The 119,343-nt window shown below is 38.0% G+C and overlaps 5 protein-coding genes across 12 annotated transcripts; 3 read left to right on the top strand and 2 right to left on the bottom strand.

Moving 5' to 3' along the window:
- Positions 1-507: 507 nt before the first annotated feature.
- Positions 508-6,682, bottom strand: npffr1l1 (neuropeptide FF receptor 1 like 1). The gene is made up of 4 exons (XM_084399737.1): positions 6,555-6,682; positions 5,667-5,959; positions 5,372-5,471; positions 508-1,822 (listed from the first exon to the last, which is right to left on the bottom strand). Exons 2-4 carry the CDS (start codon positions 5,941-5,943, stop codon positions 1,012-1,014), a joined length of 1,188 nt encoding a protein of 395 aa, XP_084255863.1. The 5' UTR covers positions 5,944-5,959; positions 6,555-6,682; the 3' UTR covers positions 508-1,011.
- Positions 6,683-7,738: 1,056 nt separating this feature from the next.
- On the top strand, positions 7,739-29,626 carry antxr1b (ANTXR cell adhesion molecule 1b). 2 transcript variants are annotated; one of them, XM_084401381.1, is made up of 18 exons: positions 7,739-8,261; positions 11,613-11,684; positions 12,037-12,108; positions 12,479-12,560; positions 12,641-12,674; positions 14,594-14,673; positions 14,968-15,036; positions 15,160-15,240; positions 16,462-16,522; positions 16,743-16,841; positions 18,846-18,915; positions 19,654-19,732; positions 20,393-20,488; positions 20,806-20,850; positions 23,589-23,684; positions 23,807-23,974; positions 26,109-26,189; positions 27,857-29,626. In XM_084401381.1, exons 1-18 carry the CDS (start codon positions 8,107-8,109, stop codon positions 28,280-28,282), a joined length of 1,866 nt encoding a protein of 621 aa, XP_084257507.1. In that variant the 5' UTR covers positions 7,739-8,106; the 3' UTR covers positions 28,283-29,626. The 2 variants fall into 2 exon arrangements, with proteins under 2 accessions (XP_084257507.1, XP_084257506.1); XM_084401380.1 differs by having other exon boundaries at positions 19,654-19,867.
- Positions 29,627-34,981: 5,355 nt separating this feature from the next.
- Positions 34,982-69,451, bottom strand: aak1b (AP2 associated kinase 1b). Of its 6 annotated transcripts, XM_084401376.1 has the most exons (22): positions 68,447-69,451; positions 64,517-64,635; positions 64,045-64,153; positions 59,776-59,918; positions 59,381-59,502; positions 58,359-58,440; positions 57,824-57,956; positions 56,186-56,289; positions 55,936-56,021; positions 55,689-55,855; positions 55,025-55,107; positions 54,121-54,423; positions 52,943-53,118; positions 52,568-52,788; positions 51,871-51,951; positions 51,361-51,420; positions 49,163-49,267; positions 48,455-48,556; positions 47,163-47,273; positions 46,738-46,842; positions 36,536-37,056; positions 34,982-35,170 (listed from the first exon to the last, which is right to left on the bottom strand). In XM_084401376.1, the coding sequence occupies exons 1-22, from the start codon at positions 68,610-68,612 to the stop codon at positions 35,162-35,164; spliced, it is 3,108 nt and encodes a 1,035-aa protein (XP_084257502.1). In that variant the 5' UTR covers positions 68,613-69,451; the 3' UTR covers positions 34,982-35,161. The 6 variants fall into 6 exon arrangements, with proteins under 6 accessions (XP_084257502.1, XP_084257500.1, XP_084257501.1 ...); XM_084401374.1 differs by lacking the exon at positions 34,982-35,170 and having other exon boundaries at positions 36,319-37,056; XM_084401375.1 differs by lacking the exon at positions 34,982-35,170 and having other exon boundaries at positions 36,319-37,056; positions 49,166-49,267.
- A 1,055-nt stretch (positions 69,452-70,506) lies between these two features.
- anxa4 (annexin A4) lies at positions 70,507-86,185 on the top strand. The gene is made up of 13 exons (XM_084400795.1): positions 70,507-70,822; positions 72,184-72,229; positions 73,277-73,364; positions 79,247-79,341; positions 80,561-80,674; positions 81,792-81,882; positions 82,009-82,088; positions 82,264-82,320; positions 83,505-83,598; positions 84,604-84,699; positions 84,787-84,845; positions 84,933-85,055; positions 85,898-86,185. Exons 2-13 carry the CDS (start codon positions 72,221-72,223, stop codon positions 85,955-85,957), a joined length of 966 nt encoding a protein of 321 aa, XP_084256921.1. The 5' UTR covers positions 70,507-70,822; positions 72,184-72,220; the 3' UTR covers positions 85,958-86,185.
- A 2,470-nt stretch (positions 86,186-88,655) lies between these two features.
- On the top strand, positions 88,656-96,183 carry adrb3b (adrenoceptor beta 3b). Of its 2 annotated transcripts, none has more exons than XM_084400719.1 (3): positions 88,656-88,806; positions 89,979-91,193; positions 94,376-96,177. In XM_084400719.1, exon 2 carries the CDS (start codon positions 89,991-89,993, stop codon positions 91,155-91,157), a length of 1,167 nt encoding a protein of 388 aa, XP_084256845.1. In that variant the 5' UTR covers positions 88,656-88,806; positions 89,979-89,990; the 3' UTR covers positions 91,158-91,193; positions 94,376-96,177. The 2 variants fall into 2 exon arrangements, with proteins under 2 accessions (XP_084256845.1, XP_084256846.1); XM_084400720.1 differs by having other exon boundaries at positions 88,685-88,806; positions 89,889-91,193; positions 94,376-96,183.
- The last annotated feature ends 23,160 nt before the right edge of the window (positions 96,184-119,343 follow it).

Below are 119,343 nucleotides of genomic sequence, written 5' to 3'. Positions count from 1 at the left end.
ATACATTTTTTAATCAAAGCAAACATTAAGATTTCTTTTATATACATATATATATATATATATATACATATATATATATATATATATATACATATATATATATATATATATACATATATACATATATATATACACATATATATAAACACATATATATATATATATATATATACATATATATATATACATATATATACATATATATATATATATATACATATATATACATATATATATATATATATATATATATATATACATACATACATATATATATATATATATATATATATATATATATAAATAAATGTACAGTTTCTACAAGGCACCTGTGGTTTGATGTCCAATGATGTCAAGTATATAGTATTCTTAATGGGAACATATACCTGGGCACAACCTTTTTTTGGTTTGCTCTTTTGAATTAATTTATTCCCAGATATGTGTGATAAATCCTGTACTGTGTGTCTGGTATTGATTTATTGATTTATTTTTTTTTTTTTTTTTTTTGAGTGGCACTCAAATGTCGTGCTGCAAGCCCAGATGTGGTTGATTTGCATGCAAAGTTTTAGGCTCTGCGGATTTCATTTAATCCTCCATGGATGCAAGACGAAAGTTTCATTTGAAAAACAGGTATCTGGTGACAAAATCTCCACTAACCCATTAAATGAGACCCTCTGCTGTTGGATACACTAAATTAAGAGTCCAGCCACTATATTTTAAACCTAAAAGGTTCTGGCCTTTATAATCCTCATCATCCTGTTACACCATTAAGACAAGAAAGACAGCCATTCAAAAGTAGCTGTTTATTCTGAAAAAATGTTTGCGAGCAAAATACAAACAAGTTGAAAAGTTCAGAAATGTTTGGGGACTGGTTATCTATGAAGCAAAGATGGCAGCATCTGGGTCACGTACTTATACAGTAGAGTTGAATGTGCCAGCTGAGCAACTTGAGCCATTGAGAAGAATGGCAATGCTACAGCTTTCTCCTGGGATATAGAACTCCTCAATCCTTCACTCCATCCAGGCTCCGATAACTCTGTGGGAGGCTGTAATTCCATTCATGTCCTCAAGGAGAATTCCCTGAATACCATTAGCCGCCCCTTGAGGCATTACAGCGAAGCAGCAATCTTTCCGCCTGTTGGTCACATCTCGGCTCCCGTTGGATACTTTGTTTGGGGGCAGGAGGGCAAAGTGCGTGTGACACATCTCCAACCCAACAGAGTAGCAGGAGCCGCAGGCCATAGTGGCCTGGAAGCCCCTCCGGAAGTTCTCATTGAAGAAGCCGTAGATGATCGGATTAACCCCACTGTTGAAGAACGCCAGCCAATGAGCTACAGGGAAAAGATAGCTGCTCAAGAAGTCAATCTGTTGGCGGTCCAGATCCTGATAGTCCGTAAGAAGCATCAAAGTCCAAAGCGGCAGCCAGGACACCATGAAGAGAACGGCAACCATGATGAGCATCTTGATGACTTTCATCCTCCTCCTGGAGCGAGCTCGATTCTCACGTAGGTTGTTGGAGAGTTTGGCAGCGATGCAGCCGTACATGATGCTTATTAGACCCAACGGGGCCAGATACACATGGATGAAGATAACTGTGGTGTAAACTCGCCGCATGTTGGCTCTCGGCCAGTCCTCGAAACACACAAACAGTGGGTAGATCTGGTTGTCCTGGACCATGTAGATGTCATCCAGGTGAATGACGGTCAAGGTTGCAGCGGAAGGAAAGATGATGGCAAAAGCCAGCAGCCAAATGAAGATGATGGCGAAGAGCGCAGTGACCGGCCTCAGGCGGTGATGGAAAGGGTAAACAATCCCGGTAAACCTGTAGAAAGACACGTGTAATGCTGAAGTACTCAGTTAAAAACAGGGACATTATCATTAAAGCTGGGGTAGGTAAGAATGGTCTAAAAAACTTATTTTTCAAATTTGTTTAAACTTTATGTATATATCAATACATAATTAAAATGTAAGTATTCTGAAAAAGAAAGTATAAAAATCGAGTGTATGTAGACCTCTAACGACCGTTTTAAAGACAGCTCATTATTTCCATTCAGTCCACCCTCTCCCTTCTGGGGTCCTTCCAAAGCCACGCCCCCAAAACACATGAACGCGCGACTGATAGCTGAGCTGGAAGACGCATTATTTACCTGAGACGAGCGGAGAGGAAGGAGCGCAGTGCATGTAGCATCATGTCAGAAACACATGTAATAAAAAAATCTAACTTTATCATTATGAATATAAACAAATAAGATGTATTTTAGTAGCCTACTCACTATCAAGCTATTATATCGATTTTGGTAAAGTTTAAAATATATATTTTTTGATTCGCTAACGAGCTAGTTATAACTATAAGGCAAAGCTAAAAACAGGTTGCATTGATACACGTTTTTCCATTTCCATTAGTTGCACTGTGATGAAGATGAATTTCGTGTAAGATTCATAACATATAACGTTAGGCCTACTAGCTGTTAAACATGTATTTTGTTATGTAAAGTTCCCCCCACAGCGGAGCCTGCCGTGAACGCGCAGGCTAGTAAACATGCAGGGTCACCGATGACGACGGATAAGGTCGCTAGATATAAGGTTAGCAGGTTTCAATTGTTGCTTTGCACAGTGCGTGACATTTTATCTGTAGGCTATGTTATGCGGCTAGAGTTTTAACATTGAGTCAATGGGCTCCGACGGGCTTGTTTATCGTCATCGGTCTTTTTCCGTTTACCTGTCTTTGTTGTATGAGCAGGTTCCACTCGAGAAATTGGCAGTTTTGGTTGTTTGTCCGCCATTAGCACAGCTGCTCGGCACACCGGCAATCTTGATTTTGAATGACGGTACGCGCGGCGCTGTGCAAGAGAGGGGCGATCAGCGCGTACGCGAACTTGATTGACACTGCTAAGACACTCCTCCTGGCTCTGAAGGCATCTGATTGGTTCTTTACATTCGCACCGAATGGCAGTGATTGGTCAGAGTTTTTACTGTCCTGCAGCTGCTACAGAGGTCTGATTGTTTTCATTCCTTTTTCTGAACACATAATGTATTGACTACTCTCGGGATGGAAGGACCATTTCACCCAGTATAAAAAAAAGTGTTTCTGAACAGGATTACCTACTATAGCTTTAACTAAAACTAGTTATTAAAAAAACTGTATTCTGCTGATATTTTAGACATCTCATGCTTGATGCTGTTGCTTGTGCACCTGATTAATAAACGTTTTACCCATTAATAGACACGGAACTTCCTTGAAAATGAATTCCAGCACAGCGCTACAACCATAATGAATTGACCCTTCACAATAGATAATGCTTTACAATAAACTCTGTTAGAGAGCTACATATGACAATTTATCTGTTCAATACAAATGTTTTGCAACATTTCAAGTTCTCGCCATCTCCGAAAAGCCAAGACACTGTTGATTCTTGTTTTATTACAAGCTCTGGAATGTTCTCTTTTTCCCAGCAGAAGCTCCTTTGTTTGGCCTTTTTTTTTTTTTTTTTTTGATTTAGCTGATCCATGTCAATCTTTCTCACTTGATGTGACAACTAACCTATGTCACTCCTCCCAGCCATACACACAAGTATCCGAAGCAACTTTTCTCCATTTACGGATTGGACAAGACACGCACGGGCAAGTGACGCATGTACGCTATTTCCTGTGAAAAGCATCCTGTCCGTTCAGAAATATCGAACTTATAACAGGCTTACCATATATGAGGGTACGACAAAAACCCATTTTTGGAAGAAGATGATTTAAATCTTGTTATTGTCTTAAAGGGACAATAAGTAGCTTTTTAGGTATTTTATTATCTAAAATCAATATTTTTATTCATAAATATGCCCTCAATGGTGTACAAATACCTATGCCAATGATCAGACTAATCCTCGTAAACGAAGAATTTATTATCTTTATATACATGGGACGGGTAGGTCCACGGAGGCTTCCATGTAGTTCCGCCATCTTGAAAAACTATAATAGCAGAGAGGGACAAAAAGTACTAGGCCAACGCGTTTCCACAACGCGTTTCGTTCAGAGCCAGCGAGCGTCACGTGACTGAAGCCAGCAGAAGCGGAGGAGCAGAGCAGTTGAGAGGCGCTTGTCACTGCCGCGGCAAGTTTAAAAGGCTGCACTGCACGGTTATTTATACACCGTTCATTCATACATACATATGAGTCACAGGATAAGGAGTCCTCGTCATCGAAAAAGTCCAAAATAGACCGTAAAAGGAAACGTGACCGGAGATTACAAAAACAAGGGTTAATGTCGGGATTGCTAATGCAGGAGAAAGCTTTCAAAAGAGATGCTGAAGTTGCCTGCTTTCTTCTCGACAGGTAAGTCAATGTTACGGTCTTAATTACAAGCTTATTTTTCATTGCTTGGTTGTGAACTTTATTATATAGATAGTAGAACATTTATAGTTATATCTATTTATCTATTCTATTCATAGTAAGTTAAACAGGCTCTTTGATGAATAGCAGCTATTGAGTAAAGTAACGTTAGAGAAGGCACGGATGATGATGATATCTAACAATGCACGTACTTCAAAAATATAACGAATAAAGGCGGCATTACTACTAACTACCATAGTTAATGTTTTTCACAGTCAGTAATTCATACTGTAACATTCTTTTTTTCGTTGTTTCAAGTTTCAGTTTGTTTTAAATAACAAACCTGTTCACCCGAAGAAAAACTCGAAGTGCTATTATAAGACATCCTGTCATAGCTTTTTGGTACATAACGTCTACCGTAGATGCAACGCGCATTTGAAAAAGTGAGGCGCTGGAGAGCATTATTCGTTTGAATGCAAAATACAGTTTCACCACTAGATGGGGGAAATTCCTACTTAGTGTCCCTTTAAAAAAAAAAAGTTGCATAGTGTTCCTTCAAAAAATAATAATCAAACTCTAAAGTAAAGTATCGTGATTGGTTGGCAATCACCTTACACTAATACATCCATTAGCCTACTATGAAGGTAAATTGCATTAAATTAGTTTATAACACAGCAAAAGAATGCTTTTTGAGGCTGGCAATTTTCCAGCAGCAGTGTTTTGTAGTCCCTGAGTGCACTAGTTGCAAATTATACCCTAAAAGAACCACAGCCCTTCCCATCTCTCTGGCACAAAAGCATATTGCACTACACTGCTTTACCATTAAAATGTTAAATTGGCCCAGTTTCACAGACAAGGCTTAGATTAAGCCAGAATTAGGCCTTAGTTTAATTAGGACATTTAAGTAGCTTTTATAAACATGCCTTTGCATCTTGAGACAAAATAATGGCACTGACATATTTTAAGTTGCTTTAGTTAAAACAGCTCAATAATGCATTTTAGTCTTGGACTAGGCTTATGCCATTTCTGTATGTAAAATTACTAATCATTACCTATCAACTGCTATGGCAACCAGGGTGAAGACAGAAGCAGACACTGACATGCCCTGGATCAGGTTGCTCATAGTGCAGGTGATCTGGCTAAAAGGCCAACCTGTCGAGAAATCAAGGACAGGATTGTCACATGAAGCAGAAATCCGACGACTGTGATTATGATGATACTGATATGAAACTCATGATATTGAATATGACGGTCACACTCATGAAGATGATATTAATAATGATGAAGATGAGGATGAGTCATCATTTAACACACACCCCATCCACCCCCCCACCCCCCCACACTGACCTGAGATGAGGCTGTCAATCAGTGTGGTGGGCACACAGAACATTCCCACCAGCAGATCACTAATGGCCAAGTTCAGGATGAAGAGATTAGTGACCGAACGCATGTTGCGGTTCCTGATGATCACCAGGCAGACCAGTCCGTTCCCCACGACACAAAGGAGCAGCACCAGCAGGTATGAGAAGATGTAGCTGACCGCCATCCCTGCCGAGTGGATGTAATACGGCAGGAGCGTGAAGTTGTCCGAAGTGAGGTTGTCAGCAGAGAGGTTCATGGCCATTTTGTCTATTTTGGATCTTGAAAAGGGAAATGACAATTCATTCTGATAAGATATTCATATTGGTTTGATCAAATACTGCAAAAAAAAAAAAAAAAAAACCTGTCCACAATTTATTGATGATGAGATATCTAAATGATGAAAATGTCTCAACCACACCACAAAGGACTTTCTTGTTTAAAAATGAACTTCCTTTTAATCAATTATTAATTATTAATTGGTCAAATAATTCTAACAGGACAACAAGAGCTTGTGCTGGTGTAGTGTTGTAAAATAGTGAAAATTATATTAATTAATTTATATATATATATATATATATATATACATATATATATATATATATATATATATATATATATATATATAGTTTAGGTTTCAATAATTGCATTACAAATGCTTAAAACAATAGTAATTTTTTTTTTTACTGGTGTGCATAGGCTATGTGTTATTCAAAGTATAAACACGAGACTTTAATCAGCTCAGCATCTATAGCCACAGAGTATGACCATTTCAATTTCGTATTTTAAAAGTTTTAATGACAACTAAAAAGTCTAACAACATAGCATATCATAGAAAAAAATGATATCAGTCGAAAAGCGAATAGGACTGCTCACCTGTTGCGTGTGTGTTCCTGTGTTAAATCCACTCGTGTGATGAGCAGGTTGCTGTGTTCTGTGTTCTGGCTGCAATGCGCAACTCTCACTTCATTGTAAAGCGCAGTGATCTGAAAACATGCGCGCGACGTGACAGTAGATTCCAGTGCGGTGACAGCTGGATGTCAAGCGAGTGACGTCATCGATCATAATAGTTTTAATCACGTAACACGAAAATGTCATTTAAACGTACAGTTACATCATACAGTATAGGCTACAGTTAATCATTTAGGCAATTGGATGTTTTACCATAGTGGATTACGAATTAATAAGTAGCCTACGCTATATGATTGCTTGTAGGCTAGCCTATTTAGTTCGGCTATAAATTAACTTAAAGTTTCAGCTACAACTAATAATTTAAAATGTAACCACAACGATTCCGGTTGTAGTCTTTTAGTAGCCTAGTTTTGAGGAGATATTTGAGGGTGGAAAGGAATGCAAGTCTTCCTACATTTACTGCCTCCGGCAGTCAGTTGCCATATGATGAAATCTTTTCAGATTTAGCCTGATTCAGTTCTTGCACAGGTGTGTTTGAACTGACTATTCATCCCCCCAAAAATATAAATCCTGGCATCATTTACTCACCCTCAAGTTGTTCCAACCCTGTATGAGTTTCTTTCTTCTGCTGAACACAAAAGAATATATTCTGAAGTAACCAAACTTAATTTGAAGTTTGGGCCCCATTGAAGTCAACTGTTTGGTTACCCATAATTCTTCAAAATATCTTATTTTGTGTTCAGCAGAAGAAAGCAATCCGTACATGTTTGGAACAACTTGAGGGTGAGTAAATGACAGAACTATTTGGGTGAACTATCCCTTTGGCTATTTTTGCAAGCTACATAAATGCAGTTTAATTCTAAATATATTTGAAATAAAAGTAGCCTAATAAAGAAAAAATGTGGTACCATTTTTAATTTACACTCATTCATTACACTGGCGCGCCGAATGTCCCCCCACTACAACAAAAATAAAAGTCACCACACTGTGGCAGCAGAGAAGAAAAACCCTCAACAAAAAGCCCATTCAGAGAAAGAGAGTTGAGAGCAACAAAGAAAAAGAGAGAGAGAGAGTCAGTGTAAAACTGTTTTGAACGTTTTTCCAAAACTAACCATGTCACTCCCTCTTTGTATTGAAGATAAACCCCCATTTTCACAGAGATCCAGACATCACCAGACCTAATCAAATTATTTCACGAAGAATTCAAACTAACTCAAGTCACTGTCAACAAACTGTATGTCTCAGGGGCACATGAGGGCCAGCACTTCAAGAAGCCTGAAACACATCTGTGGCAGCAGCACAGCAGTATTAGAGTTATTTGAGCGTGAGGGAGTGATTCAGGCTCCTCAGGATCTGACTGCAGCTCCAGGACTCCAGACCTGCTCCAACCTGGATGGATCACAGGCAAAAGAGGCTGCAGAGTAAATCATCTCCATCAAAGTTGGATGTCTTGCTTTGAGGGTTTGCTGGGAAGTGCCATTGACTTGTGCAAGGCTGCCGTTATCAACCTGGAATAATGTCCATGGACCGGCGTGGAGGTGACAGGCTGCTCATAAGCTTGTTTGTGATGCTTATCCTGAGGCTCAGCTGCTGTGCTGGACAGAGCTATGAACGCTGGGAGGCTGGGTCCTCGTGCTATGGAGGGTTTGACCTCTACTTCGTGCTGGACAAGTGAGTGTTTCCATTTCCATAAGCTTTGAGAGTGTCTTTAAGCAGTGTAATGACACCTGAGAATATGATGCTGTATAAATATAAATTCATCATCCATACAAACAACCAAAGATTAAGCAGGAAACCATAGTTATTATGTCTCCAAAGAGACACATCAGCAAGCAATTCAGACTGTCTGAACTTGAAGCATCATAGTCTCTCATGCCCTCTATGATGCAAATCATGACATTTTAGGTTTGAATGTTCCTATATGTATGGCATAAACCTCTTGTAATCTGAAGGTCTTTGGAATGTGTAATTTACCTCGAATTTATATTCTGTGCAGCATAATGAATTTATATCGGAGACGTCTAAGAGGGTGACGCATGAAAACAGTGATTTAGACATGGTCAAAAGCATATCACATGCAGATAAAATCCTCAAGCACAGAATTGCACTGCAGTGTAGCTTTTGTATTGTATTTTTAATAACTTTGTGGATGCCATTTACCATGAATTTAGTAACTAGAGGACAACTAGAGACAAGAGCTTGGCAAAGACATAAAGAAAAGAAATAAACAACAGAAGACCTGAAGCGATCATAAAAAAAAAAAAAATTACAAATTCATTTATGTGGGATATTTTGGGTGTGAAGGATTATTTTCCTTCGTCTAGCTCTCCTGAAGGTTCTCTTGAGTGGAGCGTTTAGAACTGTTTGGGTTCCTCATGTGCTGAACCTTTTCACCAGCAGGGCCAGATGTTCCAAAGCCTCAGAGCTGTCTTGAATCAGAGTTCGCATCTGAGCACAAATGATATGGAGATGAGAAAGAGACCGAGGGGAGGGAGAGACAGAGAAAGTATGCCATTGTTTAGTCATGCCAGTAACATTCTTCATTTAAAAGCAAAGATAAACTCAGAGAAAAGACATGTGAAAAACACACACCCTGTGATGGATATAGAGTGCATTAGGCAAATGTAATATGCATCTAAATATTTGGATTTCTCTTTGGAGGAAGAATAAAACAATGCCTTCATTGTGCAGGGCAACAGCCCAGATTTTGGATAAGTCTTTTTATTGATAGGTTCTTATCTGATGAGGTCATTGCTCACAATCCAAGTTTCATTTTCCTGTTGGAACACTGCAAATGCACAATGCTCATATGCTGAAAGTTCTACGTCTGTGTTTTTTTTAGCGTGATATATCTCAAAATATCACAACCTCCAACTCAAACACTCTATATTGACATCCTTGATACAGTGTCTGCTTTTGTATGCAAGAACGGAAATAGTATGAGTATATTTGTCTTCCATAATTATTAGTTCTTGATAAAAAAAGGAAAACAAAGTGAATTGTTGTGAACACATACACTGAAAAAAAAGCTGGTATTGGGTTTACTTTGAAAAATTAAACACATTTTTCTGTTTTTTAACTCATTAAAATAGACAGTCAGCTTTTTGGACACTAACAAGATATGGGCATTAAAAGGTTCACACTCACTTTCCTCATGTCAAAATGTTCCAAATTTCAAATATGTTTTAAAAGAGAATGACTATGTTTGAAATAAAGTTTGCAGTAATAGAATATTCTCTACATATCACCTCTTCACTCATTTGCTTTCTAATCTAGATGTCTAAAAAAACAGCCATTGTATATTACAAAAGGTTTTGGCTCTTTTACAAATTGCTTTATACGTCATTTTGGCTAAAAGCAGCTGCTTAATGTATAAATGTACAGTAATTGTGGTCTGGGTCTCAAACTTAAAGTCTTGGCCTGGATCTGCATCTTGGCTTATGGTTTCAGACCAAACCACAACTTATTTGCAAAGCATTAAAGGTGATAGTGACCTCAACTACAGGTCGGTAAGCTATTGCAGAGAATCTGCAAGAAATCCATATAACGGCCACTGTAAAAAAAGAAAGAAAAAAAAGGTTGAATTTGAATACTACAATGAATTCAATCTTTTTTTCAGTTCTCTAAAATGCTTGGCCTTGCATGGTTCTTGTCTTTGCCTGAATTTAAGCATTGAGAGGTTTAGGTATGAGTCTTGAATGGTTTGATATAGGCTCCAATTCCATATCTTCATACCAGAAGAAAAGAAAAATACATAGAAAAATAGAACAGTAATAGAATTAGAGACAATATTAGACTGTCCACATTAAAAAAAAAAAGTGTATCACCATCTGTTGAATTGATCAAGACTGAATTAGCAACACTGGTGTGTTTGTGGGGGTGGAGGTGCGCAGAGGAAAGCTTATGCTGACTTTGGATGGCTTCAACGTCGCTTACGTAAGCTTAGCATTTTTTTTTTATTTGTCTCCACCACAATTGCCCCGCCAGATGAGCTATTACACAAGCTGAGCCGTTAAAGAAGCCCACTTAACAAGAACTTAGCGACTAGATGCTCAGATATCATTCTCTGTGTCAGAAGCTTTTTAAAACTACTTTTTATGACAGTTGGACAGGGACATGCTGCCATGCAAATGTGTAATGAATCTTGATATAATCCTTAAATAGGGTATCAGGAGTGTGTAATTTCTGGGGAAATCACCACAACATGTGACTATGCAGCCTAAATCCTTTTGTGGATTTAATCAATCATGTGAACTTCTAAACGGTTTCCAAAGAGTTGGGTGTTTCCAAAGTAGGGTCGGTATGTTACTTTGGCAGATGATGTAATGTCTCAGACAGCAGTCATAAATGTAGACCTATCACCTCTGGTCTTGCAATGCCAATATGACAAGTTTTTTTCTTTTCTTTTTTTATAAAATGACACCTAAGATTGCATTCGATGATATAACCTCTTGCATTGAAAAACTGAGCCAAATTCATCCTGCATGCTTGTGTTAATTTCTGTACTTTCAATGCTTTTCCTTCCTGGTAGTTTATTTTCTTTTGCAGTGGCCTAGAAAAAAGTGGGAAAAAAGTGTATTTGGAAGACAAAATAAATGTCACTGCAGACGTCAAAATAACAAGTGGCATTCGTAAAAAAAAGAAAAGAAAAAAAAGATGAGGCACACTTTTCAAGCAAAAACATTTCAGAAAAGGCATTTGTTTTGGAATAATGAACAAAAGATAAAACGCCACAAAAGAGTAACTGACATCATACTACTGTACGTCCAATAAAACCAAAACACTAGTCATGATATGAAGAAAATATGGAGCAAATATGAAGAAACATTAGTTTCACCTGCAGTATTTGTTTGTAGATGCTTCTTAGTTTGACATTTTATCTAATGAAATTCATTCATTCATTTTTAGTGTTGCTTAATTGTCCATTTAATTGTATGACAAAAGAAATGTTGATTGCATTGTTATTTTGTGCAATCCTAAAACTGAACCCTTAATGCATAACATCTTTGACATCATTCTCAGGTCTGGAAGTGTACAGCACCACTGGAATGAGATCTACTACTTTGTTGATCACCTTGCACACAAGTTCATCAGGTGATTCCAGAAACTCAGCATGCCGTATTATTTGTGATCCACTTAGTGTCATTACTGCAATGTATTTATTTTTAAAAAAATCGGTTATGTAACCTAAAGTTTCAGGTAGCTGTTGTATTGTGTTTAAAATTAAAAGACTGCACACTTTATGCAATTTTGAGTTGCCACTGTCCAAGAAATAGTATATAAATAGAAGGCTGCAAAGCCAATTTAATGAATAATGCCAGCTTGTATAGCAGGAATAGCTATAATGGAACTCCTACTAGACCCTATTAATGTCAGCTTGTCGGCAACAACTGCATGATGGTCTGTGAATAAAAAATTAATTTGATCTATTCTGCTCTGTCTTCAGCCCCCAGCTCCGCATGTCCTTTATAGTCTTTTCAACGGAGGGAAGGATCCTGATGAAACTTACAGAAGACAGGCAAGAGTTTATAACACATGCTGTGATTTCATACTGCCAATGCCAACATCTCTTTAGCTGAAAAGCTTTTGACTTTGTTCTCTCTCTTTACTTGCTGTGAGTCTGTCAGCTTTATTTGTGTTAATCCAACAAATCAAGAAGAGCTGGCAGCATTCAAATCATGCTGGTCCAGGCTTTATGCTGGTTACCATTGGTTTGGCTCTGGTAAAAATAAAAATAAAAATAAAAATGTTAATTAACACGAATTGTATCTATCTTTTTAACTATTTGTTTAAATAAAAGGCTGTAAGCAATGCATGAAGTATAAATACTTTTAATTGAGTAAATTGCCATGAAAAACTGTCAAAGTGCTACAAATCTTAATATTCAGGGATCAGATTCGTGCTGGGCTGGAGGAACTTCAGCATGTCTTACCAGGTGGAGATACCTTCATGCACAAGGGTTTTCAGAGGGTAAGAGGTTATTGCAAAATACACTAAAGTACAAATCAGAACAAACGCAGTTTATTAAAAAAAATTGTGTGGTTTTCTAGGCAAGCGAGCAGATCTACTATGGAACCGGTGATGGTACGTTACGAATCAAATTCCTCTGGTAACTGACTTGACTTTTTTTTATTTAGTCAGTAGAAAGGTTCATTTATCTAAATTTGTGTCTCTGGAAAATAGTGATCTATGACATTGTATTATGTTGAATATCAAAGTTTTTTGTGTCTACTTGTCAATGAAGGATTTGTGGACACATTAATGTTTTTAGATTTGTGGAGTAAAAGTTATATTTTTTATTTTGATTTAAAAGAAATACCCTAACATTAGACCCTTGGGGCGTAGTGGGGTAAAATGCCCTCTTTGAATAATTGTACATTTTGTTCTATAACAACTAAATTAGCAAATGTTTCTATTTATTTCCTATAATAACACATTGGCTGATTTATCATCATCCTTCACATGCTAAACTTATGTCTAAATAGGTTACAGTTTAAAAGTGAAGGCACATTGTTCTTAAGGGGGCATCTTTCCTCATGTTACTTTACTAGGCTATATCATTTTTTAACGCCGTTACAACAACCTTAAAAGTTAAACTAAGCCGATGTATCAATTTAGCACATTTACGAAGTAGCCTACAGTAATTTCACTTGGAATCGACGCAAGCAGGAAATGTCGCTCGCTAAAAAAGCTTTGATACATTTCTACATTTTTGCCAATGGGGAACTTTTTTCCCCCACGAAATTTTACTAATGTGTGACCGCACCAAAGTAGCCTATGTTTAAAGATGTCACATTCGCTTGTTCTTTCGCCTGACGAGGTTTGTATCGGATGTACATCGAAAGAATATGAGTAGGCTACTGTCATTATCATGTTATTTTGTTAAGCCATCACAAAGAAAGTTTAAAACTTGTTAAAGACAGATGACGGTTAGCTAAATGCGATATGGTTGCCAAAAGACAATGGTTGCGCGAGACCAACCCCAAAGTACGATTGAGGCTACTCTTAGCAATTACTGTCAGAAATTCAAAAAGTAATTGAATAATTTGCTCTCTGAACCATTCTAGGACGTTCTTCCCAGTACGTCTATGGCACGTTGTTTTTCTACTATGGCAACGTCGCTTGTCTACGTGCAGCAACTGCAATACGACGTTCTGACAATTAATTTTTTTTTATGCTAGATTTAGATATCCCCCATTTAGCATGTTATGTTTTGTGGTTAATTTTTAATTAGTCAGATGTTAGATAATTACATACTTTTTAAATATTGTTTATCATTATTATTATTTATGGGCCTAAGAGGAAATGATAACACCTGCAAGTGTACACTTTGAAGAGTAAAAATGACACAGAAGGTTAGCTAATTCAATTTGATTAAAACTGCATATGGTAATAAAATTGCACTTCCAAAAGTAATACGTGAAAAAAAGAAGAAAAAAAAACTAAATATACGAATATACAAAATTCTTTTAAGTATAATAAATAAAAAATAAAAAGCAAAGGCAGATCAGAACATTTAATAAACAAAACCGGGTTATGGCAGACAGGGGAACTCGAAAGCCGTTAGTGCTACTGTAATTTACACAACATCGCAAACTCCATGAATTATCAGCTAATGTTATTCTGTCCCTTCAGTTAGACAGAAATGTCACATTAGACGGGGAAGTTGTGTTTGAATAATTACGTATCTTATTTAGCTGAGGTAAATTAAACACAATACTCATGTATTCATCCTCGATGAAGAATGAGACAGCCCAACGGTCGGTTGAAATTTAAAAGGCTGATTCGCGCTTCACGGCAGTGACAACATGTCGTCCAGTGGTTGTCCAGACACCCTTGGCACAACCTTAAGCAATGGCCCTGAACGGTGTTTCAATGTCAACATTGTGACAACGCTGTAACAACCTTCACCACACAACGTAGTAAGAAGGTTGGGTACTTTGTGCCAACGTTCTGTGTTTGCTGGGTTCTATACCATTATAGATTCTCTCTTTCTTTGTTAGGATACCGCACAGCGAGTGTCATCATTGCTCTGACAGATGGAGAATTGCGCGAGAATGAATTTGACTTGGCAGCCAGAGAGGTGAGACCTTACACCTTAGATCCTGTCATATTTTCCTTTATTTCTCCCCCGAGCATGAAAAAAATCTATTTAGCACCAACAGCCTTTAGCCCTGACTTTACCCGTGAGGCAGCAGCTAGGCCTATTTATAAAATAAACTGAACCTTGGACCTTCTTTCTCTCAGACTGTCTCTTTTAGCCTATTATCTAGATAATATTTGCATAGTTTGATACTTCACATGTGCTGGCTCTAATTGAATATATGCAACCCAACACATCTTTTTGAACCCTGTCCTTGATCTGATGAAATGGCAGGCCGGTCGCTCACGTCAGCTGGGAGCTTCTGTGTATTGTGTTGGCGTGAAGGACTTTAATGAAACCCAGGTAAGGTGACAAAATGATTTGCCCCTTCACTGTGAGCAGGTCACCACGATCTGGATTTTTCAGCAACTGATGTACAATGTAAGAACGAAAGAATAATTTTCATGATTTCTCATTCGGTCACAGCTGGCAACAATAGCCGACAGCGAAGATCACGTCTTTCCTGTTAATGATGGCTTTGAAGCACTGCAAGGGGTCATTGATTCAGTGAGTGAATTAATTAAACTCAGTCACAGCTACTCTCACATCTTTCTTTTCATCATTTTATTGATGCATCTAAATAGCTGTTCCAAAACCTTGTGAGCTGCCTAGGCAGCATTTTATGTTATCAAATGTGCACTTTTGAGACAAAAAGCATGGTGTCTTTTAGCCAAATTTTAAGGCAGCGTTGCATTTATCATTCACTGAAAAGGCAATTTGATAATGCGACTCAGTGGGAAAAAAAATTATCTTTTAAAAAATAGTTCAATCTTATTTAGAGTATCTAATCGTTAGCTAATCAAAAAAGCACTGGTACACATGCCGATACACATTGTACGATTTTGGGCTGTCCCAGACGAAAGATGACCAACCGTGGCGATTTCTGTGGTCGTGGCTCCTAAACAGTGTTGCTACGTCGTACAGTGTGAGAGGTTCTGCCGTTGTCACGGTCTTGCGACCATCATTTTCTGACAGTGTCAGAAATGTAGCATGATCATATCACAGTGTGTTTGCTGCTACGACCTACGTCTACTGACTAGCCAATAAAATTATCAACGTGACATGGCGCTAAAACTTAAAACTACCTCAAGCTCCATTTGCAAGATTAGCATGCCAAGCTGGCCTCTGTTTTCTGTCCATGACTGCGTCCATATTCTCCTCTTTCGCTTCCTCCTTTTTTTTTTTTCAGCGCACATAAAAACCACAATTGCCAAAGATAAACTCTATTGAAATCCATTGTGAGTTGACGCATATTAGCTGCCCGTGTAGAGCACTACAATCAGTCATTTATGAGTTTGCATGAGTTAAGGCCCGGGTATACTTTATTTTCCATGTTCCGCTCCATCTCGTGCACAGTTGAGCGAGCCTTTCAAAGTACACTCCTTTGGCCGTGAAGTCTAGAGGACTTTGTTTTCAAGCACTGAAGTCACTCACATATGCGCTGTTGTACGTGCACCATCCGCACGGCCACAAAAAAATTGGGCTGCATGCGGAAAGACACTCCCGATGATGAAAATGATGTCACACGGACAGTGCGCAGTGCTTTAGAATGGTGCATACTGTATGCACTAGAGAGAAAGCCAGCTCACTAGGTTTGGGCACAGAGCCTTTATATCACACAAGTAAAACTTAGAGTAAGTTGTCAAAATTGGTGGATGTCTCTACAATAAATTGACTATGACATGCAAAACATTCAAACTTAAATGCATACATTTTTTCTTGCCTCAGATTCTGAAGAGATCCTGTATAGAGATCCTCGCCGTGGAGCCCTCGAGTATTTGTGCAGGAGGTAAACTTACGTCAGGCCTGAAGCAAAGACCTAGTTCAGACAGGCAACAAAAATCATATATATATATCTATCTTGTTTTTTACATATACAACTGGAAAACACCACATGAAATCTGAACTTTTATATGAACTTATATATTGGATTAAAAAGTTTTTTTTTTTTTTTTTGTTCAGGAGACATGTATATAACATAAAACACAATGTGTTTCCTCCCGTCCCAGAATCCTTTGAGGTGGTGGTTCAAGGGAACGGATTCCTTCACGCCCGCGATGTGAGCAGAATCCTTTGCAGCTTCCGTATCAACAACACCCTCACCGTGAGTAAGTGAAAAACAGCACAGACGGATTCCTGTTCCTTGCATTGCTAGCTGTGAGCTGCTGAATTATTAATAGGCCATCCTGTGTTAGCATTAGCTGCTAACCCAAATGATCTAAATAAGCATTGTCTTCATGCATGTGGCAATGCAGACAGCTTTGTTTTTGTCTTTTGTAATGATAAAGAAGCCAATTGAATCCAAATGTCAGTATGGCTGCCGTGTTTTCTGCAATGGTCTCGAGAAAGGTTGGCCGCAATACTTGTAAATCACAAGACTTGCCTTGAACGCAAACCACATGTGCAACAAACACACATCTACACACCATTAAAAAACACACCATGGAAAATATTACCAGGACTTTTGGTTTGGGATATTAGATGTTTTTAATTGTTTTGTGTATGTATTGGTTTGATTAACATGTGTAGAGTTAGACCAATGTCACAAAAACCATACAGGTGAACAAATTTAATTATTTTAGGGTATGTCGTAAATTATACTCCCCATCGTATGGCTCTTGCATAACTGTTACATTTGGTAACTAATAAAATGGCTCAACGCACAGCGCCTGGAACGCTGGATTTATCTTGGAAGTGAATGGCTAGAAATTGGTCTGCTGCGGTGTTGATGTCTTAATGATTTCTGAGCTCTGAGCTTCTATCCTTCTCTCTCAGCTGCTGTTTTACTTAAAGAATATCAGATGGCACAGGGGAATGCAGGGCCCATCTCACCAGTGCGATTCTCGGCCAGGGTAAATGAGGCTTTGGAGTCAAACATTTTCCAGTTTCTCATTTTTCATGTGGAAAATGTCAAGAGGATGAAAAATTCTGCCCTTCAGTTGTAGGCTGAACCTCAATGGTAAAGATATGCAATGCAGCTTCAGTGTTTTTCTTCTGAAAATAATTATAAGTGGTAATTGCTAAGGCAAGCATCTCCATCACTTATACGTAGGGTTAGGGGCTTTTCAAAGGTCCTCAAATAACTCGTCTTGCACTGTCTGTGCTATAGGCATGAATAATACCTCAAAGCATGCGGTTTATTGAGAAGAGGTGCTATTACGAGGAAATGAGCAAAACAACCCCATAGACTTACAATTCAACAGGGATTTGAGGCATATCTACAGAACAAAATATAGAGACTTGAGTGTGAACACTTCTGACTTGAGACAGGGAGTCACCACCCAGTGATCACTAGTAACACCCTGGCAACCAACCAGATCACTGTATCATCTTGGTGTTGAGTTCTGCATTAAGCACTATCAACATCTAGTTTATTATGAATTTGTTTATTAAAAACAGCAATAAGTAATGTTATTTTTTGTGGACATTCATAAGTTTGGGGTAAGATTTTTTTTTACAGTGTCACATGATTACGGAGCCCCTAAAGGAACATGGTTGTGGAAAAAAAACATATTTTTTCAAAAGTTTTGTGAGCGAGCGCAAAGTTTCTCCGGGGAATGCAAAACATTTTGCGAGAAAACGCTAAAGCATTGACATTATTTTTCCTCCAATCTAATTTTTTTTTTCATCACCATGTTCCTTTAGGGGCTCCTTATATGATCTTTTCAGAAATAATTATAATATACTGATTTAGTGCTCAAGTAACATTATTATCACTTTTCAAAACAGTTGTGCAGCTTAATATTTTTTTGGAAAATAAGTATATATTTTCTCAGGATTCTTTGATGAATTGAAAGTTTCTAAATAACAGTATTTTGAAGAAAATTTTTTTTTATAAATAACATTATAAATGTCTTTACTGAAGCTTTTGATATATTCAATGCATCCTTGCTCAATAAAAGTATTAATTTCTTTAAATAAAAAAGGAATCTTATTGACCCCAAACTTTTGAACGGTATGAAACTAGTTTTGTAGTTTTGTTAGACTGGTTTATATGTTGAGCTGCTGTAAAATGATCCACAAATACATGGTAAAATGAAACAGAATCACTGAGCTCAATCCTAAGGGCACTTGCCAAGCTGCTTCTTGTCCTGTGTGTTGTTATTCTCCAGTGAAGAGGCCTCTGGTAGTTGAAGACACGTACCTGCTCTGCCCAGCGCCTGTACTGAAGGAGGAGGGAACGTAAGTGTTGCTGGAAACTCTTTCTTCAGCCGAAGCAAATAAAGCTAGAATGGAAAGAGAAACACACAAGCCAAGAAACAAATTCAGACACAGGACAGAAAGACGCCCAGCTCTCTCAAATGCATTCTTATTCCAGGCTTTTTAGCTTATGAAGCATTGTAAAACATCTTCATAATTTTATATGTAGCCTACTGTACAGTAGAGTAATGATGCTGAAAATTCAGCTTTGATCACAGAAATAAAATCACGTTTTAAAACATCTTCAAATAGAGGACACATTTCAAATTTTAATAATATTTCACAGAATTACGTCTTTTACTGTAAGTGTAATATCATAACAAGTGGAGCATTTTTAACTTTATAATACATTTAGTACCTTAGTACGTTTTAGTAAACATTAACAAGCACTTTTTCATAGCTATTTGAATATCTATTAACTAATGATCCGTTAAGCATTATATAATGTTTATTAATGATTTAATAATGAAAGTTATTATAAAGTTTTACCACCCCAGGATTAAGAATTTTTTTGATTAAGCATGAAGCTTGTTTACTTGATAATTTTAAGGCAACGGTTTCCTAATTTTTTTTTAGTTAAGTCAACTGACACTTTTTACAGTGTACGTGTGGAAAAATGCAGAATGTATTTAAATATGAACGCTAAATATTTCATAAAAGAACTTGAAAAAAGAAGAACAAAACAAGTCAGACATTTTTGTCTCTCTTTTTCATTCATAGGTCTGCCTCCCTCCATGTCAGTATGAACAACGGCCTGAGTTTTATCTCCAGTTCTGTGACCATCACGACCGTCAGCTGTGTGAGTACAGTAACCCTGCAGGGCAGCAGTGTCAAGCCCACTACCACTGTTACACTGGGCAGAGCCACTCCCAGTACCACTACACTGGGCAGTTCCTCTAGCTCAGCTCCATCTTCAGTCTACCCTCTGAACACAGTCAGTATATCCTGTCCTTCTTGCCCTCTCTAAAATCCAACGCTCCTCTGGTGGGGTGCCTTTCCAACAGTACACTGGTAGATTGCAGCAGATTTGCTACGAGACAGAGGCCCAAAAGCATGTGAATTGATTGAACACCATTGTTAAGGTGTTGAACATGTCACATTTCACCTGAAAACCTGAAGATAAATATATAAATAAACAAACATGAATACAAATTATTTTCTTTGATTTTGTGGTGAAATGTGACTGAAATGCTTTGTAAAGGTTTCGTGAGATACTATATTTAACTTCAGACAGAGTTCCAGGCATAGTCACTCACGCAGAGATCCAGATACTGTTTTTAAAAAGCTCCTTGCATAAATTCCTATTAATATTCTCTCCCTAAACTCCATTACACCGCAAACTTTTTAAGTGGAACCCCATCCAGAAGGGTTTGAGTGTGGCATGAGGAAGATTATTCAATGTTTATTTCCTTTGGACCATAAACCTCCCCTGGATCTGTGTTTCTGCTCTGTCCATCAGACCGACGGAACGTTCTTGGCGATAGCGCTGCTGATACTTCTGCTGCTGATCGCTATGGCCACACTCTGGTGGTTTTGGCCCCTCTGTTGCACCGTGGTAAGTCTCGCACTGAAGCCCCTCATCTCAGCTTTCTTTTTCAGAAGTTACCCCAACCGGAGCCCAAAATCCAGTCATTACTGCGCTGAAAAGTGGTTTTCGAGCCGTTTTTGAGCCTATGATGTCTCTTCTGAAGTGCAAATGAATGTGAAATTTTGAGCCATGGAAAAAGTCTTGCTAAGAAGTGAGATGGGATAAAAAGAAAGAAGTTTTTAAAAATGACATCTTGCATTAAAATTTCATTTCCATTCCTTCAAAGATGATTCCCGTGACATGAAAGACTGTAAAAAAAAACAGTTTCTTTTCATTTGCAACAGATCGTCCATGAGCCGCCGCCGCCACACGTGATGGACGACAGTTCGGTAAGAGATGCTTTCTTTTGGTTTTGATTTTCTTCCATGTTTTTGAGTCCTGAACGATGTCAAGATCACAAATTGCAGGCAGCAGTTGGAGTGCAGTGTGAAAAATCTGATTTTATGTCCATCTCCAGACCTGCACGTTGGGTAATTTAGTAACTTTAGAGGGATAGTTCATCCAAAAATGAAAATGGTGTCATTAAATGGTGTACACACCCTCGTGACGTATGGAAACCATGTACCTTTCTTGCTTCTGTGGAAATCAAAAAGGAAGGAAGTTATCCAGGCTGTTATTAACATGCAAAATGTATAGTAACTGGAGCTGCTAAAGTGATAAGTTTACCCAAAAATGAAACTTCTGTCATCATTTACTCACCCTCAAGTTGTTCCAAACCTGTATGAGTTTCTTTCTTCTGCTGAACACAAAAGAATATATTTTGATGAATGTCAGTAACCAACAGTTGATGGGCCTCGTTGACTTCTATAGTATTTTTTGGAATACTGTGGAAGTCAATAGGGCTAGTCATCTGAAGCAGATTTAAACTAAATCTAAAACCATAAAAGAATAATTTTTGTTGCTTGAATAAAATAAACTTGAACTGAAATAACACTGGTCTGAAGCCATGTGATCTGTATTTAAGACATTATTCACTGAAATTCTTCCCCTCTTGCTCTCAAGTCACATTTCGAACAGCTCGAATTAGATTGGAGAGCCAAAACAGACAGGTCGAATTCTAGCAAATAATCATTTAAATTGAATGTAGATTTTCAATGCTATATGCCTTGCTGTTTTGGTGGGAGCCACAGTGTATTCTCATCATGAAACCTTTTTCCTCCAACAAGATTTCTTCAGAGAGTTTTGCTTGTGAGGAGACGCCAGCTGACATTTGTTCCAAACATTTGCTCAGCAAAGTTTTCACAGATGTGGTCCCGGGTGCCAAACTGATAATGACAAAAGACAGAAAGCGTCAGAAAATTATGTGATTTAAGGTCTCGAATTTTCAAATAAAATCCACCCTGTAATGTTGATGAATTTTAACGATTTCCCCCCTTTTGGACTAGGATACATGTAAACATCTGGAGATGAAATGACAAAGAGCAGTTCCACTGTTAAGGAATTTTTGTAGCCTACTACCTCTTCAAGTTTATGAATTTTTGAGAACAATTTAATTGTCCATAGCACATTTCAACCTGGACACGTTGTACGTCTTCCTCTTTCCAAGTCTCAGATTTCTCCTTCAAAACAGGAAATTCCACAAGCTTAAAGCAGGTCTTGCAGTGTCTGAGGTAACAGTCTGCAGTGGAAGTATAAACTGATCTCTTATTCCTGCTCTCAGGGCTCATCACTGCAAAATGGATATCTTTTAATCTCAGAAAGTTTAACTGTGCTGTACTAGGGATGGGTCATGATGGTTGAAAACTATTCACACATACATATATTAACTACTGTTCTAAGATTTACTAAGAATGATGTTTATATTTAGCAAGGACCGCATTGAATTGATAGATAGTGAGATTGAATACATTTACAATGTTATAAAATATTTCGATTTCTAAAAATTCTGTTCTTTTGAACTTTCTGTTCATTAAAAAAATCTGGGAAAAACAAAAATATTAACTGGTTTCAACATTGATAACAATCAGAAATGTTTTTTTGAGCTGCAAATCAGCATTTTCGAATGATTTCTGAAGGATCATGTGACATTGAAGACTGGAGTAATGATGCTGAAAATTCAGCTTTGATCACAGGAACAAATTACATTTTAAAATATATTCAAATTGAAGACTGTATTTAAAAAAAAAAAAAAAAATCTTACTGACCCCAAACTTAACATAATAACTTAAAATATAACAATTTTATGATTTCTTTCTTTCTTTCTTTATTTTAATAATTTTTCCAAATGCTTTGCTTCATCCATTAGTCATTTAGTCAACAGTTCTTCCAAAACAACATTTAGAAAATAGTTTATTTATTATTTTAAATGTATCATTTTAAAAATGAAACATTTTTCTTAAACCCTGAAGACAGTGCCAAAAGTTTCAGCAGAAGGTAATCTAGGGTAATATATAAATACATATGAAAACAGTTTTTCTGAGAGTTCGTCCTCCTGAGCTCATTAAAACAGTTGCAGTCAGACTGCAAGAGAACATATGGAAATTCAATTCTGTCTGATTTCTTATGAGCCAAGAAATTCAGATGACAGGAAGGTATAGGCTGACATCATTTCCTGGGGTGCTTGGAAAGGATTACTTTTACATGGTTTTGAACTCAGTGTATTTCAGTTCATGAGAATAAATAATTTCTTTGTTCTTGTTGCGCCCTTTGCATAATCAAATCAAACAAAGCATGCATTCATTTGTAATTGGCTCTTCCAAACACTTCAAATGATCTCTTTAATGCCTAATAACTGGGTCAGTTTGGCTGGTTAGCATAAGCCAGTCAGCCCCGGCTGCTAGATGATGTAACTACACCATTATCTATGCAAAAAAAAATTTCTATCATCTTTCACTGAATTTTTTTAAGTAATGGCAAATATTTCACTATATTCATCATGTAGATGTTTTAAATTGCCAATGACAATTTTTAAGTTAGCAGAAGTTAACATGGAATTAAAATCAACTATTTATTTACTAATTACTATTTGTTTACACAGAGATGCATTTTCACAATCCAATCAATCAAGTTCTGTTCAACATTTCTCATAATTCACGTCAATTTTTAATAAGAATGTCTTTCTCTAAAGGATGAAGAGGATGAAGGCTACCCAAAGAAGAAGTGGCCAACAGTGGATGCTTCGTACTACGGTGGGAGAGGAGTTGGTGGCATCAAAAGGATGGAAGTAAGTCAAGGATGTTTGGAAAGAAAAGAACAGCTTGCATTCGCTGCGGTCCACTGCAGTGATACGAGTGTGTGTGTGTGTGTGTGTGTGTGTGTGTGTGTGTGTGTCCATCACAACTCCAGGTGCGCTGGGGAGATAAGGGATCCACTGATGAAGGAGCCAAACTGGAGAAGGCCAAGAATGCACGGGTGAAGATGCCTGAGCAAGAGTTTGAGTTTCCCACCACACGGACCCTAAACAACGGCATGCGAAAACCTATCTCCCCTCAGAAGTGGTACTCCCCTATCAAGGTAGATCTAGCCAAAGGTTTTGTTTGTCAAATTAAAAGTAGGTTAAAGCCAGACCTCCTTCAAAACGTATGAACGCGCACAGCAGAGTCTTCAAACCACCACGAGACGAGAGACAAAGTGAACTCTCAAAGTAGATAATCATAATCATAGTTACAACATGGCGTGAACGCAGCATAAGCTCGATGATTTGGTTGAGGAGGAACTGTAAAAAGCGGATGCTGTTTCGGTTTAAGTGCTCGGTGACGCGTCTGTCTATGCATAGCATGTAACGCGCTGATGATGTGTAATGTCTGCGCGAGCAGGTGCGCGGAGGTATGGAAAATAAATACGTTGACAGGCAGGTACAACATTGGATCATTGCATTCGGACCGAAGTTTTTTACTTTTTACACCAACAGATGAATTAATTCACAAAAAAATGACAGTATATAGTACTATTTTTATTTTATTTTTATATGAAACTGAAATTCTTCATTCACCATGTTTTGCTGGTGAACAGCACTGCATTACTGGCCAACCAGTGACCAGAACCAAAGCAGCTCTAATCAGCTTGGACCAGAATTAAAATTCATATTGGTCTAAACCAACTGGCCAGGGATGGCATTGTAAAAGGTAACTTTTACGAAGCCAAAAAATGTTCAAATCCCAGTGTGTCCTCACAAAAACACATTACACAACAGCTATGGATGACCCAGTACAGTGTCATGCTTGCGTTATGCTCATCTGGTGGACAACGAATGACGTGGCCAGGGTATGGAAGACTGGAAGGAACTCAGAAGAAGCGGCGTGCTGTTGTGGTGGCCTCGGCCAGTCCGGGAAGCGGCTCATGCATTGTTTCATAATGTCTCTGTCAGATGGAAGGGGAAATAATATAAACCAGACGCTGAACCGAGCTGACCCAAGAGAGATGAGCTTTGCAGAGCTGGTCCATTTCCCAACAAAACAAACTCCTTTTCTCTTTCTCTTCCACCTTCTTTCCTCAGGATTATGTTGGGTGACAATCCACTCTGAGAGGCAGAGATTAAACACACATACAGGTTGAGAAAAATTAAGACAAACTTCAGTGTGTGTGATTCTGCATGAAATTCGCTCTCCGTTTAGTCTCCATTGAAGCCCACAACTCTTCAAGAGATGTTATCCAGGGCAGCGTGAGGCAAATGTTACTAATAACTGTTTTCTAAGAGAAAATTATTTACTGTACCTCAGGGAGTTATTGGTGGTTCCAACAGCCAATCCTCTATTGAGCTATATTAAAATATTTTGGATGTTTTGTCACATTGGAGACATTTGTTTACTAAAAACCAAGTCTAATGATTTGTAGCTGACTTCTAAATGGAAATCCATCCCAGCAATCTCAATGGAATTGCCACAAAATACAAAAATCATAATCCAATTATTACCAAGTGGCTAGAATTGCCACATAAAAATAAAATGAAGGAATCAGTTATCAATGTATAGATTATTTTTCATTTAAAAATGTTCACAGATGTTCACATAATTCACGAATTAAAATGGTAGTTAAATGTAACAATAAATAATAAATAAAAACAAAATGATGCATAGAATTTTAATTATTTTAAATGATTTCCAGTTGCTTTTCTTAATCAATTTGCATTATCTACTTGTTAATCAAGTTGAAAAAAAAAAATGCAACTGGACCCACAACTGGCCACCAACAAAGGCAAATGTTGTTGAAGATTTATCAATTTAATTGTTTATTTATCTATTTGAAAGTAACATTTTATTATTATTAAATACATTGATACTTGATTTATTTGTGCGGCACTCCTAGTCTTCAATATCTGAGAAAAGTAACAGGTGAAATTCTATCAATTAGATGGTCCAATTTTAGGAACATGCATTTCTTTTTTCATTGCTGTTCCAATTATTTTATCGCTCTGATTCAGACAGGAAATTAGAAACTTAGAAACTTGTCAATTTACACTGCATAAAATGAATGTAACAGAAGTACCTTGGTCCTATGTCTCTCTGCACGGCTCTGGGTAGTCAGTTACAGATTACCCTGACAATCACTTTTGCTTTGTTGATGACGTGTGTTTTGCAGCTTGAATTTCCCAGCAGCACGCTGTGAAGTGTTGATCTCCTTGAACCACTGTTGTGTTTGAATCTTTCAGGGGAAACTGGATGCCCTGTGGGTTTGGCTTAGGAGAGGATATGACCGTGTATCCGTGATGAGACCTCAGCCTGGAGAGAAGGTGATAAATAGTGTCATGCATTACACAAATGCTCCATAAAATTGCAGATATTTAGTCAGTTTGTGACTTTTAGTGTCAGTACTACATACTACTACTACAGTACATAATACTAACTACTATACATAATGTTGAATATAATGTATAATACAATGGGGGAATATTTGTGGGTCCTGATAGTGCCAAATGTCTTATGTTACCAGTAAAAAATGGCCTACATTATTTTAAATATATCTAGTCAGTGACAGATTGCGAGCATATTCGTCTTAAATAATTTTATTTTCAGCTTCAGAATCATCAATATTTTGATTCTGGTGTCACCATTGTCCTGTGCATTGGGTTACCAGGCCAAGTCCAAGCCTTTGCATTTACACCCACAATGTAATATAAAATTTAGCATTTTAATCAACAGCACATTTTTTATCATATCATGAGTTCAGTATCGTGATATGTACTGAATCGTGACACCCCTAATATATATATACTCAGCTGTGCTTATGTCTGACAATTTTTTTTAAGTTAGAAAAACACTACATTAAAAGGCTGAATCTGTTTCCACATAAGGAGGTAATAGTAGTTAATGCCCAGAAAAGCAGACCTCTGGGTTATTCCAGAATCTATTCTTGTTTCAAATGTTGCAGGCAGATTGTGAGGATCACGTGAAAACCAATGTGAGGTATATTGAGGATGAAAGGAGGCCAGCTGTTAGCAATAAGTGCAGTCAGAAACAGAGGCAGAGTGAAAGTACTCAGGACTCTGGCATTGGTTCAGACCAATAGGACCAGTCTGCTAATATTCCTCCTGCCTAAAGGAATGCACCATAGTCTGCTTAAAGCATCAACCACCCTCCCCTTTCCCTCAGAGGAATGCACAGAGGGGGGGGTTTAGGGTGTCTGATCTGCTGTGGTAAATAGAACAAAAACGCTGGACAGAAATCAAATGGCCTTTTAAATTAAAGCCTGCTTTGCATCTTCACATGGAAACAAGAGCTTCTGTTGATACTTTAAAGCAAAATTTAACTACACTAAATTATATTACACAAAACTGGGCTATATTCATCTCACGAATGGCATCTTTATTATTCAGAGCCATACTGTGGGCAAAAAAATAACTGATTTCAAACAAGTAGAAACTCTTAAACTCTTTTCCTTGATCTTTTAAAATAAGAGTTTGATCTACTAAAAACATGCTGTGAATAGTAATAGTGCAAAAACAGAAAATTGTTAGAAAACAGAAACTATTATATGCTACCGTTCAAAAGATTTTTTTTTTTTGAAAAGGCTCTTCTGCTTACCAAGGCTGCATTTATTTGATCAAAAAATACAGTAAAAACACTAATATTGTGAAATATCATTACAATTTTAAAATGTAATTTATTCCTGTGATCAAAGCTGAATTTTCACCATCATTCCTCCAGTCTGGAAACCGTCATGCATTTTTTTTGGTCAAGATTCTTTTATGAATATAAAGTTCAAAAGAACAGCATTTATTCGGAATAGAAATATTTTGTAACATTATAAATGTTTTACTGTGACTTTTGCTCAATTTAATGTGTCCTTGGGGAATCAAAGTATTCATTTCTTTAAAAGAAACAACAACTACAATTTCACCCAAGTGTAAAAACATATAAAAGCTTTTATAAATGGATTTTTAAATTTTTTACTCTCTAGGGTCGCTGTATGAAATTCACCCGTATGAAATCCTGCCCACCTCCTCGATACCCGCTTTACAACAACCCCTCCAGCCACATCTACAGCCTCCCCCATAGCAGATGCCCTCCTGTCCCGCAGGGCACCCTGCCGCCCACCCCACGCTGCTCCGCCCACTCTCCCACCTCCACCCTGCCCCCTTTGCCATCAACCCCGCCCCCAACATCCATAACCCCTCCCCCTTACACACCACCTCCAACCAGAGCTCTTCCTTCTACCAGTCTGAGTATCAATGTGACTCTGCCTCCTCCTCCTCCTCCCACACCGCCCTCATCACCCAGCACCTTGACTCCGCCCCCTCAAGCAGCTCCGCCCGGGCGAGCCCCGCCCCCTTCTCGTCCACCTCCACGCCCAGGCCCCGAGGACCCACAGTTCTACCAGGACTGAGTCGATCCAAGAGATTTGCACAAGAAAAACTGCTGGTTATGCTGGTGGCAAAAATTGAGACCTACATTTTCCAGGCATTAGAAAGGAGCAGCATGATTATTACAACTGGCAATGGCTGCAGATGGCAGTGACTGTATTGCACACTTCATTCTGATTGGTTGACAAACATTCAAAGGTGTTAATTTTCGAAAACTGCACGTCTATGAAGTAGTTCTAGGTTTGTTAACTTTCAGAATCACCTTGCCATGTTCTTTATTTTGTTTCAAATTAACAGAACGCCAAAGAGAGTCAGAGCAAAAGAACCAGAGACACTGACGAAGCAAATCGGATACAAATGATAAACATTTGAATAAAAAATATATATATATCCATGGAATACATAGTGATTTGAACAACTGAGAAATATATACACATCAACATGAGCTAATGGTGTCTTCAAACAGAATAACTGATGATAGACCATTAAATAATTGAAGACTATTCGGCAGTCTGTTGACAATTCTTTGGTAAATAAAGTAGCCATATTCTAATACCTACTTTGTTAGTAAAAATGATTCTGTAAATTATTCATTAACATCTTAATTAGTTTTTCAGATACATTAGAAGCATCAGTATTACAGATCCTGTTGTACTTGAGAGATCATGTTCAGCTTTGATGCCTTTTGAATAGGTCAGGAAAACATCTGCAGGATACAACTTTCAAGTGACTGCAACAATGGAAGGGAACATTGACAAAAACTGAACCCAGAAGAAAATTAACATGTTTGAGCCATACATTTCCAATTTCCAAGGAACAATGAGGAACAAAGCAGGCTTTTATTTTGTATATATGAATGCTTTCCAAACAGCTGTGCTAAGAATAGATCAAAATTCATGAGTAAAAATTCATGAAAAAAAACTCATTCTTTAATTTAAATGTCATCTTTTATTCTGTTGTTTGCCAGTGATGCATTAAAATGGATAGTTCACTGAAAAGTGAAAATTCTGTCATCATTTACTCACCCTCAAGTCACTCCAAAACCCATTTGACTCACAAATGAAGGATTTTTCCACGAATTTCATATATTTCCCAGTATATTCTGCTTAAGAAAATCACACAAGTTTGAAACAGCGTGATAATAAGTAAACGATCACAGAATTTATAATTATTCTGCAAACTATTCATTCATGCATCATATATTTGCAGTTTTGTTTTTTTTTTTACTTCAACAATGTATTTTTATTTCTCATGCTGGGTTGAAAGTTTGTGCTTGAGCTGTTGCAGATGTTCAGTGTGCGTCAAGCTATTAATTGTAAACGAAGAGCATGTTTTTTTACACGCTTCAATTAAATGTTGGAATTTGTATTTGGGTCAGCATAATTTATATGGGCTATTAAGAATTTCAGCAAAATAGCATGTTTTGAATGGCGTTTGGGGAGTAGAAAAATGATGACTCAGATATTGAAACCATCCACACTGTTGATAAAGAAACATTCAACTTGAGCCACGAGTCACATGTCCTTATATGCAAATCAAATTTCCAGAACTGGAACTGAATCGGATTTATGAGCGTCGATCAACTCATTCTTAGTAATGATTAGCAGCACACTTATGGATTACGGGTTTACATTTGAAGGCTACATTAGAGTGTTCCTGTTCTACACAGGAAAGAGACAAGCCACTCAGATATATATTAAATGAAGCATTGTTATTTGTAATTCACCAAACTCAAGGCTCTAAAGTCAACCTGAAATTAAAATAAACCCTATTGAATTGTATGTTTTCCTAATTGTGCATAATTCATCAGTGTACGTTTTCAAAATAAATAAATAATTTTTTCTGTTCACAATCGTTCTTCAAAAATTCAGCTCACTTACACTGCAGAGACTTTTGCATCTGCGTCTGCAACCTAATGCTGGTTAATGTCACGGAGGTTATAACAATAATTGCAAATACTGAACAATAGATCTGAAAAAGCAGCATTACCACTGAAATATGTAGAGATGCTCTGGAGGGTGAACTTGACATCTAACCCCCACGCTCTGGTCCATGTACACTCACATTCACATCATTCGCTCTGGTATGTAACGGCTGCTTCTTTCCATTGCATATCCTGTTTCAATATGAGATGCCATAATACAGAAGTGAAATGGGTTATGAATGCAGTTTCATGTTGACTTTACTAAGTTCTCCTAACAGTAAATGTTTAAAAAATGTAAAACTTGCATTGGCATCTGCAAGCGCACTACTATTTACAAACCGTCTCGCTCAATTTATAGAAAAATATGCTTGCATTCTCTTTCTCATAAGATAAATAGAGTTTAATGAAGCATTCAAGCGATGTGGCAGTGGTTTCTGGCTCTGCTGTTAATACCTTTTTTCCCTGTCACAAAGGCTTTGCAGCCGTTTGTTGATTTATTTTAAGCGAGACAGTCTTCTCAGTCCTGTGGCTAATGACATCAGCTCTCAGTGTAGTAAATACCTAAGAGAAGGATAAAGGATTTAATCTCAAGATGAAGTGTGGCAGACTGACCAGTCAAAATAACAGCTGTAATTGATTCCTGGTCATACTCACCCTACTGAAAAGGTTGTTAACATTTCAAGAGGTTTGTAGCCGCAACGGCAGAATAAATGGATTCTAATGGAGTTGTTTTCAGCTTCACCACTGTTTATTGGTTGCATTGAAAACAGGGCCTAAAACTAAATTTATGTCACCCCTGCCAACGGCCTGTGACTTAAAGGGGTCACATGATGCCATTTTTGTACAAGCTGATATGATTCTTTAGGGTCTAAATTAAAAGTTTGTAATATACTTTAATTAAAAATTCTCATTAGTATTGTAAGAAAACGCTCATTTTACCTGGTCAAAAACAGCTCTGTTTGCAGCACGCCGTTTAAGTGCATGTGTCTTTAAATGATAATGAGCTTTGCTCACCCCGCCCCTCTGTTCTGTGCATACACCGTTTGTAACACAATAACACAATAACCATAACATGTTGTTCATTATAAACGTGGGATTATGAATTATATTGAGAACGTCGTACATAGAAAACATGCCGTAATGTACCCTGAGTGTAAACGGCCACATTCATTGTGAAGCGTGCAGCAATCGATTTGTAAAGATTAATATAAATATTAATGACTGCTGTGTTCGTTATTACACCCAAGAACAGAACACCACAATCGCTTAGACGCCATTCTGCTCATAGACAGTGCTCCAGCGTATCAACAATGACCACGCCGGTCCGCGCGGACTATGGGCGGGTCTGTGTTGAAACTCTGCTGTCAATCAACAATCGTGGGTTGATTTGAGATGGGGGAAAACATAAGAAGATTTAAAAAAAAAACACTGGATGGATTTTTATAATTTTATGATGGTTGTGTACAGGCACTGTCAACACACATTTCAGTACAATCAACTTGTAAAAGTGCATGTACCATTATATGACCCCTTTAAGGAAATTTACTGGCCATAAATATGTTTTACCAACCAATGATACAAGTTAAATAAACAGTGCTTTTCAGGCAGGTCTAACAATAGTTTTCAGGTACAGAAATTGAGTAAAGTTGGCTAATCGTAAAATAACGCTGCATAGTCTTCACTGTGTAAAATAAACACAGATGTATGTTAGGCTGCTGTCACTTTAAGACCGAATACGCAGATCCAATCATACATTCTGTGCACAAGCATTTTCTTTCTCAACTGTTTACTTTCATTACAGACGTAAATTACTATTTTTACTAATACTCACAGTATTACATTTTTTACATTTGGTGTGAATTTGTCTGTTCATGCACGAGAAGATTTGAAAGAGAGCTCAATTTAGTATTTGCGTGCTGTCTGAGACTTGGCTTTCTGGATGTTTGAACTTCACACACAGTGTGTGAGTAATGAATTGAGTTCCCGTTCATATCTTCTTGCGTTTGAATATTTGAACTGGCAAGGAAGCTAATTACAATGCAGCACTGACCCGTAGACTGTTCAGAGCGGATCATCTATGTTTGTTCTCGTTCATGTTTTCACAGCATTATAATATTAGATACAAATTTTACCAGTCGGCAGCAAACTAGCGATCGTTACAGTTTCATATACTCGCCAATGCCGATTTTTTTTTACTCGCATGTTGAACTTTCTATACGTGACATTTTATTGTGGACAACTAACATTGAAGAGGGAAGCGAACCATATCTAAGATTCAGAATCATATCAGAACGCTTGTTTGACTGGTAAAAACTACTCCAAACACATAAAAGCACGCAGAACATCTTAGCAAGCAACAAAAATACTACTCTAATCTCCTTAACAACATGCTAAAACACACCTTAGCAACCACACAGCAACACACTAACAAAAAAACACTAAAATTACCAAAAATAAAATAAAAATAAGGCAAAATAAAGATTAGATTTTTAAAGAAAGAAAAACTAATAAAAATGACAAAAGCACATAACATTTCTAAAACTTAGACTAAAAATAAAATAAAAACTGAAAACATAAAAAATAACAGTAAATTCAAAATATGAATAAATAGAAGAAGAGTATATAAATAATACTAAAATAATGTCAGCAATGTCCTGGCAAACAACCAAAACACCCGAACATTTTTTTGAAAATGCTAAAAATCTAGGTTTTAATTGAAGCTTGTAAGGTTGTAAAAACAGATGTATCCTATTGATTATTATTATTGGAGTACTAATAATGATCAATGTTTGATTATTGCAGGATCATGGCTATAATTAATTGCTGTGAAATTTTCATTTTTGTCTTTAGACCATGACACACAGAGCTGCATTTAAAGCAGGAGACAAAGCACGACTGGTTTCGAAACGCGAGTGCGCGTGCAGGGTGGAAAATTCCACTCTCTTGTGTTGCTCACATTCACAAGGACAATTGGCCGCAAAACTAACCGGGAAAGTATTAAAAGTGTTACGTGTCAGACAAGAAATGAGAAAGAAAAGGATTTGATTTCTTTTTGAATGCTAATAAAAGAAGATATCAAATATTTATAAATCCTAAAAACAGAAGTCAAGGGAAGACAAAGTTTTTCATTACTACAAATGAATGTTTCAATTGGTTTAAAGGGACTTTTCCAAGCTTGTGACCTCAATGCACTTGAAATTGAAGATACTTCTCCGAATCTACAAAAGAGAATAAAACAAAGGGATTCTTATCTTATATCTTTGGGTACATTTACACGACAATGATGTACTAAAACCATAAAAGGTTTTCCCTTGCGTTTTTTCGCGTACAGATGACAACGTTGTCAAAACCATCTCCGTTCACACTGCTCGGCGAAAATGACTAAAAATGTTTAGGCTACAGACAATCAGTCAGGCCTGTTGGCAATGTCACTTTGTAAAGAAACACTACACGCCTATAGACTGAACCCGTAATACAAATGCACGTTTTTTGTAGTTTTCACAGAGATAAGGTAATTGGTTTTAAAACTGAATCCTGTTTTTAAAGGTTTGCTTTTTCAGGCCCCCAAAAACGCTGTTGTATGTTTTCAGTTTTTAGTTGAAAATGGTGTTGAGTCTTGAGTCTAATTTCTGATATTGTTTTATTTTTATCAGGTGTTTAGAGAAGTGGCTGTCTAAAGGGTCATTTACACACCGTTTTCATAAAACTTGTTTTATGCAATAATCCAAAAGCCTATGGAAAAATAGTTGTTGTTTTTTGTCGAGGGAACCAGTGTGATACTAACTCCCGGTTGACGTCATATCTGCACCCCTATTACCCCCCACCAAACCCAGCGCACGCTTAGGGGATCTGTTAAAAGTCAATGGGCTCAGGGGAGGCAAGCCTCCCGCTGTAACTTTACCCGCGGGTGTCTGCAGTGTTACTTTATAAAAACGAGTGACTTTTACACATTATGTCGTCACATTTTGTTTTATTTTTGTAACCGATTATTTTCTCATCCAGTTTTTTTGAGGACACGCTGCCTCCCTTGCCTCCACAGAGAAAACGCCCCTGACACACACGTTTTTTGTGTGTGTTTGTTTGAGGATCAAGAGCCATGTCTATCTATTTTTTTGGAGAAAAATACAAATGTTTGATTTATAGGCTTAAAGCTAGACTTTCACACAAAGTAAATAGGCCTTAGAAAACGTTGTTTGTACCCCAAAAATGCAAAGGTATAACTTTTCTGGTCTTAGTACATCATTGTCGTGTAAACCTTATCTCAGAATTACAGACACATGGAGAGAAATATATTGGAGACTGGTGGATTTACATAAAACAGAGAATACCTGGGCCGTTCTGCCTTGCAATGTATCAGTGTAGACACGCTTCTAGCATCAAAAGCAAATGTGTTTTGATGTTTCGATTTCTTCTGGTGTTTTCTAAGGACTGAATAAAGTGATCAGTGAAGCAATCATTCTCCATAAAAAGATCCAATAATAAAATTGATAGACAGTCTTGATGTTGATCCTCAAACGCAACAAAAAAGTGCATGTGTGTGTGTGTATATATATATATATATATATATTCCTTTTACAATAAGTTCAGAATTTTTGATAAACGTGAAGTTTTTGATCAAAAGACTGCAGCAATAAACTGGAAAAGTGAAGTGATATATAAAAAATTATATATATTTTATGATATATATTTTCTTTGTACATAAAGAAAATAACTTCCGGTTGACGCTTCAACCTTCAAGTCCTGCAGGTGTTCAAAGGATGATTAATATTAAGTCATGAAGGAAGAGTCAAAGACAAGACATTTTAACAAAGTCTTTATCATGTAAGGAATATACAGTGAATATACAGCAGATTGTTATATAGCAAAACTAGTATATCCACGACTACAGATTGTAAAAGTGCTTCAATGTTTTCACACCAGATGGTGTGGATGTGACCGTCAGTTACTTTCAGTCCATTCCAGCCCTGCTCAGAAACGTCTACAGTACCTTAGGTTCAAGAAAAGCACAATATCAGCAAAGAAACATTATTCTCCAGCCATTTTTACCTACATAAGGCCTCAACACAATTCTGTCACAAGGTTCTGGATATCCTGCCTGCTTTGAGACTCAAAAAGGAAGCCTAAAACCTTTGAATAGTCTCATCAGCTGCTCCCTTATACAAACATACCAGTAAACAGAGAGCAAAGGTGCAGTCACATTTAACAGTGCACTGCAAAATTTTGCAGGTGAATTCTATTCAATTCGATAGGAATGCGTGCGATTGGGAGTTTTGCGTGAGGGTGAAAACGTTCCCCATGCAGATTTTGCTTATGTTCAAGTTGGTCACGTAAATTTACAGCGCCAACCACCAGGAAGTTTCTTGGATTAAAAGTGACTTCTATTTGAGCAGTTTCATACATGCTAGGTAACACTTTATTTTAAGGTGACATAGTTACACGTTACTGCATGTACTACATTCTATAGGGTAACACCTTTAACAGTGTCCTTGTTACACGTTACATGTAGTTACTGTAGTAATAACTATAAATTATGCATAATTACATGCAACTAACCCTAAACCAAACCCCAATCCTAACCGTATAGTACGTACATGTAGTTACTTATTATTACACAGTACTTAAATGCATTATTACACTGTAACACAGACACCTTAAAATAAAGTGTAATCTTCTATAGAAATAACATTGCATAATTACAAGTTACTAACCCTAAACCAAACCATAACTCTATAGTAAGTACATGTAGTTAATTGATATTACTCAGTACTTGATTTCACTTAATTTAAGTGAGTACATTGTAACTACGTCACTTTAACAAATTGTAACCCATCGCTTTACTATTGACAATGGAAAAGGAACTTTTTTGCCTGCAAAATTTTGCCTACATTTCGCTAATGTGACCACACCTTAAACTTCCTTCATTTTCACATTTTCACGTCCTTTTAATACTGGACTCAATGTAGAAGTAAGAAATAATTTACTACATATGATATAAAAAAGCTTGTGTAAACCATTACAAAGAGCGTCAAGAAAGAAATGGATGAATACATGTGGGTAATAGACCTCTATATCATAAACGAAAGATGAAATCGTTCTCTACATGTCTGGTGGCGCGATGCAGACCATCGGAGTGAAGCGGAGCTAAAGTGCTGTGGAAACACCAGATGAGGCGTCACGAGGGCTGAGGTAGTCGTCTCACGATAGACTACGCCAGATTTGCCACAGATACGACCAGTAATGGGGCGGCAAGAAGGGGCGCTCGCAACATTCTCAAACATTAAGGCTTTTCCAATGGCCCCCGAGGTTGGAAGGGGGCCGCCAGGAAGGGGTCCATCACCGCTCGAACACCTACCGTCCAGGAGTGAAGGGGTCCGACGGGGACGGAGCTCACGGCTGCCTGCTGGCCCACGCTGGAGACCACACGATGGGCGGCAATGGGCTGCTGGGGCATCGGAGCCTCTGCGCAATAGGGAAACCGGATTTGACTGTGCACAGGTGGATGGGGCAAGATGGGCTCGTTGCCATTCGAGCATCTCGTGAGATGTTGTGGATCATTCTTCCTGCAGAAGGGCGCCTGGAGGAAGATGTCAGGCTGCGTATGGGCTCGTTGAATTTGGGGAAAGGGAGCACTGGTGAAGATGTCCCTACCGTCTCGCCCACATCCAGGGAATGGGGCACTTGAGAAAACGTCTGGAGAGGATGATGGTGAGAGTTTGAGAGCGGTTGTGTTGAGGAGTTTGGAGTCCAGCAGTAGAAGCTTTGAGCCACTGCACGTGTGCAGAACTTCCTCTTCTTCTTCTGAAGGAACCTCTGAGCTCTGGATGTTACCGGCTCCCGATGCCAATGCGTAACCGTTCACATTAGGAAGATCATCTGCAAAAGAGAATAAGGGCACAATAAATTAAAGGAGAGAACGCTTGCTTCCTGGCAAGTTTGGCTGTACTTGCTTGTGATCATGTTTTTTTTTAAAGAGAATGACGTTGTTTATGACTAAGATGAATTAAAAAAACAATAAGTTTTACAGATTATACTTAAATTTACAGTAAAAAAACTAAAACAATAATATTAATATATAAAATAACTGGATTCTGTTTAACTTAAAGGGATAGTTCACTTTGAAATTACATTTTGGTATGTTTTAGCTTACCTGAAGGGCATCCAAGATGTAGGTGTCTTTTTTTCCGCAGTAGTTTCAATTTTGATATTTTTAGGTCAATGGTCTATGGTCACTGTCTCAAAGAGCATGCACAAGTCCAAATTAAAACAATTCCCCATCGTCCAAATGAAACAATTCCCCATCGTAAGTACACTTTGATGGCCTAAGACACGAAACGAGCGGTTTGTGTGAGAAAACGAACCGTATTTATATAGTTTTTGCCTCTTGAACAAAGCCGCGTCCAACTGATCTGACGGCGCGGGCGGGTATAGATATATACACTGATGTCGCCTTGGCTAATGAACTGCAATAGCGAAGGCGACATCTAGTGTTTCTATATCTATATCCGCCCGCGTGCGGGTATAGAAACACTAGCACTAGATGTCGCCTTCGCTATTGCAGTTCATTAGCCAAGGCGACATCAGTGTATATATCTATACCCGCCCGCGCCGTCAGATCAGTTGAACGCGGCTTTGTTCAGCCGTTTGCTCTGCATTATATGACTGACAGACAAGAACGGTTTGACCTAAAATATCAAAATTGAAACTACTGAGGAAAAAAAGACACCTACATCTTGGATGCCCTTCAGGTAAGCTAAAACATACCAAAATTTAATTTCAAAGTGAACTATCCCTTTAATATACTGAGAATCATCGTAAATACACACGTGGTAAAGAGAAAGCCACACAATGAACCAAAGTTCATCACAAATCCACAAACTGGGGTAAATATGAGGAAAATAGAAGTTGCACAGTGTCATACACAGAAAAACAAACCACCATCACTGTAAAACAATTAAAACTAAAATGATGAAATATACATTAATTTAAAAAATATACATCAATTTAACAACATAAGATAAAACCCTCATGTATATAACTAAGAAAAAAACTTATTTCAATGTCCAATCCTGCTCCTGAAGGGCCACTGTCCTGCAGAGTTTAGCTCCAACCACAATTAAACACACCTAAAACAGTTAATCAAGGGCTGTGTCCGAAATCGCCCCCTATACCCTTAAATAGGGCATTATTTGAGGGGACAGCCATTTGTAATGGTGTCCGAAACCATAGTGGACATTATCGAGTGCACTCATTCAATCCCACAAAGCACCGCAATACAACCGATGTACGCGCAACGGCTAGAGAATACCATGACGCACTATGAGAGTTGCGTGCTGAATGAATTTCCATGTCCTCCAGAAGATGGCGCTGCAGCTGAATCATCCATCCATCAATACATTTTCCAAACCGCTGGTCCAATGTGGTTACAGCGTAATATCATACATGTATAATATAAGGCTCATGTTTAATTAAGGTTTGTACATAGTTTCCATGACAGTGTCTTTTCATTACTACTGGAGTTGCCAGTTTGCTATGGTTGAAGTTATTATTAAACAGCAAGCACAAACTATGGAAAAGCGGCAGCCCTTCCGGCGAATTCACTCACCCGGTTTCATTCACTCCCTCAAGTGAACTATATTATTGGACTAATGTAGGGAATAGAGGGTGATTTGGACACAGCCACAATCTTGCTAGGCAGACTAGAAACTTCCAGACCGGTGTGTTGAGGCAAGCTGGAGCTAAACTCTGCAGGACAGTGGTCCTACAGGACTGAGTATAGACACCACTGATATTGAGGAAATTAAAGAGATAGTTCCCTCAGAAATGAAAATTCATTCATTGAGTCATCATTTACTCTCCCTCATGTTGTTCCAAACCTGTATGAGGTTATGTAAGATATTTTGAAGAATGTTGGTAACCAGACAGTTGACGGTAGTCATTTACTTCCATTATGGGAAAAGAAATACTATGAAAGTCAATGCCTACAGGCATTCTTCAAAATATCTTCTTTTGTGTTCAGCAGAAGAAAGAAACTCATACAGGTTCATTACAATATACAATCATTTTTTACGAAAGCCTTCACCACCAGTCGAACCAGACCATTCAAAGAAACATCATCTACAGAGGTCCAAACAATGTGAACATTTACATGATCATCAACTTATCCATTTCACGTGCAAAGAGGTTAGCCAATCACAAAACAGGTCATTTGTATAAAGAAGCATGAGAAACCGCTTGTGAATTCTTCAAATGTGTAGATAATCAAGCCTTTGAGGAAGGCTGTTTTTGTGTTATTGAATGCCAGCAGGAAATGCACAGCCTGAAGCACAGTACCAAATTAGGCTACTCTAGCTTCAAAGCCATAATTTATTCATGAACTTGATGCTTTAAGAGGTCAATTAAAGTCTAAAGTGATTTTAATGGAATGAAACTCCATAAAATCTCCTGAAAAGGCAAAATAACTACAGGCAAGTCTGGCTACATTGACTTGTAAAACACCAAGCTTGAAAGAGAATGATGGTTAGTTTATAACAAATAATAAGAACATACCTAAGATTAATATTTAAAAGGTTAAGGCTGATTCAGGTCTGGAAGAATACAGGTCAAGGCTTCTGCAACAAGTAGAACTAGGACATAAAACCAGAAGGTACTCAGAATAATGTTTTGTAAGATGCGCCCTAATGGAGGCGGAGAGGCCAATGGTTTTGTCTTGTTTTGTGCAGGTTTATGATTAAGTTCAGCCTTGCAAATTCTTGCACTACCCTTGGCCAAAAATACTGTTTATGCCTTAGTCATATAGTGCCATGTTTTTGTGTGAATGTGCAATTGCGAAAGTGAATGCTCGAATGACAAAGGAAGAGTGAGAAAGAATACAACAATGAAGAAAACTTACCTGGAGAAGACGCGGCTATGTCAGCCAGACCTCCAGCAAGAAGTTGTATCGTGATAAGAAAGAGAGAACCGTTTTACACCCAAAGTAATCCTTCAATATATTGTTAAATTTGTCATGCCCACAACATGACTGCAGGAACAAATAGAGGCCTGAGTCACAAAAAGAAGCTGATAAATATATATAGATATTTTTAACAATTCAAGTGCATCTGTATAGCACATTTCACAATAAATATTCACAGAATATAGTTAAAAGTTTTCATATTTCTATTATTATTATTTTCCTACATCCCCCCCTGGCCATTTTTCTATTTAATAAAAAAATGTAATTACTAAAATAATCGAATTACACATCAATATTTTTTATGTATAATCCAATATATAAATATAAAAAAAATTGTTCTCTTATTACAACAGCATTTCATATTTATATATTGGATTAGTATTATTATTATTCAACAGTGGTTCACAGTTAGAAGATTTCTGTGCACGATTAGCTTGACAACAAAGTGCACAGTTTCACCAGACAAAAAAACACCGGCACAACTTACATTCACATTTACATGTTTATTTACCACCCCTTTCTTTGTTTATTGGTTTTGACAAAAATAGAAGGTGCACATGAACCCATTACTGTTCTAACACTGGGCTGAGGGTGTTTGCTACAGAGACCAATGAGGTTCCAACTCTGGGGATAAACATGGTCATAAATATTGTTTTTTTCTCTGAACAAAAACAGCACATAAAAGGAATCTTTGATTTTTGCACAACAACACAAGTCAAACACTACCCGCGGGGCAAAGACCTCTACTGAGAACTACAAGATGAAGCATTAGGATTGCATAGGTTAACATGAGAGTCTGCGGACGGCTGTACAGAGGAGAGGCGAGGATATAGAAATCTCAGAAATCCACACCGCCAACAACAAACATCAGTAACGGAGACCCAGCAGCATCTCTTCCTCTGCAAGAGCATCATTGACGTGCAGTGCTATTCTGTGGGTTTTCACCAATGCCTCATAAAATATCCCAAGCTGAAGAATTGTTTCTTTTGTCTTTTGGTTTCATTACTGCACTTTAGGGATGGGCGGTATGACTAATATCTTATATCTCAGTGTTATATAACGGTATATAACAATATATTTATTAGATGGAAATCCCAAATAAAATTGTGCATGTGCATATATATATATATATACTTTGGGTAATGCTTGTTTTTAAACCGGTTCAATACAAAAGAAAAGGTACTACATTTGATCTCACTAAGATTTGTAACGCAAGGTTCACATTCACACACTCAAAAATATGGGGTCAGTAAGATTTTTCTTTTTTGAAAGAAATTAATACTTTCATTTACCAAAAATGATACATAATTTCTATTTCAAATAAATGCTGTTATTTTATCAAGCAGCACAACCGTTTTCAACATTGATGATAAAAAAATACTTTTTTTCTTGACCAACAAATTGCAATGAAACAGGAATAAATTAGTTTCAAATATATTCAAATAGAAACCGGTAATTTTTTAATCGTAATTATTTTTCACAATATTATGGTTTTAACTGTATTTTGGATGAAATAAATGCAGCCTCAGTGAGAATAAGAGACTTTTCAAAAAAAAAAAGGCAACACTTCACAATAAGGTCTCATTAGTTAACATTAGTTAATGCATTAGTTAACACAAACTACCAATGAGCAATATATTTTTACAAAATTGATTAATCTTTGTTAATGTAAGCTAATAAAAATGTTCACAGAACATTAATGTTAACATGTACAACTTTTGATTTTTATAATGTAATTGTAAATGTAGACATTAAAGGGATAGTTCACTTTGAAATAAATTTTTGATATGTTTTAGCTTACCTCAAGAGCATCCAAGATGTAGGTGTCTTTGTTTCCGCAGTAGTTTCAATTTTGATATTTTTAGGTCAAACCGTTCTTGTCTGTCAGTCATATAATGCAGGTCGATGGTCACTGTCTCAAAACACAAGCACAGAGTCCAAATTAAAACAATTCCCCACGTCCAAATTAAACAATTCCCCATCATAAGTACACATTGATGGCCTAAGACACGAAACGAGCGGTTTGTGTGAGAAAACGAACAGTATTTATATCGTTGTTATCTCTTGAAAACAGCACACGTCCAAATGATCTGACGGCGCGGGCGGGTATAGATATATACATAGATGTCGCCTTGGCTACGGTTTCGTTCCAATGAACTGCAGTAGCGAAGGCGACATCTAGTGTATACATCTATACCCGCCATACACTAGATGTCGCTTGGCTACGGTTTCGTTCCAATGAACTGCAGTAGCCAAGGCGACATCTATGTATATATCTATACCCGCCCGCGCCGTCAGATCATTTGGACGTGTGCTGTTTTCAAGAGATAACAACGATATAAATACTGTTCGTTTTCTCACACAAACCGCTCGTTTCGTGTCTTAGGCCATCAATGTGTACTTACGATGGGGAATTGTTTTAATTTGGACTCTGTGCTTGTGTTTTGAGCCAGTGACCATCGACCTGCATTATATGACTGACAGACAAGAACGGTTTGACCTAAAAATATCAAAATTGAAACTACTGCGGAAACAAAGACACCTACATCTTGGATGCCCTTGAGGTAAGCTAAAACATATCAAAAATTAATTTCAAAGTGAACTATCCCTTTAACAGATTAATACATTTTGTATAAGTATTGTTCATTGTTAGTTCATGGTAACTAATGCAATTAACTAATGTTAACCAATAAAACCTTATTGTAATGAAGTGGCACAAAAAATATACACACACACACACACACACACACACACACGCATACATACACCTAGCATCAAATGTGAAAAGAAAAGAAAAAAACACCTTAGCATTCTGTAAGTAAAAAAAACCCTAAAAAGATTCAAAACAGTAAAATGAAACCAGAAACATTTCTGATCGGATAAGCCAAATTTGACAGCGTGGGAAAAGCAGTTAATATATTATAGCCGTGCAAATGATATAAACCGCATAGCAAAATCTCTATCAGACCGCCCAGCCCTACTGCAGTCGCTCTTACGCATCTTGTGAAACGACAACCACCGTCTCAAACTCGTTTCAATGTCATTTACAGATTCCACAATGTCAAAAAGCTGATTTTATTTTTATGATCACAGAACGTTCAATTCTACAGCATTTCTCACTGATCGGGATTCTGCTCTTCGTACAGCGTTACGAGCATTTTCCCTGCTCTCAATCGGGTACTTCAATGTCTAAAGACTGAATGAGGAGAACCTGTGCTTGAAACCGAGGTGCCCTGCTGCGGGTCCTTAAACCATGTCAAAGACAAAACCACCTCACCACTTTCAACAACTAAGACTAGCTATTTATTTACCTCACGTCCACACATACACGCAACACACATACGTACAGTACTGATATGAAGATTGGCCACAGACATGTCTTAACTTCATATTCATAATAGCTGCCATGCTTCGATATGCGTCTGATTCACAAGAACTGTGCAAGAAAGCATGGCATCGGGCGGTAGTTCGGAGGAGGGAATGGTATACGTACAGCGTTGAGGATTTTCAACCTGTTTTTGTCGATAAATGTCTCGAGAATAAAAGGCAATGCAAACCGAAAACAAATCCAGCCGATTTGCTTGCAAATGTGTCGTCAACCCGAGTCACGATGCTTCGAGATTGTCCTCTTTTCTTAACTGACTTTGATCAGCGATGGCCGTTGAAGATGAAACCGACAAATTTACATTCGCAAACACGTCTCAACACACAGAACAAAGAGATAAAGTTTCCTCTTAAATAGGTTTCATATACACATATCTGCATTTATATATGGATACTCGATTCATACATTCATTCTCTAACACTCTATTCATATTCACATATAATCTTAACCTTATATGAAATATTTCTTTTAAATTATTCTCCATGTATATTATGGGGTGAGACAGGGATCTCTGAAGGAATGGCTGGACATTTGGACCAGATGCTTTATACACAGGAAGAACAAATCACTTTCGAGGGCGGGAGAGTCGAATACTGCAGATATACATCAATTTACATAGCTTCGAGCCAACGTACAACATCAATAGAGCTATTTACAAAGAAATAACAGAGAAATGATGGTCTGGAGGTCATGAGATGGTGAAAACGGGGTACCACTGATGGCAAATGAGGAGTTTCTGGTCAGCTTTACACCAAGTGTTAAGATCTGTTCGTACCCTGCGCTCAGTCTGGATGAAGATAAATTCTTACAAGCTGTGTTTGCCTACCTGCAGATCTGTAAACATCCAGCAAAAATATTCCTGTCTGTAAACATTTGGTTCCCTTGTACTAAAACCCATGCGTGTTTAATCTGGAGACGAGCTTCCTGAGTGCCATTGAATACACAGATAAAGACTGAAGAGAAGAAGGATCGGGCAAACATCTGATGTTTGAAGCTTGCACTCTTGAATGCGAGGCAGATGAAATGCGTGCCCAAAGGAAGCAAAATCGGATTTTGAGCCTGTAGAAAAATGTCGCACTAAACTCGAATGAAAAAAGTTGAACATAAACTCGTCAGGGAGAGAAATGGCATGGTGCAGGGTAGGAATGTTGAATACGTCAAATCAAATGAGCGATGATGCTGATGATGACGACAAGAACTGAAGGAATAAAGCGACAGGGAAAGGTGAACATAAAACGTGAGATGTGACGAGCAGGAAGAATGGAAAGATGAAGAACTGATTAAAGGAGGAAATGGACCATGATAGAGGGTGGAGGATAGGACAAATGATAGCAGGAGGGATTCATGATTAAAGGCAGAAGACTACAGCGGTTGACGTCATCTTCGGCACAGCAGGAATTATCTGCAGGGTCTAGAGGTCGATGAGCTGGTCCACCAACAGCAGGGAACGCGCCAGGTTGGGCAGGCTGGACTCAGAACTGCCACTGTTACTGCGAGAGTGACCTCCTAAAAGAGGCCAGATGGACAGGAAGGTTAGGGGAGGAGGGAAGGTAGGACAGTCATTTCGAGACAAAGAGAGACCGAGGAAGGGGACAGCAGAAGAGAGAGGGAGAGAAAGACACAAAGGTAAGTAGATGTTCACGAAAAGCCAAGAGAGAGTGTTACGAGAGATCATGCGTAGGGTTGGGAATCGAGAACTTGGGACTAATAAACTATAAACTAATTATAGATGATATTTCACTCAGTTAAAGATCCCAAAAAACACATGAAACATAAGGTTAATTTGTTCATTTTTAGTAGTACCTCACAGTGTTTCCTGCACCACTACTGAATCTACAAGTCAAGGTAAAAAACGTAAGCTTGTCTCAGTGTTGTTATTGTTAACTAATGTCTGAATTGATACTGATCAAATCAAAGAAATGAAATGAAAGTCCTCACTTGTTATACACATTAACATATTTATATATACATATATATTGCAGCCAGTGTAATCTGATTTGGGGAAGAATGACACTTTTGTGTCAACAATAAATCACAAGTAATATCTTACACTATGACTGAAACTTTGCATTACTGGCCTTCGTAAGATGAATCGCTTGTTGTATTCCTCAACACTAAGTCGCTTTGGATAAAAGCGTCTGCTAAATGAAGGAATGTAAATGCACGCAATTACTTTTGTCATGTCATGTGAACTTTGAACTAGTTACACTATTATGCGTGCATGAGGCTTAAATCTGTGAAATCATGGATTGGTGTTTCAAATGACAATGTACAGTTGAAGATATTTATCTTATAAGATATTATAACGAATCGTAAAGTGGAACTGAAAAAAGAATTTCTATTCGATTCCCATCCCAAGCCATATGAGTGCAAAATGGCTCATCTGCCTTGAACAAAACATCTCAATTCGGAATTTTCGCAACTGCCAAAAATAAAAAACGTGTGCAAAATATACAGTTAACACATATATGTACTAGCTGCTGGATTTCATTACAATGAGAGTGAGAAGGGTCATTCCGTGTCAAATCAAACAAATTTCGGACACTTCCCTGGCTTTCTGTACAAAGACAAACTTATAATAGTGATGAAAGCCAAAATAGTAAATGTTACAGATGTATATTTACTAAGTAATCCATTATTTTTGTAGAGGGGGGTCAAAATGACAATTTTTACCTGAGTTTCGGAGCCAATTTACAGGGTGACAGCATCAATATTTATTTTTACAGAGATTGGTAGGTTTATTAGTAAAATATGTTGACTTTAGCTATCTTTATATCATTAAATGCCAACGGCGATTCAAAAATGGCAAAAAGCACTTCTTGTGTTATTTTGCCTCAAGTTTGCAAAAAAAGAAAAGAAAAGATTGCTAAACAAAGATTGCTTAAGCCAGCAGATTTTACTAATAGACTTACAAATCTCTGTTTAAAAAAATAAATGCTGCTGACATCTTTCTACACCCCTCTAATTTGGCTCCAAATCTTAGATGAAAATTGTCATTTTGACCCTCCTCTACAAAATAGTGGATTACTCAGTAAATCTACATCTGTGACATTTAATATGTTGACTTTCATCACTATTTATGTTTGTCTTTCTACAGAAAAAATATGAACAAAATCAAATATTTAAGGGGACCTCTGGTTGAGTTGACACGGAATGACTCAGAAGCAAATTGCTCACTCATTCTCAGAATGAGGATTTGGTTCCTCAAAGCTTTTACCTTGGGAGTTCTTGGAGACCAATACTGGTATGGGGTCAAATTCATCTTCATTGGCTGTCTCAGCGCCCGGAGGCTCAAAGCCTGAGATCAAACAGGAGTCTGCAGCTAAGAAGTGATGAAGGTTGGGGCAAATGACAGTTTATGGGTAAAAGATTTAAGAGGGCGGGTGGTAGGGAGAAAAACAGATGGGTGCGAAAAATACAGCACTGTTAGCATGATGTAAACCCTGAAACTTTAACATTAATGTTCGTGGCTGACACTTTACAAAAGCTAAATGAATGTCAAGAAAGACCATATGGTTTGTAAATAATAATTACTTTTCATTTTTTATTCCAGTAAAATGTTCAGTGTTGTCCCCAAGTTATATGCTGCACCAAGGCACATAAGCTATAAATGCCAGAAAAACAAAAACTGATTGGTTGTACCTGGTATGTTCTGGGAGAGGCCTCCTGAGACAGCTGCAAAGTCATCCAGACAGGAGGCGGAGCCAGAGGCGAGTGAACAGCCAAGCAGGGAGTCCTCACCAATCAAAGGGTCTGTAGTGCAGTGGAGAGAAACACCAGGGAAACAAGCGCAAAAATTAAATCACAAAGATGCAAACTACATAAAAAAAATCAGGAGGTCATATCATGTTATTTTATGTTTTTGGAGGTCCACTTATAATATCGAAGGATTTTGTGCTAAAAAGTCAATATAGTTTATCATCATAACCATTTCCTACTATTTTTCTGACCCTCAGAATTTAATGAAATTTCAGAAATTTTCAGATATGCTGATTCAAACAAAGTTTTTGCTTCCCCATATACACACCAAACAGGTGTATGTGGAAATTTAATACATAAATGTGTTCAACATCTGTCAACAAGATGTGGCAACTTAGTTTTTGCAACTTAGTTTCAATATATACAATTTTGTAGTCCAAAAAAAGGTCCATTGTTTATTGTCAATAGCGTAGCGATGTATGAAGCACAACTCACACAGAAGTCACTTTCAAACCATGCAGTTTTCTGTTCTGCGTGGCCAACTTGAACCTGTGGCCAAATCTGAATGGGGAAGTTTTACACAATTTCTTTTTAAATAGCTGAATTTTGCCTTTGATATGACTGCACCATTACAGTTTTTTCAAAGTACATTGAAGTAATCTATATCTCAAGTTGCAGGAAATTTTGAGCTTTGAGCACATCTGAAATTAACTGCTTAAGGTACAACATTCTGCATCCTTAAAGGGATAGTTCACCCAAAAATGAAAATGCTGTCATCATTTACTCACCCTCATGTTGTTCCAAACCTGTATGATTTCCTTTCTTCTGCTGAACACAAAAGAAGATATTTTAAAGAAGGTTGGTAATTAAACAGTTGCTGGTCCCCATTGACTTCCATAGTATTTTTTTTTCCTACTATGGAAGTCAATGGGGTCCATCAGTCGTTTGGTTACCGACTTTCTTCAAAATATCTTCTTTTGTGTTCAGCAGAAGAAAGAAAGTCATACAGGTTTGGAACAACATGAGGACAGCATTTTCATTTTTCGGTGAACTATCCCTTTAATAATGTGGAGGGGAAAAGGATTAGGGTAGCAGGATTTTTAATGTGTGAAATCAGCCATAGCCTCAGGCACTCTCTCCGCACAAAGAAAACATTCTGTCACCCCTGAATATCTGACAGGGTGTTATAATAATAGGCAGAGGCTCTTCTGCCAATCTCTGATGCATATTTTTACCTGCCAGTGCTGATAATACTGGTTCAGCCTCCACGGGATGCAGGTGAGCCTGAGGGGGCTCCAAGCCAGGAATCAGAGAGTCCAAACACACGTCTGTTTTGACTGGGAGTAAGAGAGAGTAACAGATGATGCCACAATCTATATTTTTTTTGAAAATCAAAAACATCACTGGTATCTTTTATATCACATTCATTTTTCTGCTGGATCTTGATCACAGTGACTCACTGGACCCTGTCTGTTCTCTCAAGATTGGACATCATAAGAACTTCCTTTCGCTACTTTGAGCCCTACATGATGAGTAGATTCTTCAAGGTATCTTGGAGAGGAGGGGTGTGCAAGTCATATAAACTAACTACAGGTGTACCTCAGAGTTCGGTGCTTAGCCCCCTAATCTTTTTTGAAATACACAATATTTCGGGGACCCATCACTAAATGATATATCACTCAGCTTTTTCTTCAATGCAATTCCATAACACACAGCTATAACTATTGTTTTAGCCTTTTGTGTTGATTTCACAATGCCTATTCAAATTCATTTTTGCCTCAAGTTAAATTGTATGTGGCAAGAGGAGAAAATTGCAAGCCATCACAAATAAAGGGACTGGATGAATATAGAAAATATCCTTTGTCTCAGAGAATAGGAAAGTGTTTAGTATAGCTTTTGTAAAAGGAGCAAGCACACAGAAAAGACAATCAGTGAGAGCTTACCACCTCTGGTGTCGTCCATTGAGCTGCCGAAGGGGTCGGCCATGGACAGCAGATCAGGCAGCATGAGAGAGGTATCTGGAGACTTCAGGCCCTCTATCAGCTTCTCTGTAAGTCAGCCAGTGGAAACAGCGAGCGTTAGCCAGAATAAACACCGAAATGTAGCCAATGCATAAACAAAGAGGAAAGGGAAAGGACAATGGAGGGTTTGAAAGCAAGACTGGTGATTAGAAAAAAGTAACTTGCACAGAAGGAAATAAACCGCAGAAGAATTATCGATGGGTCTAAATTATACATTGCACAATTTAGGCCAAGTGCACAAAGTAAAAGACACACTATTTTTCCCACTCTTGTAAAAGACAGAGTCATAATCAAACTTCAGATCTAATATTGTCATATGGAATTGATGTTGAGGGCGTTGAAATTCTGCCGCAGAGCAATGACATCTCAGATCATTATCTATTCTTGTGTATATTCCATTTAAGCCAAGGCTGCAAAACCAACTTCCTGTTACAAATATGGTAGAACTCTCATTTCTACCACTAAAGATTGCTTTATAAATAATCTTCCTGATCGGTTTCAACTCCTCAGCATACCAGATAGCTTAGAAGAACTCGATGTTGCAACAGAAACTATTGACTCTCTCTTTTCCAGCACTTTAGACAAGGTAGCTCCTTTGTACTCAAAGAATTTTAAGGAAAATAGTCAGTATGTTTTTGTATTTTTAAGGATTTGTAATTTGAAAGCCACATTTCTAGCATCTTTTCCATCTTAAAAATATATCTAAATTTCAACATATGCTCTCAATGACAAATGCAAAAAAGTTAGTTCATGCATTCATGACCTCGAGGCTAGATTACTGTAATGCTCTACTGGGCGGTTGCCCAGCACGCTTAATAAACAAACTCCAGCTGGTTCAAAATGCAGCGGCTAGAGTTCTTACCAGAACCAGGAAGTATGACCATATTAGCCCTGTTCTGTCAACACTGCATTAGCTCCCTATTAAACATTGCATCCATTTTAATTTAATTCTTGCTAATTACTTAAAAAGCACTAAATGGTTTAGCTCCTCAGTTATTGAGTGTCTAATGCAATCTCAAAATTCTGGCTAGAATATTAAAATCAACTGCAGGCGGTAGATCCTTTTCTTATTTAGCACCCATACACTCACTTTAGCCTGGCATACACAACACATTTTCACATTGTTAGGCTGGATAAATTAGGCCAAACAGGGAGCACATCCGATGTACTTGTTTCATCATAAGAATGATCTATGCTAATATTAGTCTCTCTGTTTATCCCGAGATTACCGTAGTCAGCCGTATCCGGTCCGTATCCAGATCAGATGTTGGACCTGCACCTAGACACGACCAAAACGCAGCCCTGAAGGTCAAGCAGAGTTTCTGCCAACTAGACAATCCCCTGTGAAGGCCTCGTTGACACGACAGCCATCAGCACAGATCCTCAGCAAAGACCACAAGAACCAGAACTAGATAAGTCCTCTGCACAGACCTATGACCAGCTTCGTCTCCATACCGGGCATGATGCCTCTGCTTGCATGCATTTGTGCTCAAATGACCTTCTTTTGTTAAAATGACCATTTTGGCAAGGTATTAATGTAAGCGTATTCGGCTTGCCTTAAGTAAATGCAAAAAAGCAGAAAAAAAACAAAATCAAACATCAAACAACACAAAGTTCGGTATAAAAATAAACCAAATGAAACTACAGCAGGTTTTCAGTTAACAGCATCCAATCAGTATTAAATATCAAATAATCTTGCCGTGAAGACTACAGCAATTATTTCAGTATTTTCCTTTTATATTTGATTTAAAAAAATAAATAATCTAATTTCTAAATGTCTACTTGAATACTTAATATTTTTTAATGATATCTGATAAAGCTCAAGCAGCTTTATATAATTATTATTTATTTATTTGTTCAACATTTATTCTATTGCTTTTCATTTCTTTGTTCTTAAATGTATTATTGAGAGCTTATTTAAAAAATGACTAAATTAATCTGTCAGTATTAATTTGTTGATATTATTTTTATAAAAATATTGTTCAATAGTACAATAGTGTTCGCTTTGGTATCAAAATTTTTATTGTGGATCACAAAATTTCAACAGAATTTGGTTTTGTGACAACTGCATGTGTGTGATGAGTACTAAGGTGAGCACAGCTGGCATGGACCTCCATTACCTGGCACAGCTAGAAAACCAGCTCCCGAATCCAAGCCCAGAATGTCAGTAGGTCTTTCAGCTGTATGAGAGCAGAGAAAGAAGATGGACACAAGGTAGTCAAGAAGAGCTGGACATCCGTATGAATAGAAGAAACACACAGACACTAACAAGCAGCTCAGCAGGGATGCTGAGGTAAGTGGTGGGATGTGATTCAAAGGGCACATCGTACTGGAGTGTTTCGTCTTAATAGGAGTCTCCTGCTGATTCTGGAGACCAGTTTGACTACCTCTAGATATACTGAGCATGTGCTGCCATTTAGCGAAGGAGGCTAGGAATGGTATCGAAATAAAGAGAGGGACTGGCACTCTCACGCGTACGGAACAAGAAGCAAGGATGTCACAATTAGGGGGATTTGCAGTAGATTTGGGACTTGGGGGGATTTGCATTGATTCACATTTGCTATGCCAGTACATTTCACTTAAATATCTTTAAAAGTAGAACATCAGATTAGGGCTGATGGTACACCTACCGGGAGGTGGAGGAGCAGGTTCTGCAGCCTCCAGGTCAGGAATAAGACTCTCAGTAGCAGCAATCAGAGGTTCAACGGGTTCTGCAAACAGCAAAAACACTTACATTCCACACTAAATGTGGCTCCATTTGAAAACACTTTTTTTTTTTTTTTAAGAAACTCTCCCAAGTGGATAAATCTGAAAACAGTATTTGAAACCGATGAAGCATGTTAGTCATGCATATTGCACCGATAGATATCTGTTTACACTGGTTTGTGCCTGCTATGTGCTATTCACTTTCACAGTTTTGTTAAAGATAAATGTTACGTTGTACAATCTTCATTAAATTCTTGCAAAGATGACTATGCAAAACATAAGAGCAATTGCATTTTAGACCACAGAATGGCGACTGAGTGCAAACTGGATGCACCAGTAAATGGTGGGATATTTTGCTAATAAAATGATAGTGCCAAAAGAACACCATAAGAAATGTATTATGTTTGGTCTCTCGGTATCATCTCAGTGAGTTTTTCTTACGTTTTACACATGCACAGTAGCATGATTTTGACATTTTTTGACATTTCATCGTGTACAAAAAACTTTTGGAAACGCAAGTGTGGATGGAGAGCATTTTTGGATGAATCTGGATTAATGAAGATGTAGCCTTTAAAACATTGATAACTGCATTCTGCAAAGTGTGTGAGCAAGCAAAGTTACCATCAGCTAGCTTGGTGAAGTCTTTGTTGAGCAGGTCCTCAGCCGTGAGTTTGGAGAAATTGTCGTCTCCGAAGGGATTCCAGGTAGGCTGGACCGGGGGGCTTGTCAGGGTAGTGGCTGAAGCAGGAGCTTGGGGGACAGAAACGCTGCCTTGCTGGGCAGGCTGGTACACACTCTGCTGGGAGGACTGGGGAGAGTTGGAAGGGGTGGCACTGGCCGACCTAATTGTGCCCGAACAATGGAAGAAGTGTTCATATATTAGTTTAAGTAGGTTCGAAGGTGACAGAACACCTCTTCTTGATTATGTAGGCTGTATAATGGCAGTGTCACATTGCGAAGGGCTTAAATTCTATATTTATAGGTTTGATTTCTCACTTTGACTTGTTAAGGCTGGCTTCTGCGGTGGCCGCCTGCAGCTGCTGAGTGGACTGGCTGACCGGAACTCCGAACATAGCACTGTGTGTGACATCACTCTGGATGCGCCTGTGCCCCGCCTTCTGGGCCGTCCTCGGGGACGATGGAGGAGTCTGAGACAGGCCAGGGACCACAGGCTGAGGAGAAGATGAAAAGACAGGAGGATGAAGCAACTAAGAACTCATAAAATACAGTGTGACATGCAAATGAAATTTAAATGCAGCGAAATGGCATGAGTTAAAAACAAAATGAAAACAAAAGGTGATTGATCAAGCATAAGTGAATACAGATATAAAATAAAAATATAAACAGATGACTTCCAAAATTACTTATCTATGGCAAGATAAATAAAATTCAGACAGGTAGTAAAAATTTGGCGTATCAGACTCAAAATCATTTGTAGTAGTAGAAATTCTTTAATTTTTTATAAACCCAATCTGAAATCATATCTCTTTGTGGTTTGAAATTGAAAAATTTACATGTACCATTAGAGCTTTTTTTTTAACGAAATTAATACTTTTCTTCAGCAAGGATGCATCAGACTGACCAAAAGTGACAAGACATTTTTAATGTTACAAAAAAGGTTTACATTTTAAATAAACGTAAAATTTTTATTATTTTACAGATTTCGACATTTTGAATGGTAGAGTTTATCTAGTGAAAAGTAAATGTGAAAAATAGTGCGTAGTAAATGACTTCTTTTGTCCCTCTTTGCATCATGACACTGAAATCAGCATCTAATTACACAGGATATTTACTACACTGTCTGAACAAATGGCTCTGATTTCATCATTCATTTTCCTTACAAACAAATCAGATTTGAATGCAGTGTAAATGAAGCATAAACACCATTTGATTTTAACGTCATCAAAATGTATTGTTTTAACAAAAACATCGTCCGTCACAGTCTTCAGACACTTTTCAGAGCAAATAAACCAAAACGGGCAAACATCCGTCACACAAACAATCAAAATCATGATCTACGCTGATTCAAAATAAACCGGGGATGGATGGATGCAAAGCAATGGATGATGAGGCACAGCCCCTGCATGAGGCGCTTCAACAGTGAGAGTGAGTCTGCCAGCTCTTTGACAGGACAGGACAGGACAGAGCAGCATGCACAGGATGGAGGTGATTACCCTCTCCTCTGCGTTCTCTGGGCTGATCTGGGCTTGAGGCGCTGGCTGCTGGACAGTGGGCTCTGCCTGTGCTGGAAGCGGGGCACCAGCCGGCTGAGTGGTAGTGGGCTGGACGGGCATGGGCTGCTGCTGAGCCGCTGGCGTCTGCTTACGACGGGCGCTCCGTGCCGGTGCGGTGGGCGGCGCAGGGCTGGATGGAGGAGGAGTGGCTACAGCTTTCTGAGGCGCAGGGTTCCCCGCTGCTACTGGAACGCCCCCTCCTCCCGCTGCAGCCGCTGCTGTGATGGAGACCGGCTGCACGGGCTGGCACACAGACACGCACCAGACAACTATACCATGATGCAAACTGTAAATGTGACCTTCACACCCCAGACTGTGGGTTTCATTTAATACATGCAATCTACCGGCTTGAATAGTCATTGAAATCAATTAAATGATGTGGCATCATATAGATCTGACTCTTATTTCTTTTTATCCAGACTTCACTACTTTCTACTGCTTTCGTAGGACTTCAAACCAATATATAGATTAGAAAACACATGCAATAAGATGTCTCTCACAAACAATAGCGTTAGTTTGAGGCAGGGCTATATGTTTGTCCTACCAACGAAAGATGGAAATAATGTTCACAAAGCCTTTTGGAAATCAGTCATTTTTGCAGTCACACTTGGTGATATTAGATGCACACAAATTACACATTCTTCCATGGAGTTAAATGTAATAAAGTTAAAATAGAATAGCATTACATAGCTATTTTTCCTCCATATCTCAGTTATCCTCCATATCTCATTCTTGTAATTTGTAACAATGACATTCTTTTATAATATATTATGCAATTAAAAAGAGCTGTGTATTGTGGGATTGGATTAGTGAAGTGAAATACAGACAGAGTGAAGACACTCACCGTTTTATGCTGAGGGGCAGGAGATGCCAGGGCTTTTTGAGACTGAAGAGCTGCAGCTGGCTGAGCCAAGTTCACACTGACAGCTGGGAAACACAGAGAACAATGGTGTGGAGTTAGTGGATAGATGTGGTGCATTTTGATACATGTCAATATATGTATTTTGATATATTTTGATAAAGATAAGGATAAAATGTGATATATTTATAATATGATAAAATGTTAAATTAATAATGACACTAATAAAACCTACAATAAACAAAATATTTTATTAAAGATTAAATTGTATTAATAGATTTTTACATTTAAGCTATATATTTAAAAAGTTATACATTTAATATTTATAAGTATTTAATGTATGTTTATTATAAATTTGTTTACAACAAAAATATATATTATAAATACTAATGTTGTCAAAGAGTTTTTTTTTTTTTTACAAAATCCTCAAAATGTAATTATTTTCTCTGCTTCTGTTGGCTATATCTAAACACTGCACGACAATAGCACTTCTAAACATCACCCAGCTCAGTATTTTCCTTCATGGTTTGAATAATAAGTATTTTATGAATGGGATTTTATGTTCATGGTAAAACAACTGTTTGCCTTTACATTACATTTTGTGCTAATACACAGAGGAACTGTGATGAATATTTCATCATATTTGTACCTATTGGCTGGGCGGCTCCGGCGGGTAAGTTGGGTCTCTTGCGCGGGGTCAGGGCAGCAGGCTGGATGGGCAGGATGCCTCCTAGTGCCTGAGACTGGGATTGTGCTGCTTTGGGCCGCTGGCGTGGGGTGATGGAAGTTTCAGTGGTGGGAATGGGGTCTGTAAGTCTACGGGACAAAAACAGAGACAAATGAGACCAGGTCAAATTCACCGACCATAAAGCACTATGGAGCCTCTGGACACGTACCTCGCCTTAGTCTGCGTTTGGCTCTTCTTCGCGGCTGCTTCGCTCGCTCTGATTGGCTCAGGAAGTTTAGCAGGAATGGGAGAATTCTAGGGGGACATATTTCAGATTAGTTTTGTTTTTATGACTTCAGGCATTCCTGCAGGCTGACGCACACAAGCACCCCAATCCAACAACTGATCCCAGAGGTAAAAGTGCTGACCCAACAACAGGCCGAGAGTGACCCTGGAGGAGAGGAAGGAAAGAGACTAACCTTGACGTTTTGGACAGGGCAGTCCCGCCGGCCCAGTTTGAAAGCAAAATAGGACACCTGATAAATGTCAGGCCTCTTATCAGGGTCTGGTTCCAGCATGTACCCTGATAAAATCACCACCACAAAGAGAGGTAAAGAGGAGGGAGAGTGGGAGGAAGAGAGAGAGTGTCACAACGTGACAAAGGAAAAAAAAGAGGAGAGTGGATGATCGGTATAAGCGTTCATAAGTTGAAGGAAAAGTACATCCAAAAAGTCTTCATCATTTACTCACTATCAAGTTGTTCAAAACCCATTTGTACATCCATGAAACACAAAAGGAGAAGGTTTAAAAATGCCATGCCAATCTTTTCCATGTAATGGGCTGTCAAGATCCTAAATGACGAAAAGTACCACAAAAGTGATGGATTTGTGTGAGCAGCAGACTGAAATTTAAATGAATAGTTCACCCAAAAATTTTAATTGTCATAATTTACTCATGATCATGTTGTTCCAAACCTGTATATCTTACTTTCTTATCTGGCTCCCATTGCCTTCCATTGTGTGGATAAAAAATACAAAGGAAGTCAATGGGAACCGAAACTGTTTGGTTACCAACATTCTTTAAAAAAATATTATTTTATGTTTATTAGAAGAAAAAAAGTCATACAGGTTTGGAACAACATGAAGGTGAGTAAATGACAACAGAATCTTAATTTTTTTTGGTGAACTGTTCCTGACCTGTATTTAAATTTTCACTTCATTAACTCTCTTATACTACGTTCACACTTTCAGTCCAAATTTCATTATCCTATTATTTCCTGTTGGAATCTGATCTAAAATGATTGACGTCCACATTGTGTATAGCAACCTTTCAGATCCAATTTATTATGTCCATGCCACTCTTTCGTTTTCCGGAATATCTGCATCGGTTGCTATAGCAATAACATTGCATTGCTAGGCATACCACCACCCGAAACATAGAGGGCCGTCTCCGCCGGCCTCAAGACATGTCTCCGTAATATTGTTATTTTCTGCTCGTCCAGCACTTTGCAACAACATAACCTTATTTCTGCAGCAACTTTCAGCATGTTTCCTCTAACAACATCTGACGTTTACGTTTTACACGGCGTGAGAAAGTCACAAACTACGCGAAATCCAATTAGATCAGTCAGACTGAAACGGATTTCCAGATATGAATAGGATTTCAAACCACATATGCATGAAGCTCGAAATGGATTTGTAAAAATTGCATTTCTTGTGATTTTTTGCCGTTCACACTTGCTATATCCGATCAGATTTGGACTGACAGTCTGAACATAGCCATATAGACAATAACATGGTGTGTTGAGACCATTAAAAAGCCAAACACCATTATTTTTCCCCTAAACAAACAACACTGACATCAATGTTGTCATGTTTTTGACACGTTTGACGTGTTACTTTGACTTTGTAACTTCCATAACCTTTAATTAATGACTAGGATTTTCTTTATATTCTCCATTTGTGTTCCACAGAAGAAAGAAAGGACTTGAGGGTGAATAAATGATGACAAAATTTCAGTTGTGGCCCTTTCAAGTGAGACCCACAGCCATACTGAGCCAGTGGTGAGACGGAAACACACCTGGTGCGAGACGCGAACAGCGACAGACAGATACTTACGGATGAGACGGTGCATGTCCTGTGAGTAGCGGGAATTGTCTGGAATGGTGAAGTTGCCATCACAAATGGCCACCTGACTCTCACCAAAGGGCAATGTGAAGAAACAGATTTTATAGAGCAGACAGCCCATTGCCTGAAAGAACAAAGAACCCACGTCATTGTACAGTACGGGAAAAAGACCCTCGATTGAGGTCATAATATAATGTATAAAAGTCTTGAATAAGGGTAATTAAACAGTCTTATAACTTCTGTTCTTTTTTGATTTTTGGTACAAAACAAGCATACATTTAACATTTACCATACTTATTTTTTAAATACACATTCTGGTCTTATTGCAAACATTTTGTAATCTCTTCCGGAATGACTTTCTTTATCTACTGAAGTTAATATAACCAATATACTAATAGCTATTTAGGCATTGATTTAGCAAACTTGCTATTAGTCTGGTGAAAGATAGATTCGAAAAGCTTAAGAAAAGCCAATGACTTCAAAATATCTTCTGATTGGCTGTGATATCTTTAATATATTTACTTACCCAGATATCTGCTTTAGTGGTGATGATTTTGCCGTTGTACAGGTTCACCATTTCAGGAGCGCGATAGGACAGGGTTGTGTACCTAAACAAAACAGACAATTTCATAAAACTCTGCATTATAATTAGTGTTATTATTATCACCTCAAAATAAATGTGTCATAATTTGCAATAAATACAAGCAATTTTTTAATGGTACAGTACAGACTTAGAATATTATCCATCATAATGGTTATTGGCCATCTATTTTAATGTATTTAAAGTGTGATTTATTCCGGTGATGTCAAAGCTGGATTTTCAGCATCATTACTTCAGTCTTCAGTGTCACATGGTCCTTCAGAAATCATTCTAATATGCTGATTTGCCACTCAAAAAACATTTTATGTTATTATTAATGTTGTAAATAGTTGAGCTGCTAAATATTCTGTGCAAAATGTGTTACACTTTCTTTGATGAATATAAAGTTCAAAAGTACAGCATTTATTTGAAATATAAATCTTTTCTAGCATTAATTTATAGATGTCTTTATGGTCTCTTTTTACCAATTTAATGAGTCTTTACTGAAAAAAAGTTTTCATTCCTTTAAAAAAAAAATGATATGATCTGTCTCTAGTCTTGATTAACAACATTTTATATTTTTTCTGATGACTCACCCAACAACTTGTCAATAATAGGAATATTAAAGGGATAGTTCACCCAAAAATGAAAATTCTGTCACCATTTACTCACCCTCAAGTTGTTCCAAACCTGTATAAATTTCTTTCTGCTGCTGAACACAGAACAAGATTTTTTTGAAGAATGTCGATAACAAAACAGTTGATGGGCCTCGTTGAATTCCATAGTATTTTTTTTTTCCATAGGGTGAGTAAGTGATGACAGAATTTTCATTTTTGGGTGAACTATCCCTTTAATATTCCTATTATTGACAAGTTGTTTTAATTTTACCAGTAAACCTCCTCGGCCCATTTCCACTGGTTATAAAACAAATTGAATTTGACAGAAACAGGCTGATTGGAGAGAATTACTTTTTAATTTCGTCCTCCACCACAGTCACTCCTTCACTCTGGGGGTTCTGAAACTTCATGGTGGCGCTGCCAAAATCACACAGTACATAGTGTCCTCTATCATGAAGCAGAATGTTTTCCACCTGCAAAGAGTCATACACAAATTACACTCCAGTACAACATCACATCTTCAACTAATGAAATAATGTTTTGAGAAAAAACCCAGAGGAGTCGACCTCTTGATCAAGTGTTCACTAAGTAGTTTTACCAAGGTAACAATCAGTCACAAACAGCTGTTAACTGTGACTCATGTAATCAATGGCCCAAACTGAAACACTTTTTCTTGGAAAAAAAGTGCTGCTCATAAGAGAAGTAGAAAGGAGGGGCAGAAAAAGCTAAGCAGAAAATAAAGGAACCTTGAGGTCTCGGTGGATTATGGGAGTTTTGAACTGGTGCAGACGTGCCACAGCCTCACACGTGTCACAGAAGATCTGGAGCGCTTCCTGTTCGCTGAAGCCCGTCTGCAAACGCTGGTTCATTAGGTTCACCACCTGACCACCTGCACACACACAAACATAGAGATGTAAAACACTACAATACTTCAGAACCAAGTAAACACCAAGAAAGCCAGGATAGTATTCAAAGCGTTGCGATTGAGAGGGTTTTCCCAGAGGTTCTTGAGGAGAATTAAAGCAGAGACACTATGTGAAATTAGAAAGGTAAATCCAAATCTAAACAAATAATTAAAAGTGTATCCCTAGACATTATATATATATATATATGAACACAAGAACCCACATGTCGGCCCTTAAATCCATCTGTAAGCATTTCAGAAGTCAATTAGCCAGCAAAATGTCAATTGGCCTTCATTTGACTCCCTAGCGAGCATGTTTACATTTCAATCAATATCTTGTAAATATCAATATCACGTGATGGAAGCTCACTGTGAAAGCCGCATTCAATACATCCAATGGGTTGGCCTTTTGTGAAGACTCAAAACAAAGAAACAAGCTCTTTTGGAATAATGAAAAAAATCTATAATCTTTTCTGGGCTTTATGAAATTCTAAGGATAACATCTTGCAGTAAATTAACCACTCAAGACATACTTGGAAACCCTTTCAGATGAGGACACTGGAAAATGTTTTTCCAGTAATGAGGATTAGTCTTTTGTGTAGGTGCTGTTAGGAGATGACATACCGGCCTTACACAATTCGAGACTTTGAATTGCTTTCTCAAGGTACAAGAAGATTAGGATATAAGGCCAAGTCAGGCTGTGATGGAGGTCTGAAATCTATCTAAAGAGCGCCTCCTGGTGGATGAATTGTATAAATAGCACAAACACCTTGTACAAGAGGAGACACTGTATATAGGGCCCAGTTTACACCTCCTATTAAGATGCGTTTTGGTCGATCGGATCACATGTAGACGAGGAAGACACATTCCCGTTTACACCTGGTGTTTTAATCCATCTCGTTTTCAACCACTTCTGCCCTGATTTCTTTGAGGGGCGGGTAAATGTTCTTTCAGATTTTTCAATCTAATGGACAAAATAAGCGCGCGCAAATTACACATGAACACTCCCGAAGAACACAGAAAAACACACGGAGAGCATCAGCTCACGCCGAACTCTGTGAGTGTGTGTTAAATCAGGAACGGTGAGAGAACATTGTGCTTGGTACGTTTTTCATCTTCAAACCAAACTTGGGTCTCCAGCCGACTAAGTTTAAATCCCGTCTGGCTAGTGCGCTTCCCAATAATGTTTACGCATTAGGTCAGTAGGCGGAGAGCAGGCGTCTTTTGTGGCTGTTTAAATACATAAAAAATTAAATAAATCCTTTTAAGGGTGTGTTCACACTTAGCAGGTTTAGTTTGATTAAAACGATTGCTTTGTTAGTGCCGCCATCCAAACCCTGGTGCGCACCAAACAAGCGGAGCGAGACCCCTGAAAACCTGCTTCCAAATAGAGATGCACCATTCGACCAGCCAGAAATCTTTTCTTTTTCTTTTTTTGTGGCGAGCAGGACGAGGCCAAGGGCCGTGGGAGAACGGCGCGAGGCCGGTGGCGTGATTGATTATGAGCGACACCTGCGCGACGCACCGGTCTCGTGTCTCTCACAGAGGAGCGACGACAGTGGAGAACGAGAGATGACAGATCTGGGGCCCGTTCTTCGTACGTTGCTTAAAACATCCGAGATCAAATTACACATCCAAGATGATATCATCGTGCTAATCATGATCTGGCTAATTAGGTTCTTCGAACACACTTTCCGGATATGATTAGTATAGCTGGATTGAGTTATCTGAGATAATTGCGCGTTCATGCGCTGGTTTAAAAGGGGATATGTATCGATAGTAGAAACATTGATCAGCAACGCTGCTATTGGCTGCTCAGCGTGGCCAAAGAGCGCGCACAGTTTTTCTCCTCAGCAGAGCAAGAACTAATAGTCGAAGTTTATTCGGAATTTTAATGTTTAATCAAAACGCCAGGGAACACCTCAAAGTCTGCAAAAGCCAGGAGAGAGGGCTGGCAAAAAGTAGCAGACAATTTAAATCCGTTAGAAGTGGCCATGTTAGATGTTTTTATCACTTAATAGCCTATATTTTTGTATTTTAATAATTGCATAATTACTTAGTTCATTGTAATGTCAGAGTCACCACACTAGAACATGGGAACAAATAAAAGTGAAGTACAAAAATATTCTACATAATGGTAACTTTTAGTTATATTATAGTCTCTAAATGGTTGTCTGTTATAAAAGCAACCAAGAAAAAGGCTGAGAAAAAAAAAGAAGAAAAGATCTTAGTAGTCTACACTGTAAAATACTTTTTGCTGCATTAAATTAAGGCCGTATAGTCATTTCAGCTGTTAAATCTTGAGTAATGAAGAATTGCTTTGACTTGTGAAAGTGAAAACTGATAAACTTATGTTAATGTAAAAATATTTTGCCCTTAGTTATTGATCACATTTTCCCGAGTGTAGTTCATTGTAATGACATTGTGTTTTCCTCTATTGTGCAATTTTACACAATACACCAACACTTGTATCTGTTCCCAAGAAAGTGGTGGCTGAAATATGTGCAGTAAGTGACATTTTCTAACTTTCCAAAGGAAAGAAAGTATAAGACTTTGTAATGTCTATTTGTTTCCATTGCACTGGACAGTGAATAAACCCTCTCAGATAACTGTCATATGGAGGAACTAGCCTACCTGCAAGTGCATAAATAACTTTACTTAATTTATACTTGTATGCTTTATGGCTGCAATATAAGTTGCAGGATTCCACATCTACAGAAGAGTCTGCACAGACAGAGGAGACATAGGCCTACAGGTGGGCAGTGTATAGCCAACTTTTCATTTTTATTTGTTGCATGAGGCATGTGTCTAATATCTTTTGTTGCAGGCACTTGACCACAGGCTTTTCTTGTGCTGTAGTTAAAGCCCGACTCCGACAAGTCGAAAATAAATGTGCTTTCCAACAAATTAATAATGTAAACGACAATCTCACGAGTCACGAGAAAAAAAATATATCTCAGAAAGTGCACTATCGCGCTGCGCTGGACTTCGCGTATCAGCTCCGCTTATGAAGCCGCAGTCTAATCCTGTTTACATGAAATAAGCCTGCTCCCGAGCAGGTTTAAGCTTGCGCACCTGTTGCTATGACAGCAAGTTCAGGATGAGCGTCGAAGAACCAAACAATCCAAGATTATGCCAAATCTCCAACAATCAAATCCAGCTAACTTACGCAACGTACGAAGAACGGGCAAGTTGTGTTGTGTTTGTTTTATTATTATATGTGACAGCATATCTCCAAAGAAGAGAGCAGATAGAACAAATACTGTACCAAGCTAAAAAAGTACACAGTTCACGACATGCAAAATATAGGAAGTGTACGGCGGTAACCAAAGAAACCCCATGTTGCCGCTGTTCTATAAAGCGCAACTTACTGTCAGAGAGTGAATCTGCATTTTCAATTAGCCAGCAATTATGTCAATTTGCCTTCATTTGACTCGCTAACAAGCATGTTTATCTCAATCAATATCTTGTAAATATCAATATCAGGTGATGGAAGCTCACTGTGAAAGCCGCATTCAGTACATCCAATGGGTTGGGCTTTGTGGAGACTCAAAAGAAAGAAACAAGCTCTTTTAGAATAATGAAAAGATCAACCATCTGTTCTGAGCTTTACGGAATTCTAAGGATAACATCTTGCAATGAATTAACCAATCACATTTCTACATACACAACGAGCACATTTAGCCCAGAACACAGCATTGTTTTGGAAGTCATAAAAGCGTTTTTCTTTTGTTTTTTGTATCTTTAGGTTCAGTGTACAAAAATTTCAGTTGGAACGCTAAGTGAACCAGGACTAAACGTACCATTTTTTGCTTTGGTCCAGACCGAATGAACTAAACTACAAGTGTGAGCACACTAAATGAAAGGAAATTTAATGAGACATTAGAAAAGAAGAGCTTATTAGTTGTTAACTATTCTTTGGAAAGACGCTTCACATAAACATTGGAGTATTTTTAGCTTTTAGTCGCATCTCTGTTTGTCATATAGGTGGTACAGTTGTCTAGTTGACTAATCGGTATTTAAGTTTACTCTATGTCAAATGTATGTTTGTTTTCCCACACAGAGCACAAGGCGGCTGTGCACAGAGGCATTATGGGTCTGAAAGGCTTACCTCTGCAGAAGTCCATGAGGATAAACACCTCCCACACGTCTCCACCTCCTACAGCCGTGATGCTGGAGTCCAGGAACCCAACGATGTTCTTGTGACCGTTGAGATCCCGCTGGAATACAATCCACAAAGAACAGAAAGTGTATGAATGAATCAGACGAAATGAGCTCAAGCAGGCACACGTCACAAAAAACTATAAACACTATATTAAATTAAATACTGTATGGTACCTGCTATTAAAAAACAAACAATTCAAGTCTCTTATGCTCACCAAGGCTGCATTTATTTGATCATAAAAACAGTCATATTGTGAAATATTATTACAATTTGAAAAAGTAATAATGTAATTTATTCCTGTGATACCAAAGCTGAATTTTTAGCATCATAACTCCAGTCTTCAGTGTCAGTATAACATGTCTCAAATATAAATGATCTTATCAGTGTTAAAGCACAGAAGACATTTCATCATGCTCACCATGATCTGGATCTCGCGCTTGCAGACCTGCAGGTCGTATTCGTTGTTGACGTACATCCTCTTTAGTGCGCAGCGCACCCCCTGATTAGTCCGCACTAAGAAGACGATTGCAAAGCCGCCTGCAAAGGCAAACACACAAAGTTTAAATGCTTTTGCTGAAAACAGATTCAGATGTGCCATGTCAGCATTCAAAGCTATTTTTATGGCAAAAATTAAATTACAACAATACAAATATCATTTAAATACAATAAAACCAAACAAACAAGTCATAGTATACAAGATTTTTTACATTTTCCAAAACCTTTTCAGGAATAATCTTACTAAATAAGTCCTTAAGTGAGGTAACTTCATAAAAGAGCATTCTACTTGTAATCTAATAAAATATGTTTAACAGATAGGGGAATCTTACAAAGCATGCATAAAGTTGGGTCTTCACCTTAAAGCAAAAAAGCTTGGGTCATACTTGTATGACCTATACGACATCTGGTGTAGACCACTTGATCAAGTCTAGTTTTGCATATAGCTTATTATTCTTGCACATATTCCACTCTTCTTGCCACTTATTTAATATGTATCGATTAATAATCGGTCTGATATCCGAGGGAGGAATTTGACATTCATCAGCTCGTTCATTTCCTGAAAGTCCAACATGGCCTGGAACCCAGCGAAAGATAATACTGAAGAACTGATTTAGTAGATAATCCTTGCAGAAAACAAGCTTGAGAACTAAGGAGATATTTACACAACACTGCCTCCATGTGGAAATCAGCGGGAATTTGAATTCAGTTTTGCAGTCAATAATTGTATCCCTTAAAACTCATCTTTGATCACCAAAATGATATATTTAAATGTTTTTTCCTTGAAACAACTTCTTCATGCCTTAGAATAGCTTGAATGTAACTCTAAACCCTTGCCTCATTTAGTATACGCGGTTCTATGCATATGCAAATTAGCCCCGCCTCCACCCGCTCAACCAGCTCAGAGATTCACTCGTTGACGTGATTAGTTAGTTTGTGACGTCGGAAACATCAGCGATTTCAGAGACTGTCTTTGGTTCGCTGCAGTTTTAAAATGGTGAAAATAGCTCAGCAATGGTGTTGACTTGTGAATTTGCACTTAGTTTGTCTTAAACCATATTAAAAACACCACATAGACATATAAACAACATTAAACGCTTGATTTGTGATGAAACACTGGTCACCCTGTCTATAAGTTAACTTAAAAATCCATTATTCACATTTCTGCATGCAAGCATTAAACTGTATTTCGTTGAGCCAGACATTTTTAGTGGAAGCACTGGGAACAAGCGTATGTGAACAGCATATAGACACTTAGTCTAAGCATTTACACATGGTGTTATTGTCCATGTTGACGTGTCCTGACATCAGAGCCTGTATGTTTGCACTCAGATTTTGCTGTGTTAGCATAATGTGGAGCGGGGTGTTATTCCTCAAAGCAGGCACAGGGGAAACTGCTGGGAGAAAGTAGGATACAGATATTTCTAGCTCTATAGAAACAGTCAATTTACAGTCATACAATCAGTGAGATTATCTGCGTTTTGCTGAAAGATGCTGAGAGGTGTTTGAACAGCACAGATGAGTCTGAGATGCACCAGGCCTGAGAGTCTATTCGCTTCGTTACCAGTTCCATCTGTGAACTGGAAATTCAATTAAACAGAGTAAACAACTGTTTCCTTTACAACACTGATAACAACACACGCAATGAACGCTTGCTCACTCAAGCAATTTAATGCTTTCTTCTGTACACCACAAAAGAGGTTTTAGACAGGATTTTCATATTGCTTTTTAACATTGTTTTAAGCTTTCACAGCACATGGACAACATTCACTTCCTAGTATGGTGTCAATACTATGCATAACTAAATGTCCTCTCTTATAAGAACATGAGGTAGAGTAAATAATGACAGATTGTTATTGTTTAGGTGAACTGTACCTTCAAATTCCTTGCTAAAATCAATATCAATATATCAGGTTAGAATTAACACATAATGTTAGGTTTGGGGTTAAAAGTATTTTTTTTAATATTTTTGAAAGAAGTGTCTTCTACTCACCAAGGCTGTTTTGTTTGATCAAAAACACTGTAAAAACAGTAATATTGTGAAATATTACCATGTAAAATAACTACTTTTCTATGTGAATATATCTAATTATGCAAAGGTGAATTTTCAGCATCATTCCTCTAGTCTTCAGTGTCACATGATCCTTAAGAAATCATTTTAATAGACTGTGTTCAAGAAACATTTATGACTGTTATATGTTTGCAACAGTTGTGCTGCTTAATATATTTTGCAGAAATGGTGATAGATTTTTTTTTTTCAGGATTAAATACTTGATAAATAAAGTTCAAAAGAGCATTTATTTGAAATAATATTTTCATTATAAATTATAAAATGTCTATACTGTCACTTGAACAATATAATGCATCTTTGCTGAATAAAATAATGTTAATTAATAGTAAAAATATTACTGACCCTGTACTTTTGAACGGTACAGTATATCTTTTTTACACAATGTGGCAAATTAAGTACAAATACTCAATATAGTCTCACAATTAATAGAAAAACTGCATTATAATAATGATAAAAGAATCAATGAAAGATGCTTAGAATGGAATATAACATGTCACTCCGCCGGACATGTCAACACCCGAGTACAGATGAGCAGGGATTTCCAGACAAAGGATTTAGGCCACTAAATAAAGCAGCCAGAGGAGCCGAGAAGAGCAGAGGTCTGACCAGTTCACCGGCAGGACATTTGTTTGGTGGATTCAATTATCTGTAACTAGCTGGCCTATAATACTGAACATCAAGAAAGGAATCGAAAAGAAAACATTAAGCAGAGACAGAGCAATATTTCAATGAGAATAACTATTCAATATTTGCTGATTTTGAAATGATCAGCATTGGCCAATGATTGGCAGAAGCACTACCTGCCCCTTTAAGTCCGAAATTAACTGACAGCTTTGGCAATCGAATTACAACATTTAAAGAGTGAATTTTGAGAAAATAATTATGTGCATTATTAATTTGTGTGTGGTTTATATATATATATATATATATATATATTTTTTTTTTTTAACATACATATATACAGTATTTCATATCTATCTATCTATAAATTCATTACTTTTCTATTAATTTACCAAACTGCTAACACTTTTACAATTCCCATGATATTTCCAGCTTTTCCATGACCATGGCCATAGGATGACCTTGTTGGGTAAGTTACCCTAAAAAAGTAATGACCTACTAGTTACTAATAATTACATCTTCAACAGTGTGATTAGATTACTGTACTAATTACTCTCTCTAAAAAGTATTACATTACTTATTACTTTCTAAATCCCATATCAACCTCAACCAGTTGAACAATCCAAGGACAGACATGAAACTGCTCTTTTAATTCCTTCAAATAAATACAAAATTGTAAAAATAATTTTTAAACTGACCAAAGTATTTAAAGGTTACATTAAAAACATACATTATATAATTATCCATTACATTTTGATGTTAAATCCACTATTGGTTTATACAGAATTGTTCTATAGTCTATACAGCATTTAATGCAAATACATCAGAAGTAACTAATTAAATAACAGAAAAATTAAGAGTAATCCATTACTTTTTCATGGGGAAAGTAGTTCAATTACAGCAATAATTGGCAATGTATAACACTTGTCCACAATCATCTATAAATGACAGTCACACTGTTTTTGTGGATAACTACATTGTCATTGTCAAATCTGAATATTGTTTGGAGCTCAATCTAATTAAATTCACCCAGTCAAAAAAAAAAAAAAATAATAATTTTGATTCCCATGATGTTGATTATGGTGTGGTTAGCCGAAGATCTGACCTGTTAAGTGAAAGGTTGTAGGTTGAAAGGAAATATCAAACATCAGCCTGACGTACCTTCTGCCAAAGTTTCTTCTACAGTGACCTGGTGCCTTCCGACAGTGAAAGCCCGACCGATGAAATTCCCACCAGCTCCACTGCTGGATCCAGAACCTCCAGCTCCACCTCCAGAACCGGGTCCAGAGCCCACCAGCTCCCTCCGGGAGTCAAAGAACTTCTTCATGATGTGTCAAAGATCCCTTAAACACTTATGCAAGTCTCTAAGAAGCCGAAGTGGGAGGGTTGGTTGTTCTGGTGCCAGAGGTCTAGATCAGCTGAGACTGTCAAACATGGACTTGCTGCCCAACTCTGGTGCTGACCACAGCTTAAATGAACCGTATAGCCACAAAAACGTACAAGTAAATGATTGTAAACAGTAGATGTACTAAATTAAAGCATCACAGTTGAGAATATCCAAATAAACAGCATCAATCAGCGGTGGCCTGATATGATTAATGTGTTTGTCTAGTGTCTATACAAGTGACACGAGCCCATATCACGATATAAATATTTAAATCCAGCTGAAATCGATGTAAACATTCAGGCCCAGTTGCAAAGTGAACCTTCAGATGTGAAGTCAACAGAAATGATTGTTTGGATGGATGAAAGTCAAACTCTCCATCATCAGCCAGCTGTGCAGTTCATTAAAACCTCTGAAAAAGCACCCACTTTTCACAGAAAAACAGATGACATGCGGAGATTAATCAGAATGATGGGTCGTTTCTTAAGTTAAACGCCTATAATCATATTAACTCGTCTCTTGACTGATGAAAATATAATAATTTAAATTCAACATATAATCAGCTAGGCGCTAACGCTAGCATTTCTGCAAAACCCACTCAGACGCGTTTCGCATGTCATCTGCGCGCTCCCGTCGGTGGCCTGCAGGTGAACGGTGAACGGATGCGATTTGATTTAAATCAGACAGAATCGAATTCATGCAGAAATGAGCGTGTTGTTCATGGCGATTCTCGTCTGCGGCTTCGGATGCTGCAGATGCGCCAGCTAACCGGAAACCACACCGGAAAAGTGAAGCCAGGCAGCGCTAAAATAACTATAATAAAAGTCCGAAACTCTTAATAGAAAAACTCTTCATTGTTGTATATAGTTTTGCAACTCAGTCATCAAAAACACACATAAAATACACAAAAATTACACTATAATTACATATATATATATATATATATATATATATTTTTTTTTTTTTTTTTTTTTTTTGACAATGATGTTGAATTCAAATATGACATATTGTAAATTTACTTATTAAACACCCAAAAATATTTATCCATAAATGTAAATGGGCATCACAAAGACCTACTTTTACTCATTTTAAAATATAAATAGGTCTCTACCTTCATACTTTAACAGCAACAAGAAAAAACAAATGCAAAAAGACTGTCATTATTAAATCTATTCATCTATGTCAGCCTTAAATCTATTGATTGATTGATCGATTCTGTGACTCAATCGATCAATCAATCAATGCACAACGTAGCCTCTATAACATTATTTTTGTTCTCTTCTAACATTCTTATGATTATCTTAGTGTTTGATTCGCACTTGAGACCCACGAATAGGCATTTTGCTTATGTAGAGGACATTATATTTTAGCGGATTTATCTGACAACGTACATGTCATAGTTTTAAGTCTGGATGTTCTGTAAAAAGCACATTCAGGGTTTTGCATAGTTACTAAATGTTTGGTCGTCTCTAATAATGACTGAATGATCAAATTTAGCACTCTTATGGAAATATGATTTTTTTAATTATCATTTAAATCTGATTAATTTTCAAATTGTTTGCCAGAAATCAACATCTCAGGAAAATGTTGTAGGGTTTCAAACCAGAGTAGGCTATGACTTTGTTTCGAAACAGCATCGATTTCATACATGACCTCTGTAGAGGACACCAGGACTTGCATTCACAATTTTTATAAATACTATACTTTTGTGTTCAACAGAAGAAAGAAACTCATACTGGTTTGGAACAAAATGAGGGTAAAGTAATGACAAAATCTTCATTTTAGGGTTTCAAAAAACTTAAAAACATACACGACTTTAAACGTTACCACAAAGTTTAGAACAAACAGCAATTAAAGACAGTGTGAATTGGCTATATTGGTTAGCTGACAGAGTTGACATTTGACAGAGTTCAAAAGCTTCAGTAAGCACATCCTATAAGTCAACAATTCAGCTCGGGTTATGAATATGAACCGTTAACGTAAAATAAAGAGGAGGGGCCGTGAATGAGGAACTGTAACACGACTCAACTCAAGCAGTCCACAAGCCCACACCCACTAAAGTTGGCAACAAAACTCAGAAACATTCTCGCAGATCTCCACACATCCATTTAGAGTGACAGGTCTCGCGCATCTCGTTGAATCCAGCGCTTCAGGTAAGACACACTCAATAGAATTTACAGAATTTAATAGAAAACTTTGAGCGCTTTCATGTTTACCGCGACTCTTTCCGCTCTATAATGAACGTTTATAGACGGTCATTTTGTCATTTAATAGGCGAACAGAAATCATGTTATGGAAATAAAAAAGTAGTCGTGAATTTAAGTTTGTAAAATGAAGTGTTATCCTAACGTTTTTTGCGAGAGCACTAAACGCCCATATTCCTGTCACGTGACTGTACAGCTCATGATCCTCCGATATGTGGCTTTCATTCAAATACAATGAGTCATATTGCTTTGCACTGCAAATAAATTACACCACATGTTTTACAAACACATGACAATTGACCTATCTCACAGGAAAGAAAGAAAAATCTGACAATTCAATATGAACTCAAACATTTCTTATCTAATAGTCTAATTATTCTTGTGTCAAAAGTTTCTGTTTTAATCATTTTGTTTTGATAATTAGTTGATGAATCATAACTTGCAACTGAGCTATCTTCTGAGCTCTGGGCACTAATTTGCAGAATAGACTACACTGGTAGAAAGATGCTGAGATGTCTCAAATACTGAAATAATGTTGTGAATGTCGATGAATTAATCTCTGATAGTGCGACTCAAAATCAAAAGGTTTCTGAATAGTGTCAAAGTTGCTCTGCATGTGTCAACGGGCCCTTTGGATGTAGAGCATGTTGAATAAATTATTAAAAGATCATTAAATGATGCATTATATCGTCATAGAGCCAATGTTAGAATACAATGAGGCGAAAATTGAAAGACTGTCAGCTGTTTCTGGGTTTTAAATGGGGTCTTTTGGGGTTTGCAACTAAACCTTACAACAAAAAGTTGTAAGTTGATTGTTTGAATGTGGAAACTGATACAGAGCAGAAGGCTGTTAATTACCGGTTGAGCCTCTTCTGTTTAATGAGCTGAATAGTAAAGTGGAAACCATTTAGCTTGAGGCATCCAAAGTTATAATTTATTTAACAGTGTCATTGACCTTGTTATTAAGAGCTCAGTCCCACTTATTAAATTTCAAAACCCAAACAAACTGGGCTGGGTTTCCCATAAGCTTTGCAAGTCTAAGTAGATCGCAGAAACCACTGGCACAAACGATCTATTTAGGATGCTTTTGGGAAATCCTAATCCAGTCTTGGTTCCTTTTAATTATTCTATCAAAAAGATTACAGACTTTGTCACTTTTCCGGTATGTGTCAAAAATAAACCTTTTTTTCTTTTTCAAAGTCTATTATAAACAACCACTTTTGCATTTTGACAGTGTAAAAATGTATTTGTGTTTTATATGCAAGGTTGCCTAATGACTTTAATGCTTATTTTGTATTTCTTGCCTTTAGTGTTCTCATCTCTTCATCAAACCTTTCCTCCATCACAATGGCAGCGGTAAGAAAAGTATTTTGAATGTAAAGAGAGATTTAAAATTTCTTAAATTAAATTGCACATCTACCATTACATTTCCCATATGGGCAGTTATAAAAATACACTGTTACCGTCATCTCGCTATTTACCATTTGCATGAGCACGTCTGAAACACTGACGCGTTTATTCACGCTTATAGCTAATTCAGAGGCAATTTATTTGATCACATATTTGTAGTCAAATAAAAGTTGCTTTCTCTCATTAATTCTCATTTTGCTTTACCAGTCAAAATTCTGGATCTTGTAAACCTTTTGATGTAAAGGCTTTTGCTTAAATGCGTCAAATTAGTTTTATAGACAAATAGACATTGTGTAAATTTTCTCAAATAATGGAAATAGTTATGTGGAAAAACATCACAATAGAGAATGAGTAGCCTACACTACTGTTCAAAAAGAAATTTTTAAAAGAAATTAATATTTTTATTCAGTAAGGATGCATTCAATTGATCAACAGTGATAGGAAAGACATTTATAATGTTACAAAATGTTTCTATTTCAAACAAATGCTGTTCTTTTGAATTTTTTATTCATCTAAGGATCCTGAAAAAAATGTCTCATGATTTCCACAAATATTAAGCACCACAACGGTTTTCAACATTGACAATAATAAGAAATGTCTCTTGAGCAGCAAATCAGCATATTAGAATGATTTTTGAAGGATCATGTGACTAATGATGTTGAAAATTCAGCTTTGCATCACAGCAATAAATTACATTTTGAAATATACTCAAATAGAAAACAGTTATTTTGAAATTGTAATAATATTACTGTTTTTACTGTATTTTTGATCAAATAAATACAACCTTGGTGAGCAGAAGGGACTTAAAAGCATTTAAAAAAATCTTAGCAAACCCAAACTTTGTGTGTCCAAGAATTTGAGTGATACTCTAAATGTAATTTTTCACACTTGGAACTTTCACACTTTCCCTTTGACACAATCTGATCTTAAAAACTTCTAGGTGTCAGTTTACACTTCTCTGTAAAGGTGTGGTTCTCTCTTCTTTTTCTGTAGTTGGGCAACCGTGGAACCGTGACTGAGGCATCAGGCTTCAAGCCAGAGGAAGATGCCCAGAAAATCTATGGTGCTATGAAAGGAGCTGGTAAGTGATCAGACAAATCAGAACCGGACTTCGAGATGAGCATATTTACATGATCACATTTTCTTCCCATTTGAATAAAATAAGAATCACCCCCTGGTTGCATTTTAAATGGTGTCTAAGCATTCATTCCTCATTAAGTGTCTTAACAGGCAGAGCAGAGAACTAAATCTCTCTTTATTTCCAGTTAAAATTGCAAGCTGTTATCAGCACTGACACCTCAGCTGGGCTTTGATCAAAAAAAGAAAGATCTCTGCCTGGCATTTGTCTTGTAACCAAAAAGGTGTTTCCTCATCGGTTTAGACTAGAGCTTGGCATTGTGTTGAGAATGCAGCTTTTTAGTTTAATGGACATCAGCTGATTTTAGTGTGAGGAACATTACAAAACACAACTCACACTCACACTGGAGCTGTTAGTCAGAGGCTCGCTTGTTGGCCTAAAGTGAGTTATGAGGAACATGCGATTTGATACTATAAATAACAGTGAACATATAATTCTGAAAGTGTCAAAAATGTAAAATGCAGTGCAAAAAAAGAAAAGAAGTATCTCTTGCAGTTTTACAATCAAGCATGTGATTTCTAACCTGAGGCCTTAAGGGTAACATGTAATCCGATACTTTAAATACCAATAAGCTTGTAATTCAAAAATGAATGCAGAAATTAAAATTGGGCAATCACTTCCATGGAACATGAAAGTAAAAGTAGAAGTTCTGCAGAATAAACAATTTAATGTATTACAAAACTAAAAATATTAAGGACACCCTATTGGTTTTATGTATCAGGAGATAATAAAAAAAAAATCACCTGGTCCTTGGCAGGTCTTAAAATTAAGTAAATACAACCTCAGATGAACAACAACACATGACGTATTACACCGTGTCATTATTTATTTAACAAAAAAATGGAGAAGCCATGGGTGGCAAACTAATACACCCTTATATGGAGAGAGAATTGTGTCTTTATTACATGCGAGAAAATAAATGATCTGAGAGAAAAAAAAAAATTTGAGAGAAAAAGTTATCACACTGATAGCAAAAAAGCATTTCGTGAGAGAAAAAAAAATATTTGAGAGAAAAGGTTTTCATACCAATAGCAAAAAATAATAATATTTGAGACTAAAAAAAGTTTTGCGAGAAAGTATTTTCTCTAAAAAATTTCTGAGGAAAAAAAATCTCTCTCAAAATATTTTGAAAAAAACTCTCAAATATATATTTTTTGCTATCAGTGTGAAAACATTTTCTCTAAAAAAAAAAGTTTTTCTCTCGAAACACTTTTCTTTGCTCTCGATGCAATTTCTTGCTCTCGTGTCAGGATTTTGCTTCACTGTGAGAATTGTGTCATGGGCGGGGCCACGTTCCTATTGGCCAGTCGGGTGAGCATCGTCTTGTCTTGGGAGTCGAACTGAATCATTATACCATTGTTCGGTTCACCGGCATAGATGCCGCCTCTGCCTAAGTTGAGCACAGACACTCCAATGTTTGGGTAAGATGATTCACGGTGATCATATGCCTGGTTCAGATTACAAGATTTTTGTGTCTGTTACGATAGTCACGGTGTCAGATTACACGATTTTGACTCCTAAAAGTTTTGTCATGTAGTGGATGGACAAGAAATATGTCAGACTACACGTTGCTTTCCGACCAGTCACCGCGAGCCGTCTCACGCATACATTCACTCGCACACACACGCACTCACTCACATACACACACTCTCACTGTGCTCGCTCGCTCTCACACACACACTGTAGCTCGCTCACTCACTCGCGCACACACAATCGCTCACTCGCACACACACAATTGCTCTCGCACGCGCGCACACACACACTCACTGTCGCTCACTCGCACACTCACTCGTCTCGCTCACATACTCACTCTTGACGAAACACGTCGTGGAGGACCGTTAAGCCGGGTTTTCGCCTGGAAAGCGCTATAGAAATCTGACACTCTGTTGAACGAAGTTAAACTGAGAGAGCGTGCCGTTCACAGACACCAGAATGAATGAGTTCACAGTATCGTTCATCAGGCAGTAATACAGTAGGCTACTTTCAGTTCACGTTCACCCAAAATATGAACGAGTTCATGAACTATAGTTAAATGAACGCGTTCAGGCACAACACTGATAGTGCTCTATATAGCCTACCTATAGTGAGAGATACAGATGCTAAACACATTAATAACAATCATTTTAGGTTATAGTTCAGTTATAGGTTCAAACAGGAAATGTATCATATTGACCTTAAAACAAAATAGTTTATTCTGAGTCCGAGTAAAACTGTACAGGAGGTTGTATATGATGAACTAGGGCTGGGCCTGGGCGATATATCGGATGACATTGTTATGCGCATCTCGTCAGTAAAGCCGGTTCCTTGATTAGTAGTAAATCGCCATCGCCTGCTTTCAGATGAAGCGGAATTTAACACAGAGCCGTAGTTCAGTGACAAGCTGAGCCATATCGCATTAATTATCGCAGGCAATACGTCCGTGATCATCTAAGATCACCGTGAATCGTTTTACCCAAACATTGGAGTGTCCGTGCTCAACTAAGGCAGAGGCGGCATCTATGCCGGTGAACCGAACAATGGTGTAATGATTCAGTTCGACTCCCAAGACAAGACGATGCTCACCCGACTGGCCAATAGGAACGTGGCCCCGCCCATGACACAGTTTTCACAGTGAAGCAAAATCCTGACACGAGAGCAAGAAATTGCATCGAGAGCAAAGAAAAGCGTTTCGAGAGAAACACTTTTTTTTTTTAGAGAAAATGTTTTCACACTGATAGCAAAATATATATATTTGAGAGTTTTTTTCAAACTATTTTGAGAGAGATTTTTTTTCTTAGAAATATATTTTTTTATGTTCTATGAGAAAATACTTTCTCTCAAAACTTTTTTTAGTCTCAAATATTATTATTTTTTGCTATTGGTATGAAAACTTTTTCTCTCAAATATATATTTTTTTCTCTCATGAAATGCTTTTTTGCTATCAGTGTGATAACTTTTTCTCTCAAACTTTTTTTTTTCTCTCAGATCATTTATTTTCTCGCATGTAATAAAGACACAATTCTCTCTCCATACTCTTACTGCTCCATAGGAATTAAGAGGATAAGTAGCAGTCAGGCGCAGCTAATCAAATGCATTTTATTAACTGATCATCAGCAAGTGTGATTACCTCTATAAAAGCAGGAGTTTGGGCAGTTTGCTGGTCTGGAGCCTTTAGGTGTGTGTTAACACAATGCCAAGGAGGAAAGACATCAGCAATGATCTTAGAGAAGCAATTGTGTCTGCCATCAATCTGGGAAGGGTTATACAGCCATTTCCAAACAATTTGAAGTCCATTATTCTACAGTAAGGAAGATTATTCACAAGTGGAAAACAATGAAGATAGCCGCCAATCTTCCCACGAGTGGACGTCCCAGCAAATTCACCCCAAGGTCAGACTGTACAACGCTCAGAGAAATCACAAAACACCCAAGAATTAGACCTCAGGCCTCGGTTAACATGTTAAATGTTAAAGGTAATGAAAATACAATTAGAAAAAGACAGGACGAGTTTGGAAGGGTTGCCAGGAGAAAGCTTCTTCTCTCTAAAAAGAACACCGCAGCACAGCTTAGGTTTGAACATCTGAACAAACCACAAGACTTCTGGAACAATGTCCATTGGACAGACGAGACAAAAGTGAAGATGTTTGGCCATAATGCACAGTGCCACGTCTGGCGAAAACCAAACACAGTCTCAGCACAAACACCACATACAACAGTCAAGAACGGTGGTGGAGGGCTGATGATTTGGGCTTGCAGCCACAGGACCTGGGCACCTTGCAGTCATTGAACTCCTATGTATACTAAAGTATTCTAGAGTCAAATGTGAGGCCATCTGTCCAACAGCTAAAGATTGGTCGAAGTTGGGTCGTGCACAACAGGACAATGATCCCAAGCACACCGGCAAATCTACACCAGAATAAAACAATAAATAAATAAAGATTCAAGGTGTTGCACTGGCCCAGTCAAAGTCCAGACCTCAACCAGATTGAAATGGTGTGGTGGGAACTTAAGAGAGCTGTGCATAAACAAATGGCCACAAACCACAAATTAAGCAAAGTTTTAAAAAAGAGTGGTCAAATTTCTCCAGAACAATGTGAGAGACTGATAAAGTCATACAGAACATGATTACTTCAAGTTATTGCTGCTAAAGGTGGCTCGACAAGCAATTGAATCATAATGTGAACTTAGGTTGTTACACATGGTTTCTCCATTTTGGCTTTATGACACGGTGTAATATGTTATGTGTTGTTGTTCAGCTGAGGTTGTAATTACCTAATTTTAAGACCTGCTAACGACCAGATGATTTTTATTATGTCCTGATATTTGAAACCACAGAATTCAAAAGGATATCCTTTCTTTTTCACATATATACAGTGCAATGCATAAGTGAATACACCCATGCTAAAGTTGACTAAAAAGAGGAATAAAAAATCATATTTTGGAAATTGAACTTAATGCCTTAATTTAAAAAAATTAGGAAAAATCCAACCTTTAAGGACACCAATTTTCTTTGTGAATGAATAATGTATCGTAAATAAATAAATGTTCTTCCTTAAAATACATGGTGCATAAGTGAGTACACCCCTATGTTAAATTCCCATAGAGGCAGGCAGATTTTTATTTTTAAGTATTTAAAAAAAAAAAAATTTAGGATACTATGCATCCTGATAAAGTTCCCTTGGCCTTTGGAATTAAAATAGCCCCACATCATCACATAGCCTTCACCATACCTAGAGATTGGCATGGGGTACTTTCCATAAGATCATCTCTCAATGCAAATCAAACTAGCTATTAGGCTAACTGAAATAAAACCATGCCAATCTCTAGGTATGGTGAAGGCTATGTGATGATGTGGGGCTATTTTAATTCCAAAGGCCAAGGGAACTTTATCAGGATGCATAGTATCCTAAAAAAAAATACTTAAAAATAAAAATCTGCCTGCCTCTATGGGAATTTAACATAGGGGTGTACACACTTATGCACCATGTATTTTAAGGAAGAACATTTATTTATTTACGATACATTATTCATTCACAAAGAAAATTGGTGTCCTTAAAGGTTGGATTTTTCCTAATTTTTTAAATTAAGGCATTAAGTTCAATTTCCAAAATATGATTTTTTATTCCTCTTTTTAGTCAACTTTAGCATGGGTGTATTCACTTATGCATTGCACTGTATATATATACACTACAGTGATAATAAGATAATGTCTTTAGCAAATAAAATAAATAAATAAATAATAATTATATATATATGTATATATAATTTATTTATTGTTATTTATTTTTTTGCTCAAGACATTATATTTATTCAGCACAACTGTTTGATAAGATAATGCAACATTGATAATAATAAGAAATGATTTTTGAGCAGCAAATCATATTAGAATGATTTCTGAAAGGATCATGTGACACTGAAGACTGGAGTAATGATGCTGAAAATTCAGCTTTGACATCACAGGAATAAATTACACACACACACACATATATACAGTATACATATATATATATAGAGAGAGAGAGAGAGAATTTTTATTTTATTTCAAAGTTATTATATACTAATATTTCACAATATTACTGTATTATTTACTGTTTGATCAAATAAATACAGCTTTGATGAGCATAAGACACTTTCAAAAAATGCAACATTATAATATATGTAATAATTGTTATATAACGTTTTTTATATATATTTAATAGCATATTAAAAACCACACTATCCATTAGCAATGTGTTTTGGTGAAGATGACAAAAGGTGAAAAGGATGCAGTTATCAGCTTATGCTGATAATCTCAAAATGGTTCAATAATTTTTGCATTAACTGTTTCTTGAAATGAACTACTTTCAGGAACCAACGAGGCAACTATCATCGAGATCCTCGCTCATCGCACTATTGCACAAAGGCAAAAAATCAAGGAAGCTTTCAAACAGAGCGTGGGAAAGGTAACATACTCCATACTTTACCATTTTCCTCATTGACAGTCATCATTCTCTCATTTGCATAGGGCTTTATGCCAAACGTTACATGAACAATCAGGAAAACAGGTCTGTTCACATCCACTTGTCAGAGAAAGTGTTTTATGTCTATGGTATTTTAAGGAAACCATGCAGCCAACCTAGCTAGTTTTTGTTTAATCATTGGCTATTTATTCAATTTTACTATCTGAATGTTAGTGAGAATAAGAAAAATAAAAAAAACTCTTAGGTATCAATCAGCATATGCGATGGATGTTGGTTATGCTCATCTTTGCTCGCTCCTTTGAAGGCATCTTGAATAAAAACAGCTCTATTTAACAAAGCACATACTAAAGATCAAAACCGGAAGCAATGCAACCAGTTTGTTGCGCATAAGAATATAAATAGTAGTAGTGGCCAAGCATTAACAGATCTCACTGTGGACCAATAAAACCGTTCTTGGCCAAAATTAGGGAAACTTGTTGTTGCTATCTTATCTTTGCGGAAGGTCCTAATGGCAGGGACGATGTGTGCAGTCATCAGGCTGTATTTACATCAAACACACGGTTCACGAGGTGATTAGATAACAGTGTTGACATTTCTTGATGATTCTGTAGCCAGAATGAAGATAGACAAAGCAGAGTATGTGTCTGCTGATAACAGATGCGGTCGACCGACTTCAATCATTAACTCTTCATGTCAATATACACATTGAGGGAACAGAGAGTCCATGCAATTTACAAACGGTGTCTTTCACGAGACATCCCTGCTTTATGACTGTTATCGTAACGGAGTATAAAGAATGCAGCACTGGCTTTTATTGAGCTCCCTGGTGGTTGTCCTCTATTAATCTGTAAACCCTCTGTAACTCAGTCAGAGAAAGTCACAGTCAAGTCTTGACTCACACAAGAAAGTATGAGTCATTGTGGGGGAAGCTCTGGACAGTGTTCAGGACGGTCTCGTGGACTCGACATGCCTTCCCCACCCATCTCCCTGTTGGAGACTTACAGCAGATTTTACACAAAACACCATTTCCCAACTCCAAATCCATTTGTTTCTTTTTCCTTCAGTGATGTTAGATTTGTAACCAAGTGGAAATGGATCGTAAAGCATGAATGAATGTGTCTGAGAATAAATACAGTATTTTCTGCACTGGAATTTTTAAAAGCTTGTGGTAAATAACAGTATACTTGAAACCCTCATTCAGGAACTGCTTGACTGCCTGAAGTCAGAGCTCACTGGAAACTTTGAGTCGGTTGTGGTCGGCTTGATGATGCCCGGCCCGGTGTACGACGCATATGAGCTGAGAAACGCCATCAAGGTTAGTGAGGATACAGGGGGGAAATGTGCTGTGCTTTATTTCCAAAATAGTTGGAAAATAGCATGGTTATATGGATTTTGGACATGTACCATGGCATCGTTTAAAAATGTAAAGTGACTGTGATTGTTCTAAGTTACTATGAATACTACAAAATACTATTTAAGTCAGTCTATTTTAAAATTGCACTTTTAATTCAATGTGTTATATGCAGTTTCATATTAAATTTTCACTCTGAAATTTCTCACATAATTACAGATTAACAATTTTGATCAATGTAGTTTAAACACATAAATGGAAAAACTTCTATTACAAAATTATATTGTTTTAAGCTATTTATCAAGTCACAAAAATCAGAATCCATCACAATCTTGTTGACCATATATAATCTATAATGTATGTATATATATTATGCATGTATATTTATTATATATAATGAATTATATTATAATGCAATATAATCATATACATTTCTATGCTATTATATATTTTATATTGTTTTTGTTATATTACATATTTATATTTTATTTATATTAATTTATATAATTTTATATTTTCATTTCATGCAATATTTTATTTTATATTGTTTTAAGATATTGATGAAGTCACAAAAATCTGAATTGATTGCAATCATGGAGACCTTCATATATATATATATATACACACACACACACTACAATACAATACAATGCAATACAATGCAATATTTATATATAAGATAAAATAAATTATTTTTTAATATAATAAATAAAAATAAAACGATGTATAATATGTATATATAAACACATAAAATAACTTTATATATTATATATTGCTTTTTATTTCTTATATATATATATATATATATATATATATATATATATATATATATAGCTATTGAAAGTCACAAAAATCTAAATTGATAGCAATCTGTCCACAAGATAATGATGCTCAGGGCAACATTATGGCCAATGTTGTTGGCAACATAACAGGAAACACTTACACACAGATCTTCTGACCTGTGGCAGAGTTATTAATGGTAATAGGCATAATATCGTCCAAACCTTTACCTTCATCTTCATCAGCAATATTGGCTTTAAGTGAATTCTTCATTTTCTTTTCTTTTGTTCCCTGTGTCCAGGGTGCTGGGACAGAGGAGGCCTGTCTCATTGACATCCTGGCCTCAAGAACCAATTCTGAGGTTAAGGAAATCATCGCTACTTACAAGAGAGGTACGTGCTAACATTTATGGATGGAAACTGACAGTTTTTTTCCATTATGAAAGTTATACTGTGAAAATATATATTACTTCCCATATTACACTATTTTCATTCACTTTTCTTACGTCGTTATCACAGTGCATGACAAGAGTCTCGAGGACGACATCTGCGGAGACACGTCTGGAATGTTCCAGAGGGTCTTGGTGTCTTTGCTGTCGGTAAATAAACAAATCGCCGTATTTGTGAAAAAGATTCTTTGATGCCTTCACTCATCAGCTCTTTTGTTTGCCATGCAAACCTTCGCCGTCCACAGTGTCCGGCCGGGGCAGGTGTGACCCCTGATGGTTTGTCATGCTGGATAGATAGATATTGTCTTTTCTGCTTTGCTTACAGGCTGGGCGTGACGAGAGCACCAAGGTAGATGAGGCTCAGGCTGTCCAGGATGCAAAGGTGAAGATTTTGACGTGGTTGGCTGTAGCTTTTTGCCTAATAAGCACGTTCAGTTTTTGTGGTGTAATGGGTTTTGCGTATATAGGGTGAATTGAGGTTAATTGGGACACTTTTTGCCATTGAGATGATGGGAAAAAGTGTCCCAATTAACCCGAATTCCTGATTTCAATTCCTTAATTGTTTCATTAACACATTTTTAGTCTCTTTAAGCAGAAAAAAAAAACTATTTGGGGGAAAAGAAACAATAAAAAAAATAAAAAAAATTGAAGTAATATACAAACAATAAAAATGCATATTTCATTATATATATATGAAGACTTCAGATGCAAACGCCTCTAAGAATTGCTTCTAGAATGATCATTTTTATCAAGCTTGTATATTTAAGTTCAGTTATTTCACTTAAATGGCAATGAGAATTACCTATGAATTGTCATTAAAGTGAAATTACTGAGCTTAAATATACGAGCTTGATAAAAATGCTCATTTTAGAAGAAAATTTCAGATGGCACATAGAGGCTTTTGCATCTGAAGTCTTCATATATATATATATATATAAAATACAACTGATAAAACACATAGCGTTCAACGTTGTGACATGAACAACCAGCCAGTAACTGCAGTTAGCCTTACACAAACCTCACGAGCCTTACAACTTTGTATGATGATTAGCTTTTACAAATAACAGATTCATTAAGTCATGCGTTTGGGAATCATTTGGACCGCACTGGTGGCTTTGGTTCACGTAAATATCCGGGTCATAAGAGTTGTTTGTTCGGGATTCGGACTACGCTGTATGTTTTTGATTCACCAAAAGATCCGATTCATTCAATTAAATTGTTTCGGACGACACTTGTCGTGCTGATTCAGCATCTGTGATAAGTGTTCTTCTGCTGCCTTCCATTCCTTAAAATAAACACCGCTTGCTTTGATATTTTATCTAACACAGTGACATAGTTGTATGTTTTATGTGTGGCTGAGGTGTGCAAATACTTCGAATGAATGGGGCTGCTGTATTCTCCATATTTACTATTATTCATGGCTGTGTTTCTGTATACATTCACTGAGCTGCTTTTTATTGTGTGTGGTTCAGCCTTAGACACACAACAGTCATGCTGATGTTTATTAATCATTAACAGTTAAAAAGGAAATAACTCAGGTTAAGTTCTCTGTTGTTTATCCCATAGGACATCTACGAGGCGGGTGAAGCTCGATGGGGAACAGACGAGGTCAAGTTCCTCACTGTGCTGTGTGTGAGAAACAGAAATCACTTACTCCGAGGTATCTGTGCCACCAGATAATAACAGCAATCTTCCTTCCCAGTTATGTGATCGTTCTTATGTAACCTTAGAAGGCAGCATGGGGAAATAACCCTGGAGCTCATTGCTTCCACCTTGTGGTGACATAGTTGACATAGGCCTGCTTCTCATTCTGTCTATTTCAAATATGTGCAGTACAGTGCTATTTTACTAGTGTGTGTGTGTGTGTGTATATATATATATAGGTTTAATTTATTTCATTTCGGTTCACAAAAAAAATAATTAAAGTGAAAAATGAAATAAAATGGTTAAACACACACACATATACATATATATATATATAGAGAGAGAGAGGTTTCATTTATTTCATTTCGGTTCACTAATACTGAAAAAAAATGGTTAAACACACACATACATACATACATACATACATACATACATACATACATACATACATACATATATATATATATGAAGACTTCAGATGCAAAAGCCTCTAAGTGCCATCTGAAATTTTCTTCTAAAATGAGCATTTTTTTCAAGCTTGTATGTTTAAGTTCAGTAATTTTACTTTAATTACAATTAATGGGTCATTTTCATTGCCATTAAAGTGAAATAACTGAACATAAACATACAAGCTTGATAAAAATGATCATTCTACAAGAAGATTTCAGATGGCACTTAGAGGCTTTTGCATCTGAAGTCTTCATATATATATATATATATATATATATGCACTATATACAATCAGTGTCCATTTATTTATTTGCCAAGTATCATATTTTGCAATAATGACAAACAAAATGTACATTATTTGTTATATTAACTCATTATATTATTTAAAAATGCAAAATAACTGTTTATTTCTGTGATGACTAGACGCAGGTCATTGAATTGAACATGCAAAATTGTCCGGCCAGTGCTACTGTTTGAAACCTTTATCACTGCATATTGTTTCACACATACTTTCTTTACATACACTGCAGTATTACATCCAACATTTTCTCAAGCCCTGTTCTTTTCCCAGTGTTTCAGGAGTATCAGAAGGTTTCCGGACGGGACATTGAAGACAGCATTAAGAGAGAGATGTCCGGCTCCCTAGAGGATGCCTTTCTGGCAATAGGTCAGTTGTGAGTATTGTAATATTTCAGTCATTTTTATGGTTTCAATTGCCTACTTGGATATAAAAAGCGTCCGTTCACCTTTGCAGTGAAATGCATGAAAAACAAGCCGGCATTTTTCGCTGAAAGGCTCTACAAGTCAATGAAGGTAAATGAAAACACCAATTGATCTAATATTTGCACACGATAGGGATATGGCCGGTGCTAAAGTAATCATTTCTCTTGTTTCTCTTAGGGTTTAGGCACCACAGATAGCGTGCTGATCAGGATCATGGTGGCTCGCGCCGAGATCGATATGCTCGACATTAAAGCAGAGTTCCTGAAGATGTATGGAAAGACCCTTCACTCCTTTATAAAGGTGGGACACAGCTGTTTCACTGAGGACATTTGACTTAAAAGCCATTAAAGGGGCGGTTCACCCAAAATTTTTAATTCTGTCATCATTTACTCACCCTAAAGTTGTTCCAAAACTGTATGAGTTTCTTAGTTCTGCTGAACACAGAAGACGATATTTGAATGTTTGTAACCAAATAGTTGATGGGCTCCATTAACTTCCATTGTATGTAAAATAAAACACCATGGAAGTCAATGGGGCCTTCCTGTTTGGTTTCAGACATTCTTCAAAATATATTCTTTTGAGTTCAACAGAAGAAAGAAACTCATACAGGTTTGGAACAACTTCAGGGTGAGTAAATGATGACAGAATGTTCGTTTTTGAGTCCCTTTAACAACATATATTACAATAACTTTAAAGGGTTAGTTCACCCAAAAATGAAAATTCTGTCAGTAATTACTCACCCTCATGTTGTTCCAACCCCGTAAGACCTTCGTTCATCTTCGGAACACAAATTAAGATATTTTTGATTAAATCTGAGAGCTGGCTCACTCCTCCATAGGCTTCTAAGACATTATAACTTGCTGGCCCAGAAAATGTATTAAAGACATTGTTAATATAGTCCAAGTGACTCCAGTGGCTCAATCTTAAGTTTATAAAGCGACGAGAATACTTTTTGTGCGCAAAAACAAACAAAAATAACGACTTTATTCCACTTTTCATTTCCTTCGCTCTGGGCCTCAAGTCTTTTCACGTAGTGTTTAAGCGTAGCGCGTCTGTGTTGTACGTCACACGTAGGCTCACTATTGGGCGACGCTGGTCATGTGTGTCACCCATGGTGAAACCCTCTTCTGTTTGTTTTCTAGGGGGACACATCAGGCGATTACCGGAAGATCCTGTTGGAGTTGTGCGGAGGGGAAAAGTAACACATCTGGCACGTTCATTAGTGTGAAACGCTCTCCCTCACACCTGGCCTCCGCACTTCAAACACATTCCTTGTTTGTAATACCAATTAAAAGCAAACAGTGATGTTTCAAATGAGATTTGTGATTTTTGTTGTTGTTGTTTATTGCCTTGGAATTTATGGGAGCCCTTTATAGGTTGGCACATCTTAAGAGTTTGTCAAATAAATAAAAGGAGAAAAGAACAGCCCATATTGACTGTATTGATCTTTTGTTGTCTCTCTGGAAATTTTTTAATCTCAGCACACTCATTGAGGTCCATTTGTTTAATTACTCAGAGTATAATTTGTTTAATGACGTCTATGTGTACTCGGGCCAATTATACTAATTGCTCATGGTTGCTTGCATCGGCATATGAGATCTCATATGAGACTCTATTTCTTTGTTTTTCTAGATTCTAGAAGTCTCACAGACTACATGCCTCAATTTAATCAAGTGCAGCATATGAATCACATGAGGCTTGGTAGAATTATGGGGAAATTACTGAAAAAAAGCAGTGTATTTACACTTTTACCACTAAGTGGCACTGTGCACAAAATATTACATAATCTGTACAGTTAAAAAAAAAATGTTATTTTTCTAGCAATAAACACTAAATGCTAAGACAAAAAAAATAAAACTGAATGACTTGAAAATAAGTATTGTTTTTATTTATTTAAATCCTTTTTCTTGGTAGTTTGGTGATTTAAAATAAATAATAAAATTGAAATAATTAGTTAACTAAAACTAAAAACATAAATTGTTACTTGAAATATAATAAACTTTAACTGAAATCAAATTAAATATTATTAAAAAGAACTCAACTTAATTTATTTCAGCTACAATTCTCATTTTCATTTAGTGTAGCTTTACACAAAAATAATAATAATTAAAAAAAATATATATATAGACATTATAAATACATATACTAATACTAATAAACTAATATAGTATACTATAATATACTATAGACATATACTAATACAAATTACGAGAACACAACAAAATGACTAAACCTGTAACTAAAATAAAAATCCTAAATATGAATAAAAACCATAATAGTATCTCAATGCTACTAAAATAACACTGATTTGAATAGGCTACTGTTTGAATATTTGTTATTTTTCTAGCAATAAATACTGAAACAAAAATGATCAGTTTAATGACTTTTGTTTGTTAGTTTGTTTATTCTTTTTTTCTTGATTTTTTTTAGTTTGGTAATTTAAAATAAATAAAAATAATCGAAACAAGTTAATTTTAAATTTATAACAAAATGATGCAACCGGCCCTGTTGTATGATTTAAATATTCCTATACACAGAAAATGTGAAGACCAATTTTTTTGTAACATTCATGGAAAGTGTTTGACTTATATACAGACAGATAATGGCAGCCATGATGCCAGCAAACAAGTGTGTGTTGGAAAATTCACGCTCAGTTTTGAATCGAGTCTAAATCTTGGGCCGTGTGCGTTATCTCGAGTTATAGCTCGTGTTCTACAGCAGATTGTCTGGCCGTGATTGTCTGCAGATGTGTCCAAGTTGAAGATTTTTGTAGTATCGGAGATGGACCAACATGGGAAGCAATTTCTTAGACCTTTGTTCAAAGATTCTGCAGTGGAAGACAGTATGAAAACCAAACGTCCTGACATGAACGAACGGTATCCAAGCAGCCGCTGCGATCACAGCAACTCTGACAGAAAGCGCTCTCTCTTTCCCGGGCTAATGATGGCCCACAGCATAAATAAATCTCTACTACTTAAGGCCATGCGATTTTGTAGTCAATGCAAGAAAGTTTCTGATTTTTTTTTTACATTTACCCTGAGGCCGGAGTCCATCAATGTCAAGCTAGTGTTCTGCACAGCCACCATATGAATTAAATGCACATCAGAATCAAAGAATACTTAGCAAATGATGTTCCCAAAAACCTTTAACATCCCAAGTCAGTTTTCTGTATCAAGCAGAAAATAAAGTTTCGGTATAGCCTTATTAACATGGACATCCCGACAAACCATCTGCCATTCTGTGATATTTTCCCATAAACCCACTGTAATAAACAATCTGTCAAAATGTAAATTGAAACCGTTGTGAAATGTTGTGAAACTCCGTCAGGACTGCCAGAGGGCAGAAGCAAATGAATGATGGGTAATCTGTCTGACAAACATAACTGCGTTGTAGCATGACCATCTATACGCTGTGAATCTAGAGTAAACAAAACCTAAACTAAGATGCAACAACACAGGAAACAACAAGCAACATTCTTTAACAAAGTGTAAAGAGAGTAACAGCAATGTGTTGTTGGTTGATTCAAGAGTTATAAAACTGATAATATCAATAAGTTATGACAACATATGTTTTTACATTGCTTTAACTCATCAAAATAAGGTAAGCAATTTTCAACTTTTTTAAACGTTAAACAAGCTCATTTTTTAAGTCAGTTTGATGTAATTTAAGTTGAAATGACTTAAACATTCAAGTTCAACGTACTTTTTCAATGTAAACATTTTAGGCAGTTTACAGTGACTATAACAGAAATGCATAATTGCTATCTTTTTTGGCCTAATTATTTAACGAACAATGACATTTTTGAAAGCAATGCTCTCATTCACAATGTCCTTAAAAAGGCTTCTTTGAAAGGCCATTCTGCCACAGGAAGTTGACAATACGGTGCCCGCCACAAACCACACGTTTGCATCCTTCTGAACATAATGTTCACACAGGCGTGGGAAGGTGCGCGGAGCAAGTGCACAATAACAGAAGATAAGGGTTTACAAGTGCAACTTCTCATCAAACGTAAATTAATCAAGATGATTTGAGAGAGGAAGTTCCTTTCTGGGTAAGCTGGCTGAAATTGCTTTATTACTTTTATATCAGTTGGTTTCATTTCAACAGGGAAATATTTGAAACAGGTGTAAATAAGACGCATACAATGAAGAGTAGTGCATTAAGAATTGAATGACATTAGCAATAATGGAAATAGCTGTAAATACCAAGAAATGTTTACAATAAAAGCATCAAAATATGGCAAAAATCATGCATTAATTGCTTTGTTACTTTATAAAGGCTTTCCACATCAAGTAAGTGTCTTTTCAGCATGTAAATACGTTTTTTGAAATAAGTAAACAGCAGCAGCTTTGTTTTTGTGAAGTTTTTTTGTTTCATAAAATGCAGATTTGTGCATGAATAATAAAAAAATGAAATTAGCACAAATAATACATTACGGGTCAGGAGGATATGTGATCATCCCAAATGACCAGTCTGAAATTGCTTTATTACTTCATAATGCATAAACTTTCCACATCGGCCGGTTTCATTGCAGCAAATATTTTGCAGCTTTGTTTTTGTGACCTTATTCTGCATAAAACGCAGAGTAGTGCATTAACAATTAACTGACATCAACAATAATGAAAATCGCAGTAAATTTTAAGAAAATAATACAATAAAATTGGCACATATGGGTCATGTGAACATCTCAAATGACAAGAAGTCTGGGTAAGCTAGCTGAAATTGCTTTATTACTTCATAAAGGCATCAAACTTTCCATGCCGGTCTGTTCATTTCAGCACATAAATATGTATTTTGAAATAAGCTGCTGCTGTGTTATATTGCATAAACTTCAAAGTAGGACATGAAAAATATGATGTCACAAATATCGCATTATAAGTTAAAAGGAGGGGCAAGAAGTCTCTCAAAGCTACATGTTAACAAACAGTTCTCCTACCCAGCAAATGCTCCTCCTAGTGCATGAAGACAAACAGTCTTGCCCAGTTACTTAACTTACAGTCTGAGAGTTTCCACGCTATTATCTCTCATGTATATAAAGCCTATGGGGTAAGCCGTTGATATCTCCATCTCGATGGTGGAAACGTTCCGTCGTTGTTCTTAAATGTAAAATAACCTGGAATCTGTTTCTTACAGGACATTAACTCAGCACGCAAAGGACGACAGATTGTTTTGTTTTTTTGCATTTTGGGATTGAAATTGTCCATTTCTCTTTTTCACCGAAAGCTTCCTCTCAGGATGAACGCAGACAACTCCAGCCTGGTTCCCTTGTTCCCAGAACCCTTGCTTGTTCTTCCTCTGGCGCTGGTCATCTTCCTCACGGTGATGGGGAACCTGCTGGTCATCCTGGCTATTGTTCGCACCCCTCAGCTCCACACAACCACCAACGTCTTCATCATCTCCATGGCCTTTGCGGATCTCATCATGGGCTGTGTGGTCCAGCCCTTGGGCGCCAGCATGGTGGTTAGCAGGAAGTGGCTGTTGGGCAAAACGGTTTGCGACCTGTGGACGTCCGTGGACGTGCTTTGCGTCACGGCAAGCATCGAGACGTTGTGCGCCATCGGCGTTGAGCGTTATGTTGCGATCACAAGACCCCTCGAGCATCAGGTCCTCCTCGGCAAGCGCAGAGCCTGCTACATCGTATGCATAGTGTGGATGGTGTCGTCCCTAGTTTCCTTCGTGCCAATCATGAACCATTTTTCTCGTGCAGATTCCAAAGATGCGCTAGACTGTTACGCTAGCGAAGAGTGCTGTGAATTCCATACTAACCAGCCCTATGCCATCTTCTCCTCAGTGGTGTCCTTCTATGTGCCCCTCGTGATCATGGTGTTTGTGTACGGGAAGGTGTTTGCCATCGCGACCAGACAGCTGAAACTCATCGATAAGGACAGACTGCGCTTTCCGAGCACAGGCATGGAAGATTCTAGTGAAAGTGTTTCTGCGAGCAAAACAGCTGGTGGTTATAGGCGGAGGTCGACGAGGCATAGTGTAAAAGAACACAAGGCGCTCAAGACACTGGGGATTATTATGGGCATCTTCATTTTGTGTTGGCTACCCTTCTTCCTCTTCAACATCATCAAGGATTCTGAACCCTGGGTGCTCCTCCTGTTGAACTGGCTCGGCTACGCCAATTCAGGCCTGAACCCGATCATCTACTGCCACAGTCCCGAGTACCGTAGCGCCTTCCTGAATCTCCTAGGGTGCAAAAAACTGGCTAAGAGGCTAAATCGCGACTCCATGCACAAACATCTACAGAGCTTCACCTCATACATCCAAAGCAACAGTCCTGTAAGGATTGATTGCTTGAGTCACGAAGATCCGACTGCAGAGGGTGGGAACATGTGCTCTGACACGTGTACAGTTCTTGACGTACAAGAGGTAGCAACTCAGCCTCTCAATGACTGAAATGTGGCACGGATCAATGTGGAAGAGACGTTTAAGGTAAGGGCGAAAAAACTAAAAGGGTTAAATTTGAATGATGCCTCAACCCGTTCAAGTTGGTGAGGTGGGGTGTGCTAATACTTATCTAAGGGATCTTCACCTTGAGGATGATCAAACGGCTAAGGGAAAAAAATCCCATTAACATTTAAAACACCAAGGATCCCTAAAAACTGCATAACAACATGATAAAACTACTCAGAACAGCTTATACCAATGCACTGGCAAGCATTCGCAACACCCTAGCATTACGGCATTGAGTTCTGAAGCAGCACTCAAATTATCTTCTGAATATTCTACACATTTACTGATGCAAAAGACCCCCAAATATATGATCCCCCAGCTATTTATTCCTCCTTTACAGAGTGATATAAAAACGTGATATTAAAAATAAAATTATTTATAAAATGATACATTACAAAAAAACTCCTTCATTGTACTGAAGCCAAGAGCAATGATTAAAATACGATCTGGAAAATATTATGATTAATAATAAATTATTATTATTTATAATTCAAAATAATTTTCCATTAGAATTATTGGTTCACAATAGAGCAGAAATGTATGGTTTTGGTTTAGTTTAGTAAACTAAGTACTGAGGTAATAGTAAAGAATGAACGGTAACACTTCATTAGGTAACACATTATTTTACAATGTCCATGTTACATATGTTACTCGTACTTACCATAGTATGCATGCAACTAACCCTCAACCAAACCCTAATGCTACCCTAACCCTATAGTAAGTACATGTAGCTGAGTATTATTCAGTACTTAAATATATAATTACACTGTAACACGTTAAAATAAAGTGTAACCCTTTATTTTAAAGTAACATACAGTAGTTACGCTACTACATGTCCTTACTATGGTAATAACAGTAAATTATGCATAGTTACAAGTAACTAACCCTAAACCAAACCCTAACCGTAACTCTATAGAAAGTACATGTACAGTAGTTAATTGCAATTACTCAGTTCTTATTTGAGTAAGTGCAATGCACCTTTAAAAAAAAAGTGTAACCGAATGAACTCTAACAATCAAGCTTATCTTTGAAAAAGCCACATAGGAGACACTCTCACGCATACGGTACCATTTCCATGTGGATGGTGATTGTGGTTTGTAAACTTATCACTTTCATATTGATGTGAAAGCATTTCAGTGTTTCACTGAACTTCCTCTTTGATTAATGAATGATATGCACAGAACAAAACAACTAACACCTCTAACTCAAGCTAATAAGACAAGTGTACTCAAAAGTGAACTCAAAAATGTTCACGGCGTGGGGACCTTTCCCTCTCTGCCACTTCACTTCCTGTCAGTTCTCTTCTAGCATATCTCAAGGCAAAAAATGCATTCTATGGTCATATTCAATACAATTTGCTGACAAAACAAACAAGCAACCACACAAAAAATTTTTTTTTTTTGGTGGCAGTGCTTCTCAGAATTATATGGGTCACAGCATGCCACAATTTCCATGTACTATCATACTGGATCTGGAGTACGACGGTGATGATTACACAAATTAGGACATCTATACCTCTTCCTCTCCAACAGAGAACCAAAGTAGCAGCCTTCAAAAATTTTCCCACAATGCATTTCATTACAATCTTGATAGATGTTAAAAGTACCTCTTATCCTTTACCTCATATCCTTTAAAATACTCCCCGGGTGATATCAGACCCTCAAAACTGATTAGAACAACACAATTCAAGCTGTTTCTGAAGTGGCTGAAATGAGTTGGCAGAGACATTCTGAAGTGTGTGTTGTGAGCATGTGTGTGTGTGTAAATACTTAAGGGTGAGAAACCCATGGATCTTAAGTGTCATGACCTCATTAATGTGAGATTTTAATAGGAGACTAGAGGTAGTGCTGTGACTGTTTCATGATGCTGGAAAAGGACTTGAGTGCTTACGTGATGAGCTCATATGTTTTATTTTTAATTAAATAGGCTACAATTTTAATCTTTTGTACATCATTTGATTACTTCGACTAAAGTAAAAATGTTAAACAATCATTTTAAATCTGGTCGGTAAAGCTTGTGTTTCCTACATATAACAACAAACATTGTGAACCGTGATGCCCGATTAGCAAGCAAATGACTCTTATGAAACGGTTCTTTTAAGATTCACGAAACAGCCTCTACTTGCGAGTCAGCAGTTTCCTAAAAGCATTGTGAGTCTGGATGATGGACAGTTACAGAAAGGAGTCGACATTTTTCTGTAATGTCCGATTTGATATAAACCAGGAACAGTTACTGTGATGTATATTTAGGTTTGTGATACACTACTGTGCAAAAGTTTGGGCTCGGTATAATAGCAAACTTAGCAAAGACACAGTGACAGTCAAAGTGACAGTAAAACCATTTAAAATGTTACAAATTATTTCTATTTCAAATAAATGCTGTTCAAGTGAACTTTCTATTCATTAAAGAATTAGGCAGCAAAATATAAAATAATCTTTAAAGTTTCTTGAGCAGCAAATCAGCATATTAGAAGGATCATGTGACACTGAAGACGGGAGTAATGATATACATCACAGGAATACATTATATTTTAAAATAATTACAATAGAAAAGTTATTTTAATTTTTAATACAATAATAAATGCCTTGGTGAGCAGAAGAGACTTCTTTCATTGAACTAAAAGATTAAAAGTTTTTAAACTAAAAACTCAAATTAAACAATTGCAAATTTCAACAAGCCATACCTGTCAGTCACTTAGAAAAAGAATATAACACCTTCAACAAGCTGCATGATTGTCTGTAGTACAATGGGTGAGTTGTGCACCAAAATGAAATAATTAAAGTTTGAACAGTACAGTACAGTACAGGCAGCAGAATCTGGCACACATATAATATTTCTGGTCTGGATCAGAATTATGGTTCAGTTTGTGGTTGTTTTAATCAACAACATAAATCTTATGCCACAGGGGATTAGACAACAAGTGTACGTGAATCACATGTACTTACGGTGATTGAAAAGAACACTTTGAGACACTGCAGACGCAAACACATCTGAGAAACATTTCAGCATAATCCCTCTGATGTCACAAAAGACGTGTGTTGATATAGAAAAATACATATTGTGCGTAAACAACGCACATGCACACAGAAACACACGCACCAGCTCTCTGTTCTCCTCCAGATCAAATGTCTAATGATTTCATAATTATTTTCCTCCCACAGGGACATTGAAGATTGGAAACAGATCCTATGATTTTCAAGGGAATCAACTGTACTCTGACGTCATGCTGTTCAAGCGGACCCGACTGTGTCATTCACACCATGTGCGAAGGCAAAATAGACCAATTTTCATAGTAAAGAGCAACAAAGCGGAAAAATGATATTGAGAACAAAACCGTGATCACGCAGAGAGTGGTTTTTGAAGTCCTAAAATGCCATCTCTTTACGTTACAAACCATCAGAAAAACAAACAAATTTGTTGTGCATGTGGACCAAGTTTCTTCCAGTTCAATTGGCCTCCGGAGATGAATCTGAGATGAGAATCAAAACATGAGTAAAGACTGCCATTGGTGATTAAACAAATTAGAGAGCCGCTTGCCCATTGGTCGGAAAAAATAGGAACATAATGAGCACATCGCACAAGCACGTGCTGCCCTTGCATAGTGCCATATAGTTAGTTTGGATATTTTTCTTCATTTCAAATAGCTCCAAAAATGGTGCTATAACATTTCCAATCTCAGCGGAAAACTCTTTTTCTCCAGAAGTACATGGAATATCCCTTGCAATAAATCACCAAAACACACACGTGCCACAATGACTGGCCAAAAACGGACAAATCATTCAAATGTTAAAATTCTAAATTACAGTTTCATGGAAGGAAATATTGATGGTGGCAAAGCATTAATTCTGGACGCTACACGCACTCTGGAGTGGATCAGATTGACATTTCACTGGCTGTTTTGTGCCACATCTGCACCAAGCTGACAGCCCAGATGAATGCAGCGCCAAAGCTTTTGGCTTATAAATACGGCCAAACAAATCATGACAATTGAACAGTGTTTGGTTTGGGATATTGGTGTTTTGATCAAATGTGAATGCAAGCTGGCATCATCAGTGTGGTTGGTGGCGAGGACAAACTTCTATTCATCTTCTGATCAGAGCACCGCGAGTCGCCTTTACTTGCTTCTTTGATCCTGACTTAGAAATTTGACGCAGAATGAATAAATGCATGCACTTTGTAATATATTTACAAAAATGTATCTATGTTCAAAGTCTTCATGTGGAGTGTTTTTCACGGAGCAATCTTGAAGGGCTACGTGGAAATATTTGATTTTCGAATAACAAGCTGTTTCTTCACATGTTTTTATGAATTCAAATCAACGCCATCACAAGGGAAATGAGTCATTTTAATTGAGTCTGTTCTCTCTGCTTGTCATTGTCTTGCGGAAAACATCAAATGCATTAGTTTGATAAAGCTCAACTCCACAACTATTCAAATGGTGGAAGCATTGTAATTAACAGCAATCTCACAAAAGGTCAGAACATCATTTGCAACTTCTGCCTTTAGTCTTTTCCAAGGCTGTCTGACACATCAGTCTGAAATGAGCATCCTGAGGTTTTATTTCAAAATGAGATGCAAAAATCTGCCAATCTGAAGGCGAATGCAAGCTTGATCCCACTGACAATCAATATGAGGACCTTAATATAATATTGCTGAATAATAATTTATACCTTCTGGAGGTTTACGCACAGCCGGCTAGTATGCTAATCCAATGAAAAAACACCTGCCGGAGGAACAAGTTTGAAATGGCACAATATTCATATTATTTCTGCATGCACTGCAATAAGTATACTGCTTGCATTATAGGGATTTTCTTTATGCAAATTATGCAGACCTGAACAAAATACTATACCCCACAATGTGTGCATTATATGACTTTCCATTTTACGTGTTATGAATGACCTGTAAGTAAAATCAGCCATGTTTTTCACATCTTTTGTTTAACTTATTAAATTGATTTGATTAATTGATTTTTCTTTGCTGATTTTTTTATTACAATTCTGATTAAAAATGCAAAATAACTATTTATAAAACTCAAATAAAAGGATTTAGAAGAACTATACAATATAGAAAGGTACTGTGTTTTTATTATTGGTAGTATACAGGCTACTGCTCAGTATGCAGAAAGCAGTGTGCTATTCCATTCTCATCTGAAAGTGCACATGAGAAGAAACACACTGACAACTGCAACTGCAAATTTGAAAAACGTACCATGACTTTATCCAAATTGTCCTGAATTAATTTGTGTCATGCTCATGCATAATAATTTCAAAGCAATAGTTTATTACGAATGCACTCTACAAAGAGAGCCAGAAATATAGTTTTAGCATTAGTCATGAGCTAGCATATGCTACTCTTCCAGCATCATATGACATTCCCCGACATGAGTGCTACTAAAATAGGCCAATGGTTGAATCATAAGAAAAAATAAACAGCATAATAAATAGCATCAGCTTTCAAATCTTGCAGAGTCCATAACACCGTCCCTCTGGATTCGCATTGAGCAGCTGCAGCAACTTAACGGAGTGAATAAGGTCAAGAATTTAGAAAACCCACTTTTGCCAACCTGCTTACCATAAGCTGACTAGTACACCTATTTGTTACATTACAAACACACTATTTAACAATAGCTCAACTTTTTGGAAACACACTGATAAACACTGATTCTACATTAAATAATTAATTCAGGCAAGAATAAAAAAACAAACAAAAAAAAGTTCTATATTAGTACTCAATTCAAGCTTGTAGAAAAATGTTCCCATCATGCACTGGGGCATGAAAAATTAATAAGGTTGAGTTCATTTTCTTCTCAAAAATGATCCATTGAATGTTACTGTTATTGTGTATAAAGGGCCCTGAAATCCGTTTTATTATATTCCCAAATTCTATTGTATTTTTTTTCCCAAATTCCGTTTAAAAAAAATAAAAAAAGATTATTTTAATAAACATGAAATGTGAGGTCGATAAATTAATTTAGACTTAATGTGAGTTTCAGGGGCGATTCTAGGATTTCAATATTAGGGGGGCTCAGATGAGGGTGATAAAAAAAAAAAAAAAAACATTTTTTATATTATTGTTTGTAATGTAGCCAATACTAGGGTCCAATACATACAGTAGCTGTTCTACACTACCTTTCAAGTCAATCCCTGAATATTAATTTCATTTGAAATAATTTTAACTAATCAGATCTTATCAATTAATATTCATTTAGATTATAGACAAACCTTATATTGGACAATCTCAATGACATACTGTATGCGGCTGACCAGTGCGACCTCCAAGCCATGCAGGCTATTGTTTTTTTGCGTCATCACAATGTGATCGGTTTATGTGATAAACATGTAGAGAACCATCAATCGTTGCATAGGAAGTGATTATCGGGCGATTGATCAAGAGCATCCTTTAAAAAGTCATTATTCTTTCTCTTTTTTTAATTATATTTATTGTAGTATTTTCAGTTTTACAGACAAATAAACAGTACAATCACAGGACAGGACCAAAGACAACTACACGCATAAAAAAAAACGACCTCAGTTAGATTCAGGTTTGCAGTTAACCACAACACTAAGCATATGCAAGGGAGGTCAAAACTGATTTTTGCCCAACGTGACATTTTGGACAAGGTGAAATTGTCCACATGGACCAAATGAGATTTATAAAATACATAAAAATACGTTAAAAAATCATTATTCTTTTAACTCTGTTTCCAGACACCAATGCCACTAAAAAACTTCACCTTCAAACTACAATTCTAAAGCAGCTTTCCCATTTATTTCATTATGATTATACTGTAGATACACAACATGTAAAAGGCATGGTACCCTTTTAGAGTGTTAGCTTCCTATAAGTTAGGCTATTTCACAGACACATTTAGTCTGAGCTGACATGATGTTTAATAAAATATTGAAAGAGAAGCCTGCCCCTCTCTCTCTCTCTCTCTCTCTCTCTCTCTCATCACTTTAGTTAGGCCTATGTAGACTAATGTTTGCTTTAGAGAGGAAAAAGCTTCTTGAAAATCACTCTCGCTTTCTGTAAAATGCATATATAGCCCAGGCATAAAAGCCTGTACAAATCACATGTGTGATTGCTCATGAGAAGCAGCCAGGTGGTTCCAGCACAATGCTTCCTCATCACAGTAGAGCCCTGCTCTCGTCATCACTGATTCATACTCACGATGCACCAGCACTGCACTCGCACAATACACTGCACTCAGTCAGCATATCAAAGTTGTCAACAGTCTGTCTGTCTGTCTGTCTGTCTAGAACAAATCCAAAGAGTAAAGATTGGCTATGTAGTTGACTGATTTTTCCAAAATATGTCAAATTAAATGCATTTATGGTTCATTAATGCCCCCTTCAGGTTGTAATAATTCTCATCAGCTGTCTCAGTGGTTATTAATATTCGTTCATTTGTCCTTGCCTTAATCTTTGGATAATTACACCATATGCCTCTCTTCAAAAAAACATGATAAATAGTGTTTTATGTAATTCTCATGAAAACATGGTGTTGTTTCATAATGCATTTATTTATACATACATACAAATATATATAATAAGGAGGAAATATATAAATATTAAAATAGTATAGCCTATATGATATATATCAGGGCTCGACATTAACACATGTCCGGGACAAGTTTTTAAAGAGGCAAGTGATCAGACAACTATAGGGAAGCATCGAAATGCAAGAATGATTCTGATTTTATTACATTCAGTGAGCCGTGTACAGTTGTGGTCAGAATTATTGGCACCCCTGCATGGTAAATATGATCAAAGATGGCTGTAAAAATGAATCTGCATTGTTTATCCTTTTGATCTTTCATTCGAACATTTCCAACCTTTCACTGCAGTAAAAGAATTGAAAGTGGAGGGTAAATCACATTATGAAATAAATGGTTTTCTCCTAAACACGTTGGCCATAATTATTGGCACCCTTTTATTAAATACTTTTTGAAACCTCCTTTTGCCAAGATACCAGCTCTGAGTCTCTATGAGCTCCTATAATGCCTGATGAGTTTGGAGAACACCTGACAAGAGATCAGAGACCATTCCTCCATACAGAATCTCTCCAGATCCTTCAGATTCCCAGATCCAGGTTGGCGCTTCTTCTGTTCAGTTCACCCCACTCATTTTCTATAGGGTTCAGGTCAGGGGACTGGGGACTGGGACGGCCATGGCAGAAGCTTCATTTTGTGCTCAGTGACACATTTTTGTGTTGATTTTGATGTGTGTTATGGATCGTTGTCCTGCTGGAAGATCCACCCACGGTCCATTATGAGATTTCTAGCAGATGCCGTCAGTTTTACATTTTTTATCTGTTGGTATTTGCTTGAATCCATGTTACCATGTATCTGAACAAGATGTCCAGGACAAAAAAATAGGTCCACAACATTAAAGGTGCAGCAGTATATTTAACCGTGGGTATGGGGTACTTTTTATCCCTGTTTGCACTAAACCCATCTGGTGGGTTTGCTGCCAAAAAGCTCTTTCTTTAGTTTCATCTGACCATAGAATCAGGTCCCTTTTGAAGTTCCAGTCGTGTCTGACAACTGAATATGCTGGAGTTTGTTTTTGGATGAGCGAGGGGGATTATTCTTGAAACACTCCCAAACAACATGTGATGATGTTTGATTATATATATTTTTAGGCTTTCTGACCCCAAGACTCTCTGCAATTCCCCATCTGTGATCCTTGGAGATTCTTTTTTATATTAATGGGAATATATATTTCAGAGGGTGCCAATAATTGTGGCCAACGTGTTATGGAGAAAACCATTTATTTCATAATGTGAGTTTCCCCCCACTTTCAATTATTTTACTTTAATGAAAGGTCCATGAAATCAAATGAAAGGAATGAAAGATCAAAAGGATAAACAATGCAGATTTATTTTTACAGCCATCTTTGATCATATTACCAGAGGTGCCAATAATTCTGACCACAACTGTATACGTTTGTATAATATAATATATAATAAATAATTGTATAATATAATATATACAATGTCATATTGGGTGATATATATTCCTGTAAATTGATAACCAACAACAACAACAGAATAAAAAAACCTTCAATACTTCTAAATCTTCAGCAGAGACTGATATAGGGCACAGGTGGTACCTTCTCCTCCATTAGCCTGAATTCAGTCTGTCAAAATAATATAATTTCACCTGCTATTTTTGCATGCATATGCCTATTTCATTGATGCTGTGTTCTTTGAATAAAGCACATGCCTACACAACAAAGACGCAGGATAACAAGAACAGATGCAGCTCAAGGTGTGCAGGTTCATCAGGAAAACAGGTAAGAAGAGTTCAAGTGAAGAGCGCTCACAGTAAAAGACTTCTCTCACTGTCCCTTCAATGCACGAACCTTCTGATCATCCATCCAGACTTCCATATATTCAGGAGTAAAAGGAATAAGCAGGAGCTGAGATGAATGATGTGTGTGGAATGATGGAAGAAATCATTTCTTGCCCCCAGGGAATATCTATTGTTATGATGCACAAGCAGCAAAGCACCACAGCCCAACTGTTAGCTACCGCTCTCTCTCTCTCTCTCTCTCTCTCTCTCTCTCTATATATATATATATACAGTGAGGAAAATAAGTATTTGAACACCCTGCTATTTTGCAAGTTCTCCCACTTAGAAATCATGGAGGGGTCTGAAATTGTCATCGTAGGTGCATGTCCACTGTGAGAGACATAATCTAAAAAATAAAATCCAGAAATCACAATGTATGATTTTTTAACTATTTATTTGTATGATACAGCTGCAAATAAGTATTTGAACACCTGAGAAAATCAATGTTAATATTTGGTACAGTAGCCTTTGTTTGCAATTACAGAGGTCAAACGTTTCCTGTAGTTTTTCACCAGGTTTGCACACACTGCAGGAGGGATTTTGGCCCACTCCTCCACACAGATCTTCTCTAGATCAGTCAGGTTTCTGGGCTGTCGCTGAGAAACACGGAGTTTGAGCTCCCTCCAAAGATTCTCTATTGGGTTTAGGTCTGGAGACTGGCTAGGCCACGCCAGAACCTTGATATGCTTCTTACAGAGCCAATCCTTGGTTATCCTGGCTGTGTGCTTCGGGTCATTGTCATGTTGGAAGACCCAGCCTCGACCCATCTTCAATGCTCTAACTGAGGGAAGGAGGTTGTTCCCCAAAATCTCGCAATACATGGCCCCGGTCATCCTCTCCTTAATACAGTGCAGTCGCCCTGTCCCATGTGCAGAAAAACACCCCCAAAGCATGATGCTACCACCCCCATGCTTCACAGTAGGGATGGTGTTCTCGGGATGGTACTCATCATTCTTCTTCCTCCAAACACGTTTAGTGGAATTATGACCAAAAAGTTCTATTTTGGTCTCATCTGACCACATGACTTTCTCCCATGATTCCTCTGGATCATCCAAATGGTCATTGGCAAACTTAAGACGGGCCTCTTGACATGTGCTGGTTTAAGCAGGGGAACCTTCCGTGCCATGCATGATTTCAAACCATGACGTCTTAGTGTATTACCAACAGTAACCTTGGAAACGGTGGTCCCAGCTCTTTTCAGGTCATTGACCAGCTCCTCCCGTGTAGTTCTGGTCTGATTTCTCACCTTTCTTAGGATCATTGAGACCCCACGAGGTGAGATCTTGCATGGAGCCCCAGTCCGAGGGAGATTGACAGTCATGTTTAGCTTCTATTTTCTAATGATTGCTCCAACAGTGGACCTTTTTTCACCAAGCTGCTTGGCAATTTCCCCGTAGCCCTTTCCAGCCTTGTGGAGGTGTACAATTTTGTCTCTAGTGTCTTTGGACAGCTCTTTGGTCTTGGCCATGTTAGTAGTTGGATTCTTACTGATTGTATAGGGTGGACAGGTGTCTTTATGCAGCTAACGACCTCAAACAGGTGCATCTAATTTAGGATAATAAATGGAGTGGAGGTGGACATTTTAAAGGCAGACTAACAGGTCTTTGAGGGTCAGAATTCTAGCTGATAGACAGGTGTCCAAATACTTATTTGCAGCTGTATCATACAAATAAATAGTTAAAAAATCATATATTGTGATTTCTGGATTTTTTTTTTTAGATTATGTCTCTTATAGTGGACATGCACCTACGATGACAATTTCAGACCCCTCCATGATTTCCAAGTGGGAGAACTTGCAAAATAGCAGGGTGTTCAAATACTTATTTTCCTCACTGTATATATATATATATATATGAGTTGTTCCAAACCTGTACGAGTTTCTTTCTTCTGTTGAACACAAAAGAAGATATTTTGAAGAATGTTGGTGACCAAATAGTTGATGGCACCAATTGACTTCCATAGTATTTTTTCCCCTACTATATGGAAGTCAATGGGTACGGCCAACTGTCTGGTTACCAACATTCTTCAAAATATCTTCTTTTGTGTTCAACAGAAGAGAGAAACTCATACAGGTTTGGAACAACATGAGGGTGAGTAAGTAATGACACAATTTAAATTTTTGGGTGAACTATCCCTTTAAAGTAAAAAGTTATGTTTTTCCTCTTCAATCACAGTTGATTTAAAGGCCTGCTGATATTCTAGACTCCATCTTAGCCCTAATAATAGAACATTCACAAATTCATAGTACATGAAATTAGATGTAATAATTTATGCATATTTGGCGTGCTGTCTGGGAGAGGGCTCCGAGCCCAGAGTACTCCTCATTTTGACTGGGATAGAAAACCACCGGCTTCCTCTTGTGCTGATTGGTTGATTACCTGAACGTGCTCCTCCTGAACTTTGTTACATAAAACGTCATTTATAAGGCTGGAGTGTGAACATATTACCCAGGGGACAGTGCTCTAACCTTCAAGCATATTCCTGCACGCACCTGATTTAGATTTAATGAAAGGGCCAAAGGGGAAAGTTCATGCCATCAATATTTCACCTTTTCAATGTTTCATAATCACACCAGATCTATGCAATGCACACATGAATGCAGGTGAGGCAAATCTGTGTTTGTGAGAGGGGAAGAGAGAGAGAGAGCGTGCATTAAAGTCAGCATTTAGGTATATACTGTCTCTCTCCTGTTGGATATATTCCTCTTGTTACATGGAGGAAACGCCGTAGGTGCCGTGGCAAGCGGAGCAGTCTTGCAATTAACCTGAAAGCTACTTTGGGGTATCGTGGCAACTGTGCTGTTTGGTGCATTCAGGAGGTCTCTTATCGATGGGTTTGTCCTATTGTTCCCGGATTTTCGATAGGACTTTGCAGTACTCTTTTTTCCGGATACGACGAATGCGCAACTTCTTCGCTCGCTCAACCATGGAATAGAACCTGTTTGTGGATCTTTGCGTCTGATGATGGCATTGCTAAATGTTTGATCGTTGCTTTATAAGACTTTTATTTTACATGACTATAATCTGGACTTTCTCTTCACGACCGAAACTTGGACAAAAGATGGCGTCCTAAGTCCGTTTACCGACCTCGTTTAATTGTACTTTCATTAGCACCCCTCGGATGTCTGGTCGCGGAGGGGGTCTAGCGGCAGTTTTCAAGGACAACTTCCATGGTCGGATCATTCCACCTGAGGCATATGATAGTTTTGAGCTTCAAATGTTTCAAATGGAAATAGCTGCTGATCCTGTTCTGTTTGAGATCATTTACAGACTGCCACAGTCAAACAATGTGTTTGCAGATTTTCTGGAGGGGTATAGTAACAAAGTTTGAAAAGATTTTGTTACTGGGTAAATGGACAGCAGACCCATGGCCACCAAAGCACTTTACATATTGCCTCACATTCACCCATTCATACACCAACAGCAGTGTCAGCCATGCAAGGCGCCATCCAGCTCGTCGGGAGCAGCTGGGGTTAGGTGTCTTGCTCATGGACACCTCGACACTTGGTCAGGTGGAACCGGGGATTGAACCACCAACCTTCCAGTTTGTAGACAACCTACATGAACCACTGAGCCACTGCCGCCCTACATGGGCGATTTTAACAAAGTCACTCTCCAGCGATTTCTGTAACCTTACTGACTGATTATACAGTATGTTACGCATCAAAGCTCACACTCTGGATCTGGTTTTTACTCATGGCTTTTTTATTTCGGACATTGAAATTTGTGAAAATGGCTTTTCTGACCACAAATCTGTTTTATTTAATGCCACCTTTCCTGGACGATCTGATATTCTTTCTTTTCTTTTCTTTTATTTATTTAAAAAAATAGTGGATAATAATGGATATTACTGCCCCACCAGTCCGATGAGGAGTTTGCTTCATCTTATGCAGCAGTTCATTTCCCCCGGCTTAACGGATTCACCGCCCAGAATACAAAATGCTGATGAGTACCTCTGTTCTTTTAACAATACCTGTCTGAACTTCTTGAATTTCATTGCTCCTATGAAGGCAAAGCGGCCGAGAAAAAAACCTCAACCATGGTTAAATGACTTGATTCGCTCACTCAGAAAAACTTGAAGGAGGTATGAACGCAAATGGCATAAGGATAGGTTGCAGGTTTCCTATGAACTTATGAGGGAATCTCTCTCAGTATTTCAGAAAGCGGTCAAGGTTTCAAATAACTATTATAAAGATTATAAATAACAATTGCCATTATATTAGAATATTATATTTTACTGTTGATTTCTGTCTTAAATCTGGATTCTGGTGGTAAATGTTTTTATAGATGCGTCTGAAACTACATGTGAAATTTTTTTAACATTCTTTGTTGAGAAAGCGATTAAGCTGAGACCACAACATTTCCATTCTAATTATTACATCTATGACACACCATGGAGCCCTGATACTTGGTCCTCTTTTGATCCTATTACTCGTCCTACTTACAAAAATATCATCGAACATTTAAGACCCACTGTCTGTCCTCTTGATGTCATGCTTGCTCACTTTTTAAAGCAAGTTGTAAATATTGTTGGTGCAGATGTACTATTTTTTTGTAAACTTGAGTTTGAGCACTAAAATGGTCCCTGATAGTCTTAAACATGCAACAATTACTCCAATTATAAAGGCCCCAAATTCAGACACATCTGTCTTAGCACATTTTAGACCAATCTCTAACCTACCATTTATGGCCAAACTTTTGGAGAAAGTGGTGTTATTTCAATTACAGGCCTTTCTTAGTACAAACCATATTTATAAAACTTTTCAATCTGGTTTCAGAAAATTACATAGTACTGAACCTGCTCTACTAAAAGTCTCAAATGACATCCTTTTGGTTACAGATGCCGGAAATGCTGTTGCTTTGGTCTAACTAGATCTCAGCTTTGCCTTTGATATGGTAGACCATAATAAACTTATCTCTCATTTAAAAAATTGCATTGGCCTTAGAGGTATCACTCTTGAATGGTTCCGGGCCTTCTTAAGTGACCGTAAGATTTCTGTTAGTATTGGACAACATACATCCTCCACTGCTTCTTTGACTTGTGGTGTCCCTCAGGATTCCATTCTTGCTCCGATTCTATCTATTCATGATATATTTGCTGCCCCTGGGTTCAATCTTTCATAAATATGGGATTTATTTTCATTTATATGCTGATGATGCCCAGTTGTATCTCCCTTTACAATCTAATTATAAACATGCAATGGGAGCTCTGATTGATTGTATTCAGGAACTTAAATTATGGTTAACAAATAATTTATTGACATTACATGAAGACAAAACTAAAGTGCGTTGTGATTCTGTGAAAAAGTGATTCTGTTTGGGCCTAGTGATGCTTTTAATGCCAGTATTTATGACCTTGGTTATCTAACCCAATGGGTAGCAAAAAAATTAGGCTTTCGATTTGATTCTGGTCTTAAGTTTGATAAGCAGATCAATGTGGTGGTTAAGTCGTGTTTTTTCCATCTTCGTCGCCTATAGCTAAAGTCAAATCGTTTTTATCTCAAATTTTTTTGGAAAAAGTAATTCATGCATTCATCACTTCTCGCTTAGACTATTGCAATTCGCTCTATTATGGGATTAATCTGTCATGTATGGGGTGATTACAAATGGTCCAGAATGCAGCGGCCAGGCTTCTGACTAGCTCACGTAAGTTTCAGCACATCACTCCTATTTTGATATCCTTGAAATGGTTGCCGGTAAAATTTAGAGTAGAATTCAAAATATTAACCCTGGTTTTTAAATCCTTACATAATCTTGCACCAGTCTATCTTGCTGAGTCGGTGCATTCACACAACTCTTCGCAACCACTCAGATCGGAACATTTAGGAATGTTGTCCATCCCTGGGTCCAGACTGAAACACCGTGGTGATCGAGCTTTTTCTATTGCTGGACCAACACTCTGGAACAAGCTCCCTATAGCCATCCGAACAGCACCATCTCTTTTTGTTTTTACATCTATGTTTAGATCCTATTTTCTTGAACAGATGTTGTTAGTCTAGAATATGTTATGTAGTTGTATTTTATTCCTTTGTAAATTTGTATGTACAGCACTTTGGTCAACCCATGGCTGTTTTTAAATGTGCTTTATGAAGAAAGAAAGAAAGAAAGAAAGAAAGAAAGAAAGAAAGAAAGAAAGAAAGAAAGAAAGAAAGAAAGAAAGAAAGAAAGAAAGAAAGAAAGAAAGAAAGAAAGAAAGAAAGAAGGCTGGACTTGATTTTATCCATTAGGAATTGATTGAATCACTATAAGTGGACTCTATATGAGAGCCCATTTATATGATTTAAGACAACACACACGGATGAACTGGTCATAAAACGCCAGGAACATGCATGCATTTAAAAAGTACTTATAGCCAATTTCAACATGTTCCCCTCTATTTAAATGTCCTCTTAGAAACAGCTTAAAATAGCTTAGAGTGAGACAAGATAGAACATTTTGCCACTAATACATCTGAATAACCTTGTGTTTAATGCAACAGGCAGAAATGGGTCATACTGGAATAAAAAAGACTAACCCTTTCAGCATGTCAAAGTCTACAGCTGGTCAAAATGTCTTTTCAGCAAAACAGCATCTGAAAATGTGCATGAAAGCACGTACACCCTATGCTGTACTGCTCATTGTTGACTAGAGGAAGAGCATCATGCCTTACAGGGTGAAGAGTTTCACTCACGCTCATTAGACGAAGTGACCGTAAAGGGAAATCTGCCCTTAAAGGCATAGTTCGCTCAAAAATGCAAATGCTGGCATCATTTAGGCCTATTCATCTTCATGCTGTTCCAAACCTGAACAAAAGACTTGCAGGTTATGGGGGTTTGGAATGGCATGAAGGTGAATAAATGATGACAGATCTATACTTCCACAGAGAAAACAAATGCTCTGTACAATTTCACAAATAATCTGTGTTTTGATGGTCAAGCAGAGCAAATGTAAACCCATGTGGCATTCAGAGACATGCATTTTATTCTCCGCTCATACTAGAATGTGATCATTTCCCATAGCAACAAGAAAAAGGCTGATCATTAAATATCATTAAGATTTCAGCATCCACAGAAATGTTTTCGATGCTTTTTAGAGACCTTTAATCGGAATCTCAACTGTGATGCAATGAACTGGCAAACACAGAGGAGAGGGAAGAAAAGAAGAGGAACGTGGGAATGAAGTGAAGTAACAAATAGAGGTGGTAGTAATGAGAAAGGGAATTATGTTGTGAGGGAGTGAGGACAGCTGGGAGCTGTGGTCACTAAAAGCAAACTGGATGTCTTTTGTGAGGAAAGATAAAAAGTGCACTTTAAACACTTTCTTACAACAGAACTGATGCCATGTTTTTTATATATCACATTTATCTATCACCCTTTGATGCCTTCTAAAGAAAACGTAAAAAAATCTGGTTCTTCTATTCAATAACAAGACAAATAAAAGCCATTAACAACCAGAAAAGACACACATCTGCTGATGCCATGCAGGCAAACAGCCAGACAGCAGGATGGTAATTGGCTTGAACATGTGGAAGCCACTGAAACCTGAACAAATAAATCTAAATTAAAGGCCAAGGTCACAATTATTCAATAACGATGATAAATGTCAACTGATTTATGCTCCGTATATTTTATTTAAATGGAAGGAATAATCATGAGTCCACTCGGACTCTGTGATCAGCATCCTGCTTTCAACTTAAAACTACTATAAATATATCTGCATACATACAATACTCACATCTGCCGGTCTTCTTCTAGGAACATGTTTGAAAGCTGTACAAGTATTGCCTTTTAAACAAATCTCATTCGTGTGGAGAACATGTTGTAGAAGATTGTTTAGCCCGACATCTTAGTAGACTAAAACATATTATAGTAAAGTCAAATGGGAAATAATATATGCAATATGACACAAAAACATACCAGAAGTTCTCTTTCTAACATTCGTTCGGTATCTCACTATGGGAACGCCTCTGGGCGTGACCGATCGCGGAAGCACCAATTACACAACGTCTGCCAACCGTGGCAGACCAATCGCTGCAGCGATTAGGGAGTCCTACCTCCCTGTATATAAACCGCAGCTACCTGCCGTTTCGTCATTCTCGCTCTCTTCCCCGTGGAAGATTCGGAAGCTGTCCTCAGCAGACTTGGGAATTATTGCTTAACAGTTTCTCGACGGAGCCGAGAGGTAACGTCCCTAACGCAATCAATTCTTAAGTTGTCGAGTGACTTCGTCACTTAGGAGTAAGATAACTAACGTGTCAAGACGAGTTTTCCTGCTCTTAAGTTTTTTTCCTTTATTTCCGAGTCTTTTTCGGTGCGCTCACCACGCTCCAAAAGAGATAGGAATAAGAGAGCTCTCTAATCGCAGCACAGCTCCGTACTAGTTGTCACGTTGTGGTGTAACTCATCGTACGAAGAGAGTGCTAGCTCTATCATGGCTACTGCGATAGAACCGGAGAGCCCCGGAGGAAAGGGTCGTCCTCCGCACCCGTGTGCTTGTGGAATGTGGATTTCTGCTAGGGATGCACACAGCCTCTGCATCTCCTGTCTGGGCACTAAACACGCTCAGGCAGCGCTGTCCAACCCCGAGGGCTGCCCGCACTGTGCTGCATTCCCGACTAAGATCCGTGAAAGGAGACTTCGCGTGGCAGTCGCGGGAAAATCGGACCCATGCCTCTCTGCTCAACCCAGAGAGGAACCCATGGATTGTCCGCAAACCACTAGCTCATGGGCAGAGATGATGGAGAAAGTGTCACCCGTCCTTCCCCCGCTGTTTGACGACCCGTTAGCGGGAGAGGAAGATGACGATGACGAGGTATTGTCGACCATCCTCGAGGACGAGGATGACGACGAGGAAGATGCCATTCTTCCCCCGATCCAGTCTCGGCCACCGAGTGCACAGGATGAGAGTTCACCCTCCCCTGTACAGGTGGACGCTGATCTAATCGAGGTCTGTCGCAGGGCCGCGGCTAGATTATCCATCGACTGGCCTTCACAACAAGCAGGTCAAGGAGCTGAAAGAGACCTGTATGATGGAAAGAGGCTCCCGTCACGTCTCCCGCCGGCCAGGCAGTTTATTCCAGCCGTCCCGGCCTGTGTGGCGGAGATGAAGAAGTTTTGGGACAAGCCTTTTTCACATCGAGTGCCCGTTAAGGGTTTCTCAAGGCTAGATGTCCAGGGAATGGAGGATCTAGGGATGGCAGATCCTCCCCCTGTGGAAACATCAGTAGCTAATCATCTGCACCCGAGCCGCAGGGCAGCGCTCTCTTCAACCGGAGCCTCACTGCCAGGAAAAACGGAGCGCTTTGCTGCCTCCGTTTTTCAAAAGATCTACAAATCAACTGCACTATCTGTTCGCGCTTTGAACGCGACGTCCCTCCTTACTGCCTATCAAGCGGAGCTGTTAGAGGAGATGGGTCGTCAGCTGGACTCCGGATCTCCCAACCCAGTGCTCTGGGAAGAGATATGCGTCATCGCAGATTTAAACCTGCGCACGTCCCGCGGAGCAGTTCAAAGTTGCGGTCGAAGTATGGGCTTAGCAGTTGTGGGGGAGAGATCGCTGTGGCTGGGTTTGTCAGGACTCTCTGACAAAGAGAAAGTGGAGTTTTTGGATGCCCCTATAGATCCAAAGGCCATGTTCGGCTCGACGGTGACGGCTATGCGTCAGCAGTGTGACCTGCGAAAGAAGGAGGGAGAAGCTTTCCAGGTCTGTCTCCCCAGAAAACCGGCCGATCGGCCTTATCACCCGAACCGGCCGAATTTCAAGCCCTCAGGGAGAGGCGGGCACTCTGCTTATCAGCCTTCCCGCCCCGCGCCACCGCAACAGCAGGGCAACGCGGCTCCGCAGTCAAAGCCCGGTTTCGTTCGGCCAAAACAGTCGTTCGCAGCCGCAGCCGCGAAACACCGACCGGCTGCCCCTCAGGGGAATAAGAAGAGGCGGTCTACCTGATATGCCAGTTCGGCGACAGGAAGGGTTGGGAGACAGCACCCAGGGTTTATCTGTCCCATCCCTTCAGAGCGATTCCTCTCTCCCTCCCGCGGGGAAAAGGAGAAGGAATGCAAGGATAAAATGTGTTCGTGTGGACAGTTCAGAGTTCAGCATGTGCGGGAATGTGGCCAGTTCTCTACCAGTGCCCCCCAAGAGTTTTTCTCCCCCTCCACCTTCGAGGTCTGTTATGGGGGGAGAAGGTCTAACGTTCACAAGCATCCCATCAAAAATAAAGTTTTCTCTGACGCATCCAGGTCAAGGACCGAGGGCGCAGAGTGGAATAAAAAGAGAAAAAGATCACAAAAAATCACAAAAACTATCACAAATGAATACCACTATAACTCCTTCACTGGAGCGGTATTCCCCCCCGTTGCCGCTAGAGTGTGCTGCGGCACCTCTAGTGAACAGAGACGGGAAAGGCCCTCTCGCTGCTCAGGCAGTGAACTGGTGCGCATGCGCAGTTCATCCCTGGGTACAGACCACTATAGAGAGGGGATACAGGCTTCAATTCGCTGTAAAACCTCCTCTGTTCAATGGAGTGGTAATCTCAGTGGCCAAAGGGGAAGCAGCTCTGGTTTTAGAGGAGGAAATAGCCTCTTTAATGAGAAAAGGAGTGATAAGAGTGATTCCAACGGCAGAGAGCCAGAAGGGTTTCTACTCCCGTTATTTTGTGATTCCCAAAAGAGGGGGGGGTCTCCGTCCAATTCTGGATTTAAGGGTTCTCAACAGACACCTCAGAAAATACAAATTCAAAATGCTGTCTGTCAAAACGCTGTGCCAAAATATTCGGCAAGGAGACTGGTTCACCTCGGTGGATCTCCAGGACGCATATTTTCACATAGATATTTTTCCTGCGCACAGGAAATATCTGAGGTTCGCCTATCAGGGCACAGCATACGAGTTTACGAGAATTCCGTTTGGCCTGGCTTTAGCCCCCCGAGTATTCAGCAAGTGTGTGGAAGGGGCCCTGACTCCATTAAGGAGATTAGGGCTCAGAGTTTCAGCATATCTAGACGATCTTCTCATCTGCGCGCCGTGCCAACGGCAGGCAGAGAGCGACACACACACACTTGTGACGCATCTGGAGAGATTAGGTTTCAAGATAAACCAGACGAAGAGTTGTCTTTCTCCATCTCGAGAAATAGTCTACTTGGGTCTCAGGCTGGATTCTGTGACGTTCCGAGCTTTCCTATCAGAGGATCGCATCAAGACGATTCACAGCTGCCTCTCCCTTTTTCAAATAGGGAGATCAGTCTCGTTCAGGATGTGTCTTCGGCTACTAGGTCTGATGGCCTCATCTGTGTCAGTGGTTCCCCTGGGACTACTGCGAATGAGAGATTTTCAGAACTGGACAGCGTCACAAGGCATCCGCCCCAAGAGCCGCCTCAACCGCAGAGTGCGGGTCTCACCAGAATGCGCGAGCGCTCTCCGTTATTGGAGAGTCCCTTCTTTTCTCAGGACAGGATGCCCTCTAGGTCCTATTATAATGAGAAAAGTGGTGACGACGGATGCATCTCTCTCAGGCTGGGGCGCAGTGTTCGAGGGCAGAACAGTGAGAGGAGTTTGGTCTCCGGTACTGAGAGAGAGGCACATCAATTTTCTAGAGCTATTGACAGTGTTTCTAGCTCTGAGACATTTTGTGCATTTTCTCAAGAGTCATCACGTATTGGTCAGGACAGACAATACAACGGTGATTGCCTACATAAATCGGCAGGGAGGGGTGCGTTCTCACATGCTTCACAGGTTAGCGGAGAAACTAATAACGTGGAGCAGCAGGTCTCTCCTCTCATTACGCGCGACGCATGTCCCGGGAATAATGAACAGAGGAGCGGATCTACTATCCAGGGGGAATCCTCTGTACGGGGAGTGGAGACTCCACCCCCAGGTGGTCCTCAGGTTATGGGAGATATTCGGCCAGGCTGCCGTAGATCTCTACGCATCGCGCGAAGACGCACACTGTCCCCTGTTCTTCTCCCTGGCCGGCGACGATGCACCATTGGGTGTGGATGCGCTAGCCCACGAGTGGCCAGACGTGTTGCTGTACGCGTTCCCGCCGTTGAGCTTGATCGAGCCGACATTACGGAGGGTTCGGGAACGCAGACATGTGATGATTCTGATCGCGCCTTACTGGCCGGGGAGACTGTGGGTGGCGGAGATTGCGCAACTGCTCTACGACCGGCCATGGCCGTTACCAGTGCGCAGGGATCTTCTCTCACAAGCACGGGGGGAAATTTTCCATCCCTCCCCTCAGAAACTAGCTCTCTGGGCCTGGCCCGTGAGAGGGTGAATCTGAGCACAGCCGGATTACCTCCGAGGGTCATTGAGACGATTCAGAACGCGAGGGCTGCCTCGACGCGTTCTTTATATAACCTCAAATGGGGAGTTTTCGAGGAATGGTGCGCAGAGAAGAACATTGTTTCTTTCCTGTGTTCTGTTTCGGACGTGCTGTGTTTCCTTCAGGACCTCCTGGATAAAGGCAGGGCTTTTTCCACGGTTAAGGTTTATCTGTCCGCTATCTCGGCATGTCATGTGGGTTTTGATTCAGGCACTATGGGTCAACACCCCCTGGTCTGTAGATTCATGAGAGGTGCACGCAGATTGCACCCAGTATCTAAGCCAATGGTCCCACTATGGGATTTGTCCGTGGTTCTGAACGCGCTCTCAAAACCCCCTTTCGAGCCCATTGATAAGATGGACTTAAAACTGCTCGCTTTAAAGACGGCTCTACTACTCGCTCTGACAACAGCAAAGAGGGTGAGTGAGCTGCATGCTTTATCAGTTCACCCCTCATGTATGGAGTTCGCTCCGGGTGGTCTAAGAGTACTTTTTAGAACTAACCCGGCGTTCGTGCCTAAGGTCTACGATCACGCGGATAGGATAAAACCTGTGGACTTGTTGGCTTTTCACCCACCTCCTTTTTCATCTACAGAGGAGGAGAGGCTAAACTGTTTATGTCCGGTTCGTACGCTGTATATGTATGTACAGAGAACCCGCACATTGCGTAAGAGCAATCAGCTGTTCGTCTCGTGGGCTGACGCTTACAAGGGAAAACCTATCTCCCGTCAACGCCTTTCCCACTGGGTGGTAGAGGCTATCGTGTTATGTTACAAAAGCATGAATTTAGAGCCCCCAGTAGGTCTACGAGCGCATTCTACTCGAGGAATGTCTACGTCCTGGGCTCTATTTAAAGGTATTTCGATTCAAGAAATTTGCGCGGCAGCCAGCTGGTCCTCTCCGCACACATTTATTCGTTTCTATAGACTGGATGTAACAGAACCCTCTCTGGCACACTCAGTTCTGGGAGTGAGTAGTCAGGTGGTATAGGATGGTTCTCTAAGAACGGATTTTCTCAGATCATTCTGTTTCTCGTCTGGGTCAGTGATGCTGAGTTACTGGTATAACTGCACTTTTACCCTCTCGTCTTCAGTCTGCTTCGTCAGCATATCGGCAATACGGGAGTTGTCTATATCCCATAGTGAGATACCGAACGAATGTTAGAAAGAGAACGATTAGGTTACTGACGTAACCCAGGTTCTCTGATAACATGAAGTGAGGTATCTCACAACATTGCCCTCCTTGCCTTTTCGCACGGAGAAGAGATATGCGGAGAATGACGAAACGGCAGGTAGCTGCGGTTTATATACAGGGAGGTAGGACTCCCTAATCGCTGCAGCGATTGGTCTGCCACGGTTGGCAGACGTTGTGTAATTGGTGCTTCCGCGATCGGTCACGCCCAGAGGCGTTCCCATAGTGAGATACCTCACTTCATGTTATCAGAGAACCTGGGTTACGTCAGTAACCTAATCGATTATAAGCCATTTAGACGACTCTCATATAATGGAATAATGCAGCCTCGTATACATTAGGGAATCTGTTCTGAATATGATGGAGGCCATAAATGGTGTGCTATTAATTTAAAATGATCTTGTGCGAGTAGAAGCTCGTCCTATGATAAAGTGCAGCAGACCAATCTGAAATTAATTCAGCTTGGGCTAACGCCACTCGCTAATGACGTCATGCGTCGCATTATGTTTTCCCCTCAGGCTAAGTTGTGATATACAGAATGTCCACAAACAAAAAAAATATAATAATATTTCCCTGAATGTCAGGTCTGTGTGGCTCCTTTTCAAGTGTTTTGTTTATCTCTTCATTACAAGCATGCTATACAGCAGTGGGTCGTTTACTGTTAATAAGGACGAGTCGGAAACCTGTTCAGCGAAGATGTAGAGCATTAAAGTCACCATTAAATCAAATTGAAAAAAAAATTTTTTTTAAAGGAATATTGGAGTATTTATTATAAATGATTCCTCCATACTAGGGCTGGGCGATATGGCCTAGATATGGCCTAGTATTTGATCTGGATTTCCCCCTTGGGGTTAAAGTGCAATCAGAAACAACAAGCCAAAAAGACAAGATGGCAGGCCCTGCCTTTGTAAACAGTGAAAATGTAACATAACATAACGTTGAACATAACATAAAATGGGTGGATTGGGATTGGGGGGATGTAAAAAAAAAAAAAAAAAACTTGCATCACAATAAGTGTATTGTGATTGTCAAAATATTTGGTAACTAAACAGAATTTTATTAAGTTTAGTGACTACACAATGTTTACATGGTACAATGACTGGTATGCTACTGTTTTTATTATTGCTTGACAGAAATTTCACAATTTCAATTCAATTCAATTCTTGTGATTTGATTCTGATCTTGATTCAATATCAATTCCTTTAGATAAATAGTAGGTGCAGTAGATACGTTAATGTGTTATGTAAATTTTTCTCCCCCCCAAAAAAAGTACAAATAAATATGTAATATAGTTATCATATTTTGCAAAAAACTTATTACAAAATATTTAGCAATTTTTTTTAAGTCCAACTATGCTATGGTCATTAAATGGCTTTCCTGAGGTAAATGTAACGTTATGTGACGATTGTTCTCCAGCTGTTTTATGGACCTCTTTCCATATCATGTTTTCATGTTTATTTACTATTAACTAGTAAAGAGTAACAGATTCACGTGTCGCTTGAACTGAGATCTGTCAGCGATCTGTCACGTCACATTTACAAGCGCCAAAACGGTGTTTATTGTTTGAATTTTGTAATTAAGTTGACAGAATCTGAGAGCTGAGAATTTGTTTCATATCAAAAGGAACCTGCTCTGTCTTGTCGGTGTCAGTGTCCTCTCTGCTTAGCGATTTTTCTCTGCGTGAGAAAATGGATGTGTGGCGTGTAAAAAGTGACAATTGCCTGAGTCTCACGGTGAGTTCATGAGATTTGGCAGCCCTGCGGATTCAGGTGCGGGTGTGCTTGTGCTGCCGTGGTCTTGTTCATTTGCCATGTTGTTTGTGTTCTCAAACGCTGAGCCCGTTCGGAATTACGGGAGCCCAGAGGGGAGCGTCGGCGGATGTTAAAGAGAAAACCAATTTTCATTCAAACAAGTCGACGTAAACTACACATTCGAGATAATCGATAAAATTGATTTATCGCCCAGCCCTACTCCATACAAATCATTTGTTTTTGTTTTTAAATTCATATACCGGCATAATCTTTAATCAAAATTACTTCCCCCTTCCTCTAGCAACTACATCTCTTCTCTGATGATGCGTTTACTGACGCAAGGGCGGGGCAACCTCTCACTCACATGACATCAATCCAATCAATTTCCGATGCCAAAATCACATCCCACCCTAAATTTTTTTCTTGTTCGAGAAGCAGTTTCCACTCACTAAAGAGACTATCACAACTTCCATGCTGACTTTACATGGAGTGTGAACATCCATAATTTAAGATGCACTAAATAAAGCTGTAGTCTGTAACTTTGTGTTCAAAATTTACAAAATTTATATAATAAGCGAGTACATCATGAATCCATTTTCCAAACCGTGTTTTTGTCTTATCCTGAATCAATTAAAGTGTTTATATTCTGACTATTTTAGACTGGTACTGCGGAGTAGCCCAGTACCGGTGTCGTCATACACAGAGAGAAGTAGATACACACAGTTCTGTTTATTAACCGCTAGATCACCAAAAGTTACGGACTGCGGCTTTAAACTGATTAAAACATAGACGACTGAAAATAATTTCACCAAATGGCAAAATGTGTGATAAAAGCACTTGCAACAAATCAAGTATCAGAAGTTGAGCAAATAAAAAAGAAACGGTGCTGCTAAATGGTGGTTTAATTTAGTTTTAGTGTTTTTATATGTCATTATTATTCATCAGAGCAGTTGTTTGCCTAACAGGTGCTTGTTACTGGCAGCAGAAAATAACAGATTTCTGGCCTTTAAGCAGTAGAGCTCATCATGTAAAACTAACCACACAAGTGTGAGAAAATGAATACAAGCTAATTAGTTTGCTTGTTATTTTGACCTTTGGGCTTGTATCAAATTAGCATTTTTCCAATTTTACTTTATTTTTTGGATTGGTGGTGTTTTGTGTCAGTAGTTACTGTTTAAGAAGTTTAGGGCTTTTTACCGCTTCTCTGCCTGAGAGAAGTTGTTCAACTTTACCCCAAAATTTAAATTCTGTCAGCATTTACTTACTCCCCCTAATGCCTAATGTCGTTCTAAAACTGCTTTCTTACACGAAAGGAGACGAAGAGGTTAGTCATGGTGCTCTATCCATATTGATCACTATCAATCAGTGTTAGACAGTTTCATGTGAAAGCTCTTTTATATGTGTTAATCGACTGCAGCTCCATGGCTTACTGACACATGACGTCAGATATAAACCTTGAGATCCACAAAAGCTTTGCAGAAGAGATAAATAGCAAAGACCATTTTTTTTATTAACAGCAGACAGAAGGGCAGTGTACGAAGTATTCAATGACTTTCATTTCGGCGACTTTTTATATGTCTGTCAGTAAATTTCTGTTCATGGTGTTTGAGGTTCGTCTCGCGCAACCGAATTGTCTTTTGGCACCAGCGGAGGTAGTTTGACTTAAAACAGTTTTTTAGATGTTTTAAACAAAACAAAAACTGTTCACATCTGTGATGTGTAAATTTATAATGTAGCCTAATAATCAATTGGTTGCCTCCTCAGTGGATAGGCCTACCTTAAAAACCCTAAAGAAAAGTGCATGTATTTTGTGGAAGAAACTGTGTTGTGACTGTAAAGATAAATATTACCCAGAGAAGCCTGTTAGAGAGCCACGTGTCAATTTATCTGTTCAATAAAATACCTTACTCACCTGTTTAGTAAAATAAAATAAAAACGCCATCTCCATGTCCTTTTTCAACGTTTCAAATCCCTCAGTTCTCGCCATCTCCGAAAAGCCAAGCCTGTTGATTCTCGTTTTATTAGTGTTCAGTCACTTGCCAGCATACTTTTTTTTTCTTTTTTTTTTTTACGGGTGATTCCCTGGAAGTTATCTGCTCATTAGCTGCTCCATGTCAACCTTTCTCTGTCAGTATGCCCTCAACTTTTCTGTGTAGCCAACTGATAAAAGAAGACACGCACGCGGGTGAATGACGTAGGATGCAATTTCTCGAAAAACATCAGGATATTGGAAGAAGGATTATGTATTGACTCATTATTTAAATTTAGTTTACTCGCAGTGGCCTTTAAAAAACGTTAAGTAGGCCTATATATTCTAATTGATAAAATAATTGTAGCCAAAACCGTTTCCTTGAATATGGGGTGAGATTTCGGTCACAATTCTGCGCGCGCAAGATCACATTTTGAGCGTGGAAAAGGGCATTTCGCACGCGCGTGAACTGAGTTTTGCGGAGAAATGTTCGTCTCGCAGATAAGAAAATATTGCGAGCGAACGAAAATCAATTTTGCATTTAAAATAAGTATTTGGATGTGCGCGGACGTTCTCTTTCGCGTGTGCAAAGTTTCACTTTCTTGCTCCTTTCATACCAGCCGTGAGCGCTCTCTGAAAATTTGTTTAATATTAGTATGCCATTAGGAATAGCCTTAATTACTTTGTTAAATTCTTTTTCATTTACAAATAAACCATATTTTGAAATAAAATTAGGGTAGGTGTAAAATTGCCCATTTTTGTCAATTAGTTGGCTAACAATTAAAATGTTGTGTTGGACCCAATTCTCCATGTACAAAGATTTTTTATTATGAATGATATTACTATTGTTCCATATAAAACACCTACTGGGAGAAAAATTCTGTTTGTACAAAAGGGACCAGAAAAGTAATGTTTGTCGGAAGAGAACTAGTGCAGTTGAGTAAAGTTGGCAGTAAATTCACAGATTCGATTGTTGTATAACCATCAGGACAGCAGTGATGTGTGAACTGAATTTAGCAACAATACAGTGAATTACAGTAAAGATATGTTTCATAAAAATCATAAAAATTATACATTTACAATTGTATAAAATTTTAGATATATATTTTCCCAAAATAAGTGTTGTAGTATAACCTTCAGGACAGCAGTGATGTGTGAACTAAATTAGGCAACAATACAGTGAATTACAGTGAAGTTATTGAATATTTTCATAAAAATCATTAAAAAAAATCATAAATTTACAATTGTATATACAACTTAAAAAAATTTTTTTTTCAAAATAAGTGTTGTAGTATAACCATCAGGACTCAGTGATGTGTGAACTGAATTTGGCAACAATACAGTGAATTACAGTAAAGTTATTGAATATTTTTCATAAAAATCATAAAAATTATACATTTACAGTACAATTGTATATACAATTTAAAATATATATTTTACCAAAATAAGTGTTGTTGTATAACCTTCAGGACACTGACAGCAGTGATGTGTGAACTGAATTTGGCAACAAAACAGTAAATTACAGTGAAGTTTTTGAATATTTTTCATAAAAATCATAAAACTT

The sequence above is a fragment of the Rutilus rutilus genome, assembly GCF_951802725.1.
Source record: "Rutilus rutilus genome assembly, chromosome: 25".
NCBI lineage: Eukaryota > Metazoa > Chordata > Actinopteri > Cypriniformes > Leuciscidae > Rutilus > Rutilus rutilus.
This window is presented reverse-complemented; position numbering and strand designations above follow the sequence as displayed.

Bases quoted from the DNA above. Each gene is read 5' to 3' on its own strand.
- npffr1l1 (XM_084399737.1), bottom strand. From the start codon at position 5,943: ATGGCCATGAACCTCTCTGCTGACAACCTCACTTCGGACAACTTCACG. The intron at 5,472-5,666 runs GTCAGTGTGGGG...ATTTCTCGACAG, and splicing joins GATTGACAGCCTCATCTCAG to GTTGGCCTTTTAGCCAGATC. The intron at 1,823-5,371 runs GTAATGATTAGT...GTCTTTCTACAG, and splicing joins GTTGCCATAGCAGTTGATAG to GTTTACCGGGATTGTTTACC.
- antxr1b (XM_084401380.1), top strand. From the start codon at position 8,107: ATGTCCATGGACCGGCGTGGAGGTGACAGGCTGCTCATAAGCTTGTTT. The intron at 12,109-12,478 runs GCAAGAGTTTAT...CTTAATATTCAG, and splicing joins ATGAAACTTACAGAAGACAG to GGATCAGATTCGTGCTGGGC. The intron at 12,561-12,640 runs GTAAGAGGTTAT...GTGGTTTTCTAG, and splicing joins TGCACAAGGGTTTTCAGAGG to GCAAGCGAGCAGATCTACTA.
- aak1b (XM_084401374.1), bottom strand. From the start codon at position 68,612: ATGAAGAAGTTCTTTGACTCCCGGAGGGAGCTGGTGGGCTCTGGACCC. The intron at 56,290-57,823 runs GTAAGTATCTGT...TGATTTTATCAG, and splicing joins GGACATGCACCGTCTCATCC to GGTACATGCTGGAACCAGAC. The intron at 56,022-56,185 runs GTTAGTCTCTTT...ATGTCCCCCTAG, and splicing joins GCCCTGTCCAAAACGTCAAG to AATTCTCCCATTCCTGCTAA.
- anxa4 (XM_084400795.1), top strand. The intron at 79,342-80,560 runs GTAACATACTCC...ACCCTCATTCAG, and splicing joins TCAAACAGAGCGTGGGAAAG to GAACTGCTTGACTGCCTGAA. The intron at 83,599-84,603 runs GTATCTGTGCCA...TTCTTTTCCCAG, and splicing joins CAGAAATCACTTACTCCGAG to TGTTTCAGGAGTATCAGAAG.
- adrb3b (XM_084400720.1), top strand. From the start codon at position 89,991: ATGAACGCAGACAACTCCAGCCTGGTTCCCTTGTTCCCAGAACCCTTG.